This window comes from Cavia porcellus, unplaced genomic scaffold, assembly GCF_034190915.1.
Source record: "Cavia porcellus strain 051 isolate PalLab524CR breed Dunkin Hartley unplaced genomic scaffold, mCavPor4.1 scaffold_1, whole genome shotgun sequence".
In the NCBI taxonomy this organism is placed as follows: domain Eukaryota; kingdom Metazoa; phylum Chordata; class Mammalia; order Rodentia; family Caviidae; genus Cavia; species Cavia porcellus.
Window position 1 is genome coordinate 125,312,172 of NW_026947484.1, and position 144,179 is coordinate 125,456,350.

General features: G+C 32.0%; 1 long non-coding RNA gene and 1 pseudogene across 1 annotated transcript; both read right to left on the bottom strand.

Annotated features, from left to right (window-relative positions):
- Positions 1–26,511: 26,511 nt before the first annotated feature.
- On the bottom strand, positions 26,512–112,311 carry LOC100735148 (translationally-controlled tumor protein-like; annotated as a pseudogene).
- A 2,710-nt stretch (positions 112,312–115,021) lies between these two features.
- On the bottom strand, positions 115,022–124,612 carry LOC134477358 (uncharacterized). The gene is made up of 3 exons (XR_010049361.1): positions 124,433–124,612; positions 122,295–122,409; positions 115,022–121,925 (listed from the first exon to the last, which is right to left on the bottom strand). It is a non-coding gene; the product is annotated as an uncharacterized LOC134477358 (long non-coding RNA).
- Between the last annotated feature and the right edge of the window lie 19,567 nt (positions 124,613–144,179).

Genomic DNA, 144,179 nt, shown 5'->3' on the forward strand with positions numbered 1-144,179 from the left:
TTATGAGTATGGCCTTAAATCACATCCATTTACCTATAAAAGCTTCAATGTGATCCTTCTTTACAGCTGAGTAGTACTACATTATATAAAAATGCCACATCTTTTTTACCCATATCTCAGTTGATGGTCATCTAGGTTGTTTCCAAGATCTGTCTATTACACATTGCGCTGTTATTAACATGGGTGCACATATATCACTGTGGTATAATGCTTTCATTTCTTCCAAGAGTGTGCTAAGTGGAATAGCTGGGTCAAATGGGACTTCCAATCCCAGCTTTCTGAGGAACCTCCAGACTGACTTCCACAGGGACTGCACCAGTCTACACTCCCACTGTTTTAGTCAGAGATTGTGAGGAGAACAATTAGAATCAGGACAAAGAATTTATAATATTATTTTATGATGGTCACCCAGAGTAAAACACAAGAAAGTGCAGGAAAACTGTACACAACACTGAAGACACAGAATATTCAGACAAGGGACTGAATCCCACAGCAATGTCTTAAATAAGCCTGGATGAAAACCTAGAGACCATGACAATGCCTCTCATGAGTCCAACTGAAGGTCTAGAGATAACTAAAATAACTCATGCCAGTCTGTTTTATGGATCTGTGCTGGGAAGGCCCAAAAGACTCGGTGGAAGCTAGAAAGTCTGTGGCAGCAGGATGAAGGATCTGTGCTAGTAAGTTGAGAGTTCTATGCTAGAGCCCAGAAGTCATGTTTAAAGCAAGGACCAGGGCTATCCTGAAAAGCACCATGGCCATCCTCCTTGACACAGAGGTCCTGAGCTCCTCCAATGATAAGAAAATTTGAATACACACCAGAAAGTCAGCATGATGAGTTTGTCCTGGAGATTAAATGGCAAACGTCTTCCCCTCTGGAGCCAGGAAGTGATGCTCACTGTTAGGACCAAAGCTCACCCAAAGTGATCCACGACCACTCTCACCAAGAAGGTCCCAAGCTCCCCTGAGGACTATTGTCAAACTCACACTGGGGAAGCTAGTGATTGATCAGTTCCTTCAAGAGAACCAGTGGCTCAAACAGCACCACATAGGAGAACCCATAATGCCCCACTCTTCTCCAAGTCTCTATTTGTGCTGGCAACTTTCCTTAGTTGGTCATCTATGCTCAGCACCATGATGATTTAATTCAGCTGGCTTTATGTTGACCACCAGATTTTAATCCTTAACACTCACCAACTGTGTAGAAGAATTTCTTTTTCTGTACAGCCTCTCCAGCATTGGTTATTGATGGTTTTCTTGACTCTGACCATTCTTTCTAGCACGAGATGGAATCTCTGTGTTTTAAATTTGCATTTCTCTAATGACCAGTGATGCTAAACATTTTTCCGTGTATTTATTTGCCATTTGTATTTCTTCAGATGAGCAGTGTGTATTCATTTCAGATGCCCATTTTTTTTTGTACTGGATCTTTGAATTTCAGGGGATCTGAGTTTTTAAAAATTCTTTATATCTTCTAGATAGAAGTACCTTTGACTGAGAGACAGTTGACTAAGATCTTTTCCCCATTTGTGGATTTTCTTTTCACACTGTTGGAGATTTCTTTTGATATGTAAAAACATTTTACTATGATCAGATTCCAGTTATTAATTCTGCAAAGTATTTCCCATGCAATTTGACTTTTGTTCATGAATTCTCTGCCTACTCCTATATTTTCAAGATTTCTATCTACTTTGTTTTCCAGCATATTTATTGTTTTATTTAATATTTAGCTCTTTGATATCTTTTGATGTTAGTATAGTACATGATAATGGATCTGGGTCTAGTTTTAGTTTTTAGCATATGAAAAGCCAGTTTTTCCAGCATTATTAAAGCACCTATCTTCTTCCAGTTAACATGTTGAGCCACTTTGTCAAAGATAAGATGGCTGATGATAGTTGTTGTTCTATTCCATTTATTTCAAGTCTGTTTTTATTCACAGTAGCTTTAGCAATTCTTCCTAACTCATTCCTAGAAGCCAGTATTATCCTAATACCAAATCCAGAGAAACACCCAACCAAAATTGAACTGCAGGCCAATCTCCCTAATGAAAATAAATGCAAAAATTCTCAATAAAATTCTGGCAAAAAAATGCAGCAAATCATCAAAAAGTTTAAACACTATGACCACGTGGGATTCATCCTAGGAATGCAAGGGTAGTTCAACATATGGAAATCAACAAATGTAACACAGCATATCAACAGAGCCAAAAGTAAAAATCACATGATCATTTCAATAGATGCAGAAAAAAAAAAAAAACTTTTGAAAAAGTCCAACAATCATTCATTATAAGAACCCTATGGAAAATCAGAATAGATCGTCTTTAACTCAATCTGATAAAACTCATCTATAACAAACCGATAGTCAGCATCATATTAAATGGTCAAAAACTGAAATCCTTTATTCTAAAATAGGAACAACACAAGGATGTCCATTATCACCACTCCTATTCAATATAGTGCTAGACATGTTAGCCAGAACATCAGACAACAGGGAGATATAAAAGAAATAAAGATAGGATAAATTAAATTATTAATATTTACAGATGACATGATACTCTATATAGAAGACACCCAAAACTCCATTCTAAGATTTCTAGGTATAATAACCAAATTCGTAACATAGCTGATTACAGTCAATACTCAAAAATCAATAGTTTTCCTCTATACAAACAACAAACTCACTGAGAGAAAAATAAGAGAAATCACACCCTTTACAATAGAATCCAAAAAATGAAATGCTTAGGAATGAATCTAACAAAGCAAGCAAAAGATCTAACCAGTGAAAATTACAATTCTCAGAAAAATAAATTGAAGAGGATTTCAGAAAATGGAAAGATATTCCTTATGGATAGGAAGAAAATGCAATGTAAAAATGGCCATTCTCCCAAATTAGTTATACAGATCGATGCAATCCCAATCAAAATATCAATAGCATACCTCACAGATCTAGAGAAATCATTCATTCATCTGGAACTGGAACAGACTTAGAATAGCAAAGGCAATTCTTGACAACAAAGACAAGGCAGGAGGCATCAGAATCCATGAGTTGAAGTTATTTTACAGCTTTTAGAAGTACCACTTAAGTAGAAGCACAAACTATTGCATTATCTGACTGGTTACAAATAGTTACATAAAGAAGTAAGCAAAGTCAGCAGTGAACTCATTAAAAAGGCAAGCCTACAGATAGGGTGATGCCTACTTTTATATGTCAACTTGAGTAGCCGAAGGAATCCCCAAATATAGTAATTTATTTTGGGGTGTGTATCTTTGTTAAATTGATTAGAGTAAACCTACTTTAAAAAGTGGGCTGGCATCATCAATCTTTAAGGGACCAGATAACACAATAAAGGTGCATTGTGGGCAAGTCATTTTCAATGTATTTCATCTTGGAGTTCCATCTTTCCTTAAACATTGGAGCTTTGTTTCTCAGGCTGTGATGTTCTTAAAAATTATACCATTGACTTTCCTGGTTCTTTAGCTTGCTCATGGAATAATGTGGAACTTGTTAGATTAGTAATTAGGAGGATAATTCTCATAATGATGCTCTTCTTGTCTTTCTGTCTTTCTCTGTTTTTCTCCATCTGAATTGTTCTGTATTTGCAGAAGGCGATGAGACTAATATTTTCTCTTTCTCACACATTTCTTTCATCCTTGTCTTTTCAGCCCAGGGTGCTATTTTATCTTTTTAACTTGTCAAATGCCTTTTGCAATTGATTACGCATTTGTGACTCAATGTGCGCACGTGTGCCCCCGCGCGCGCGCGCACACACACACACACACACACACACACACACACACATATATCTTTGTGAGTCATTCTTAAGGACACATTCATCTCTAATGGTGAAGGGCATTTGTTGTTTTTGTTTTACGTATGTAAGTGTTATATAGTTCAAATCTCCAACATAGGTTATGAGCAAGACTGTGATTTTGCTACTATGTATTTCTTAGAGTATGGGTAAACTTATTGAAAACTTTAAATAACACATTGCATAACTCTTTGAACACTTTGATACCTAGAATGTTGCTTATCTTTTGATTTCCAACCTTCTCAAAAGTCTTCAGATCCTTTCTAAGTCGGTTATAATTAGTCCTTTGCAAAGATGCTTAAAGGGTCTTTCCTTTTCCTTTTTACTATTTTTACTGTTAATGAAGAAATAACAACATTGGTAAAACTCAACTATCCACTTAACCTACATAACCTATATGTATGGGGCTGATGATCCTCATAGTTACATGAAACAGAATACTTTGTCTAATTCAACGTGCTTCAATGTTAGGAACACAACTTGTAATGTAAACATAAAAGAATGTCTAATCTTATGTCATATTCTGATTTTGCTGCCCCTTCCACTTATAAAAAAATTTTTTTTGAGTCATGCTTTACTAAGATAACTCACCACTTTACTCCTTCAGAAAAAATATTAGCTCTATTTAGAAGTCTTCTGCCAGTTTTTGTTCTTATTATCATTTGTTGCCCAATATATTCAATTAAATTTTATTTTTAGAACCAGAAATTATAATTTTCAAAAGACCTCATCTATTTACTGAATTATTGCTTCCTGTGATATCTCTTTCTAATACTCTAAGGTGTGTATTTTTAAGATCTCTTCCATGCTTCAGAATGACCTTTGATCTCAAATGTTATTTCCTGTAATGATAAAATATACATTAAAAAGTGAGTCTAGAATCAACTTTGTAGTATTTTAGTCTACTACAATAATTCTTTTCTGATGCTACAACTAATGAACTTCAGTATCCTCTATAATGTATAATGTATAACTTTCATTATTATGTAATTTGATCCTTAATGAAATTACTAAAAGGTGCTTAGTACATTACAAAGTTACATTTCTGGGTTACAAATCTGAACTATCTACAAAATAGCCTCAAATAGTTCTGACATTCCCACATAGATGATAGAATACGAAATAGGACTTTTGAAATAAAACTGAAAATGAAACTTTGAAGGAAAAAAAACCCTGATTATTTCTCATTTCATGAGTAGTAAATTGATCCTGCCTATTGTGGGGAATCAAGTATAATGAAGAAACATTATCTTCTCATTCATAATAGAACATGCATAAACCTAATAGTTACAATAGGTAAATGACATTACCATCATAATTTGCCAACAGAAATGTCAATGCACATACAAAATGAAATTTTAGCAAATTATTTTGTCATTAGAATCTAGTTCTACTAAAGCTCGAAAGAAAGGATAATGTAGTATAATAAAGTTGTTGCCAGTGAAGAAATAATTTGAAGCCATGTAGACAATGCATAGGTTGTTTGCTCTTTGTAGCTCTAACTTCAATTTTCTTGAATTAATTGTAATAAAGAGATTTTAATTATAAAGTTATTATAATATAGAAGGTGTTTTAATATAGAGTTAAACATTTGCCATTTCATCAGAACATGGTTTTGATCTGTGTTAAGTACCTTAAAGGAAGAAAATGTAGATCAAAATTGGAATTTCAGATCTGCCTTCTTCTCTCTATAGCAAGAAAGTAACATGCTATATGCTAAGAGGAAGGTTAACTTGGGAAGCAAATGAAAAAAAAATTACGTAGTTGCACAAAATTCATTATAACTGCTTGTTGATAGATCAACAGGCTAAGTTACTCAACAATTTTATTGGACTATAAGTAGAAAATGAGTTTAAAATTCCTTCATTTTGGCTTCCATAAGATCACATGATTGTAGTACTTATTCTTTTTTTGTGGCTCTTCCTTTCTAGTTTCATGTGAAGCTACTCCTCTTCCTGTTGTCTTCTGAGTTTGGAATTATTATGGCTATGTTTTAGGATTTCTTTAGTTTTCACTATTTTTTAAAAGTCTTCATATGTAACTTTCTTATATAAATCTTATTTTAACATGAGTTCATTATACTTTAAACATAAATGCCCTCATCTAAGTATTATGAATATATCTAATTGCTCATATAACATTGAGTCATGTGTCAATAATGAGAAAAGATTTTGAAAAATGAGTAGTTAGGTTGTACAGTCTAATACATTTACACTAAATTGCATGACTCAACATATATTTAATCTATTTAGCATGTATACCCATACATTTTATCCAATTGCTCCTAGTATTATAAAAAAAAGTATAGCCAGATGGAACTCCAAAAGTATAACCAAAACAAAGAAAATATATTATGACTAACTAATTTGGCAAAATGGGATGTATAGGATGCTGCTGGCATAATGTGACATAGTGTTTTAAAGCAAAAATTTTAATAAATACTAATTCACTCTGAAAATGACAATATATATAGTATTAAAAGCCCATAATCAGTAACAGTGTTATTTACTACCAAGCATTATGTAGTTTACATAATTTTATGAGCTACACTTTATATAACTGGCTTTACAATAGATTATTTTTACCATCATCAGCACAAACACAGTAGTAACAGCTTATGCTGCAACATTAAGGCAACTACAGTGTCACTAGATGAATGGAACATTTTAGCTCCATTGTAATACTATAGGACAACCATTCTTTATGTCTCTGTCCTTAAGTGGGATGCTATATAGCACATGTCAGTGTTTATTTATCTTTAGATAACTTATATAAAACTTAGTGTTTGTTTTCTCCAAACCTGTTTTTCTGATAGTGTTCCCAGTACTGGCAAAAGGAATTTGCATCCACACTAGAATTATTCATGAATATAGCCTTAAGTATTACCTTTGTCCTATGTAATCCATTCCTTGTATTCATAGTTCTCATTTTCTTTCTTAAAGCAATAAATTATATTTCTGCAGTATGTATGTCACAGTATTACCTTCCCTGTATTACATTTGCAGCTAACAAATTCAACTCTCAGTTTCTTCCCATGAAACTTTCCAAGTCATTCTCACATGCTAGCAAAACTTTTTAAAATATAAATTAGAATGTGACATGTACTTTTATTTTGAACACTCTCTAAAGTGCTCCCAACAAACTTAGCAGAAAATGTCAGGGCTGTACCCAGGCTAAGAATTCTGCATCATCTGGTTCAACAATGCTCCTTTGAGCTACTCAATTTCTTCTGCAAGTGTTTTAGAATTTAAAATTATTTGAGCTCTTTTCTTTCTAGGTCTGCATGAACACACTGACTTTCAACTTAATCAGAAATTTATATTAATATTATTATTTATCACTTTGAAGTCTTTCATATCTATAAAAATAATACTTCAGAGAATCTGAATATTAATAACTTTTGTATTTCAATATTTCACAAATAGCTTAACATATATTAGGTTTTCATGGATATTAAATGGATATTGTAGACCCCATAATTTTTATTGCGAAGCTGTATCTATCAATATGACTATATATAAGGTAGGTACTTTTAAAAAATTATCAGTGCTGAATAATATCATAAGGGGGGCATATTTAGAACAACAGAGGGAAACACCAAAGTTCTTACTCTATCTTCTCATGAGAAAAACAAAAAGAGGGAGAGAAAACAAAAATCACAGGAATGCAAGGAGAAGACAGAAGTCTACAATCTGGGAATTTGACTCCAATTTTACCTATGACGTATTTCTATCCTTGAAAACTGTGAGAAAAAAAAAGTCTGCTAATCCAGTTAGTGCATAATGACAACTCAGTAGATGCAAACAGTGCATGAATGAATTGTTGGAGCAATCCAGGAGTAAATGGTAGTTACTTATATTCTGCAGAAAATTCAACGACAAAGATAAGTAATGCTTTTGAACAGCATTTATTACTGATAGATTTTAGTAACTTTTCAAGTTTTTATCATATTTTTCAAAATCACTCTATAATACATTGTCTGAACATATTACCATACAAATAAGTTCAACAAAAGCCTTTCATTCTAGTATATTAAAATAGAAAATTTCTCTGTTTAAATAAAGAATTTCCAGCCAAATTTATATACCTTTTCTACAGCAATTCAGTTATTTCCTACTATCAACAAGCAATGACATTACATATGTTTTAGAGAAAATATTGCTTTGCTATATAAAGATATATCCCTAGTTTTAAACAAGTTCTCATCAGTCTAAATATTATAGTTTAATTTAAATTCACTTTTATAGATAACAGTATATAAAACATTTATATTAAATTATTTCATTTTGAATTTGGTTACTTTCATTCAGTGTGTGAATATAATGAATTTATGTATTCATGCTTCAGTTTCTTTGCTGCCAAATTTACACTAACAATACTTATTTTATAGAATTGAGAAAATCACATAAATTAGCACATAAAATGAGCATAAAAAGAGATTAGTAATTTAATTATTTTTTCAATCTTATAGTTGACAATTGGCAATATTTTTGAGACAATTTTCTTTAAATGTGTAATAACTCTTAGAAAGATAAGAAAAATATTACTGAGCATTTAGTAGAATATTCAGAGCCTATTGTATTTGTAATTATTTTTAAAAATTTTAGACTCATGAACAAATACTGCAATGCCTAGTTTTCTGTCCAGCATGAAATGTGATTAAACAAAATAAAAGCAGTGAATAATTTCAATATGGAGGGAAGAAAAATCAAAACTGTAGGCAGGGCCTTGTGTAAACATTAAACAAAGTATACAAAGCTGCTTGATTTAATTAAATTTGAAAATCCCACTTTGATCTAACGTGCCCCATACACTCTGAGCTGACTGACTGGATCAATCATGGCATTTACTATTCATTAAATTTAACTTCTCTACATTCATGCAATGTAAAACAAGCAATCCAGACAAAATAGTGGATAATTAGCACACAGGTCCCCAAAATTTATGTTTATATGTAGAAATATAAACACACCATTTATTTCTACAATATTTTTAAATCTAAAGGTTTAAAATATTGAAATATATAATCTGTGTAGTGAAGGGAGTAGTCACAGTGGACATAAATTTTATTAGCAGCAAATCTTCATAGAGACAAGCTTAGAGTCTGAAATTGCACTTTAATATGTACAAAAAGGAAATTGGTGTCACTCATACTTAAAAGTCCACTTCTCTTTCTATATATATAGAATTACCGTGACATCTTCTGTGCTCATACAATTTGATTTTTCATTCACTTCCAGTAGATAGGTAGGGAGATACAATTTGATTTTTCATTCACTTCCAGTAGATAGGTAGGGAGGGATACTCTCTTGAAGAATTTTTTTTTAAAAACTGTTTTGTCACTCTATTTTTCCTGAGAGAATATTGATCACTTATTCAATATGGTAACATTTTCCTAGATACAAATAGAGCCTTAAATATTACTTAACAAAATTAAGACATATATCTTACTAACCTCAAAGTTTTTCTTGTTAGGCAACTTGCAAACTGTGACACACAGCATACAGGATCTTTCCTACGTGTTATTAAGATCATTGTACAAGTGTACAGCTAACAACTTGGTAATAAAAGATTGAGAAACATTGAACAAAGTGCTTCCATTGCTCTGTCTAAATTTTAATGCTGCATTAGACTTTCTGTCATAATCTAGAATTGCTTTTGCTATTCTACTTTTAAATGAGTTTTAGATTCCAAATGAAATTTAGGAAATGTTTTCTTTCTCTGTGAGGTACGCTAATGGTATTTTGACTGGAATTGCTATAAAAATATTTTCCACTTTTAGGAGTATGGCAACTTTAACTTTGTTAGCTCTTCCTGTCCAAAGACAAGGAATTAATTTCCATTTCCTGAATATCTGCTTCAATCCTCCTTTTTAGGGTACTGTGATTTACACTGTACAGATATTTTACATCCTTTGTTATGTTTGTTCCTAAGTATTTCATTATTTTAGATGCTAACACAAAGGGCGTATTATTGCCAATTTTTCTCTCTGTGAGTTTGTTGCTTGTGTACATAAATGCCATTGATTTATGTGCCCTTATGTTTATAGAAGCATGATTTGCAATATCTAAATCTTAGAAAAAACCCAAATGCCACCGAACCATAAAATGGCTAAAAAATATGTAGGGTTTTATTATGCAATGGAACACTATTCAGCTATAAAGAGTTAACCTGGACACTTTTATAGGTAAATAGATACAACTTGAGACCATACTCATAAGTGAAATAAGTAAGACCCATATTTGTAAATATCATACTGTATCACTAGTGTGAGAAACAAAATGAGTAAATAAGAAATAAAATATATAATAAATGTTGTGAATTGTGAAGAAAATGTTCCAAAAAGACAAACAGTAATAGGAAAAAGGGGAAAGGATGAAAGGGGAAAATATACATGTACACAGTATAATTAAGATAGATAGTTATACAGTTAGCTTCTCATAGTTCATTGAAAAGAAAATTTTGTGCTAATATTGGTTAGACAAAATCTCATGCTTGTATCTTTTACTCTGGAAACTACTATGACTACAACAATATGAATATATCAACTATTGTAACTGTCCTACTAACTTGAATCTGTTTCATTGTTATGGTTATATTTTTTCTTTAAAATTAAATGATAAAAGAAATTTTTATTTCAATGTAGGATAGAAAGTGTTTAACTAAAAATGAAATTTGAGTGTATAACACACATTAGCCACAGAATCTTTTTTTTTTTTTTTTTTTTTGGCTTTTTCCTTTTTATCGGTACCAGGGATGGAACTCACGACTGCCTGCTTGCAAGGCAGGCGCTTTATGCCGCTGAGCTAAATCCCCAGTCCCTAGCCACAGAATCTTAAGTCTGAAGGTATTTTTTGGTGTATTTTTTTTCTCATCAGATATTTAAAAATAAAATTTACATATTTTTTGTTTTCCCCGGTGACATCACTTATAAATTTAGTCTATTCTTGTGTTATATTAGGTTTGAAAATTCACTGCAAAAACTGGCAAAACTCACTGAAAGTTGTTTACATTCTTTCAATAAAGTTTTTTACATATAAAAACAAAAGATAAAATTAGCTAAGAGGTACATGTAACAGCATCTAAGAAATTACAAACTTCAGATCTTTTCTCTGGATGAAGTAATGAAAACATGCTTCTGAATTCATGTTTGTTGATATGTGCATGCATGGAGTAACCAGTATAGGTTCTCTGATTCTTGAGTCCAGAATCTTTAGTAAGGCTGCCTTACATACACAGGTATGTAAGGCATGATAGATTTCTCAAGTAAGTGATCTCAGCCTCTGGTCTCTGTGGAGTGTAGATCATATCATGTGACCCCAAACCTCCACATTAATCCTTATTTTTAAGATTGTTTGTGGTGACCACCCACACTCTCAGTCACGTTGTTAAGAGTCTCCAGCTGAACCATGAACCCAGTCAACCAAAAATATTTCAATAAGCATGACATTCAAAAGCCTTAGCATTACCTCTCACAACTGAAGAGTAACAACCAGACTTCTTGTCCAAGATTGTATTCTTTAATACACATGTCACTGTAGCTATGCTATTAGAGATCACTTACAGAATTTGAACCTCTAAGTATATTTCTGAAATCAAATAACTTTGCATAATTTATTTCAGTCTTTTCTTTAAATTTTTAATATGATAAACCCTTCACATATTTGCATATCTCACTCCAAAACACTTGCATTCACCAATGTTTTTTTACATTAATTTCCCAAGAAAAAATGATTTGTATAACACTAACTGTTGGGGTATTTGAAATATAACTGAAAAATAATTGTGAAAAAGATTGTGTTGATAAGGAATTCTTAGAGAATTAACTTTTTATTATGTGAAATCTGGGTGTTTTTATTCTGTTATTTTGTTTTGTTTTCCAATTTAGGAGAGGGTAAGTTTTTATAAATTTTTTTTCCTATGGAACTGGTTTTTAATGATTTTGTGTAAAATTCACAACACCCATGAAGTTCTAAATTCTTTATTTAATGGGAAACATGGTAATATATTAGAACATTCTAGCTTCAAAAAGTCACTGCATGAAATTTTAGGTAAACATATACATATACATATAAGGTGTTATTGAAAGATACAAGTTATTGAAAGATACAAGTGAGTATTGACGAAAAACTTGTTAAAGACAAGTTGCCAAGATTCATTGAATAATTGTATTCTGAGAGGAAGTATTTTGAGTTTTGTGGAAAGAGTAATGGCAATGTGTCTTGCATAGTAACCAAGTATTTTAAATTATATTTTTATCTCACTTGGAATATCTGAACAGCATTCTAATTAGCTAGCACATTATCCTGGTATATTGTTATGCAACTCTTCTTTGTAAGAGAAAAATTATCGCCCAGCCTCTATTTGTAACTTTTCAGAAATGTGAAAATGGAAAATACATGTTTTTAACAATTTTATTTAAAGAGAAATAAAGCAAAACTGAAAAAATGGTAGAAATAATACAGAATTTCAAATAAATAAACAGTAATAAATCACTAGTTGATAAATTACATATTGTTCTCTTAGAAATAGTTGTTCAAGTTACAAGATTAAAGCATACAAAATGGACATTCAAACAAGTGAGAGTGCAAACAGTTTTGTTCAACGATCCACCAAGAACTTAGTAATACAGTTATCTATCTTACACACTTAAACATACATGCAGTTGTATCTTTTAGAGAACTTTCTTTTCCACTTTTTTTTTACAATAGCTATTACACATTTTGAGTTTTATTACTCCCACATTTCTTACTACTTTTTACACTAGAGACATAATGTGATTTTAAAATATGATTCTTATTTATTTTACTTATGAAGATAGTCTCAAGTTGCCTACATTTACCTATGAAGGCCTCAAGATGATCCTTTTTTATATCTGAGAAATATTCCATTGTATAAAAATACCATGTCTTTTTCATCCACTCTGCAGTTGATGGGCATCTTGGTTGATTCCAAGATTTAGCTATTACAAATTGTGCTGCTGTGAGCATGGGTGTACAAACATCACTGTGACATGACCTTTTCAGTTTTTCTGGGGAAAATACCCAGAGGGGAACAACCAGATTGAAACTGCATTGAGCTTCCAATCCTAGTCCTCTGGGAAATCTTCATACTGATTTCAATAGTGGCTGCACTCCTCTACACTCCCACCACAGTGGAGCCGTGTCCGTTTTTCCCCACAGCCTCGCCAACATTTGTTATCAGTTGATTACTTGATGGTAGCCATTCTTCCGGAGTGAGATGAAATTTCAGTGCTGTTTTAATTTGCATTTCTCAAATGACCAGTGATGGTGAACATTTCTTCATGTATTTATTTGCCATTTATATATCTTTATCTGAGAAATGTGTGTCCATCTCAGATGCCGATTTTTGGAGAGGGTCTTTGAATTTGGGAGGCCTGATGTTTTTCAATTCTTTGTATATTCTGAATGTAAGTCCTTTGTCTGAAGGGTTGCTGGCTAAAATTATTTCCCATTCTGCGGGTTTCCTTTTTACTCTGTTGGGTGATTTCTTTTGCAGTGCAGAAACTTATGAGATCCCTGTTTTTGATTCTTTGAAATGTTTCCTGTGAAATTTGCATCGTGTTCGTGAATTCTACCCCTGTGTCTCTAAGACTTCTCCCTGACTTGTCTCCCAGTAGATTCAGTGTTTACAGGGTCTTATGTATCACTGAGCTTAGCAAAGTTCTTCAGTTCTTTTGTGCTAGATTCATTTATGTTATTTCAAAGTGAAGTTACCATTTTGTATGTTGTTATTCATATTTTTTTTAATAATGAAAGTAACATAGTGCTGTCTTAGGAATAAGTGGTTCAAAATTTCTCAGCATCCACTGAACCTTATCTTTTAATTAATCATAATAATGATTATCATACTATTAACTTTTGTTTATCTTTTTGCAAAATATTATGGAAGTTTTAAAATTGTCTAAAATTTCCCTATTTTTTCACAGATAATTTATATTTTAAGTTTATGATTAAGGGTTTTTTAAAAAGTTATATATTTCAACAAAGAAACTGATGAAATCCAAGTAAATTAAAAGCAATCATATTTAAAATAATTATATAAATTCACTATGAAAAGTTTGACATCATGTTATCAATAAATAACACAAAATCCAGAAGACAATATTTTAAATAAAATGAAATATAATGTAAAATTTGAAATTAATGTCTAAAATAAATATATCAATTAAATTATGTAGATAGTTCAACAATGTCAATGAAAGTCACTTTAATGTAATGAAATGTTAAATATGGGAAAATTATTTGTATGAATTGTGAAAAATTAAAAACAACATTAGGATAAAGCTCGTTTGCTTGAAGACTGAATAAAATATATTTGACCCTCTGATGGAGTTACATATGGATGGAAGTAGATAATAAAAACGAATGCAAACTAAAAGTAAATTGAAAATACTAAGATTTATTTTTTAATGATCTGATCTCCTTGTAGGGATCAACATTGTTACATCTGGATAATTTTTATTTATTTCTCATGTTTAAAAAGAATAACTGACATTTCCATATTTGCTAACATATATTTTACTTTTCATTTGAAAAGCACCAAAAAATTTACTATGCTTATGTTAACTACTCATCAGAAGAAAATAACTGCCTGTCATAAATTACTTAAAATGTATTAATAATGCAAATTAGTTTTATTCTGCTTACTTATTTTTCTAGGAATAATGTATATGTGATAGAAAACTCACATCCCAAACCTGTTACTTCCTTTTAACTAACCTAACAAATAGCTTTTGAGCTCATCTTGCTAGAGTTACTGGGGTAGAAAAAGTGCCCAACACAGATCACAGTGTGAGTCTTGGTACTGCTAATGAGAATAAAAACCAAACTTCAGGGAGTACTTACCTCCCAGGAGATGTTAGAGCCTGTTCCAAAGAAAACATTGACTCCGGGAAAATACTGAGAAATCATACATAAAGTGAGGATTGAAATAAATGGATTAAAAAAAACTATAAACAAAGTGTTAGAAGAACGGTTTATTTACAAATAATAGAAATAACTCTAAGAACAGTAAGATTAATTTGACCATATAATTAATGCAAAGTAAGTTTCTTTAAATATCATTTCAAAGCACAATTTTGAATAGTAAAGTATCACTTAAATAATATATCTATTTCTCATGTTCTTTTCATGAGATTAAACATAGGAGATATATTATTCAATATTTTTGTTATTTTCATGTTACCTTAAAACACAGTGTTTGTCAGGAAAAGCCTTTGTTAGCAGTACTAGCATGTAAAGTTTCAAATGCATAATTTTGCCATCCTGCCTTCTGTTTTTCCCAGGGATATTTGTCTTAACTGAATCAATCATCATTTTTGTTTCTGCCAGAAAATGACTTAGACAAAAGCTTATGTGCTGAATCCAAAAAACAACAAAAGAGAAAGAAGGAAAAAAAAAAACTGATAAAAAGAAAGGGAAGACATGCCCTGTGCATTTTATTTTCAAAATTTTAAGCCTACAATTTATAATGTATTCCAGAATTATTAAAGAAAATTTGGAAACTAAACTACTAACTTAACTTAATAAGTTAAGTAAAGTAGCTAAGGTTTTAGAGTCCAACAAAAAATGAAATAAAATCCCAGGCTGACATATATAAACTTTAACTTATGTAATTCATTAATTCTCTCTGGAACTGAATAGTATTTATTTTTAGAAAGAATTCATATAACATAATTGTATTCAGTACATTTAAATGTACTAAACAAGAATATTTAAATGACACAAATCTTAGTATACAAAAGGTACATCTTAATAACACACTGAATTTACTTATTGAGGAATTAAATAGTCCTGTCTGTTATATTTCATGGTTCATGGTATAACTGAAAAATAAATTGAATTATACTACACACAGCAAAACACACACACATATCCAATATTCAAATGATCTTATAAAATGCTATTGATTTATAGAAAAGAAGTTGGGTGATAACAATGTTTCTGCAGTGATTCACGTACAGAAACACAAATCAAACTGACATTTGAGCCAAGCATTAAGATCTTGATTGAGATAAACAATGAGAAAAGGTAAGTACAACAAAAGCAAACAAAGACACAAGGGATGAACAAATGCACAATGCCTAAAATAAAAATCAAATAGTTTGATTATGCATCATGAGGAGTAGTATAAATCACTAAAATGTATATAAAATTTCCAGCATTCTTACTGCTAATAAATAGAAAGAAGTTTTGAGTGACTTTTATGACAGAAGCTTCCAAATCTTATGAGTGATTTACAATTACAATTGCAATAGTAATTAGAAAAACAATCAGCAGTCGAGAAGGATGAAAGCACATGTACATCCTGAAATCTACCTCTGAATATCTCTCCTGCTTTTCCCCCACATCCTTGTTCTGCTGATTTTAATATTTAAATAAATTCAAAACCTTTGCAGTCTCTTTTTTTTTTCACTTCCCTTACAGAACTGCTTTTAGTATGGATCATTTGAAGATAGACCAACTGCACACGTCAATTAAACATGTCTGTTTAATGCATTAGCCTTTTAATAATTCATCAGCATCAATGGCTCTGTGCCTTCATGCATTGTTGTTCTGCAGTTGTACTTACTAATTTCTAATATGAAGCTAATTGTATAATATACTTGCTCTTCTACATGTGCATGCCTACAGTAAATAACTACTTTATGAAAATCACTGTGGTTTTCTATTCCTATTCAAATTGATTTACAAATATACTGACTTTTATGTAAGTTTTCAGTGCCATGTTTTATGTCTAGGCCTCAATAATGCAATGCATTTTGATTCATACAATTCTTCAGCTTTCTCTCTATTTCATCTTGTTCTAATTTTACTAACATTTTACTGTTCTGAATAACACACATCCCTATAACAGGGGTTTTATACTCATCACTGTTCATTTCCAGTCTCCCTTCACTGGGTTGGCTTTATCACTCAAACCTCAAAGGAAATGTCTTTATGCCCCCTTGGTAAGTCTCATACTCCTTTATCAGTTTTTATAATAATTTGTATTGCTCCTTTTAAGGGCCTGTTTATAACTAAAATATCTCCCCTATAATAAACTATTAATTATGGAATGCTGTTTTAGTCACTTTCATTTATCAGGATTGGCAGTGAGAGGGGGTTGTGGTTCTATCATAAAGGGTTCACTTTGTGTGCACAAAGTCCTGGTTTTAATTCTCAGTATGACACACGTACACAAAAACATCATTTTCACTTGACAGGAGTGGAAAGGTCCTGACACATGCAGGATCCTATAAATAATTAACTAGGCAAAATCTTGTATTCTCTTCACTGGGGATGCTGAGGCAGGACTTCAAGGCTAGCCTGGACTACATAGTGAGTTCAAGACCAGTGTAGCATATACAGGGAGAATCTTTAATCCAAAAAAAGAAGAAATGAATAAATAAATAAAGTTTGATTTGAAGTTTGAATGGTGGAGTAAAAGCGAGAATTTAGAAAGTCACTGTGTAAAGTAGAGAGGCAAAAATATTTGAACAAGCACTTTAAAGTGAAAATAAGAAATTAGGACAATTGAAACTATTTCTAGAACTTGGTAGCTCTCTAGATATTCAGGGGTTGATTAGATGTCATCATTTGCACTTTAGAAAATGCCTGTTGCTGTTATTTTATGGCAGTTGGTTTCAAAATCATGAGTTTATCGTTTTCTTTTGATTTTAGTTTTGAATTAATTTAGCCATTTTTCCTCTATTTTGTCTTTTAGTTTTTAATAGGAACTGCCTCAAACAATTGAATAAGGTGTCATAATATGTTTGGGCAGTATACATTCTTCATGTCAAATCATGACTATGCTCTAAGGATGACTGAAAGTGTTTCCTTATCTTCCCAGGTCTATTCCACTGTAGGTTTGCTAAACTCTTTTTTTTTCATACTCTTAACTCCGTAGTCTTTCAGTAAAAGTAATGGGTCACATGTACATTTATTTTAAAGAAGATAAAATTTTAAATGCCACCGATCCTATGTTATATAGAATATTCCAACAAAAAGGGTATTATTGGAAAACAAATATAATTTTCATATTAAATAAAAGGGGAATATTTTATTTATTACTAAATCAGTTCAATACGTGTTGTTACATGATTGATGTATTCTTGGTAATAGAAAATATAATGTTAAATATAGAACAGCCTATCATTCAAAATGCCTTCAGCTTAGTAAAGAATCACACATTAATGATCATAAAAAATGAAAAAAAAATACAGACTGTATAATAAAGTAAGAAATAATATACTAAGTATTATAAAGATATACAACAAAATAGTATTCATAGAACTTCTTTGTTATTCTCAGCTATGGAGACAATTGCCTGGAAAGTGACATTGATATGAAATTAAAAAAAAAAAAAGATAACATTTAGAAAACAAACGTAAAGACCACAGAAATGTAAAATAATATCAAAAAGATAGCTTACCCATTTATCTTTCTCCAAATTAGGGCTTTGCTTCTTGACATAGTACAAGAAAAAAAAAATGTAAAAATTGGTTTTGTCTCTTGGATTGGCTTTTTAATTATTTAGAAAGAGTTCATTATAGTTTTGATGAAAATATTTTACTACTTCATACTTAGCTCTAAAACCACTTGTAAAACAATCATTGAAAACTTAAACTTTGCTCAAAATAGTGAGCAAAATCCTTTCTACAGTTTCTTATAAAGTTTTTCAGTAAAGGTATACTTTTAATTTTTGAATGTGTCACAAAAGCACATCTTATTGCAAGGTGAAAAATGTACTTTGGTTTCCTTGAAAACAAACAAAATTATAAATAAAGCACAGGTTCAATATCTTGCTATGTGGTAAATATAGGTCTCAAATATAATACTAACTACTATGTTAGACATTTTACCAGGAATTGCAAAGCTAGAAAAAGTTACTACTGAATTTAAAGTAAAAGTAAAATGTAGGACACAATGAAATACTTATTTTTTAGTTTATTGTCACAAAACAATTTTCAAATTTTATTTATACAATATCAGCTTGGTATAGCCATGTACCTCTTCACTGTGTATTGGATTTGCAGCATCATGCTTCTGTAAAGAAACTAAGTGGCAATTCTTGCAATTGAAAGAGACCTTTACTATGTCATATTCTCAGTCCCTTTTCTAGGCTTGCCAGGCAAATACTAAAGGAATTTTGGAGGCAGTAACTGTCAGAATTGTACTCTTTTCTTTGTTTTCCTACTCTAAATAATAATGATCTCTATTCATTCATTTATTTGATTTTTGAAATAATATACAATGAAAAGTAATTCTCTAATGTTTGTTCTGTCATGATGACTAATCACTTTTTCTTTGCTCTGTATTTTAAAGCTATCAAAACTACTATGTCAATGCTAATTTTTCATTAACACATTCAATGCATATTGTGTTCACATTTATTGTCAGATATCCTTTATAAATGAGAATTATTCCACAGAGTTACTTAATAAGAAATGACAATCACTGAATTAAAGAGTATATAAAAATGAATTTACTTTTGCTATTGAGTGTTTCTGACCTAAGAAATCCAAGCATAAACTTTTTATTACTATCAAACTAACATATCCAGTAAACACATGTGTTTGAGCCTTTAGTTCATTGTATTAGTCACTTTAATGGGCTTCAAATGTGACTGTAAAATCCTTTCCTGTGAAGTAATTATAATATTCTCACTGAGAAAGGGTAATAGAGGCTTTTGTACAATGTGATCTAAAAGTTAGTAAGGAAGTCCGGGAGACTACAATCAGAGTGGTAATAAAAATATCCAATTTGGAATGTGTGATGAATCCATTCACAGATCATTACCTATTTTTGAAATAAAACAGTCAGCTAGGACAGAGGAGGTTTTGAAAACTAAATGTACTACACTGGATGTGATCAATAATTTTAGTAAAAATTTAATAAGAATTCTGTTTTATTCCAGCAAGATATATTATATTATAACCTATACAACTGAGTTAAAAAGTGTAGGGAGATTAAAATGGAAAAAAATGATCAATAAAAGTATTAGATTAGATTTGAATTCAGTATCCTTCTTGATTCACATTGTACAAATCTTACTTATAAATAATTTGCTTTTTGCTTCATCGAGTTGATCATATTCATACTTTTAAGTGTGATCCTCAGAAACTAAATTTATGATGAACCTTTGATCTTAGTGGGGAGAACTGTAACTATTCACTTTTGCCTACCTGTACTTATTCAGAAACAGATCAATAATTAAAATATGTACAAAAAGACAGGTCTACTTGTAACAGAAAAACTCTATTCATGTGAAATTGAAACTAAAAAGAAATCCAACTGAAGCGCAGGTATTTACACTTTTCAATCTTGACTGAGGGAGGGTCAGTGGCACCCAAGATATTAATGTTTCTGATTTTGGGAGTGAATGAGAAGCTAAAGATACAGAATCAGTTCTGTCTCAGAGAATGTGATGTTTCATGTTGAAACTTTTGGTGGTTTTTATTACAAAGTAACTGAATATTCCTTAATACCTATTATCCTAAGTATACTGCTAAATCCACAAGACTCTGTTACCATATAAACCTGTCAAATCCCCTTTCCTTGGGTTGCAGTCAAAATGGTATTGTGAAATACATATCATTACTTTGATGGAATTCATTTGCAAGTCTCTAGTGTTTTCTGTCATGATTAACCTTTCCTACTAGAGATTCCAATGTGTTTTGAATCAAGTTCATTTTCTATAGAATATAACTGATTTCTATAGAATATAACTGATTCAATGTATATTTTTCACCAATCATGAAATGTTACATTCAATCTTTCTTAACACGATAGTTCCATCATTTGAAACATTCTTCCATTAATTCTAAAATGTCGTGCCTTATCCAAATAGACAATATCTGGTTTTTGTGCTATGAGCTTTGTAAATATTCATAATTGCTTTATCTCAACATGTATCACACATTGAAGTTTTTTTCTTTTCTTTCTTTCCTTTCTTTCTTTCTTTCTTTTCTTTTCTTCTTTTTTTTTTTTTTTTTTTTTTTTTTTTGATGCCAGGGATCAAACTCACGACCACAGGCTTACAAGGCAGGCGCTAATGCTACCGAGCTAAATCCTTGGCCTCACACGCAAATCATGTTAGATTTTCATGATTCCTATTAAATTGAAAATGCTACAAAGTTTTAGAAAAAGTCTACTGTGGCTTCATTTTACAAATTGCCAACATAGGCCTAACCCAGTGATTATTGTAACATGTAAACTCAAAAATAAATAATGAACGTATTTCATTGTAAAACACGAAATAAAGTCATCCCTTTCAAATTTTTTTTCTGTGAAATATTTCTGTAAACCTTAGAGCAAAAACAAAGACAAAAATATGTAAATTGGAAAACATATTGGTTAGGGATCCCAGTCCTAGAATTGATTTAAAAATAAAGTAAAAAATTTTATTCAGTACCCAAACCAACAAGGAAATCATACTACATTTGAAATTTGCTGGATCACTGCAGCAAAGAACAGAGAGCTAATCCTCTCTCCCGTCTCACCAGTAATCAAAATCGCACAAGTACAGTTGACAGAACCAAATAAACTAGTCAAATTGACAAAAAGATCAAATGGAAGATAGGCTAAAAAAGACTCCTAGAAAAACTTAGTCTCTTTTTCTACGGAATCTCTTATTTCCTTACCTTAAACATAGACACCACATAGCTGAGAACCATCCACAAATAGGATTATGATTTTGTTACTATGGTGTCATGCATTAGAAATACTCTTTGTCTTTATGGTTGAGCATTTTGTTTCTTCACTTAGGAATACATGGTAGCCCTGCTGAATGGAAACAAATTTGTTTCCTCAAGCACAGTAACCCAAATGTGGAACCCCATGCCATGAAATAAACAAAACAAAAAAATAGTAAACCTAAAAACTGAAAGTAGCCTTATGATTGTAAAAACTGTCAATAAAATGGGCCAAGACATAAACAGGATGATGTCTGGTTCAAGTAAAACCTCTAAAAGAGACCAAAAATCTCCTACTATGGTTCATAAAAGATTACAAATAATTATACCATCTAGTAATCAGGAAATCAGAACTCAAATTAGAAAAGGTAATCAGTGTTTGCTAGAAAGAGGAATTAAACAAATGTTGGAATTATTTGACAAAGACTTTAAAATAGCCATCATAAAAGTGATTCAGTAGGCAATTATGAATTCTTCTGTGGTAAATGAGAAAAAATGGGAAATTTTGGCAAAGAAAAGAAAGTTGTAAAAAAATTATAGTACTGAACCCAAATACAGCAACAATGATATTTAAAAATTTTAACATTTTGGACAATAAAGAAACTTTATTGAGTCTGGATAACAGAAACTAATTAAACTGAAAACTTCAAAAACAAAATCTCTTCAAACTGTTTAAACAATAATAGAGTATCAAAATTTTACCTAGAATATGAGACAAAATCAAAGATTGTAACTAAAAGAATATTCCTATATAAGGTCTTAAAACTTACGTTTTACAAAATAAAAGAAATCTGATACCCCCCAAAAAAATAGGACAAAACTTAATAAGGAATCCCAAAGAAATTTGTGCTCAGAAACCTCATTATTTAATTTCTGAAGGCCTCACCTAAAGTAAACACCTTATAAACAAGCAGAGGCTATACTTATAGAGAAAGAATTTGAATGAGAGTGTTTAGCAAGATAAATAATATTCTAGGTTACAAGAAAAGTCTCAAAATGTCTATAAAGAATCATAACATAGAAAAAAGGCTTTTGATCTAAAGATACCATAACACTTCACAAATGATAGAAATAAATAGGCCATTCTCAACTTGTCAGTTTTCAACACACTGTTGAACAATTTGATCATGACTCAAAATAGAAAGTTGATATATGTGAACTATAATGAAAACATTGCATATATATTTGGGATACACTTAAAGCAATGTCAAATGTGAATATTTATAAACAATATGCCTACATTAGAAAACAAATGTGGTGTCAAATCAATAGTTTACATTTTAAGCTTTAAAAAATGACAAAAAGAAAATAAAACCATTGTAAAACAAAAAGTGAAAATGGCAGAAAAAGTGAAATTAAAAATAAAGGATATATTAATAAACTGAAATTAATTATAAATTACATTTATAACAGTGGAATACATTTATAGTAATTAAATTTATAACAATTTATTAGTGTTACAAATAATTTTATAATGATTAAATAAGTAAAACAATAGTGAAATTTGAAAAAGACATCCTTAATATTAGAAATGAAATAGTAAATCCTACAAATATTATTTAAAAGAAACAATTTTATAAGCAACTGGTACAATGCTTTCAAAAAAACAATCAAACCTAAACCAGCATGAGTAATGGTTAATACTAGATGCATGTGTGATTTTTGGTTTAATTTAAAGTACCATGCAGATACAGGTTAATTATAAAAATACAGATAAAGGTTAATTATACTGGAGAATTTTATTAAGTACTTAAAAAGAATTGCAATCAATATTTCATACTTTATTCCAGAAAGTGGGAAGAGGAGATGTTCAAAATCAGAATTATATCTAAAATTCTATATCCCTCAAAAACAACCAATAAGACTTTAAACAAATACTTTGTTGTTGGATGTGATTCATGTAAAGAGAGTCACATTTTTGCCTCTGACAGCAGTTATTTACAGTACATAGTTTAAACATAGCTGAAATTTTATTGTCATTTGAATTATCTTTTTCATGAAGGTTTTAAAAATTTTATGGGAGGTCAATGGGAAAAAAGAGGAATTGAGATATAACATCGACACGAACAAATTCCCTATAATGAATGTGATCATGGTATCTAAATTGCATCAATAAGGTTAATTAAAAAACAATGAGAAAAGAACAAAAATGTTCAGACTGTTTTATTGGATTAAAAAGCAATATCCAATTATGTGTTGCCTGTAAGAAACATGCCTCACTCTGAAAGATGCACATAGACTGAAAATATAAAATTACATTCCATACAAATGGAATCTAAAAACAAGAAGGATTAGCTACAGTGATGTCTGACAAAGCAAATAAATCAAAATTAAAATAGATGAAAAGATTACTATGTATTGTCAAAGGGAATAACCTACCAAGCAATTATAATGCTTGTAAACATATATTCAATAATGTCAGAATTCATTTTTATTTGATTATCTTGCTAATATTTGTGTTGTTTGTCTTTTTCATATTTTGCTAGTATACAAAATTGATCTTTGTATATTGTTTTTAGCTCAGTATAATTGCTGATCGATTTTTCAATGTTAATATTTGTATCTTTTAGTGGAATTTCTATGTATTACCAACATATAATCTTAAATAGTAACATTTTAATTTGCTTCTTCCAAAAACTTGATACAGTAATCACATTGATACTTTATTTTAAAACTATAATAACTTATTTTTCTGTTTCAACTATTGTTAGAGCTGTGATAACTGCTAAAATATCAAATGGAAATCAATAAACTCTAAATACCAATTCATCCTTATAGAAATAACACTAGGAAAAGTGGGTGAACAATTTCAAAGTTTTGTTTTAAACAATTTCTCTGAAATTACAATTTATATATAATGAAAAAGTGTTCAATTCCCTATCTATTCATGATTATTCTTAAGTATAAACTGTTGGATGGGAAAAGGCAATACGTTTATATACTCTCAACCTGGGCCACTTTTATATTTTGTTATAGTTTTAATTTAAGCTTGAAATAAAAAAACAAAGTCAGAAATATGAAATGAATGGCAGGAAAGAAGAAATTCTTAGCACTGTTTTTCCCTGGAGTTTGCATCTCAAAACAGTTCAGCCTGTTCATGATTATTTCATGGAGGTTTTGAATTTTTAGGAAGCATTATTTCAGAAGACACTATTACTATCATAAGTTCCATTTTTCAGTACTATTTTTTATTTTAAAAATATTTGCCAATCATTTCTTAACATAATGCATCCAACTAAATTTTCAACTTCTTTAACAACTTCAGCTTGCTTAAAATTTCTAGGTACAAGGTGATAAGGGGAAGAAGGAAGTGAAGGACAGTAAAGGAAAGGAAGAGAATAGAAACTATCAAAGTAGATTATATACACAAATGAAAATACCAGGAACTCACCATTTCATGCAATTAATATACACTAATGCAAATTATTTCTTTCAAAAAACTTTAGAGAGTGAATATTTGTGATTGTAGTCTTGATCTACAAGAGAATAAATCTAATGCAGGTCATACTTGATAGCATAGTTTAAAATACTCAATGAAATATAGAAGACTGGGAAAACTATCCACACACTAGAGTTCCAAAGAATCAAACTAAAGGACTATATCCCATGACAATGCCTTGCATGATTCCAGCTGGAGATCTTCAGCCCCTGGCAATGTCCTCCAAGAATCCAACAGAAGGCCTAGTGCCAAGGATAATGTATCATGCACATCTACGTCAAGATCTGCTCTGTGGAGGCCCAAAGGCCTAGAAAGTCTGTACCAGCATGATGAAGGATCTCTGCCAGCAGGCTAAGAGATCTGCAGTAGAGACAGGAAGCAACACTTAAGGTAAAGATCAGAGTTATGCCAAAGAAAATCACAGCCATCCTTAGTGACAGAGGACCTAAACTCCACTGATGATGATAACACTTGAATTCATATCAGGAAATCCAGCATGACAAGCTTTTCCAAGAGAACTAACAATATACCATTATCCCTTCACATCTGCTTTTTGTTGTGGGCAACAGTCCTCAGGTGAGCCTTCCAAACCACACCAAACTGATTCAGTTAAACTGGGTGTCACAAGTTGACTGTTGTTAATCCACCAGAGTTCTCATATAATTTTTCTACTTGAAGTGGAAAGGTGCACAATTAAGAAATAATGTGTTCCATTTTTTTCCAACCGAGTTCAGTCTTTTCATTCCTTTGATAATCTCTTCCAGAATTAACTAATTCCACTCTAGATGCTGAAGTATTATAAGGCTCCACTTCAAATGTTGGCACTGCTCTGAACATAGACTTTTTCCCTTCTCTGCATCTCAGAATTAAAACTTTGATTCTTGTCTTATATCCCGGTCTCTGAAATAATTTCTGCTGCAGAAGTTACTTGCAGACAGTCTTATGCTTTTTATTTTTTTTATTTATTTATTTTTTTAATTTAAGAGGAAAAAGAGAAAAACACAAAACAAACCAAAGCGGCGTAAGGGTACACGCAATACAGAACTACAAAACAAAACAAAACAAAACAAAACAAAAAACCATAACAGTAAGAAATTACCTGCTAGTAGATTACACACTATTTTCTTGAAAATAGTTCCTCAAATCACAGTATCAAAGAACACAAGGTGGACATTCAAACAGGGAGACTGCAAACAGCTGTGTTCAATGTTCCAAAAACATTGATAAAGTCAGCTATTTAACACCCCCAAATGCTTTTTAGCAGTGGTCTGAGACCAGGTTCTATCTTCTCCACAAACACTACACTGAATTTAATTTATTCAATTATTAAACTAAGAGGCATCTTCTCAAATGAATTTAAATGCATTTTATTCTAGGCAACCTACATGACATGCATTTTTTTCCTTAAAAAAATAATGCCTCCACTCCAAACAAATAACTTTCGAAATAAACAAAGCCTTCAAGATGAAATAGTTCAACTGCCTAAAATCCTGGCCTTGCTTGGGTGAGAAGCAGCAGCCAATTATGACAAGTGGTAGATTCAAGGTAACCACCGAATCACGGATATTATTCCATTTCTAAAGCATTCTTAAAGTCATAAATGAGGTCACACCATCCTCACAGTAGGTCAGCACATCAGCTATGCTGTTTGGATTCATGTTTAAACCAATAAAGAAGTTATAGTCTGAAATGAGCAAAGATGTGCTTGATTTGCTCTGCAGTCTGTGTTATAAATGGTTTTACTATTTCTGGTCTTCGTTCTTCAAGTTTGCCTTTGATTGACTTCATATAATCTTTGATGTACTATTTATAGGCCTCTTTTGTGAAGCTGGTTTCCTGCAAGTGACAGTTCATGACAAAATCAACACCAGTGACTACTGGGCTTTCAGTGCCTTTGCTCTCAGGGCCTTCAGCAGAGGCATTTCCACCAATGAGCTGAGTCATGAGTGTTACTCTCTGTTCACTGACCATCTTGCCCTCCATCTACAGCCTGTCAGCAGTCTCCCAGATCTTGTAAATGTCAGAGAACGTCTCATCCTGGCTGATGAGGTTTACCACTTTCACTCTTAACTTGCATTTTTATAAAGGCACATTTTAACAGAATAATGTGAGGCAACATGCTTTCTTTGAAATAGTTTGGTTATCTGGTATTTACATACCAGGTATTATCTCATATGCTACTGTAAAAACCCATGCTGTGTTTTGATAGTTTTGCAGATATAACATAACATGAGGGTAGATGCTTAGCACTCAGTGAGACATACTATTCATTTGAGGATATGTATAATTACATTTCTAGTGAAGTCTTTTATTAAGCACCTGGTTTTACGCTTAGGCTGTTTTCCCAAACTTGGAGCCCAAAAGCTCACATACAAAACTTTAACCTTTAATAGTCTTCTAAGAGCTATATAAAAGTTAACTTTACTAGAGAAACTGAACAATTTACATATTCATTAATGACTAACAACGAATACTTTTCCTAGATTTTGCATGCACATTGTATATAAAGTTGTTTATTAGTATCACATAAGTACATTAATAATATTCAGTTAGTAAATATATATTATATATCTTTTTATTTGATTTCTTGCATTATTAAGACTACTACATATAATAAATGAGACATGGGAATTAGTTTATTAATATAACTAGACCATAACAACACATCTATGCTTTCTTATTTTCAACACAAAGTCAAAATAGGCTTAAAATATTTTTCTGTTTTGTTTGTCATTGTAGTAAATGTAAAAGACTGCTGCTTTACAAGAAATACAATTTTTTTTTTTATCCTTTGTAATCTGACTCTCACTTTAGTATCAGATTTACGCTACTTTCTTAGGTAGTGTCCTAGATTCTTAAGGAAAAGCACTTTGTGGATATTTCTCACAAAATACTATTTTGACTCTGAAGTTATTTTGTCTTTTAAGGCCTAGACTATTTTGACTGATATAGAGCGGAAGAGTAGTAAAAATAGAGGTAGTTAACAATGCTCAGAACATATTTTTGTTAATACTGAGCAAACGTTTTTTAATTACTGAAACTGAAATGTAAGAAAAGGCAAAGCTGTATATAGAAACATAAACACACACTTATAATCTATGTATCAGAATTATAAATGTATACATCGTCCTTTATAGAAGATGACTACCTAGAGATACTGAGGGACAGTATTGACTCATACCAAGGAGGAAAAAAATGAAGCCTTTGTTGTGAAGCCAGAGTCAGCTAAACGATAAATTTTTGACTTCACAGAAATAAATTATTTTGAAAAGTTAAAAAATATGGAAGCTTTTCAAGGATTTTTACATGAATATCTCTCAATTTATGAATCATGAGGCATTCTTATAAAATGAAAAATCACCAAAATGAAGCCTTATTTTTTTGCCTTAGCAGTTAGTTTAGGATACAGTTATGTTAGAAACTGAACATTATGTTTCGTTGTTTCATTATGTTTATAAAAACTTCTCAAACAATCGCACTGTTTTTGTACAATACCTGCCAACTGTTACCAAAAAATGTGGTTCTCTTATAAATATCAATCTTTCATTTGTATCATTTTAATATCAAGGACAGAGCCAAATGATCTAACGGTAAAGAACATTTATCAATACTTTTTTGGTATATCTAAGTGAAGTATCCATTTATATTTGTATTTTTAATATGTATTACCATTTTAGTGTAGTTTTCTACTGAAAAACTGTAAAAGTAGTTTATTACTCAGCAACCACTCTGCAATTTTCAATTAACAAAATAGAATAAATAGCAAAAGAAAATATTTTATTAATAGACATTAGATTAAATAGAATTATGCACCCTATTTTAAAGAAAAATGATGAATAACATACTGCAAAACCACATTTTCTGACAAGAATAAAAACATAAACCTCTGAAAGAAGATGCAAATGTCAGATATTATTGATGATCGGCTTGCATTCTCATGATCCAGTAGTTGTTGACACTTAATTTTAACAAAATCATGTTTCAACTACCATCTTTCTAGCGAGGCTGTGTAAAACAGACAGTAACTTTAAATATTGTTGATAAGTACATTTCACCAGTATGTTAGTTGTAATTCACTCAGAATCATGACTCTCAATTTGTTTCTCATTCTCTACAGAGTTATTTTGAACAAAGCATCCTTTAACATTGTTATAATTTGCATCTAGATTCCTCTCAAAACCATACGCATTCTTAGGGCTTTTTCAAAGGTGCCTGCATCTAGACTGTGTGTGTTTCTGGGATTAAGGGTGTATGATTACTAAATCAGTCTACTGATGGGTTTGGCATTGCCGCAAATACTGTTGCCTCAACAGAATATAAAACAGGCAGAAAGAAGCTATTAAGACTCCTTCTTGCTTTTGCTAACTTGTGAGAGCCATGAATTATTCTGTAAAAGGCCTCTGCCAAGCCACCTTGCCCTGGAGCCAGTCCATTATGGACTGAAATCTCTATAAACTGTGAGCTCTGGTAAATACAACTTTTCTCCCTAACTTTTGGCCTGCAGTATTCTGACTCGGCCATGAGAAAAATAGGTGGCATGAGAAAAGATAGTCGTCTGAACAATTAGAAGTTCAGTAGGAAACAGTGAATTGGTTTCATTTTTAACATATAATCCCCATGACTTATAAAGGGGATTTATATTTTCCAAGCATTATTATTTGACAGTGAAGACAGAATTGTTTCTCTGATTGGAAAAATGATTGAATTATTCATTCAGTCAAATTAGAGACAAATGTACTAAGTGAAAGTTTACTGCAAGAGAAAATGTGACTGGGTAAAAACTCAAGGATGTAGACCTAATGATGGGGCTAACATTTCCTTATAGTATCCATTGCTGCTCTGAATATTTATAATGTTGCTGATGGTGTTTTCACTGGCTTACTGATGTTTCTTTTCCTTTCATTTTTTCAACTTCTACTGAGAAACCATCTCATTGCATCTCACTGAATTCTGTAGGAAATATTTGTCTCTCCTATGCTATTATAGTACCTTGTGGAACTCTATTACTATTTCACTTAGCATTTCATGTTAAAATTACTCATTAATCCTACTCAAATGAACCTTTAAGTCACACTTACTAGCTCACAGTCACTAGTTCTAGTTCGTGTCTAGACTTCAACACAACAGAGTAGCATCCTGCTAATGCTTAAAAGAGTGTTGAGAAGTCAAGATTCTTACTGTAAAAATAGACCCAGATTGAAAGTCATAAGTGTTGTGATATTATTTCCTGTTTGTATTTTTTCTTTCCCTCCTGGAACTAACATGTTTAGAAATTACACCTTAATTTTGTCACTAGTTTAAGGGAAAGAATTATCCACATTAAATTTAAGAGACACCCCAGGTCTGTATCCAGGAACTTTTGGTATATTGTCTTAATATTCCAATTTTACAATTTTTGTTTTGAGTACTCTTCAAAACTAAAATACAGTCATTTCATTTATAGAACAATAAACACATTGTCATGAATTATTGTGACAAATAGTTTGAATACATTTGACAATTTTAAATTAATATCAAAATATAACTGATACAACTGTCATAAACACAAAACTATGGCATTTACTAATAAAATATTACTAGCTTTTGAAGTTTGTAGCTTACAGTATTTTTAGTTTAATTTTTTACTAGTGCTTATTTGTAGTACACAAAGGTTTCACTCTTCAAAGGGAGTTGGAACACGTACGTAGCACATTTTTGTTTTTCATTCCTTCATCTTCATGCGCTCCATCTCATGGGAGTTTGCAATATTTAAATAAATTATTTAACTGAGGAAATATTAATAGCTTACTCCCTTGATATTTATGTATCATTTTACAGCTTGTACAATAGATAGAAAATACTCAACCCAAATAGTCCCATATGTAGCTTTTGTACTTTAGTTTCCCTTGATATTTCAGATCTGCTGACTTTTAGGGATTTGGACCACTAAATAAGGTTTATGTGGCAGCAGAGTAAATATCTATGAACTCCTTTAAAGTGGACAGTCTAGCAAAAAAATTGGCATAGTCCTAATTGCACCCCAGTGCGTACTTTGTCAAAAGATAACATTATGTGAGAAATTTTGGCATTATCAACAGAGATTTCTTAAACTAAATCAAGAAACCAGCATTGCAGATTAGATTTCTGGGACAGTTTACTTTTCCTAAATATGACAGTCTGTAAACCAGAGATCACATAAAACAAACAGATGAAGCAGATGTGAGGCAGACTCCGAATTGGAAATCTGCCAACAATCAGCTCCACCAATGTTTAATATCTAACCAGAAAAACATTTTGTTGAAATTTAGACTCTTTCCCTCTAGATTAACTTTTGCCAACTGGATACAGTTCAGTGAACATAATGGGCATCATTACTGAAGTCTCAGGTAATTGACTGGCATTGCACTCTATTCTGCATTCATATTTTAGTGTTTCCTTACAAATATTTTGAAAAAGCATTCAACTTCAAAAGTTTCTCAGAAAACTATAGAAATATATCTCTGTATTATCTTTGCATTTAAATTTGTTTTAAAAATAGAGATAACATTCAGATACATAAAATGCAAACTAAATTTCTTCTACTTAAGTAATGAATATAAATTCAGAATTTGTAATGCTAAATGCATGAAAATCTTATGGATTATAAAAGATATGATAGGTGTGGGGGGAGTACATGAATTGTAGTTGTACAACAACCCATGAAAGCTTTGTTGATGCTGGTCCTTTATATTTCTGGAGTGAATGTGGTTAGAAAAAAAAAGCAATATAGACTTCCATGGTCTGTATCTCATTATATATTCAGCAGATGTACTGAAATATATGTCGCCATATTTGTTTTCTAAAATCTTAACAAGAATAATTCTGGCATCCAGATACATGGTCATCTGATTCACTTATAATATTGGAGCATTTTAAATTGTTTTTACTCTAGAAGACAGTGATATATTTAAAGAGACTTTTTTTTTCTCCATAACAATAAGCGGTAAAAACATGAGAGAGAAAAATAAATTTTGGTCAAAAAATATTCAAAAACTTATAAAACACTTCCAATATATAAGGTACATAATGATTTGACACTCTGATTGTCATTAAAATGTAACTATTGAACAAAATAGACCCACAGAAAGTATACAATTCATTGAGTTTTGGTGGCGGTATAAATTTATGAAGACATCATCCATGTTAGTAATCATTCCATTCCCCCAAATTCCTTTGTATTACTTTACAGAAATAGCTTCTGCGTAGAAAAAGAAGTGTAGCTTACATTTCACTATTGAAACACTTTATTAATGCAGAGAGCAAACTATTTTAAGTCCCCTTTCACTTATCTTGTTTTTGAAAAAAATTAATGTTTTTCACTTCTACAACTGAGAATTATCCCATTTTCCTCTAAAATGTGTTTACCCATTACTAATTGAACATTATTTCCCTCAGTCTTTTATTATAAACAATATCCATTAGGAAAATATTACAACATACAAAAATAATATCCATTAGGTTATTTTTACCAGTATTTTTAAGTGTTTGCATTTTTTATTGGTTTATTATTTGAGAAGTTAATGGTTGGGTCGTACAATAAATAGGTTGGTACGTATTCAATTTGCTAGTGATTGTAAAATGTTTCTCTCAAAGTGGTTATACAATTTTACACTCACTAATACATCAAAGATTATTTCATTTTACATCCTTAACACTTGGGGTAATAAAACATTTTAAGTTTAGTCATTCTAATGTACATAAAATGTATCACTTTAATTTAATTTGTCTTTCCTTGATTAAATGTATTGTTAAACATATTGAATAAAGATTAACATTTCTATAATATATACTTTACTGTGGTTTGTATGCAGATTGTAATCATTTTCTTTTAGGGTATCTTATTTTTCATTCTGAATACAATTTTTCTTATTTTTATTTTTAATTACTTTTCAAACTGATTCATGAAACATAAGTATATATATGAATGGGATAGAATTTAGTGTTTCAGTGTATTTATAAGATGCATGTTTATATCAATCTATGCATTTATTTTCTCAACTATTTAACATAGTTTTACAATGAAATATTCAAAATTCTTCCTTCCAGATTTTTAAAATACGGAGCACAGGATTTTAAAGACTTTTTATTTCCATCTAACTGTAATTTAGGACCCACAGATTAACCTTTCCTATTTTCTCTCCACCTTCCTTTCGTCAGCCTACTTTCTGCAGTCTCTGGTAACAAATATTCTGTTCTCAAGTTCTATAATGTTATTTTTTTTTTAAGTTCCACAAATGAGTCATGACATACACTAGTAGTCCTTCTGTGTCTCTCATTTCACTGAAAATATTGATCTTCAATTTCATCTGTTATTAAAAATAACATTATTTTGTTCTTGTTAAGGCTAAGTAGTATAACCTTTTAGATTCCATATGTGTTGCATTTTCTTTATACCAAAGGGTAGGTTGATACCTACACTTTTCTAGTGAAATAGAGTGGCAAGAAAATAGAAGTGAGGATATGTCTGTAATGTAGTGATTTGTTTCTTTTGAATAAATACAGAGGAGTGCACTTATTCATGTGGCAGCTGCATTTGTATTTTTTTGTTGTTGTTGGAGGAGAAATCATCACAGTGTTTTACATAATGGCTTAAAGAGCTTAATTAATACCCATTTGTACAAATATTCTATTTTCTTTACAACCTTATAGGACTTATACACTGTTACCTTTATTTTTGAAGAATAGCCATTTTTAATGACTTGAGGTGATATTTGAACATAGTTTGGTATGCTTCTCCATGATGATTAGTCATTTAGCACAGTTCTGTATCATTGTCATTTGAATGACTTCGTTTGTTTAATATCTATTCAGATTCATTGCCCATTTTCCCATTAGGCTATTATGTATACATATTTTTTTGAGTTTCTTATATATTTGGTATGTTAATTTTTTGTCCGCTGTAGAGTTAGTAATTATTTTATTGTTTCTCATAAAGTGTCTTTTCACTTTGACAAGTGTTTTCTTCACACTGCAGAAGCTTTTTAGATTGATATAATCTTATATTTTTCTTTTTGCTTGTTTCCTGTACTTTTATAAACTTGTTTAAGAAAATTCCTTTCTCCTTCCAATGTCATGAAGTACTTTTCCTGCATTTTATTTCATTAGTTGCAAGGTTTTATGTCTCACTTTTAGAAAATTATACATTTTGAGTTGATTTTTGAAACTGAAAAGGAGAAGGTAGAGTTTCACTTTTTTCCCATGTTTATACTCAATTATCAAGAATATTTATTGAAATTACTACACAGAGATGAGAAGAAACTAAAAGTTCAAACATGATTTTTTCTATTTTCCAATGCACAACTTTAGTCCCTTTGTCAGAAATTAGTTGGTTATAGATACGTTAATTTACCTCTAGGGTTTCTATTCTGTTCCATTCATCTATATTACTGTTTTGATGAAAGAAATATTCTTTTGACTTGATGACTTCCTAATCTATAGCGCAGTTCATTCTTTTGCCTTTTTGCTCAATATTACTTTAGCTATCTGAGGATTTTCATTGTTCCATGAAAATTTTAGAAGACATTTCTAGTTCTATGAAAAGTATAACGTATTTTCATAGCAATTGAATCCGTTTTACAACTGAATTGTTTTTGGCTGTCAAAATATTCTAATAAAATTCACTGTTTGAGTTAATGAGCAGGACATTTATTTCATTTTTGTGTGCCTTATTCAGTTTTTGTCAATATTATATTTTTCATTTACAAATTTATTCCATTTGTCTTTTCATTTTTATTTGTTACAGAGTGATAAGATTCATTTTGGCAGATTCACACATACCTATAACATAGTTTGATCATTTTCTCTTACCTGTACCCTGTCTCCTCTTCTGCTTACCTTCTTCCTGATTTCATATTTTTTGGAGGGATTTAATGTGTATGATATATTTTGTTCTTTTCTACCGTCCAATCACCTGTGCTTCAATTCTATGTTAAATTTAATCCGAGGCTCTAAATCTTTTGTAGCTACTATAAATGAAATTGGTAGATTTCAATTTCAAATAATTCACTAATGTTCTAGAATATTTGGTGTTCACTTTTTTGTTTGTTTGTTTTGTCTGTTTCTTTTTTATCGGTACCAGAGATTGAACTCATGACCACACGCTTGCAAGGCAGGCACTTATGCCACTGAGTTAAATCCCCAGCCCCACTTTTTTATTTCCCTGTGTGTATATTGATTTTGTATCCTGCATGTTCGCATCATTTCTTAATTTTTATTTTTTGTGAAGCCTTTAAAGTTTCTCTTATAGGATCATTATATTTTCAAACTGAAAATTTGACTCCCTTTTTCAAGTTTAGATGCCTTGTTTCATTGTTTCATAGGTTGCCTTCTCTATAATTTTCAGAACTGTGTCAAAATTAAAAATTCTAAAATGAGTATCTCTGTTATGTTCTAGACCTTCAAGATAAAGCTTTCAGCTTTCCTCAGTCAGTGTGGAGTTATCTGCAAGCTTATTATACAGGCACATACACTTGAAATATATATGATGTTTGACTACTTTTCCTGTTCTCAGAAGAGGATTTGCTTTCCATTTTGATGAAGTCCTCTTTACAAATTTTATGGAGGTTTAGCTCATTGGCATAAGTGCTTTACCTTGCAAGCACTAGGTCATGAGCTCAATCCCAGTAACAAAATTAAAAAAAAAAAAAAAAAAAAAAGGAAAAAGAAAATGAATTTTGTATGTTTGAAGTTATTACCTGAAACCCTATTGCCTACCACAGAACTGTAAATATTTTTAATTTCTTGAAAATTTGAAATTTTATTGTAGTGTTCATGTATGTGATTATTTTTGGATTTATGGGTTGCTCCAAGAAATCTTTATAGTCTTTTAAGTATATATGTGTGTGTGTGTGTGTGTGTGTGTGTGTGTGTGTGTGTGTAAAACAAATGGTTTTAGAAAATTATTTTTTTTCTTTAGTAAACAATCTAAGAACTTTTGTTAAATTTTTTTGACCCAATTTGTGTGATCCAATTTATGAACTTTATGGCATTGAACCTAATGACATCTTAATTTGTATTGAAAAAAAAATTTTTTTTTTCTTTTTCGTAGTACTGTGTGGTACTGAACCGAAGATCTTACACACAGTAGGCAGGGATGCCACCACTGAGATATAACCCTAATCTTGTTTAGTTTTATATTTTGAGGTAGCACATTGATAAATTACTCAAATTTGAATGAAATTTGTAATTCTCTTGCCTCAGCCTGTGAAATAAAGGAGGTAGTGAGTGTGTGACACTGTGGTGCCTTGTTATTTTGATACCATTGCTTTAAAATAAATATTTAAAAAAATACAGTAAATTCTTTTGAGTTATCCTTCTCCTTTTGAAAATTTTGCTAACTACTTTGTGCTTTAAATATGGCATAAAATCTTAAACTAATATTTTGATATAGATTCACATATACTTCAATACTGTAAATTAATATATATTTTAATTTTTTAAAAATTCTCATAAGTTTTGTAACACTTCATTTGTTACACACATTTGGGAACATTAAGATTTTCATTTATGTTTCTTATATTTTGATGTTCTAATTTATGGTAATGTTTATTAAAACGTAATAGTGTTCTCTATTAATCTTCGGAAATCCTAAAATATTTATCCTGACCTTACATTCTTCAAAGTTTCTAGTTTTTTATTAAACATTATAAATAACTTAGATGATTGTATTCTATACCAAGGAAAAACAATTAATTCTGCTCCAATTTTCCTGTATTATTCTTGTCTTACTGCAGTGATTAAGCTCTTATGGTAGAATATGAGGACAGATACTGCTCTTTTTCTGTTTTAGACAATTATTATCTTAATCTTTCAAAATTTGGTTGTTTAACCAGTTTCAGATTGTTCAGAAATAATAAAGTAATAGAACAGATTTCTTCCACCATTTAAAGGGAGTCTCTGAACAATCTGAAGAAGTAGAAGGAGGAGGCCCTCTTTCACTGACGGTTTCTTCCTTCTCTTTCTGCTTCCTGACTACCAAGATGAGCAGCTCTTTGCTAACTCATTCTGCCATACTGTTTCTACCTTGTATCAATTGGCATGGAATCAAAACCATGAGTGAAAATAAACTTTTCTCTTTTGAATTGTGATTTTCTCATGTATTTGATCATAGTGATCAAAACTTAGTACATATCTTTCAACTGGTCTTTAAATTTGAGAAGCATGCTGTTTTTCACGTCTTCATTATGTTCTGAATGTAAGTCCTAAGTCTGAGGGAAAATTGGCTAAATTTTTTCCCATTCTGTAAGTTTTCTTTTCACTCTGTTCACTCGGTGATCTCTTTTGAAATGCAAAGCCTTTATTAACAATATGAGATCACATTTGTAGATTTTTTTGAAGTACTTCCCATGCAGTTCATTTGAGAAATGCAAATTAAAACAACATCAAGACTTCATATCACTCCAGAAAGAATGGCTGCCATCAAGAAATCAACCAATAACAAATGTTGATGAGACTCGGGAAAAACAAACACTTTTCCACTGCCAGTAGGAGTGTAGACAGGAAAAAGCACTGGGGAAATCAGTGTGGATATAAAAAACAAAAACAAAAACAAAACAAACAAACAAAAAACCACCTAGGCTTGAAGGTCCTATTCAATCCAGCTATTTTCTTTCTAGGTATTTTCCTAGAAGAATTGAAAACATCATTCCACAGTGATACCTATGTACTCATGTTTGTAGCAGCATAATTTGTAAAAGCTAAATCTTGGAAACAACCCAAATTCCCATCATCCATGGAATGAATAAAAAAGATGTTACATTTTTGTGCAATGGCATAACACTCAGCTATAAAGAAAGATAAATGAGGCTTTTGTAAGTGAATGAGATGCATCTTAAGACCATAGTCATATGTGAAATAAATTAGACTCATAAATATCAAATTGTCTCCTTATGTAAAAAACTGAAAGAGTAATAAGATATAAATGTACAGTAGATATTGTGAAAATGAGAAGGAAAGAAAACACTCAAAAGGAAAGAACTGAGATAGAGAAAAGCAGAAAAAAGGGAAAATATTATATGTATATAGATTATATATGTATATATATGTGTGTGTTTATGTATGTAGCTACAAGGTAAATAACTATACTACTAATCTCTGTAAGTTCTGTGAAAAGAACAGTTTGTGTTTCCATTGTTAGATCATTTTTTCATGCCTAAATCTCAAAACCTGAATAACTACTTGTAAGATGATATGCAATTTATTTACTATTGTTAATTTTCTACTATTTATTTTTGAAATTCTGTATCATTTCTATCTTTTTTGTTTTTAAAATAAAAAATAACAAAAATTTACTATGTATAATTTTTCATTTTTCATATTTTGGTAATGTAACTTACAATTTTAGATGTTAAAAAGCTATAAAAGCGTCTTCTATGTAAAGTATTATGTGGTTCACAAATAGAATAGTTTACCTTCTTTCTTTCCTATCTTTATTGCTTTTGTCACTTTATCTTGTCTAATTGCTCTAATACTTCCAGAATTATATTGAATAGGAGTGGTGATAGTGGCCTATCTTGTCTCATTCCTGAGTTTATAGTTAAAGCTCTAATTTTTAACCATTTAGTATGATTTGTCACAGATAGCTTTTATGAAATTGAGACATAGAAACTATTTCAGTTTTCTTTAGGATTAAATCAGGAATTTGAGTTACATTTTGTCAAAAGATTTTTCTATGCCTTTTGAAATGATCATGTGATTTTTCCCTTGCACTGTTAATATGGTGTATATTACATTTATTAATTTGCATGTGTTGAATCATCATTTCACCTCTGGGATGAATCCTATTTGGCTATGATGTATAATGTTCTTGATGGTTTGTTGCATTCTCTTGGTTATTATCTTATTGAGGAATTTTGTTTCTATGTCCATTAATGAGATTGACCTGTTGCTTGATTGGATCCTTTCTGGTTTTGGTATTAGGACATACCAAATGCTGGCTGAGGTGCTGGGAAAAAGGAACCCTCTTCCACTGCTGGTGATAGTGAAGGCTGGTGCCAACATGGTGGAAATCAATGTGGAGTTTCATAAAAAACGCTGGGGTTAGGGTTTCTATTTGGTCCAATTATTCTTTTGCTTGTTATTTTCCTGAAAGAATTAGTAACATCATACTGTAGTGGTATAGGCATATCTATGTTCACAGCAGTGAATTTATAATACATGTATCTTGGAAACAGTCCAAATCCCTATCAACCATGGAATGGATAAAGAAGATGTAGAGGTTTTTTTGTTCATCAATAAAGGCTACAATTGAGACATTTTTAGCTAGTGGAAGCACTAGAGACAATAATTTTAAGTGAAATAAATCAGGCAAACATTTCTGAATATCTTATTGCTTCATACTTGGCTTAAATTGTAATACACTGATACCTGCTATGTTCCCTAAAGGATTTTGAAGTAATTGTGAATGGTGAACATATTGCGCCCCTTTTATCTGTGGCTACTTCTTTTTTGTCTTTCAGATCTCATCTGAAAGTGACCATTCCATGACTTCCTCAATAATTGTACAGTAGCACATATCATTGGTTCATATTTTTCCGGCTGTCTAACATAACTATCTTCTATAGAACTTACTCATTAATCCAGTGCCTGACACACGGATGCAAACATGAATATTTCTTAATGAAAGAATGAATGTTTTCAGAACTCCTCAAATTTTACCTGATCTTGTTTCCACCTCACTGTTTAATGTTACACGAATGGACAAGATCAATAAGTTCTATTGATTCAAAATGTTAAATAAAAGTAAATTCACTTTTTAGAAATTTTAAATGTTCGGATTTTAAGAATAAAAAGCAACATTGTTGAACTGCTTCAATTGTAAGAGAAAGCTACTATGTTTGCCAGTATTACAATTTCAAATTATTGGTTTAAGTACCTGTGGCCATTCTGTTGAATTATAATGTTTTTCTTTTATAGATTTTTTTTCTCTTTGTTCAGATCAATGGCTAAGCACATGTATATCTCTTAATTTAGAACTCCTAGCTTTGGTCACTATAATCAATCAACTGCCATGCACAGTTCTCCAAATGTTTCTTTTCCTTGCCTCAGTAGTCATTTAAATTTCCTTTTAGAAGTCACTGGAATAAAAAACTAGCAGGCATCCTAGCAATTCAGGGGTTACATTAATAACATTTTAATATTTTCAAAATATAGAATAATATAAGATACTTAACCAAAAAGTTTGTAGTTGGGGATGTAAAAGTTTGAAGTTGGAAATGAAAAATACCTTTTAAGCCAACGTTCATATTTTTCTTGCCCTGAGGAGAAAAGAGCTGTCCTATTTTAAATTGATTCTGTGACATAATTTTTCATTAGGAATTTTAAGTTTGACTTTTTCTAAGACTTTCGCTAAACTCTAGTGATTATATCCCTAATCATGAAAGGAAATAAAAATATATTTCCATTATGTGTTTAATACATTTGCTCAGGACTTTAAATGACAGAATTTTCCACATTACCTAAAAAATATTGTTTGATCCCCAAATAGTCAAATGCTAGTTAAAAGTCTTATTATAATTTGTTGTTAAAACAATTGCTAAAAAAAGTCTAGGTTGAAAATAATTTACAAAGGGGTAATTGTTGGGCGATATATATGTTTTTAATATTTAGATAGATAATCATGTATGCTATGATTTTAAATTTAGTAGCTACCAAATGTGTTTTTATATTGTATAAAAATAAGAAATGGCTTCTCTCAGTATATCCATATATTTTTATCCTCTAGTAGACATAAATTCTTTGTCATAAGAGTTTTATTTTTGAATATCTGAAAAAGTATGTAGAAAAAATTTAAAATCAACTAATTTTACCACACAAATGAAGATGATTATTAGCATTATGTTATTCAATATTTCATTTTTCATTCATTTGAATTTTTTGCCCTATATATCTATCTATGGCAAAATTCGAAAAAAAAAAGAAACACCACCAACATATTGTTTTCTTTTAGAAAAGAAATAAGTTGTAATTTGTTCAACATATTATTGAACAAATTATAACTTTGTTGTTTTCAAAGTGGAGAGAGACATTTTATATCAGTTAATAACTTTCCACAATATACCCCATATTTTGACATAATTTCCTGGGAAAAGGATACAGAAAGTATAACAGCTAAATGTTTTAGCATATTGGTGAGAGCTGCAATTCTTATTCTTTTCATTATACATTTCTAATTTTCTAATGCAGAAATTTTTAAATTATTTTGTACAAAAATGTAGGGTTTTTTGACATATCAATTTACATTATATTTCAATGTTGAGATGCACCTGGTTACGTAATGCAACTATTAAATGTCAGCTTTTTAAATAAGTATACATTTTAAATCTGTAATAGAAAGACAGCATGAATTTGGAAAAAATAATCTATTAAGAAAACATACATATAATTTCCTATATATCAACTTGGAGAACACTATCATTATGATCATGAATTTGTAAATTGAAAGGCATGTGATTTGCTTCACATAATATAATATTCATAAAGAACAATAATGTTAAATCATTTGCAAGAAAATGGATGTACCTAAATACCATAATGTTAAGGGAAATGAATCACACCTACAAGCTTAAATACTGTGTAGTTTTTCTTTTACAAGAAACCAAATACACAAATAAAAAAGCAAAATAAAAGATAATAGGAAATAAAGAAATAGATCTTTGGCAAAAGTGAAGAGGGATCCAGAGAAGAAAGGAGAGGGTAGAAATGAAAAGAGAAGGAGAAGATATATATTAAGATCTGTTATGTACATGTACCAACACCTCAGAGGGAATGCAAGTATCATGCACTGCAAAAATATACTAACGTATAAAAATTGGAAAAAAAGTTTTCGAATCTCTTAGCATAGTATATCATAATGTTTTGCTTTTTTATCATGTGAAAGTCCATAAAGTATTAATCAAATATCCAGTACATGTTACTAGAAAAATATTGATACAAATATTTCTAGGCATTACAATGTGGGATGGAGAATATGGTATCCTAAGCTTCAGTGATAGCAATAAAAGTAGCTGTGAATTTATTTCAAAAGATATGCAAAGCAAGAGTCAAACTGCTGGATCAGAATAACAGACTTCCGTTCAACTGAAAGTATGCTTTAAAATTTTTTGATATTGAAGAGAATAAAATCAAGTAAAATAAAACAGAATAGAGTCAATCAAAATAAAATAATGAATGTAATACAGGACTTTAAAAAGATAAAAGGAAATCAGTAATGGCTCTCATAATGCCTCTTGTTTTCTTCAAAATAATTGCTCATATTGTCAGGTATAATAAAATCAAACAAAGCAGAATAGAACAAAAACAATCAAAGCAAAAGAATTAAAGCAATACAGGACTTCAAAACAAGATAATAGGAAAACAACATTGGCTACCATAATGACCCAATGCTTTGAAGATAATTTTATTATCTTCAAAATATCTGCCTATACCATCTGTCATGGTTTATGTCTGTGTCCTCCAGGCCTCATGAGTTTGCATTGTTCATTTGTGATGGTTCATTGTATAGTGCTTAGATTGATGGTGTCAGTGCTCCACCCACATAAGGGTGGAGTCAGGATGTGATGTAATGGCAGGAAGAAGGTATGTCTTTCTCTTTGCTGGTTTGAGCTTGCTGTCTGCAGCTGCCATGAACTGCAGTCCAGCCATGCCCGCCTGTCTTGGAGGCAACTGAGTGTGGACTGAAACCTCCAAAAACTGTAAGAAATAAACCTTTCCTTTCCCAACTTGGACTTCAGGTATTTTGTCTCAGCAATGAGTAAAAAGTAAGTAAGACACGATCAGACATAATTAAAATCAAACAAAACAAAATAGAATAAAATCAATCAAAACAAAACAATGAAAGCAATACATGGTTTCAAAACAAGATAATAGGAAATCAATAATGGCTACAGTAATATATTTTGTTATCTTTGAAATAGCTGCCTATGTCATCAATTATGATAAAAAAACAGAATAAAACCAAACTAAATAGAACAATGAAAATAATATAGGGTTTCAAAATATGCAGATAGACTAGTAATGGCCACTGCCTTCCCTTTTCAGACATGTCTTCCCCTTTCACTTTCACAATATTGATTGTGCATTCTGGATCTCACTACCTCCTTTAGTTTTGTATACTAGGGAGAAAACACAATGTCCATTCATGTAACTTTGAACCATTTCATCCAAGAGCATAATCTTCAGTTGTATACATTTAACTACAAGAGTCTTGAGAATATAGCTGAGTAGCTTTCCATTGTATAAAGTGTCATGGCTTTCTTTTCCATTCTCCAGTCAATGGGCAAGCTACCCTTCTTTATTCTGGTTCTAGAGCATTGTTTTCTCTCCTTTGGCTTTTTGGTCTATGAAATTTCTTTTGTAATAAATGTGTTTCTTGTATAAACCATATTGGTGGATCCTGTCTCCTGAGCACTCTCCCTGTGTTCCATTTATTTTGTGTATTGAGGCCATCTCCATTAATGGTTATAGCCAACCTACACTGACTCATCTCTGCCAGGCTATTTTCCTGCCATTGGCTGTCTATTTTTCCACTCCATTCAATTGTTTTCCCTGCTTGATGATCCCACTCTGCTACTGTTCCTGGAACTGTGGTCATTTTTATCTCTCTTGAGAATATCCTTCAGTAATCTTTGTAGGGTTGAATTGATAATCATGAGCCCAGATCACTACCGCTGATGTATGTTTAAAGTAGAATTGTTTTAAAATATTTAACTGATCAACCATTTTCTGCTAACAGACCTTACAGTGAATGTGGAAACAATAGAAAAAAATTCTTAATGAAAGCATTTTTAAAATTTCAAATGTTTAAAAATTAGTTTTAAAAAAGTGTATTAAGATGTTGTACAGTGCATTTTAAGCTTTCCTTCAAACAAATGTGATCAAGCTAAGCTTCTCCTAGAAAATCATCTCTGGTGAGTGATGATGATATATTTTCCTTGTATTTTAAAAATATTTCAATTCTTTCAAGGCAATATACTACTTTATCTCAACTTTTCCTATTAATATATGTCAAAATGATGACAATTATTTATGAAAATACTTGATTAAAATTTCACATTTTGAAACAAAGTATTACCTTAGCATTTCAAATGGGACAGAAAATAAATTGTATTTTATAATCATAGAAGTTTATTACAACAAATTAATATCTAACTGCTTCAACTAGTCATATTAATACTTGTTCAATACCTTATCATATATTCCAACACACCAAGATGAAAAATCTTGAAAAAGTTTTTCTTTTATGTCCAAAGTGTCTCTGGCTAGAAGAAAAGGTTCAAAAGTTTTATTCTTTACAAACAAATAATTATTTGAGTTTTTCAAAAAATGTAGAAAACTAATCTCATTATTAATTATAGTCTTTTGATATTACATATTTATTCATGTTTGACACAGATTAACACAGTTATTTAGCCAGAAAACAAACTGGACTACAGCTAGCATGGAAATTTATAATCATATTATCTCTGTTTCTATTACGATATGTGTATTTGATATATAAAAAAGCCTCTCTTTAAATTAATCTATAGTTATAGATAGATAAATTCCACATAATTGCTTTAGGTTGGTTTTACTTAGAAATAAAAATGAAATGCTTAGATAATGTCCACAGTGATACTAAATGCATATTGTAAAAATTAAAAGTTTATGAATTTGATGAGTAAAATACTTATTTAATTCAAGAATAATTATCAAAACATTTGCCTAACTCTTTTACTACACTTACATGTGTTTGGCAATATTTATATTCAAGCAACTTTTGAGAACATAGCTTTCTAAATCAGAATTGCTTGGCTTTAATTTTCAGTTATATCCTTTGAACTTTTGATCTATGTATGTCGTTTAGTTTTTTAATTACTTTATAAATGAGAAATAAACATTTGCATATGTTACAATGTTATTTTGGATACAATGAGAAAAGACAGGTGACTATTAAACCATTTAAGGATTGCTATTAAATTCTTAAAAGTTTTTAAAGTATACAGAACAATTTTCTCTACAAAATTTTATCTTTGCATAAAGTTTATGAAGAAGATATTGTGACATTTTCAGGTAACCAAGTGAAAAATTAAAGATTAACTGAGTCAAATAATTAATAATAGACTAATGCCACAGAACAAATATTTCAATTCCCTGCTCAGTGATGTTTCTGCCATAATTATTTAGAACCTTAATGGCACATAAGTTAAAATCAAGACCATGCGATGTGAAATTCAAGGTATTTTGAGATGCTGGATTTGGTTTGAACAAAACAGATTAAAGGAATTACAAAAATGTAAATGCCTATATGTTTTACTGTATATGATTTTGTGTTTCTTCTCCTTAAAATTTAGTCATATTAATTTGCAAAGCATATTAATATATATGCATATTTTATATATAACACAGAAAAAAAATCAATGTTTGTTAATCTGACACTATAATTTGGGTAAAAACCACTTACAAATATTTATGATTCTATCACCATAATATTTGTTATCATATATGTTTTTATATGTAATATATGTTTTTATATAAACATATGCATTAATAAATTTATATATCTATAATTTTACACAGGAATATATTCTAAAATTATACAGCTTAACATACAAGATATGGACATTTTTAGTTTTATATAATAAATGTTTGATGTTTTAGGTATTACTTGTACATTTTCTCTAGATAAAAATTTTAACAGAATTTTTGCATTAATTGGAAATTTTAAAAAATCAGGTGAAAGGCATGTCCATAACATTAATTTTTTTTTTAACAGCGATACTTGTTTATAACAAAAAAGCAATCAGTTTATGAGAGACCTGCTTATATAAGCATTCACTACATTTGTACACTGGTAACTGAGATTAAAATGGTATCTCTTTTTCAGACATGTACACAAACACACATACATGCACACCCACATGCACAAAAAACTACACATAAATACAAGTAACAAATGATCTAGTCAAGACCACAAATACATACTGTGTTTTGAGTATGGTGATTAAAGAGATAACAACGTTCAATGCAAGTAGAAAAATCAAAATGACATAGAGAATTTGGAGGTAAATTTATTTTCATTGACAGGCACTGATTAAGAGCACTCCCAAAATATAGACCCTGATTTCGGTGACTTAGGGCTCATATGAGATAAGCAAGCAGGTAGTATAGAGGTAAAATGTCTTGTCAGTTAGGGATTGGTTTATACAATACACATCATACTAATCAGCTATGCATATTATTTCTAAGAGATGGGAGCATCTGAAACTAGAACAGGAACTATTACCTAGAAACTAGCAAAGAATTATATTGGCAGAGGTGGTGTGGTAATTTTTCTGTTACAATCTCACAAAAGCAGATGACTGGTACTTTGGTGTTTTTGTTTTTTCTTTTAATTACACTGACTTGGAGTATCACAACTAACTGCTCAAAATTAAAATATAAATTTTAAGCCATAAGGAAGCTGTGTTTCAACAATAAAAATGAAAACCTAACATATGTAGCAGAAAACCATACAAACAAAAGTATTGCAAATAAAATATCACACTAAAGCATAGAAAATTATTTTGTTGAAAATAGAAATTCAAAATAACTCAATAAGCACTCTTCAGTGTGCAGTTATAAACTTGCTAATTTGCCATCTGCGGAAGTGAATCTGGCTATTGCAAAAGATTGTTTGTAGTAGTTTTAATTGCATATGTGGGCCAGCAGATGTCACTCTTGTTAAAACACTGTCTGAGTAATCATTATGAAGGGTAATTGTCCATTATAGTGTGGGCAGAATTTCAACAGTTAGCTCTGACTCTCTTTTCACCTCACCACCTACTTTACACTAATGATTGAAAGGATCTCTAAATTAAGTGTCAGCTGCCTGCTATTGGTTTCCAAAGCAGTTTGTCTAGCTAGAGTTAATGGTCAATAGTTAAATAAGCAACACTGCCAAATTTCTATAATTATTATGGAGATGTAACTAAGCACAGAGAATAAATGTTGCGGCAAGCTAAATCAAGCCTTTTATGGTACCATAATTAAGCTGATGATTCAGACCATTTGTTGACCTTAGATACTATCTAGAGTATCTCGACAATTAAGCTTAAATTTTGTGAAGTTATGCACCTTTTTCCTTTCAAAAATTTAGAGTTCAGTAATTCGGCAATCAATAAGGTCTGTAAATTCACCACTCTTAATTATCAAGGCCTTTGTAATCTTCGACAGTAGTGGAATTCGAAAAGTCTATGGCATACAAAGAAGATTTAGGCATGACATTAAATGTTATTATGAAAAAATGTTACAAAAATTCAAAATAAATTACATGTGGTATGATTTAAAGTATATAACAGAAGTATAAGATTTATAAATTTCAACACATTAGCTGCCACAATGACCTAGTAACAGTCTATTCGAAGTCTTTTTTAAGTAAAATCATTATGACAAATTATTTCTTCTATTGATGGAATTTTCCACAACATTTTTGGTGAAAACAATGAGAAATTCTACACTTTTCTGAGAATTCCTGGTTTCAAATAATCAATTGAAGCAATTGTCATGTCTTTGGACTTGGGTAAATTATTTATTTAACTTCTCTCATCTGCAATTTTTTATGTGAAAATAATGCAACATCAATTCCTTAGAGTAGCTGTGCTGGTTAAATAAAATAATATAAATAAGAGAACTTCAAAATAATTTGTTATTGTAAGATCAAGAGACTTGCTATTCTCATATTAAGTAACTTAAATTTCCCAGTGAGACCAATGATGCAAACCAGTAAGTCATTGCCTGACCATTCAAATAAAATATTAACATTAAATTTAACAGTGTGATGTTATAAAATTTTTGCATTTATTGTCTTGATAGCATGTTTTATAACAATGTTTGCTTGTTTAAAAGTTTTAATATTTTAAGAAAATGGAATTCAAATACTATCTGGAAATTTTTAGCTTACTACTTCATAAAATAGTTCATTAGTCTTTTGATAAGTATAGCTATCCTAGTAACACTGACTAAAATATCTGCCTTCCAATTACCATTGCAGGATGGCTTAATATTTGGCTTAATATCAGGTAGTACATAAAATAGATTTCCATCTCTGAACACTTTGCCATTTTGTGACAAGGATAATTTAATAGCAATTGATTTCTAGTTCTTCCACTATTTTTCTGTATTAACACATTTATTTTTTAGGACCCTAAAGGTATTTTTGAAGATTTACTAAGATGTGGATGATAAAAATATTAATATTACTTTTTTACATTATCTTATGTGCTAGTGCTGGAGGACGAAACACAGTTTATCAACCTGTATCTTACAATATTGTGATTAAACCTGGCTAAAGTGTCTCAGATGTCAGATTATTATTCTTCAAAATCTAGTAATTAATTTTACAAAGGGTTCTTATATAGTTTAGTATTTTTACTTTCAGTTAAGGAAAAAAAAACACAAATGATTTCAAGAGTACTACTTTTACAGATGCATTTAATTAAAATGCATTGGAATAAGTCCTAATTATTAATTGATATTTTTTACTGAATGGCTGAAAGGTGTACAGTCTTCTCTTTTTCAGTCTGTTCAATCTATGTGATTTAATTTTATGGAAGCCATTTCTTTTTTCATATGTATGGCAACACTCTAATTTATAATGGATCCAAATTGGAAGATCAGAATGCTTGAGAGAGAGAATGGCCTGCATTATCATATCTGTTATACTTTGTGTCTAAATACACCTCTCTCTAAGCCTCCCACACTCTTAGGGCTTTTTCAGAGGTGGCTGAATCTAGAGTTTGTAGAGTAAATTTCATGGTATAATGCTGGGATTAAGGGTGGTTGGAATAAAACTTGGTGATTGCTATATCAGTACATTGATTGGATCAGCACTATTCTAATCTGAGCATTCTGAATAAAATAAAAGGCTTGTTTCCCTCTTTTCTTCCTTGATTATAGCTTTTGCTGGTTTTTTTTTTTGTTGTTGTTGTTCGTTTTTTTTTTTTTTTTTTTGCTATCATGTATGTTTGCTCCTCTGTCATGTACCAATTTGTTTTGGAGTCAACCAACTACAGACTGAAAACCTCTACACACTCTAAATAAACATTTTCTCCCTTGACTTTGTGTGTTGAATATTTGTTACACTAACAAAAATAACTAAAGGAATGTACTTTAAGAAACTTTTGAGATTACCAAAGAAATTCTCATTGTCAGTCTGTTGTGAGAACCTAATCTTTTCCATGCTTTACAATTAATTTAAAACTTATCCTTTTATCTATTTTTTTATTTCTCTGATTTTATTTTAAGTTGTAATTTCATGATAATTTATTAACTACCTGCATAAAATTTTATGTTACACAGTAGGCCCTTTATATTTAAAAAATTCATAACCTTTATTAAATTATTGAAAGATAATTTTATTTATTGTCTTGATGTTTTAGTCACTTTCTTTTTGATAGCACTAATTATTTTAAACCCACAATTTAAAGGAAGTGAAGTTCATTTAGAATGATTTGAGTTCATGGACAACCGGTTCAGAGGGGGAATCTGCACAGTGGAAGAGGATGGGAGAGAAAATCTGTTCAACACACAGCAGGCAGAAACACAGAGGGACGAGAGAATTGAAGAACAATAATACAATCTTCCCTGTCACGGTATCAGTGAGCCACCTCCAATAAAGCTCCATCTCCTGATAGCACGTTCAATGAGCTAATTAGTGTGTTAACCCACTGATGAGTAATCCCTTGATCCAATCACTCTAAACATATGACACATTCGCGGGACACTTAAAACTTAATCATAGTATTTCACCCCTTCTCCCAAGAAAACTCATGTCCATTTCACAGCATACAGAGCATTTAGTTCAATCACCAATTCTTAACATTTCCTGTATTGCTGAAAATTCCAAGTCTGAATTTCCTCTGAAACTCTAGGCAGATTCTTCAGTGAGCATCTATAAAAATCAAGAAGAGAGTCAAAATAGTTCTAATACAAAATGACACTGGATAGTCATTTGCATTCCAAAAAAAATGAAGCAGAAGGAATGTATAGAAATTAAACTGTAGGGAGCCTGAAACGCCACAAGGCAAATATTAAAGCTTGTAGGTCTATATCAAGCACGTAGGGCAAGATGTGTTGAGATGTAAATCCTAAAGGGCTTGGATTTCCATACCCCTAACACAGTGCCACTTGCAATCAACAGAACTTGGGCTGATTCCACACAGTGCCGCAATCTTCTCTCAGCACATATTCCATATTTCCGAAATTTCCAACTCCCTGTGGTCTTAAATGTACCTTTACCTTCACCCTGACAGCTTCAGGCATTTTTCTCCTAAGACATAACTTTCTGGCCTGCAAGACCTTTTAAAATATTCCTAAAATTCTTCATTAAATTGTAAAGCATGTGCTCTGCATACCTAGAACATCACCATAATATAGATGTTGCCAAAGTCATGGAACAGCTCAAACAACAGGTAGGACCTTTGGATTATGGTCACTGAAGTCTTTGAGTGCATGGAGAACTGAACTATGAAGGAATCTAATAGAAGTGGTTTTCAAGGGCTCCTAATTGAGCAGGGATCTTAAAAACTCTTAAAAGTTGTATAGGTTTAGATCCATAAACATGCAAAGATTGAGGTTGTTTTGAATTCTGAGATATCTTCAGATCTCTTTTCTGTTGTTCTCGTACAAGGTACTTTTGTTCTTTTTAATGTTAATCTTTTCAGTAACCAAACAATCCATGGTATTTCCTCTCTCATGAGCCTTCAAAATTTTCACATTTGCTTTTTCTCTTGATTTTCACTCTAAGTCTTGCTAAAAGCAGGAAGCAATTCTCATGTCACAGCCTGACTCTTGGGCTACTTTGAAATTACCCTCACCTCATTAATCAGTCAAAATTTGTAAAATTAGTGTTCAAAAGTCTCAGTACATGAACAAAATGAAAGCTTCTTTCATGATATAACACACCTGATCTCTAATCCAACTGTCTGTGGAGTGCTAGAACCCAAGTGAAACCTGAATGTGACTTTGACTGACCATATCCCAATCAACATTCTGGTCTTCTTAGTTCTGACCAGAATCTCTCATGAAACTTTGCTTACTCTGTTAACCTAATTCTAAGACTTCTCTAGTTGGCATATCAAATTTTTCCAAATTGCTCCACACTAATTCCAAATGCTCCTGAATTACATGGTCATATGCCGTTATAATCATAGAAATAACTCCTCTGTCAGTATGAATATCTTTTTTAGCCACTTTTGTGTTTTTGGCACAAAATGCTCAATACTCTCAAGTTAGGGCAGATTTATTTCTGTTCACATTTTCAGACTATAGTGAGCTGGGTCTTAGGAAGAAATGATATGGTGAAAAGGCATAGAAGAGAAAAATCATTTAACTCATGACATCCAGAAATCAAAGAGAGAAGTGAGGAGCCAGTAAAAGAAATACATTTTTCCAGTCGATGTGCTCACTAAACCACTTCCAAACAAATGACATCTCCTAATAGGACATTCAGCTACTTACCTAACAATAGATGATTCCCTGCTCACATCTCAGAAATTTTGCTTCTAGCTAAGAACACAACTAGGTTTCAAAATACTATCACATCAACCTATTATATAGGCTACTTTCTTCTTGATGAAGTATATGACAAACACATGAGTTTCTTGAGATAAAATCTTAATGTATTTATTTTACCATGGTTTGAGTTTCTGCTCAAAATCAATGCATTGCTGTAGAACAGGATGGTATCAATAGATGAAAGTGCTGATAAGTAAATCCATAGCTGTATGAAATAGTTTTTTCAATGATTACAAACCATAGATCGCTCCCTAATAGAATGAATCCATTATAATCAACTAATAATCAAGTGAATATGTGATATTCACAGAAAATAAAAGTTTGTCTTGAATAAATTTGATCTATGTCATTGACAAAGCAGACACTCGGCTGCCAGGTCAATTAGTGAAGTTCATACAGCGAAACTCAAGCCCTTTAATCCTTTAATAAACATCGTCATGAGCTAAGCAACATCATTTCTTAATTTGGACAACAGTTTTGATCAGAGGTTTCTATCCTCTGTGGTTAACCTCCTTATAAATGGCTTCTACATGTAAATTCAGCTTTATTAACAAGAAATTTGTCGTTTACAGGGCCAGCTGAGTGACTTAATCCAAGGGTGCTAGATTTTGTTTTTTTCTCGCTAAACTAGTGATAGAGGAGACTTGGGGTTCTGTTTTTAATTCCCTCATCATATCTGAACACCTCTGAATTGAACTACAAATCATCATTTATTTTATTTTTTTTTTCTTTTACTTTAGGATAGGTACATGGTCTAACTAAGTCACCAAGTTGCCCACATTGAACACAAAATTGTGATTTCCTACATCAGCCTCCCAATTGTTATGATTAGAGGGAGTCTCTGATTCTAATGTTTTAAACAACCTTTTCAAACTTGAATTTTGACACCTCCATGTAAATATCTATGTTGTGAAATACTAGCAATATAGTGATATTATTCTGAATCATATGAATTTTAGATGGGAATGTCCATTGCTGAGACTTGCAGATTTCCTTTCAGTTATCACGACTTAGTTATTATTAATTGACCTTGCTGGTTGTTTTTTTTTTTTTTTTTTTTTTTTTTTTTAGATATTTACACTTGTATATAACATCTCTCAACTTTGTCTTATTTTCTGTTATTGTTTAGAATATTGTCTTATATTCTGTTATTTCCTGGAAGGAATGGTGAACTTAATATTTTCCTCCTAAATATTTTGTTTCTTTTAAAAATATTAGAGCATTTACTTCTTTCTGCATTACTTTTTGCAAAGTAAAAAGAGAAAAGATGATGCTTAGCTCATGACCATGTGTATTAAAGGATTAAATGCTTTACACATGTTCCTGTAATTACTTCTGTTTTTTCATGTACCTTTTTGCAATTTGAACTCTTTCTACAGAGAAACACAAGAAACATAGTTTTGTTTCTGTATTTAGATTATTACTTTTTGTGCCTTTCATCTTTTTCTATAATATAATATTAAGCCCCAAAACCTCCTTTAGTGTAATTTTGATATTAAATGAAGCACAATATTACTTGCATCAATCCTTTATTTTAATGGGATCTTATTGTTTTACCAGACTTTAGTATGCTGTATAAAGAAATAATATTGTCTTTTCTTACTCTGTATAATTCATTATTCTATCCCATTTCTCTGTTACCATGTTGAAGTGATTTTTGAAAATAAATATCCTCTGACTTTAAAGAGATATGTTTTACAGAATATAAATTATAAATATGGTCACTGTCAATGTGCAATTCAATAATATTTTTACATGTATATGTTCATGTAATCACTGACACCAAGCAGAGGTTCTATGTCTTTTTTCAGTTAACAAATAATTTACTATTTTTCAGGATAATCACTAGTGATTAAATAGAAGGTATCTAAGAATTTCACTCAAATTGAATCTTGTAGCACTGCTTTTGTATGAATTTTACTCAGTAAGTTATTTTGAGAAGACATATTTTGTGATATTTTATTGTCTATATTGATAAATATTCCATTGTAGAAATATACCATTTTATATTTAGTGAATCATAGGTGCTTATTCCAGTCCCTAGGTATTATAAACTTAGTTTCCATGAATATTCCATATGTTTGTTGGCTTTGTACTTCTCATTATGTAGGTGAAAATAGATCTACTGCTGTCCAAAAAGTGAAATATGTATTTATGCTTGTGCTGGAGATGGAGCAGGTACCATCCTCGTCTCCAGACCAGGAAGTGAAGCTCAATGTAAGGACCAGAGCTCCCCTAAATTGAAGCACAGCCATTCTCAGCAACCAGGTTCCAAGCTCCTGTGACAATAAGAAAAGCCAAGTATACATCAGGAAAGAAACTCAGCAAGCTCCTGCAGGAGAACCTACAGCAACAGAACCAACAACACCAAACAACAACCCAACTCTTCCTCTCCAGTTCTCTTTATTATCTTGACAACAATTCTCAGTTGAGCCATCCATGCTCTGCACCATGCTGATTCAGTTCAGCTGGTATTACAAGTTGATCTTAGTTATCAGTTCACCACAGGGTGCGTCATTATTGAGTCAGTTCATTGATTGGTTTGGCACCACCCTGTCTGGGTAGCCTCTATACAATATAAATGACAGAAAAAGGCTCCTTTTGTCTCTTATGCACTTTGCTACCCTCTGCTTGCCACGAAATGTTTCTCCTCTGTGCTGTCTGCTGCCACACCACCTTGTCTTGGAACCAGTCAGTACTGGACTGAAACTTCTACAAACTGTGGACTAAATAAGCCTTTTGTTCCTTAACTTTGGGTATCAAGTATTTTGTGTCATCAATGAGAAAAATAACTGAGACAGATATCAGGAAATACAAAAACAATAATTTATCAAATTTTCATTGCCCGAATCAAGTAGTAGAGTAAAACACAGTAAAAAGTACGTAAACAAAAACTGAAGGAGGGTTGTTTGGGGGTAAACTGTTAAATGATAAAATCAAAATGTTCCTAATCTGTTTAGTCAATGTGCTCATTCCATGCTGGCTCCTGAAACTCTAATGATACTTTTCTCTGTGTGAGCTCCAGAATTTCTGATTCTTGTAACTGCCCAATAATTATTTTTCGCTTTCCTACTCTTATAGAATTTCATGCTGTTCATGCTCATACCATATTCAATCTAAGGCTATAGATTATTGCTGTGCAGAATTCTGTAGATCTTTCTCTGTCTCATGTTCTTCTCTGTTATAGTCTCCCAAAATTGTGGTCAGTTTTACACTTCTGAAAATTAGAACACTCCCTCCAAATATAGAAAGACTACTTGGATATGTTTTGGGGAGTGTTTCTTCCTAAAATGGAATGAAAATTTTTGAAGAAACTTGAGGAAATAGTAGGCCTCAATCTTTGAGACATACTATGCTTAAAATTTCTGTTTTGAACAAAAGAAAGAGTATTCTATAGGTTTTGTACTGTTTTCTAGCTGTTTTATAAAGTACAGTAAGTTATAGCCAAATTTTACACTTTAATAACAGTTGCATACACTATTTTTTCAGACTTTTTGCTGCTTTACTACTGATGCTCAAAAGGCAATTTTTTGCATCTTTTGTATTTTAATAAGTTTTACACAGCTAAAGATACATCATGCAGAGTAAATATAACAGGACCTATAGTACACAGTCAAAAAAAAAAGGAACAAAGTGCAAATTCACTTAAGAAAATATTCATCTATTGGCTCTCCTAGGCATAAGTATAACTCAACTTTCTGTGGTTTTTCTCTACTGTATAGTATAATTTTACAACTTCATTTAAATATATACATGTATCCACCCTAATTTACCCCTGCCTAGAAGCTCAGATGTCTACTGAGGAAATTTATAAACTTCCTAGGAATTAGTATTATCACATTTTGCATGTTTGATGGAGTACTTCCATAGTAACTCATTTCCTGGTATTCCAGGTTAATATATCAACACTAAGTCTAGACAAAAGAGGACCTCTCGTCATTCTAAAAAAGTATGAATGACACATAGTCATTTCTGAAAACTGTAATCCAAAGTGAAGCTCAATATGCCCAAATTCAGCTAAAGGTTCTCTGGCAAATCAGTGATAGCCTCGAGGTGGAGAGTGTTCTTTGTATGAAATTTAGAAATATGAAAAGTAGTTGTTTCACAAATGAGCCCAATTCATCAGGCTATGTAGCCAAAGTACATTACATCATAACATAGTGAGCAAGGGAAAAACAAATTACCTACTGCATCGGCTTTCTCATTTAGCACTATTTTAATTTAAATAAGTCCTTCAGGACACAAATGCCTAGGAAAAGCTAGCTTAAAGAGAATGCTTTTAGAAGAACATAAAAATTTTACTTTTATTGAATGAATAATATGAATTTAATTAGTTGTCTGAAAAAAGCATTTTGTCAATGTCTTCTATTTGTATTTTTCATATGTTTATATTCATACTAGTTAGTATATATTTATAAAGTTGCACAAATATCTATCTATATACAAGTTTATTTCACCTACATAAAATGACTGACATTTTAGTGTGTATGTTGTAACATCAGCTCACTGTATATTTTACTCTGAAATATTTTATAGAAAAGATTACAAGCAAATTAATATTATTATCAAAGTAGTATCTCAATTTCAAAAATATATTCACTTTACTTGGATAGAAATGCTCAATGTTAGATACAGTATTTTATTTTCTAAAGGAGAGATAAACATGCAAAGAGTTATTTTCACTCGTTGGATAAACAGGTTCATCCTAAGTAACATTGTTTTGCCCATGCAGGCAACAGCATTTATAAGGAATGTACAAAAATATGAAAGTTCACATTAAAAGAAATAATTAAATTTTAATTTAAATTTGCAATATATTAGAGATGAAGTATATTTACAACCTGTCCAAGAAAAATTTCAAAATTATACTTCAGGCTTCTTTAGGAAATCAGAATTGAAAGATGTCTTTGAATTAACCTTGGGTCAGAAAGGGCAGAAAAGTACTTAGCATAAATATCACAGTAAGAAGGCTAATCTCAGTAGTGCCATTGAAATATTTCAGATCATCTCTTCCAAAACAACCTTGATTCTGAAATTTTTAATTAAGAATAAATGAAGTAGATAGCATGTGAGGAACATAGTCCGGATAGAAAAGTAATTTATCACTTAATTGGCAAATACATGTTCATAAAAACATATCCCCCAAATCAGGAGAATGATTACTTTGAGATTAATAATTAAGAATAAATAATAGCAATATCATCATTTTATCACTCAAAAATTATTATGGCTCATTTGTTGATGTTTGTGTGTATAAATACATCTGCTATCAAAGACTGGTAAGTTTCACTAAGTTATATAATATTTTATGGAGGATTACCTATAAATTCAGGCCAAAATATTGTATATCACTATTAAAGTATTTTAATTACCATAATATACTTCTGCTAATCACATAGAACTTTTATTTAATAAAATATTATATTGTGATTTTAGTATTGTATATTAATGTGAAGGCATTTTAAAATAAAAATAATCAAAACAGAAAAGAAGAGATAGAAGTAACCATGTTCTATGTATTATACATTAATATTTAGTAGTGGTTTGAGGTTACAAGACATTTTTAATGAATAATGATCTTTTTCATGAAGATAAATAGATGACTCAAGAAACACTTCCTTCACAGGTTTCATTATTCTATAGCTATCATAGTGAAACACTGTTATGCATTTTTTTGCAATTTGTTCATTACATAAAACTTCACTCTATGAAATTTTTGCAGGAATTATGCAATCCTATTTACTCAGATTTAACAACTGTTTGTGTTTTCCTAATTTGTTTTGCATTTCTTACCTCTGTTTTTTTCCTCCCCTCCTCTTCCTTCCTCCTTTCTGTGGTTTTCACTCTGTATCTATAGTCACACCTTTAATACTGAAATGCTTACTACTACAAGAAAATCAAGATATTCACTTGTTTGATCATACCAGAACAATTAAAATCAGGAAATATTTTATGCACATAATGATGTACTTTTTATTTACCTATTCTTCAAAAGCTCAATAATGTCCTTATATGTATTTTTCGCACTTCAAAATGTTATCTTAAATTGCATATTTAACTGTTCTGTTTCCTTAGTCTCCTTTTATTATTATAAGAAATAAAATTTAATACATAGCAGAAATTTTTTTCCTCATACTTATCTAAGATCAAATCTGTTAAGTAATCCTTTCAAGATGTTATATTTAAATATTTATACATGTTTTACTTCTATTTTATGAAATATATTTTATTAAAGATAGTTTCTATGCAAATTACCTTCAATTCAATGTAACTTTTTAGTATAGTCTACATTGCTTTGAAATTTGACTTCTTTTAATGCCTGCATTCAATGTTCAGCCTTTTATTTAATCTAAAAGTTTGAAGAATTTCAAAGATATTACTATAAAAAGTTTTAATGCACACATTTCTGGATCTTTAGCTGATGCTAAATTCATGCTGTCTGGAAAAACTCTTTTTTTTTTTTTTTTCTTTTTTGTCTTTTTCGTTTTTATAGGTACCAGGGATCGAACTCATGACTGCCTGCTTGCAAGGCAGGCACTTATGCTGCTGAGCTAAATCCCCAGCCCCTGGAAAAACTCTTTAGTACTATTTTGTTGATACTGAGAAAAAATTTTATAAAATGTAAGATCAGGTTAGTAATTGCCATTGAGACACTATTAGATTCATCAAATTAAACACATATTTGTTGCATGCAGACAAAGAAAAAATATTGCTCATAAAATTTGTGATCTAGAAGCATATGTGAGAGAGTAGTGCATTATAAGGTTGATATTCTTTTTTTTTAAACAAAGTAGTTTTTTCTTTTAAGAGGTCTTTTGGGAAGTTTAATTGATTTGAAACATGTAAAAATGTCATTCATTACATGATTCTTTCAGTTGAAATTTATGCAGATATACAAAGTTCCACATTAGGATGTAGATATATGATATTTTGCAAAAATGGACATGATCAGATAGTCCTGTGAAGAGGACAGACATTAACAATCACCAAATAATGATATAATTTTGACTCTAAAATATGCTATGAAGAAAAATTTTAGGATACCATAATTTTATGTGTGCACAAAAGGTCATGAAGAATTCCTGTTTGCAATAAACTCTGAAAAAAAAAGAAATTTTGTGATTTAAAAACAATTAAAATTGTAGAATAGGATTGTGAAGGGGTAGAGGCAGGCAGAGGCATGGTAAGGTCACGTAGCCTAGACTGAGTTTTAAGAGAAACATCTAAGGTGAGATATGAGATTTTGAAAGGACACAGATATGAGCTTCATTTGCAATGCAACAAATATTATTTTCATTCTAGATAAATGATAGAATAATATAGCCTTTTATCTAAGAAATACAGCAATAATATTATTATTACTATTGCATTAAAAATAATGAGACTTGTAGGAAGAACAAAAGACTACTGTAAAAAATTAAAAAATATTGTATATGTCTACTTAGGTTACAGAGATTTTAAGACCAGAGCAATGCATTGATGTGTGATACATTTATAAAGCAAATGTGGTACTAGATAGAACAAGATGTTGTGTAGTATTCCTGGGCCCAGAATTCATTCAGCAGCATATTACTGAATATTTCTCTGAGTTAAACTGCAGGAGAATGAGTTGAATTTTCTTCCTTTTTTCCCAAAAAACTAACAGACTAAGAGATTAGACAGAAATAGCTGGGATATTTTTAAATGCAATTTAATTTGCTTTTCTTTTCAATGGCACTATATATCTTAAAATTAGCAATATTTTTAACATCTAAAATGTAGATATTTAGAATGATCAATTAAAAACAAACTCTTATGTATTGAATTTTGTAGGTTAGTTGTTAGTTGTTTCCAGCAGTACTCTAAAACATCAGCTAAATATTTCTCACTTAGGTAAAGTGATAAATCATCTTTGAACCCTGCAGAGTCAAATGTATGTTACATTCAGAGATTTCTTCACTGATGGTAAAGTATCTTATCACTCTCACTATGAATTCTTCCCTATAAGTAGATAAATAAGACAGCAAGCAACAAAGAGTCATTATCTCTTCTGCCTCCTGTTTCATCAAACTTGATTTTTGTAGCTTGGGAATCTAGCCAGAACCCTGTATCTATGATAGATTGTGCTTTACACCTTTATGACACTGTAAATCAGGCTTTTAAAGTAAGGCACATCATTGTTACAGCATTCAAAGTTGCTGTTGAGGGCAAGCAGAGTGTATCACTCTAGGGGTATTGATGATAAGAGACAGAAAGAAATTCAGTCAATTTTAAAAAAGTGAATTTATTAGGACTTTGAAGCTTACCATGCTTAGAACTAATGACAGCAGAAGTAAGGTGAGTTCAAGCGAGTCACAGGAGAGGAAATCAGAAATATAGTCTTTGTCTATTGAAAGGCACAATGTTCTTAACATGGCCGAGCTGCTAAAGAGAAAAAACAGTATGCCCACCATGCCTCTACCAGATCTAGCCTTCAGCAATACTGACTGCAGGTGAAAAATGTCTTTTATATGGGATTCACTACTACAAGACAGGTCATATTGAGCAGAATACATAGAATGTCACTACTTGGTATGTGTTGCTGAATGTTCCCGAGTTTGGATTTTGAATTTATTGGAATTCTAAATATTTATGAAAAGATGAGTAGGTACCGAGGAACAGTACTCACCATGCAAACTATGAATGTCTGTTTCTGTCCTGGCATTTATTGAAAGCTATACCAAAGATTTCACAAATTATTAACACCAGCTTTAGCACCAAGGAATATGAAGTTAGAATCATAAGGCAATCTTTCATCATTAGAGTGATATGAGAATAAAATGAACAATTTTCAGAAAGGTTTTATTTCAAGAATTCAAATTCTAAGTGTTTGAAAAATTATTTTTCTTATATTTACTAGCATCAACATAGCTCTCAGTAACTTCATTTTTTACGCAACATTACAATGACTTAGAAATTCATTTGAAAGGGTAAATTATGGATAGTAAAGCAATGGTTTTGAAAAGAATTCGTATTAAAATTTTTATAATTATGAAGACATATTTTTGATAGATAAAATGATTATTATAGAAATATATAAAGGTCTATGTATCTAGAAATTAGAAAATTTTGTCCTGTAAAATCTACTAGAAAAATAGGTTCCAGGAGACAATGTTAGATGTTTGTTAGAGCCTTGAAAATATTCAATTATAATTTTTTCCTTTTTTAAAATTTTATTTTCTTATTTGTACACATTTGTTCCCACATATATGATCACGTTTTTCTGGGAAACTTGTAACCTGTACATAAATATCTTAATTCTGCTTTTATTCCCATTTCCCTCCCCTCACTTAAACTCTTCTTTCCATTCCCAATTACAAAATTTCACTTACATTTTTTCTCCCATTCTGTTTTTTCCTTGTTGTCCCTCCCATTTGAACAACTTTTGCTCTTTCCCAATGTAGGTCCTCCATTTTGTTTCTTATTTACTGCTTGGGTTTCTCCCATAGAGAGAAAAATGCAACATTTGAAATTGTATGTCATATATATCAATCAGATATAATGTCTTAAGTTTATCCTTCTTATAGAAGAGTAGTACTCAGTTCTATATAAATACCATATTTTCTTAATCCATTCATCTATTGATGGGCATTAGGCTCTTTATGGTACTATATTTATACGTCGGTAGTAATGAAATTACCATTTATAATATTGATTAATACCATCTACAATATGACTACTTGGTTCAAAGCTACACTTAACCTTTCTAGGTACACAGTTTGAGTGAGGGATTAACTTCAAAACACATTCTTCCATATTATAATCATAAAATAATAATAATATAGATTGTTTGTTAACGAGATTGTCTCCTAAAATTCATGAAAAGGATGATAAAATTACAGGAGGTAAACTTCTTTGTAGGTTCTTGTAGGGAAAGCAGCTACTCTTAGTCCTTTACGAAAATTCCTCCTGTATCAGGAAGGTCTTTCTTTTCTACTGAGTGTGCAGCTTTAAGAGGAATGCACAGGTCTATGAGGTAAGAAGGAGTCACCCACCTGGCCAACCAGATTCTCTGAATCAACCCTTTGGATCACTACAGTAACAGATGCTGCAGCCGGATTGCCCTCAGATACACAAAGAAACAGATCAATAAACAGGAAATGTTTAAATTTTTAAAATCATTACAGAAAAGAATATACTGACATTAACCCTGCTAAATGTTTGCCTTGTTTGAATACATTTAATTCATAGCTCATAACACTTTCTGGAGTCTTTCTGGAAGTCCTTTGTGTCTTTACCAGGTGAGTTAAAAATATGAATCCTACAGCAGTGCTTAAGTGCCAACCAAATGATAAGCAGACGTATAAAAACTATACTGTGTTTCCATCCACTTTATTCACCTAATCTGACACAGTGTGATTTCTGTCTCCTTGTTAAAATGATCATTAAAGACAAATATTTTGAATTGATTCTGGACAGTGCAACTGAAGAACTTGCAATAAAGGACTTCCAGAACTGTTTCAGAGAATGGCCAGGATGGTGTGTGTATTAAGAGTGGGGAAGATTTCGAGGAAAATTAATGGAAATTTGTATTTTACTATATTTAAAACTAAAAATTCATCATATTTTTCTATCACACATTATATATTTAAATATGTTTCCCAATGAAATGGTGTTAGGATGTGAAATATTTGGAGATATCATTAGGCCATGTGGGACCTAATGATGGAAAGCCCTCAGAAGATTTTTTGCCCTTTCTGTAACATTGAGATATACAAGAAAGTTGTTATCTATGAGAAATACAGCCTTCACTAAGCATGGAATTTGTGAAGTCTCAATCTTGGATTCCCCAATCTCCAGAATTATTAAAAATTTTTGTATAGAAACTAGCAGTCTACACTCTTGTGTAATACTAACCCAAACAGAACATCTCATGGGGATCTCACTAGAATCAATTAATGAGTGTACCTAAAGAGATTAAATGCAAAATATAAAGTAATAGGAACACACATTGTTCACACTGTGGGTGTGTAATTATCTTATGAATTTTCTTTTTTTATTCAACATCAGAATCTGTTGATGTTCTGCATCACAGAGTAATGTGGAATTTTCTTGATAGTTCATGTCAAGATGCCACATCTAATTTTAAATTATAAATCTTAAAGTTAGTAATACTTTCATATTTTAATGTGTATTTTTAATAAGTATTCAGCATGCAAAATAAAACCAATATTTAGAAGTATAAGTTTGTTTAAATATCATGTTCAAGGGTAATTTCTTTAGATTTTTCTACACATGAAAAAAGTACATATATAAAACCAACAAAATTGAAACATAGATGTATAACTTATGTGTATATTTAGTCAGCTATGATATGTAAATATATACCATGAATATGTTAGCTTTTCTATAATTACATATACAAAAAATAAGATACCTGTCCTTTAATATTGTTGAGCACCTCCTTTGTTGTTCAGAAGCTGTTTTCAATTTGCTATAAACCTTTTTGTCAGTTTTCAGTTTGTGTCTTGTGCTGTGGGAGTCTGATTCAAAAATCTGTGCCTAAACCAGTAGGAACTGCAAAACATTTCTCTTATATTTATTTTCATATTATAGGTTTATAGTTGTGGAGCATATATTTTCCACTGATTTATTTGAGTTGGCTTTCATAATACAGCAAAAGAAAGGTTTCTAGTTTCATTCTTTTGTGTATGGATGTAGACCATTCATTACAAATATTGTCTCTTCTCCAGTGTATTCTCTTGGTCTTTTTGGTCAAAATTGAACTAATTGCTTTGTCAAAAGTGGTTATAGTTTGTGTGTGGATGTTCTCCCAAAGCCTCAAAGCCTCATGTGGTCACGAGAAAAAGACTTCTCTGAAATGGCTGAATCTAGATTTTATAATCGATTCATGGTTCAGTGCTGAGATTAAGGAGGTAAGTGCTACATCTGCTCTAGAGGGAGTAAGGAATGGAGAAAGGTTTGTCATCTTCTCTTTTGTTACTTTTGCTGTTTTCCATTACCATGTGCCGCTCTGCCTTGGAGCCAGCAATTATGAACTGAAACCTCTATGAATTATAAATTAAATAAACCTTTCCTCCTTTAACTTTGGTATTCAATACTTTGCATCAGCCATGAGAAAAGTGATTAAAACACATAGATACAATTTTTTAGCTTCTCATTCCATTCCTTCAGTCTGTTTTAACGCCTATTTTGTCATGCACTTTTGGTTACTGTAGATTTTGAGTATGATTTGAATTTTTATATTGTATCTAGAGCTTTGGTCTTTTTGATAGGATTGCTTTACTAACCGGGGATTTTGAGGTTTCATTAAAAAATCTGCCATTTCTGGCAAAATAAATAAATGTATGAGATATTATTTTAAGTGAATTATAGCAGGCATGCAGAAAAATATCAGATGTTCTCACATACATGTGGAAGCTAGAAATATTGACCTGACAGAAACAGAAAATTGAATAACAGTTAATGAGATTATGATGGGAGAGGCAGAGAATATAAGTGGACAGTTTATTCAATTAACCAAATATTCAGCTGGATAGTAAGAATAACATCTATAAGTTTATAACACAGTAGGGTAAATTGCTTGCAATCATTAATTGTATTTTTTAATGTGGCTATTAGAAAGAACTTTGACTACTATCAATGAAACATGATAAATATTTGATGTGAAAATTGATCATTTTACATTGTATACATTCATTGACTATTACAATATACCCAGTAAATGTGTATATTTATTTTTTTATCAACTAAAAGTTACAATATTCAAAAATCTTGCTGTGGAGGCGTTTATGCCGCTGAGCTAAATCCCCAGCCTCTACGCATCTTTATAATGTCAAACTATATAAAGTTTCTAAAATCCAAGGCTATACAAGTTGATTTATAACTGAATTTTCCCAAATGATTCAAGATAATTTAGACCATTATTTTGAAAATTCAGTTTGACTAAATGAAAGCTGAACATTTTTTGACATAATACATGATTTGAATTTAGGTTGATCTGAGAGTTTAAACATTATTGGCTCTGTTATTTTAGATAAATATTTTCATCTTTTTTTAGTGTATACTTCATCTTCCTTAAAAATAATAATCTATGAAGTGGTAATCAAACTGACTAAATGAGGTAATAAAAAAAATCTGATAAACTGCTATTTTAGTTTTTCTTGACAAATACTACTACTCTATACTTGAGATGCCTACTTGAATAAAATCCCAACATAAAATATACATGTGCTTCTAGTAGATATTCAATGGAATTTAAATGGATGAAATCCCTCTACTATTTTATTTAGCTCATTAAATGTCATTATTTTATCAAATTCAAGCCTTGAAATAAATTCAAACTCTTTTTAGATTCATATTAGAATTTGTTTTTCAGAGTTTATAATTAAAATAATAAATTTAAGCATTCTCAATTAAATAAATTCTGGTTTATAAAGCATTTAAATATAATTTGCTTCATATGAGCCAGAGTTTTGACATACTTTCTCTTGATCCAATGTGCTCCTGTGCTAATTTTTTAAACTATGTTTATTCTTACTTGCTTAAATGTGGTTCATTATAACTGTCTTTAAGTGGTGTATTTGATGCCAAATTTACACATTAATTCAGTCTTGAGAAATGTTATTGACTAGGGTGTTTGTATACCTCCAGATTTTCTTTGTGAAATTGACAGAACAGCATTGTTTCATGTTTCTCCTATCAAGAAAATGTAATATAAAAGTCAGGCAGGTAAATAATCAACATAATTCAATTCCCCTACTAAATACAAGCTTGAAATCATTCTTAGATAAGTTGTTTTTCCATTATCTCATCTTGCCAATCATATTGTGGTAGTCATGGTGATGAAAATATGGATTAACTTTTTCTAATTATGCTTGCTTCATTTATTGAGAGATGCCTACTTGAATAAAATCAGTTACATACTTTGTAAGAAAGAAAACTGGGCAAATCATTATATTTGTTAAAAATATTTTAAAACTTTATTACAAATTCTAGAAATATACTGATAGTAAGACTTTACCTGAAACATTTTTTGTAATGACATATTTTTTATAACTTGAATGATGTATATTTTTATTTCATTTTATGATTATTTGGAGAAATACTTTTATTTTGCTAACTATTGCAGTCATTTAAACTGTGGAAATTACCATATCATTCATTTAAAACTGTGTTCTTGAGTATCACTAAAAAAGCAAAAATTAGATTAAACCAATTAATTTTTAATAGAAAGCTATTGAGTTTCCAGAATTTTTTGTATGGTTTAAGAAAGTACAGTAATTTCAAGAAAAAATAATATGGAAATTAAGTCTTCAACAGAAAAAGATTGATGGAACACTGATGATTTTACTCTTTAGTTTTTAAGTCTTTCTAATCTTTCATATTCATTATAATTGTCATAGGAAAATAGATATGGAAAAGTTTCCATTTTAAATGAGTTTATTTGTTTTTGGCTATTAGCAGAGTAAATAATTTTTAATTCATTTTGACTCCCCATTCTTATGTAATACTTGAAGATCTATTGATTTCATCATTTGGTTATATGTTGTATCACATGTTATCTACAGAATAGCTTTGAAAGTAAGGCAAAATAAATGATGTGTGTAGCAATTAATTGCAAAACATTTATTAATTTCATTTATAAGATTGAAGAAAGTTGAAAATGTAGATTCTTTACAGCTGTCTTCCTCATCTGTGATTTTAAAAAGTTCGTAAGCAACTATTAGTATTAATACATGATAGTAGCTACAAATAATATTATTTTTCAAAATGTCTAAAGACTTATTGTTCATGCTTATAGAAGGTGTGATTACAGTGACTAATGGTAAAAGCTGTACATATTTTTTTAAATTTAGGATTAAAATAGTGAACCTATTCTGAAACAGCTCAGCATTTATCTCTGACTCTAATCTCATTTTTTGTTTTTTTTATTCAGTGAACCAGAAGAATTGGAAATTTGTGAATTCTACTTGCACGACCCCATGGCATTTTCTTTTATAGTCCACATATAATATCTTTATAAGCCAATGTTAAAAGACTAAAATTTTACTCACTTTTAATTTTAGGACAAGCTGTTTCTCAGGTGGACCTGTAAATCTGATTAAAGTATATTTGTTTGCAATGATATCTTAATAGCTGTCTTCACTATTTCTTCCACTTTCACTTAATATCTTTCCCTTTTATTGACCCAAAGTATTGGGGGGATTCACATCTTTCTGTTCCACTCTGTATTATTGCTATTGTGAAAAACTCTATGTTCATTCATAATGAGTTTGTAAGTCAAGATGTAAAAACACTTTATGCATGTTAATCCATTTATCCAGTGAACCATCGATTAATGAAAAGATTAAGGGTAACAGTAGGCATACACTAAGTAAATAACAAATAGTACTGTTCTGTTGCTTTCTTGTACAATACATAGGAGAAAAACAGATATGTTAAATGAAAAACAGTATCATAAGTATCACCATGAATTTACCTCCAAATTTTTAATGTGATGAAAGGACTTTATGTTTGATTATGAATGGACAGTGTATCAGAACTATCAGGGGCATGAACTCTTAAATAAAGCATGGCTCAATCTGTATTTGAATTCCAATTTTGATATTGACTAGTTGCTTTATTAATAACACCTTGTTAAATTTACATGATTTGATTTTCCAATTGGTAATGACTGACCGCTAAATTTGTTATATACATTAAATGAGATAATTTAAGCACAAATTTTTGCACAGTGCATTTGCATGTTAATTTTTCAAAGCGTGTTATCAGTATTAATCTTACCATTTATTTGGTAGATGAGTGATAAATTCATATTGCTTTTTTATTTATTAAAAATACAAGAGAAAAGAGAGAGATAATGTTGGGACTAAAGAAGGAAACAAATTCTATAGCAGTAATAAAATAAATGTATTCAAGTTTTAAAGTTTAATGAGTATTAGAATGCCGTTACTGAATTGAGCTTTCAATGAAATAAAATTCACATTAGTATAAAAATATATGTCTGGCAAAGTAAGACAGGATGGGGTCATCTCTGTGACAGTGCCCAAAGCATAGCAGTGTTCATAATAAAAAATGTGTTATGAGGAAATGACTATGTATTCAATATCATTAAAAAGTTTTTCCCCTTAAAGTTTTCATGACTTGGAAGAAAAAATTATTGATGATAGAGAAATATTTTTAATAAGAATATTGTGTTGAAGTTCAAATTCTTGTTCTATATTATTAACTTACATTAACTCAGGTTATTCTGACTCCAAACATTGATTAATAATTTGAATAGTTCATATTCAGTTTTTTAATTCATAGGTTAAGTTAAATCAAAAATTTTTTTAAACCACTAAATTTGGAAACAATTTACAGACATGGTGATATATGTATTACATTTGAAAATATTAAAATTTGCAGAGACTTAAGACAGTTGAAGGAATTTAAAAGAATGAAGAAAGGAATAATTACATCATTTTAAGTTAAAACAAGTTCTTTTTTTAAAATTTATAGAAGAAAGTTGGCAAAATAAGAGAAAACATTCACACAATCTTAAGACTTCTGTGTCGCACTCAATTTTGCCTGACATATACCTTTCTATTGACAAGAGAGCCATAGTGGGTAGAAGATTCTCTTTCTTGCAGTCTAAGGGAATAAATATAGTAATCTTTTGAACAAATGCATGAAGATATTAATTAATACAGATAATGTTTTTAACTAAATAATTCTTTATAACATTGTTTACAGAAAATAAGGACATAATAGATATTTTGAGAAATTTTAGACATAAAATAAGAAGAAATACAAAATGTTTTATAAAGTAAATACTGTAGAAGATTAATTACACAATTTCTCAGCAATGGGAAATGCCTCAGATTACTTCTTGCATTGCATTTTTTATGGCTAGACTGAATAAGTTAAAATTTTGAAGAATTTATATTGATATATATTAAAGTTCAAATTATTTTTGTATAAATGGATTTTATCTACCAATATGTACTTAAATATTGAGAAAGTATGAAATATATATTTTCATTTAAAAACTAAAACACTTGCATTAAACATTTTAAAGAAAAAATATATTTTTTGAAAATAACTTCCAAGTAAACAAAAATAGTGAAATTTCCAAATGTCTTTACTGTGTGCATTAAAATAGCTGGATATTCATATTTCTCTCAGAAGTCAAATTATTGTAACTTGTTGCTTTGGACTATATACTTGCTCAGATAAATATGAATGTACATAAAACTGGATAATATTAAATATTTTAGGTAACTGAATATTCTCCATTGATGATTTGCTAAATCTCTACATGTTGTTTTCAATATTAGCTTCATTGTTGATTGTAAAACCATAAGAATAAATATTTTTGTATTTTTTCATTAATACCATCATTCCATAATGCCTTTTGAATTAAACTTTTATCCATGCACAATGTGTAACACAATGAGTCAAAATTCCAGAAAATAATGCTGCACTGAATAAAATAGATTTTTCAGCAGTTAGCACATTTTATGGTATGGTGTAAGGAAAACACCTTTTTAACTTCATAAGCAATGTTTTCAGCAAATTCCGTAACTGCTGAGAAGCTCTGGACCTGGTGGTAATGGAAAGAATTCCTTAAATTTTAATTTTAAAACCATCAGTATCATTGGTGATAGTAATTTATTTCAGTGAAGTGTCATGCTCACTTATTTTATTTTAAAAAATAATATGTCAAACAAAATTGAATAATAATAGATTGTCATTCTTTCAAGTACAAATGTTATTCTATTAAGGTACCATAAATTCTGCATATTGTTTTCTTTAAGAAAGTCACTATAAATTAGAATACATCATAACTAATTTTTACTTTGCCTCTTGAAAAATACACTTACTTGTTAGTACTTAATATTGGTAATTGTTTAGGCTTTTTAAGCACAGTTTGTGATGAAAAAGAAAATTTTTTTTTCATAAGAAAGTCTGGCTGTAAGAAACAGGATTAGTGCTTGTACTAACACTAACATAGATTGCAAGCCCTGCTTTGATTCATATTATGACACTAACAATTTTATCATACTTGCTTTTGCACCATATAGTCCAGATGTTATCACAGTGAAAAGAGAAATAACAGCTTATTAGTGTTAAAAGACTTTTACTTTGCAGACTACAGGAAAGCATGTCAGAAAACAGTGAAAATTCATAGATGCATTTTAAGAATCACTTCTCTAATATGGGATTTCTTACAGGTATTTTTTTAATTTAAGAAAAATAATTAAAAAATAAAACAGGTTAGTAGGACAGTTATAATAATTAATAGATTACATATTGTTATTTTCATATTAATTACTCAGAGTATGAGACATAGGCCTGATATTCCAAACAGTATTAGTACAAAACTTCTGTGTATAATTTTTTTTATTTTCCCTTTTTCCAGTCCCCTTTCACCATAATGGTTTGTCTTTTCTTTTGAACAGTTTTTTCTCACCAATTCACAATATCTATTTTATATTTTGGATCTTATTTATTCCTTTAGTACACGTTGTCTAAATCTGTCCATGGAAAAAATGGAATGACGATTTATATGTTATGACCAAGGGAGTTTAGATTGAGGGAATTGGAATTGAAGAAGCCTAAGACAAAAAAGAATTCACAAATAAGTAAAATGCATGACACTGATAAGACTACACATCAGTGAAATTGTTCTTGGAGTGCCTGGGGTTTCATCCCATGGTAGATGGGATGTCATTCTTATAGCATGTTAGCCACCTTTGAGCAATAAGGAATTTTATAAGATGCCATCCTGGTACAACCAAACTAATGATGACAAAACTTACATATACAGATAGATGAAATACATAGAGATAGATAGAGATAGAGGCAGAGATAGAGATTGAGATGATATAAGCTTCTTTTTCTATTAAAATCTATTGATGTATTTGGACCTGTTAGATGTGTCACTTCTTTATTTTATCTTGAAAGCACAGGAACTTTTCAAATGAAATCTTTAATTATCAAAAATATGTCATTACATTTATAGCATTTTATTTTTTCTGTTTTATTTACTTTTTATATCGAACTTAGTAGCTGACTTGGATTTTAAAATTATACATAAATATATGTATGAATATAAAATTTATGTAATATACATACATATATGAATGTCTGTGTTTGTGGATGATTTTATTTTAGCTGAGAATGGTTAGCCAATACACTTCTGTAGCCCTAGAATAACATTCTTGCCTTAACTCAAGAAGACAGCAACAGAAGAAAAAGTTAATACTGCAGTTATAGTTTAAGACATATATCAAAGTACAAGTACAATCATTAAACCATTCCAATTAAACAATAACTTCAACTCAAATTGTAATGAAAAGTAAATTTATACTATAGCAAAGATTTTTCCAATGGGCTTGCATGACTCTTCAGAGGTTGTCAGGAATGCATGTTTCCTCTCCATGTGACCCTAGAGAGGAATTCACACAACTTTGTTATCTATCAGGGCTGTGTAGGCTGTATATTGTTTAAGAGCTATTTATTTTCCATCAACCTCAGAAATGAAAGCCATGACCACTGAACAAAGCACCAAGTTATCTGATATCTAGGAGCACTCAGAGAGCAATTTTGCAGATAAGAGTGGTAGAAGAGTATGAGTCTGAGTGACTAAAACAATATGATTCAGAAAGGAGACAAAGTGTTACAGGCAAGATCACCAGAACTCAGAAGCAACTAAGGCAAAACACTCAGGGTTCAGAAGACTATATAACAAAGACATTTTATCTTTTTACTATACAAACATAAAACATAAACCTAGCAGATGTATGGGAGTTGTTTTGATCCTGGTGAAGCCTATAATGCTTTATCTCATGACAGACATATTTTATGGAAGTGTTTGGAACAGCATATACCCTAATGTTTTTGTCTGTGCCAACAAGAGTGCCACAAGACAATTAAGATGAGACAAAAAAGATGTAAGGTCTTTCTTCACTCCCGGTTCTATTTGCCAATAAGGAAATCATGATAGAGAAAGGACATGTGCTTCCTCTAACTTATGATGTGTTGAAAGAGCAGTATCTCCAAGGACCATCAGTACGGAGAGCCAATAGCACCAGTGGCACAGATTGCTCGCTCGCTCACGGAAATATCAAATCAGAAAGGAAAGCTGAGGTGAAACTGGGTAGACATTCCCTCCACTCCTGTTACAGAGGAAACTGCTCAGACCTCATCAGTGAAACCTGCTTAGAAGGCTGTGAAATCAAAGATTTTGCTAATCACTTTTAATTGGCCAAAAGGGTCCCAATACTGTTTTGAGCAGAATACCACAAAGTGAAAGTAACGAGTACAGGAAAGTGTAGACATTGCTTAACTCTTCTTGCAATCCAGGACAAGCCATCAAATACAATACTGAGGTCTTGTCCTACAACGAAAACTAACGCAACCATTACTGGAGGAAGCGCAGTGCAAAGAAAAAAATGTATTTATGAAGAAAATAGAAGATATAAATGTAAAAATAAATAAAGCTTCCTCTAGGCAATAGGAGGTTCCACATACAATCTTCCAGAAGTCTCTTTGTTTTTGAGGTTTTATGGGATGTAAAAAGAAGGTCAGTTATTTTGTGCGTAATACAATCTCTACCCTATAGGAAGGAGACTATATTTTTCAGGGTCCAATTTATGCACTACTCATATAGTTCCCATGTAAAGCCCATGCCCTCTAGAGCCAATCGCCTACTTGATCATGCTGTGGGTAGGTCCTGGAAAGCCAAAATATCCAAGGCACATTTTCTTTTCTAAAATTACTGCAGAGCAGTTACTAAGAAGACTATTTTGTGCTTTTTTATCCTTGTTTCCAGCCTCAATCCTTACCGCCTAATCAAATCATCGTTCCTGGTGTTATCAGGTAGTTATTTCTCAAAGTAGTTCATCAATTAAAATTTTCCAGGTTTTGGGTTGCTCAGTTCACCTTCTAGAGATAGATTCCAGGTTCTTTTTGTCTTGAAAATAGGAAACCCAAAGCAATGGCCAAGTTTATTTGAGAAAGTAAAAGTGAAGAGTCAGAGAGAAACTGGTTCTGCAGAGCAAGCTTGAACTGAGTAAAAGAGTGTTCAAGTCTCCCATGAACTGTGTAGGGAGGCACTGTCTCAAAAATCAGAAAATGAACAAACAAGCAAACAAAAACAGGTAAAGTAAAAAAAAAAAAAAAAAAAATATATATATATATATATATATATATATATATATATAAAGAAGGTTAAACATTTCTGAAATGCAAAAGTACAAGACAAACATTACCATTTCAAAAGTTATAAACAGGGGAATATAAAGTATTAAAAACAATGCAAGTTCAACATCCAGTAGTGCAAACATTAAGTCTTAGAGTCTTATGCTCAGCATTTGAAGCAATCTGGTTGTAAGTTCTAAAAGACTTGGGTGATTCCACCTCCACAGCAACTTTAGGGATTTTAACTCCCACAGCTTTTCTCTTAAACCTTTTCTGTTTTTGCACCTTTCCTTAGATGATCCATGTTTTTGGTTTTTCTAAGCTTTTGGAGTCTCCACTGCACCTTTGGCTTTACCCTTACATCTTTACAAATTGCCTTCTCAGGAACACACTGCTTGGCATCTCAGACACTTTGTAATCGAGGTGGAAGCCTTCTCACCCTCAGAATTTGTGCATTTCCCTTGCACATAAAATCAACACCATGTGGATGCTCCCAAGTTTTGTTGCCAACTGGAGCAGTAGCCAAGCTTTTTTTCTCTCTTGGCTGTAGGGATCAGTTTCCTGGATCACCAGGCCCTATGAAACTGACTGTGAAGAAAGGCTTTTCTATGTTGCTGCTGTTTTGGAACCTCATTTGGCTGCTGACATTTTGGAACATCATGTGGCCTTTGACACCAGTCTGGAGCCTGGTGCTCTGCAGCTTTCCCCTCTAAGCAGTTGTTTTCACTTTTGCAGTTTTAAATCTGCAAAGGGTGATGATCTGCAACTTCCTGGGATGCCCCTGGACATCTTTGTTATCTTTCTGGTCTTTTGTTTGTTTGTTTGTTTGTTTTTTTCAGCAATCAAACTGTCAGCTCTATCTTTACAATCCATAGCTATACTGTAGTTTTTCTTTTGGCCAAACTCACAGCATTGTAAATTATCCTGCTGGGCTCCTTACTCTTGATTTGTGACACAAACCTGGCTAAAAGCCCCCAACAATAGCAATGTCACAGCCTTAACATTCCACTGCCTTGAAATTTCCTTTGCCAGATGAATCAGACCATTACCCTTAGTCTCAGTTTCAGACAGTCTCTAGGCTTGAGAAAAATTCAGACAAACTTCCTGCCAAGCCATAACACACATCACAGGGAACCCAACAATTCAGTCCTTCCCAGCAGATACCTTCCAAGCCTGGACTTTACCTTGAGGCTTTTTATCAGCCCTTTTAGTCTCTTGTGCTCTGATCAGAATCTCCTCTGTAGAAGAGCCGAAGCTGCTCTAGCTGTATGCATCCAGGCAACATATCTCAACCTTTCCAAATTCTACCCACAAGCCATTTTAAAGCCTCTCAAAAAGCATGGTTATAGCAAACTGCCCCACTTCTCGGTACCAAATTCTGTCTTAGTTACTTTTTACTCCTTGCAGAGACAAATGACCTGATGCCCAAAGTTGGTGTCTTAGTTGCTTTTTACTCACTGCTGAGACAAAATACCTGAAGCCCAAATTGGGAAAGGAAAGTTTTATTTCTCACACTTTTTGGAGATTTCAGTCTATATTCAGTTGGCTCCAAAGCAGGGTGGCATGGCAGAGCCGCAGTTCATGGCAGTTGCAAATAGCAAACAGGAACCTGTAGAGAGAGAGACACACCTTTTTCCTGCCATTACCTTATATCCTGGCTCCACCCCTATGTGGGTGGAGCACTGACACCATCAATCTAAGCACTAGATAAAGAACCAATCACAAATGTATAATGCAAACTCATGAGGCCTGGGGGCCACAGACATAAATCATGACAGTTGGGAAAAGAAAAGTTTATTTCTTACACTTTTTGGAGGTTTCAGTCCATACTCAGTTGGCTCTAAGGAAGGGTGGCATGGTGGGGCCGCAGTTTATGGCAGCTGCAAACAGCAAGGTGGAAACTGCCATTACATTGTATGCTGGCTCCACCCTCATGTGAGTGTAACACTGACACCATTAACCCAAGCACTAGACAGTAAACCATTCACAAATACATAATGCAAATGCATGAAGCCTGGGAGCACCAACATAAAACATGACAAAGACTTTAGGATTAGGTATGTCATTCTGAAATCTGATGGAAATACAACATATGAGGATTTGTTTTCCCAAAGGAATAGTAGCTTCTGATGAAATATTTAATATTGAGGAAAAGGTTAAAGATTAAAAAGGTTAAAGATTACAGATTTCTGAAACCTGTAATCATTTTTTATTGACTAAAAGATAACCTTGGAGAAAGTTAAAAGAAAGTATATCTTCCCTTCATTAATTAACAGGGAGTCCATTATCACTAAAGTATGCCTAAACACAGTATGTCTATTTAAGTAAAATCATTTTTAAAATTAAAAATTTTCTAACAGGTTTTGCATTTTTAATATTATGGATTGTCTTTTAAGTCATTTTGTCAATTTATAAAAAAACACATGCACTTTTAGTTAAATTAAATTAATTTGATTTACAGAGAATGGTCATTTTTACATGTCCCATTCTGGCAATTTCTACATCATGCCATTTATTTACTTTTGAGAATATTCATGGTAATTTTTACACTTATTCTGTCCCTGGGAATTTTTACTGTTTATTTGGAATGGATTTTAATGATTCTTTGAGTGTTTTGAACATAGTTTGTGTTTCATTTCTCAAATACTTTTCATAACACTAATGGAAGCTAATCGACTGCAATTTACCAATATTATTTCTTATAACTTCCCAGGTACAGTAGTCAGGATGTAATATGTACAGCTTAATGACTCATATCCTTCACTTAAACATAGTTATATGTTCTGTTTCTAATTCTTTTAAAACCACATTTTGTGGAAAATATAATTGCCCTGTCATCTTTGACTTACACCCAGTGCTCAGGGATCATTTCTAATGTAATATTTCTTCCTAAGTATGGTTTCAGAGTACATATAAATGGACCTTACCCAGGAATGACCATAATCAATGTCCAATAAATTGTATGTAACAAATATTCAGAAAATAGTTCACACAGAAAAATGAATATATAAATTTTCTATCTTACAGAATTTTTGCTTTTACCATTTTGAAATCTTTTAAATTTTTTAAAGTTTTTTTTATTTTAAGAAGAAAAAATAAAACAGAATTTCAAAATGAGATGAGAGTAACAATAATATATTGTACATTGTTTTCTATAAAATGGTTACTTAGAGCGCAAAGTATAGGTGTGAAATAGTATCCAAATAGTGTTATCACAAATCTTACTTTCCATTGAACTAAGGAAACTAACAATATAGCTATCATAAATATCATATATATATATATTTTTTTTCTTTTATCTTCCTTTGTGCATTCCTCTACCGCAGTTTATTTTCCTTTTCAACAGTTACTTCCCTACTCACAATATCTGTTGTACATATTGGATCTTATTAACTCATTCAGCTTCACACACTAGTGAGACAAGGTGATGTTACCCATGTGAGTCTTGAGATACTTCACTTAGTATGTTTTCAAGTTGCAACTGGCAAATACATACATGAAAAAATGCTCATATCATTGCTCATTCAGTTTTTATTCTAAAGCTTTAAATATTTTATTTTAGTTTCTGTGTACCATATTTGTTCCATATTCTACATGATAGGACATGCATTATACACCAAGGCACATATTTAGTGACAAAGCTCAAAGATTTTCAAATATCTGTACTTCAAAGCCTACCTGTAGTTATCACCTCCAGTTTTATATCAATTTGTGTTTTGAGACAATGTGTCTACATAGGAAACTTTTTATATAGAAATTCTCCATGGGTCTACATATGGAATACTTATATAGCAAATCTTTGGTAACATTAAGTTACCAAAGTAGGAGGATTTTACTCAGTGATATACGAATGTACAGCTGTATAGATATTGATATAGATATTATACATAAGATAGATTTATACTATATGACCAGAAATGATAATTTTAAAGTTTGATATATTTTAATCAGGTCACACATACATATAATTTCCTCAAAGTGTAACTTAATTTTTTAAAATTTCCATCTCACATTTACGTGTCATTCCATGATAATAATATTTATACATTATGCCACAATATAGAATGAAATAGAAAGTATTCATTTATTCTGCTAAAATGCATAGGCATTTTTCTGTTAATATTTTTGGGATACTGTTAGGTTAAGTGTTTTGTTCTGTATTTGTTTTTTAGCTGCACGCATACAGAAAATGAGCCAAAAATCAACTCTGAATAAAAGTACTAAAAAACAAAACAAAATAAAATAAGGATAATATTTTACAGTGTTGAGTATGGTTGTACAGTGTTAGTAATCCATTGAGTTGCAAGCTGAACTATGGTTACAGTGCCAAATTTATACTGTTTTAACAAAAAATTTCCTATAGACCAACATGTAAAATTGTTTGCTTCCTTATTACAAGACTAAGAAAATCACTTTAAAGTAGAACTCAAAATAAATTCATTTAAAAAAAAATAATGGTGCACACACAATTAGCCTTCATGGGAAGAATAGTTCTCAATGAAAAAAAAAATAAAATAAAACTACAGTTTAAAACAATACTAAAAGAAAAACCACTGAATCACAAGGTGGCCTAGTTTTCTCATATCTCTTGAAACACCAAAAATCTGGAAATAATCCATATCTAAGAGATTCTGGTAGAATATGACAGATAACATTGTAATAAAAACAGATCCAAGAGCTCCAGGATTTAAAACAACACGTATTTATTTGTCAGATGATCTGTTCACAAAGGCTATGCAGGTTGGACTTAGAAGAAAGCCCCGTCAAGGGAGTCTTTTCATATAGAGTTGCAGATTCAGTTTATGGAATGACAGTGAATTCCATGGTCCAACTAAGTCCCCCACAATTCAGATGTTGAAAATCGTTGATGTGATGAACAAGAGTGTTCCTTGGTCATGAGGAAAGAGACTCACAATTGTCCTTCCAAATAATGCTCAAATTGTCATCTGAGACAATGAAAATTTCACTTGTCACCAAATCTTCACACTAATCCTGATTAACAAATGTAATGATTGTTTACATTTTAAAATTACAGTGAAGGATACATTGTCATGAATTCCTTTCACAATGCTTAACACACTCCATTATTCTTAGCAATGTGATTTTTATTGCAATGTTTTTTAAATTAAAAATTCATACTTTTCAGTCACTCACATGCAGATATTTCGATAGTTCTGCCACTTTTGTCATAACAATTAAGACACTGAGAAAATTATAAAGCATATCAGCTCTTTATTAATTAAAATTAAATAGGCTTCATTAATAACCCCAAGGACATGGATTTATCATTAGAGATAACAACTTCCAAATTTCTAAAACCCAGTGTTAAATATCACTTTTAAATTTCATGCTAGAAAATTAACTTCATATCATCTCCAAACTTAGATTCTTCTGGTGCTAAAGTTAAAAGAGCATTTGAATAAAAATCAAGTAAAATCAATAATAAATTTATAGAGAAGCATCGAATTGGGTATATTTAATAACAATTACATAGCTCATGTTTATTTTTCATTGTCATTTCAAAATAAAATGTCTTTTTATTTATCATATTATTCACTTTATTAATTTGTTTTTTGTCATTGTTAAATCCAGGCAGCAGCACACATGAAAATAATTACAGTTAATCTCTTGTGAATGTTCTCAATGGACAAATTATAACTGTTTTGCTCATTATAATGTATATAATAATCTTATCTAATTTCACTTAAATATTCATCAAAAACTCTACTCAATTTTTAGTAACTTTGTTCTTTTATGATGCATGACGAAATGTATAATGAGTAATATTTTAAATTTTAGCAAATTTTACGGAGAAAGACAAATAGTAATACACAGTAAAATCACTCAAATAGCCCAAAATTAATAAATTGATATTTTTCTATAGCCCACTAAATATATATACAGTTTAATTATTGTTTATATAAGATTTTGTTGGGTACATAAAAATGACATTTAACATTATACATAATAAAAAGGTTTAACAATCAAAATGTGTCAAATTCTATGCAAGGAAATTCTTAGCATCAGATAAGGTTGAAGATTTTTCACAAGTAAATTTTCTTGGGTCTATTACTATATAGCACTGCTATTAGTTCAAGTGATTAATTTTGTACAAGTTTGAGTGAACTTTGACACAAGAAATTTTTTACCTATCCTATTCCTTTATTCTTGTAGGTATTATACACTATGAGTAAATTTGGCTAGATTTTAACACTGAACACTTGTGAAAACTTAAATTTTTTCCTGTGTATTTTTTCAACAAACAGTCTTAAAATAGCATCCATTCTACATTTACTCACTCATCATAAAGGAACAAAGTGTCCACTTATTTAATATTCATATAATTGGTAGTCACCAAGATGATACATTGAAATTTTAATGACAAATGACTGACAATTTTGTACTGGAAAGTCAGGGATCAACAAAATCCTAGACGTTATATGATATTATTTGTGATCATCCCCTACAGCTTTTGATTTGCTATGTGCTAGGTGACTTAGGACAGTCTTAATTTATGTCTTATCATACATCATAATACCTTGATTTTTTTCTCAAATGGATTCCAATTCAGAATATAAACCATGTACTTATTCTCTTCATGTAGTATGTAATAGTAATGGGAATGTAACTAACTCAGTGGAGACTACAGAATATATTTAATATTATGCTAAAATCATTTTAAAATACACCTCTTAGAATAAAGCTTCAACAGACTATATTTTGATCTCCTGGGTCTAGTGAAGGATTCACAACTGATATTAACTGCCAAGATTTTATGAGTAAAAAAAGACAACTGTACTTTATTACCACATGACTCTAGAGAATCACCTCAATAACTTAGCTCCTGAAATATCTATATTGGTTTTTTAATGACATTCATTGCTTGATAATGAGAGATATTATACATTTAAATAAAATTGGACAATGTTGTTGCTGAAAACTTTGATATAAATTTAAAACAACATTTGAGTATTTGCAGTTAAATTGGAGAATTTTTATAAATCATTCTCAGTAATGGTGGACTCAAAAATGTACAGAAACCACTGATATTCCAATTTTATCAATATAGAGAGTGTCAGAATGGGTACTGAATCCCATTAATAACCTCAAATATGATATTTGCAATGAGTTGAAGATTTTACTTTTGCTTTCAATTTAATTTAAGAAATTATTCAATCATATCTAAATGAAAATCTGCAATACACTATTAGTATTCTGGAATTTTTCTATAATGATGAGATTTATTTGCAACTTTTTATTGCCTATCTTTTTCCTGGAATGTGTCTTTAGGTTTTATAAAATAAATCCTGTAAAGGTGTACTGTATCTTTTTTCTTACACTATCTTTTAATATGATAACAATATAAAGAAGGGATATTAAGAAACAGTTTAGTGTACAATATTATTGACAATAAATGTAACATTGTAGAGTAGATTTTTAGAAGTTATTCTTTTATAAACTATATCTTTATACTTGTGGAATAGTAACTCCACGTTTTCTCCTCTCCTCACCCAACCAATAGAAACTATTATTCCACTTTCTGTTGTTGTAGTTAGATTATTTTTAATTTTTTAAATGTACTTACAAAGCAATGTTTTTTCCCCAATTGTACTTTTTCCTCTAACACTAAATATTCAAATTTTATTCATTTTTAATGTATAGAATAGCATATTCTTTAAGGCTGAACAATGTTTTGAAGTATATACCATATTTTCTTAATTCCATTATCTATGAACATTATGATATTTATATATCTTTGATATCAAAATAAATGATACAATGAGCATTTGTTAAACTATTGCTTGAAATTTTAATTTCAACCTATTTGCATAAATAGTCAAATTTAGGGATATTTTGGTATTACTGGATCATGTGACAATTCTAATTTTATGTTCTTGAAGAACCATGGTATTGTTTTCTATAGCAGATATTATCACACTCCATTCTCGGTGATAATGTACAAATATTTGAATTTCACATCCTTATCAAAAAGTTGCATTTTATTTTGTTAATATTGGGTTAATGTTTGCAATGGCAGTCCTAAAAGTTATGAAGTTTCTCACTGAGATTTTCTTGGACATCAACGAGAGGATTAGCAATATTGTGTATACTTTCATATATCTGTTGGTCACTTCTATGTCTTCTTAAGAGAAACATCTATTGAAGTACATTTACCACTTTTAACTGGATTATTATCTCATTTTTATTTTAGTTATTACTATTGAGTTGTGTGAGTCCCTTATATATTTGGGACATTACTTCTTATCAGAAGTGTGATTTGAAATATTTTCTTCAGTTCTCAGATTTCTTTTTCACTGTGTACATTGCTAGCTGTGCAGATAATTTTATTTTGATATAAATCCTTTTTATGCTCTTTACATTTATACTTCCCATATTTTCTACAATAAACTATTGCAGAAAACTTTATTGTAGGCAAGAGCAATGTCATGAAATATTTCCCCCATATTATCTAAAATTTTAAAATTTTTCATCTTAATTTCATCACTAATATCTGTAGATATTTTTGTATAATTCAGTAATACAAATTTAATCTTTTATAGATGATCTTAGCCATGTTTTTAGCACAAGTTTTGAAGATATAATTTTTCCCACTTTATATTCTTGATACCTGTGTTGAAGAGTTCTATTTATTTATCTAAACAGACTATCATATATTATTTTACTCAGATATATTTGTACTATAATTCGCGAACAAAAGTATTTGTTACTGTTTTTCAAGAATGCTTTCATTATGTTTTGTGGTACCATAAGAATCTTGATTCCTTTAAATATAGTGTTGCATAGCAAATGTAATTTTAACTATAAATAGTAATTTATTCTTTGCTATATTAAGAATAAAACTCAGAAATAATATATTATGTGAACAAAAAGGGGAAAAAACAAAAAACTTCAAAACTCACATTATGATTTTGCTTATAGAATTTTATAGAAATATGAAGACTGAAAATTAGAATAGTGTTTGCTTCTAAGATTTCCATTTTTTGATTTGATGCTTTTTCTTTAATTTTCTTATTAAAAAAACAAAATTTCACAACACAATAATGAGATTAACAAAAACTAAATGCTGTAAAAGTATTCACAGTGCAAAACTTTGGACAAATGAAAGATTTTGTCTTACAAAGGAAAAGCAAACGTATTTACCATGTTATTTTTTCTAGTTTATCTTTAATTGAATTTATTTTATTTTCACACATTGTTCTCCTGACCTTATTAAGCATTTATGATAGCCATCTTGAAGTTTGTATCAAAATCTCTATTGGAATTTCTAAGCAAATCTCCATGTGATAAACATTGTTTTGGTAGTGTATTTTCATTCAGTGTTAAGCAAGCTCTTTCTGTAAGTTAGAATGAACAACTGCTTTGTTCATAAGGGCCCTTCACAAATCTGTCCAGGAAGGAATTTTGAGGACTATAAAATTGCATGTAAAACTGCTGTTTTTGTTCTTAGCAGCTTCCAAGCACCTAGGCTATTCTAGGTACTACCAGTGCACTTGTTAGAATACACAGAAGTCAAGGTATTACTTGAAACCTTGAAAAGTTGCAAAATTGGTGCTCAGTCAACTTTTTTTCTCTCTGAGTAAACTGGGATCTGAGAATGAGGAAGGAGGAAAAGCTCTACCAGATACTCATATGGTATTCAGACTGCTGTGTGTTCTTACTGTTTCCCAGGATCTAAAGAAACCCAGGTTCCATCAGTTTTCTGAGTCAGACTATATGGAAGTCAATACAACTGGCAGCCCATGGAATAATCTTAATGCTGGCTATGTAAATGAAAACTTCTTTCTTGCTCAAGAAGAGGTTATGAGGTTTCCTTTTGATCAGAAACTCCTGTGATGTAGCTATAGATTATGACAAGAGAATAGACAGAATTTTCCTAAGAGCTTGGTTGTTGGTTTTATACTCACCCAGGATGCAAAACTCTCTCAACTAGTTTTTTTTTTGTTTTGTTTTGTTTTTTTTTTTTTTTTTTGATTTCTCAAAACAGGACTTTGTATATTCTGATATAGTCTGTGTGTCCTTCAGGGGAGGAAGGCCTGAGTTTCCTAATTTACCAGTTCTCTCCTATTTATCAGATTTTTAAAATGTGCTTCAGATTTAAACTTGCTAAACCTCTTCTTACATTTTTTTTTGCATTTTTATTAGTATTAGTAATCAGCATTAGTTATCCCTTTAGCCTGGTTTTGATATAAATCATGTCAATATTCTGAATTCATCCTCTTTTGTTGCTGGGCCAAAATTCCACAATAATGTAACATAAAATAAGAAATTATTTACCTTTGGCTCATGATATCAAGTGTTTCAGTCACTCTATGGTCAGCTGGCTCAGAAACATGATAAAGGAAGCTGGAGTAAGCCAGCTGCTAACATCGTGATAGCCAGAGTTAGGGACTCCATGTAATTTTCGAGGTCATGTGGCCATAAGCCATGTAGAGACACCTGGAAGTGTTTGTTTTGTTAATTACCTAGGCATCCCTCAAGCAAGTTCAACTGACAGTTAAGATTAATCATCCCTTTTCAACTTGACACCAAAATGTATGACCTTCAAGTATACTTATTTTTTGGATAGAGACAATAAAAAGGACATAACTCTTCCTAAAATAATGTAACTACTGAAAACACAATAATTTTTTTCTCCAGTATCTCAACACATCTACAGTTGCTCAAATATCATCGTTAAAATTCACTATAATATTAAAGGAAATTACTAATTTTAAAATGTTGCAAAATTCAAAAGTATATGAATCAAATATGGGACAATAGAAAAGAGTGAAATCCCCCAGAGAAAACATTAATTCCCATAGCTCTATGTCCAGTACCTGATATACTTGATGGTAACATGTGAACTCAAAGGGCTTGTATAGGCCCACCTCTATTGATTGCCTAGTTACAACCCACATCGGATTTTATAGGGTTGGCTTTCCTTGCCACTTGAAGCTTAACTCTGCAGAGATTTAATGTTCTTTGGCTTTCTATTTTCCCGAGGTCCTTCCTGGAGCTGTGATTTCTACCACAGCTTTAAGCCTCAGATTTTCAGGAACATTTTCTAGCAACTCTAGGGTTTAGAGCATTCCATGGATTATTGTGTTTTCCTTTGAAATCTGTGTGCAGTTCAACATTAAACTACCACATTCTACATATCTGTGAAAGCAAAGTTGTGTAGATGAAGCCAATACCTGTTGCCAATTGGTTCAGTGACTCTCCCACTTATACCACAGTTGGAGTGGCCTTTGAGTGCCTGGCTGTCTCAACTCAGGAAAACATGTTGTAAGTGGGCATTTTATCCTAGACTTCCTTGCCAAAGCAGTTTGTCAAAAATATTTACACTTTTAAAACCTTGAATCTGTGATGGGTGGGTCTTGCTGATTTCTAAGATGTGCTCGTAGCAGCTTTCTTACTGTTTAGGCAAAAAGTACTTGTCTTCACTTTAATAGTACTAATGTCTTTAACAACCAAACATCCCTCAACCCTAGCCTTACAAAAGTTGACCACACTATAAATTTTTGAAATCTTTCTGTTTTGCTTTTTGCTTTTAATTCTCATCGAAAATCTGTCAAAAATCTTTCAAGAATCAGTCTGCTACATAGTCTGAGTGATTAGGTGCTGTGAAATTTTTCTGCCTGTTCAGTTAGTCATATCCTTTAAATTCAACTTCATGCAAAGTTTTAAGGCATGGAAAAATGTGTGCAAATTCTTTGTCATATGTGTGGGTTCTATTCCAATTATGCTTAGAATCCTTATTCCCTTCTGAAACGTAATGAGCTCCAACTATTCACACTCAAATCAGCATTTTAATCTTAACTCATACCAGAATTGCCAATCAAGTTCTGCATACAGTTATCTAGACTTTTCTAGTTCGATCTCTAAACTCTCCACAAAGCATTTACAAAGACTACTAAACAAATAGTTATATGAGTCACAGTAACAACCTTACATTTAGTACCAATTTTTTTATTAGTTTTCAATGTTGTTACAAAATGCATGATATGTACAATTTAAGCATAGAAGAGTAATTTTGGATTATAATTTCAAAACTTTTATTCCATTGATGGAATCATATGACAAAAGGGCATGGTGCAAGAAAGTTATTGAATTCGTGGAAGTCACAAAGCAAATAAAATAGAGTCCTAGACAGAAAAATACCAAATATAGTACATGAGCCTTACCTCGAAGACACAATCAAACACACCTGGAAGTGAGCTTTATCATTCTCTTAAGTGTTTTTGTGGACAATAAATATATTATTATACATTACCAAATTTAATTTTAACCTTACTTCCACATGTACTGTAACATTAGAGTATATAGGTAATATTAATTAGAGTAATATAGGTAATATTAATTTTTTTTAGTATTCAATTAAACTTACACATATGGTTGACCCTACCCAATGCCATTTAGTGGGTAGCATTTGAAAACACTTCATATATTTACATGATCATTTCATTTTTAGTTTTCTTGTTACTTAAGCCAGGCTGTTCTTTAAAAATTTACATGAGAAAGGTCAGCCCAGGAACCAGCACCAGGTACCAGTTGCTACTGATGGGAACAAATAGAATTCAGCCCCCTTCCAGCACACAGGCTGGCAAACAAGAAGTACCTCCCTCCTCCCACTGTAAACAGTAGGCTTATCCAGGGATACACAAGCTGTGTTGATAGCTATGGAGGTGAAATGCATTTGGATGTCTATGGTATTTTGGCGTTTCACTAACTTTGCACGTCTACCGCCAGTGGTCTGATCACAGGTTTGTGGTACACAGTGTGACTTCTAGGTGATCTACTGAGGGTTACAGCCATTGTTGATTCTCTGTGGTCTTGTTTTAGAAGTCCTATATGGTTTCCATTGTTTTGTTGGGCTTGGTTTTATTCTCTTTTGTTTTGTTTGATTATGTCAAATCCAATGGCAGGAGCAGCTATTTCAAAGACAGCAAGATATATTCTTGTAGCAATTTTGGATTTAGTATAGGCTTGTTTTGAAGGCCTTTGTTGCATTTATCATTTTATTTTTATTGTTTCTATGCTATTATTTTTATTTTTACTATGTCTGAAGTTATCTTCAGCTATTTTGAAGATATCAAGAAGCATTATCATAACTATCACTAATTTTGTAATGTTTTGAAATTTTGTATCTTTTATACTGTTTTTTATTAATTAGTTTTATTCTGTTTTACCCTCTTTAAAATATAAAATACATGAACTCTTAAATTTGTTTCCACATATATGTTCACAGAATTAAGTATCTTTCAAGTATTTCAATTTTATTTCTCTAGTTATATATTTTCATTCATTATTTGTTGTGTGACTAATTTTTCTTCATTACACTTCGTTTCTTTTTCCTAAAAATATTAACTTTTTTAAGAACATTTTTTAAACAATAGTAGCATGGCATTATATTGATCCCTTTATCCACACTTCTCTCTAAAACTATTTTGACTGGGCTGTTTCTTGAAAATAATTTATTTCTCAAGTAAATTGCATTTTTCTTATTCATTTATTTCATATAAATTGAACATTGTAATTTATCTCTAGATATTTATTTTGAAAAAAACTGAAAAGTATAACAGAATTATAAAAGTAATTTTTAACTCATAGAATATGAAAATAGGTATGTTTTTTATTTGTACAGTTCTTCATTGAGTTTTTCTTCACATTTATAATCTTATTAACGTTTTTTATTTTAACATTTTTTTGCCCTTTGTCAACTACATTTTTACATTTCATTTCATCAATTCAGGTAAATCACTGATACTACATGAACGAACTTTAATCAAATCACCAATACTACGTATAGAAACTTTTGATGTTGATAACTCAGCTACAAACATTGCCACTTCAACATGTACTATACTCACATAGTACATAGGAATTGTTTCCAAATCCATAATTGAAGTATGTAATCTTTGCATTCTACTCTAGGAGAAGCCAAGTTTCTCTTTAAAATTTGAAATATCACTAGCAATGGGCCATGATAATACTATGGGGGGCTGTGAAATCCATTTCTGTGTATCTCTCTATATAAAGTACATTTTTCTTTTGCATCTTCTAGGAGACACTGCTCTGATCCTGTTTCAGCCATAATCTCCACTTCTGAAGTGGATCCATATCTTCAGTTCATGGAAGGATTTCATTTCTGTATTACCCGCTGCTATATCCTGCATCATCTTTTTTTACACTTATAACTAGATATCTTTTTGTACTGACACAAAAATTGTGTTTCAAGCTTGGTGATGAAAAATTTAAGAAACACACAAATAAAAGGACTTGTTACCATAGTTTCCAGCTGTACTACACTTTCCGTTTTACAGGAAAAGAAAAAAAAAAACATAAGAGTTCTCTGTACATACTCTTTGTACTTATTTTTCTTTTTCTTGGGCTTACTCTATGAAGATTTCATGCCTGTATTATGAAATACACTCTTCTCTCTCTCTCTCTCTCTCTCTCTCTCTCTCTCTCTCTCTCTCTCTGTCTCTCCCTATCTCTCCCCCCACCTCTCATTATGATCCTCTTTCATGATTCTTTTTAAAATCTATTTTAGGCAATTTTTCTTTTTTAATATTTGCAATGCTACAGCCCTGAACACAGGTGAGCTTAGGGGATACTATTCCTTTAATCAGCAATTATAGACAGAGAGAGAGAGACAGACAGAGAGAGAGAGAGAGAGAGAGAGAGAGAGGAAGAAGAAGGAGGAGGAGGAGGAGGAGGAGGAAGAAGAGAGCAAAATGAGAACATTCTGCAGGAAACATACCTTTTGTTTTCCACTCTATTCTAGCAAGTTTTTGCCATGTAGTAAAGATTTAATCTAGTTATTTGTTAGACAAATAAACTAAAAGTAACTGGTTCTTGTTAAGTATTGAGAATATTTAGTCATTTTAAAAATTGTTGCTTTACCTATCAGTGTCAGAATCACTGTTGTTATGTGAGATCTGTTAATTAAGAAAAAAAAATCAATTATCATTTTTTCCACTTTCTGCTTATCCAGTAGTTTAACTTGAATTTACAGAATGTTATTGTTAATCATTTTAAAGAAAAGATTGTGTGTATTTGTGTATAAGAATAAATCTTTAACAAATGTATATGAACTTATAAAAGCTCAATACTTTATTGGATGTAATCTTATAGATCAAAACTGAATCAATCTCCATATCCCTGTATATTTGTTAACACATATTTTAGTTATGTTTTTCTTATTTCTGCATCATCTTTTTTTACACTTATAACTAGATATTCTGTGTGTTTATGTGTGTTTTTGATAAATTCATGAACAAATATGTGTATTTTTGTTATATCATTTAACATTTTATTCTATGTTTTTACCTCTGGTGATTATTTTATTTATTTGTTTAACTTAAATTTATTGTTACAATTTAGGCATGCATAAGGACCATATTCATTACAGGAAATTTGTATCCGTACCTCTTAATTTCTCCTTTTTTTAATTCCCATTTCCTCATTTCAAATCCCCTTCTGTTATCTCATTCACAAAACTTGATTTTCATTTTAGTATTTTCTCATTTTCCTCTTTGCTCTCCTCTCCTCCCCCAAATTTATCTTTTTTTCAGTATTTTTCCTATTTCACAAAATTTATTGTACATTTTTGTTCCCATTTACATTTTAAATTTCTTATATCAAAGAGATATTTTAATGTGTAAATGTGAACTATTTTGGGTCCTGACTTATATCCCTGAACTCCCAAATGAGTGTATGTTGGGAGTTAAATAAAAAGAGACAAACTGCATTATTTTTTAGGCTCCAAGGGGGTCAAAACCCTTTGATTAAGTTCACAACTCTGAGGGCTAAGACAAAAACTTCTCTGAATCACCCAATTTATTTATGAGGTCCAACAACAAGGCACAGGGAAACTGAGGAAAGTGCAGGCAATGAACAGGACTTTGGGGGTCACTTCAAGGATGTCTCCTAGTCATGAATCAAGTCAGTTCAGTAGCACTGTCTTATCATCAAGCCGTGGTAGAAGTGAAATTATAGGATTAATTTCTGCAGCTGCAGTCTCTATCTTGTTAATTGGGCTTTGAACCAAGTGTCCGCAGCTGTGGCCTTATCTTGCCTTATCTTGCTTCTGACCTCACAGGCCACTACAGGCCTCAGTCAGGACCAGTGATTCATAGAGATTCACTTACTATGAATCAGCTCCCATTGCCATGCAAGGGGCCCAGGCCTAGGACAGACTCGCAGATAAACATTGAAAGCCAATTAGTAAAATTTAAATCCTGCTCAGAGCCACTTCATAGTGGTCTCCAACAGAAATGTATAATTGTGACCATCAATCAAGATATGCCAACATGAATTAATTAAGAAATTTTCAGTTAAGTAAAACATGTATAAACTGTATCTATATGCATCATATGAGCATGACTTGTGTTTATATGTGGTTTCCTACTCTTTTCTTTCTAGAGTTGTACCCTTGGTTAACTTACAAGTTAGGATAAACTGACCAGCCTATCTGCCATAAATTTTGGTCAAAATGTTTTTGAATTGGGGCCAACTGATCATAGACTGAATCCTATAAAATAACTGTCTCTATTTTAAATTATAGGTGTGCAATATTTTATGCAATATAGCAAACCTGAGCAATATAGTATAGTGGTTGTTGTGACTGTACTTTACTAGGTCAGAAGTCTTTGAAATGGAGTTGACTTGTTTGAAGGCTGAGTTTGGAAATGTTTGAAGATACGGACTAGAGAAGCCCTACATGCTGTCAGGTCCTTGTTCAGAAAGCCAGAATATTGGCAGAAATATAGCACAAAGCTCAGGAAGTTCCATTAAGATTGAGGAGTTTATTAGCAATTGGACTAGAAGACATGTCTACTACAATAAGGAAAAGAATTGTGGGATAAACCACACCTTCCTGTGAACCACTCTGTGCCATGGAGCTCAGTAAGACACTCAGCAAGAAGACAACCCATGCAAACCACACTTTCCTGTAAGCCAGGCAGTGCATGGGTTGGGAAACCAGAAAAGCATCCCCCACCCACACACACTCTCTGGTAAGCAACTGGCTGATTCAGAGGACTTAGGGCAAGATGATAGCAATTGACAAGAAAGGAATAGCTGGATGTTTGTATTGCTTGATTGACTTTGCAGGCCTGGGGCTGGTGGTCTGGGCATCTATTTGGAGGATGGCAGTGTGCATTGTGGCAACTGTGGGAGATTTCCTCACGTCTTATTTTTGAAATCTAATGTTTTGTTTTATTTTACTATTTTGTTTTATTCCTGTATCTGGTAACCTAAGCAACTATTTTATATGTCAACCGTTGTTAAATTCCTATCATCCTGTGCTCCAGATGCTAGCCATAAAATTGTATGAGTTCACATTTTCTCTGCTGATTGCAATCTTGTTTGGGTCCTGTGCCTCATTATTTCCAACTCTTCAGTTGTAAAATTGGAAAGTTTACACTGTGCCATCGTGCCATGGGATGAATTAACTCATTTTTTATGAAGAGTCACAATTTGACTTGCATCTCAGAAGAGACATTGACTTAGACATTAAAAAAAAAATTAGAACTTTTGAAACTTCTGAGAGATCACTCATTTTCAGTTGTATGAAAGGCAAATGTATCATATTAGGTGGAATTACTAATTTATGCTGGTGTTTACTTATGAGGTAGTTGATTGTGAAGATAAGAACAGAATGTGATGGTTAAACTGAATTATAAACTTGATTGTTTTAGCAGCCACCAAGGGACTAGCAGCTTACACTTTTGGGTGTGTCTATGTACATCACAGAGTCATGACCTTTGGGTCTCTGCGTAGTCCCTTACCATTTTCTTCTTGTTATTGTAACTCTTCTTGGCTTCTCAGCTGACATGAACTAAACATCTTTGGTCAATTCTTCTGCCACAAAATCTGTAGCTCAGAACTTCTGCCCCAAAGTTTCTGCTTTGGAGCTAGAAACTTGGGCTGAGACTTCTGAAACCATTAACCAAATAAGACTTTTCTCTTTTAAATGGCAACGTTTGGTGTTTTGCCCTACAATGATAAAGTTGGTAACTATAATTCATTATTTCCACTGTATTTTACAAAATACACTTATTTGTTTCTTAATTTCATCAGTATATGTAGGAAGACATCAGTTTGCATTTTAGGCATTGTAATTAGTAATGGCTATATAATTTAAAAGGTAAGAAAACATTAGAAAACTCTCGCATATATATATATATATATATATATATATATATATATACTTAATTTAAGAAAAAAATAGGCACAGAAAAGAAAAACAAAAGACAAAACAAACCAAAAAGAGTATAGGTTTCAAAACAAGACGATAAGAATTTAACAATATTTGTAATATTTCATAATACTACTTTCAAAACGGTTGCTTCCATTGCCATGTATATACATTTAAAATTGATCTAAGAATATGAATATTAATTGTTCTTTTCTGAGAACTAATACAATTAGTAATAAGATCATTTTAGTTATCTTATACAAATTTATGTCTTTTTCTTTTTCTTCTTTCTTCCATTCTCCTTGCCTAGTTACTTTTTTTCTTTGAGCAAGTTTCTTACCCTTACATAATATTAATTGTACATTTTGTATAGAATTTTCTCTTTCAGTTCCTTACGCGAGGGAGACAATATGGTGTTTACACATGTGAGTTTGAATTGTTGCCCTTATGAGTATGTTCTTAAGCATCCACTTTCTTATAAAAGCTTTGATGAGGCAGAGAGTTCATGAACAAAAATCCATAACACAGGAAATACTTCCTAGAATCAACAACTGGGATTTTGTCTTATTAAAATATTTTGCATGTTAAAAAAATCTCCAAAAGAGTGAAAAGAAAATCTACAAATTGGGAAAATATGTTAGTCAACTGTGCCTCAGGAAAAGGATTTCTGTCTAAAAATATAAAGCATTAAAAAATATCAGACCCCCACAATTCAAAGACTCAATCCAAAAATGGGCATTGGAGCTGGATGCATACTTTTCAGATGAAGAAATACAAAGTGCAAATAAATATATGAAAAATGTTCAGCATTATTTGAGAAATGCAAATTAAAACAACACTGAGACTTCATCTTACTCCTGAAAGAATAGCAGAGATCAAGAAATCAACTCATAGCAAATACTGGAGGCACTATGGAGAAAAAGGAACTCATGTAGACTTTTGGTGGAAGTGTAGGCTGGTGTAACCACTGTGGAAATCAATCTGGAGATTCTTCAAAAAGCTAGTAGTAGAGGTCCCATTCAACCCAGCTATTCACCTTCTGGATATCTTCCCAAAAGAGTTGCAAACATCATACCACAGTGATATATGTGCACCATGTTTCTAACAGCAAAATTTGTAATAGTTAAATCAACCCAAGTACCCATCAATAGAGTAGTGGATAAAAAAGATTTAGTGCTTTTATACAATGGAGTACTACTCAATTCTAATAAATACATATATATATATATATATATATATATATATACAATTTGATTAATATATTATATATAATTTGACTAATAGGAAATCAGTTTCCATGGTAGATTTTTTAAAGGAAACATGATTTTTTTTATATTAGTTACTAAAAAAAGTGTTTTTAAAATATCGCTAATGTAAAGTTGATTACATTGATTTAAAATTTATTTGATCTATGGAATTTATGCTGGCATTTTAACTCTTTTGTGCATTGAATTTTCCAGTCTTCATCAGTGCATTTTAGTGTTAATATGTAGAATTGATGTGCCAAGCTCATAATTCTTATAGGTGGATTTATAATGAAGGTGGCAAATGACCAGTCTAAAAAAGCTTTGGAAATAATATAGCCACAAACCACAAACTAAACACATGTATTAGAAGAGTGTACTTTTCTCAATCTATAATACAATTTGAATGTTTAGGTATATAATACCATTATTGCCATACCTTTTCTAGTGATTTAATAGAATAAAAGTTATGGGTTTATTTTACAGAAACAAAACTAAAACTAAAACCAAACGTATTCTGTATTGACAAAAAATAGGAACTACACATTGAATATATATGAAGATCCACTAGTTTTTCAAATCATTGTCATACAACTAATAGTGTGTCCTTTTTTATATTTTACTTTTGGTTCAAAGTTAGGAAGTAAATGGCATATACCTATTTAAAAATCTCCAAAAATCACTGAATTACATGAGACATAGCTACTCATTAAAAAAGTTATTCAGACCTGGATGAAAAACACCAAGTTGAGTTCTAGAGATACAGTATTCTCCCAGTAGACATGATGAGTATGCATTTGATTGTATACAAGGAAAATTTAAGAAACAAAGGATACTATTGCTATCAGTATTGCAAGTTTTAAAAGTAACTTGGGAAATTCGTGTCGGTAAATCTTGGTCAGGTGCAGTGTGGGGGTGAAGTTCTTTTTTCAGCTCACATTTGTGCGTGTTTGTGTGTTTTCCCTGTTCAAAGATAATTACCTACTTGGATCCCTCTAGAAAATAACAGCTTGAAATCATTTTTTTCCAGAAAAAGAAGCCAAAGCAGTTATGGGTAGACTGTTTTTCTTCTTTCCAAACTAAGTACAAGAAGAGTCCTACATAAGAGACTTGAAAGAAAGTGATGCTAAATGTAACAATGTAGAATATAAGTAAGGACACAATATAATCTAGAACTTCCACAGCTTTGAGTTGCATTGGTCAGTCATTTGTGTTTAGTGCAAATCTAACAGTTAGACTTTAGAAAGCATATTCAACTTTATATTTTACAATATCACATAATTTTTTGTTTGTTATTAACTTTTTGAGAATGAAATGTGGCACTGTTTTTCACTGTAGACAGTACTGACTATAGAGCTAATGCAGTTTTCTTTTTTTGAGCAGTTTGGTGTTTTTTCAATTTGACTGATGTTTCATATAATTCTGCTTATACTTTTGAACAAAAATCATTTTCAAACTAGGGAAATTTTTGAATAAAATAAATAATACATGAACTTTTGTCAACAGATCTTTATATAGCTAAAGTACAGAATATAGTCATAAAATTTTTATGAAATTTTATATTAAAATTAATTACATACTAAAATAATATTTTCAACTACAAAATAAATGTTATATACAACCACAAAGTATTGCCAGATAACCAACCATGATTAAAGCATTATGTTGGAACAAAGAGGAGTCCCAAACTACACTTTCAAAGCTGAGCACCTGCTGTAAAATAACCATCTGTGATTAACTGTAATTTAATTATGGATTCATTTCTTTTGTGTACTCTGGAAAGATCTCATAGGTCTTCCCCAGTTGGTTGGCAATCAACTTCTGGCATGTTGCAAAGGAAAACTTGAATATTCACTTAATAGCACCTGCTAACTTGATGTCATTGCAAATTTTGTAAAAAGCTTCTGGGATTCTGTAGTGGCATTGATAGCAAATAAATTATTAAACCTGGAATCAAAGCCACATTAATTAATCATCTGCTATAGAAAGCTGATGCCTTCAACTTTAGATTAAGTTTGTGTTTACCTTAAAGAGTCACACAATAACTTTACATATTCAGTCGAATAATTGTTAGTCAATCATGATAGGCATCTTTGTGTTTTACATAGAGGATTTATATCACTTTATACACAAATACTTTCTGATTGTTTTCCACTGCTGCAAGTTATAATTATCTTAACATCTTGTAAAATATTTTAAAAACCTTCCATTCTCATACTTAAAATATTATTTAATAAAATATCATTAACTCAAAATATTCCCTCTTCACAGCAGCCATAAGTCAGAATCAAACTAGCTTGACTTAGACTGTATTCCGAAATGGTACAGTGAAACGTCAGTGAATTTTCTTTCAAATAGAAATACAAAAACAAACAAAAACTGATTAAAGTCACCTTTTAAAAATTAGCAAACAGCAAAAGCCACAGAACAAATAATATTTTTAAGAGTAACTACTAAAGATCATTAAGACAGAAGTTTATGACAACAACTTGAGTCTGTTTAAATTCTCTATTATCATTTTAATTTTATAATAGCCAAAAGCCATTGGCCTTACACCCACTGGGAAGATCTCAATGTTTTAAAGTCATTTTCACCAGAGTGTAGTAAATGGTTTTTTGAGATTGTAGTATACTCTGTGGAAAACCTATAACTTCAAGAGGATTATAGCTGTACAATGTAAACTAAAACCAAGTTCACCAAAGAGTAAGGTTCCTTCAAAGTTTGCTATTCTGTATCTATGGAATAAATTACAAAATGGGCCTTATAGAAATAAAAATGAGAATACCAGACAGTTTAAGATGGGGTAATATAAGGATATGTTAACACATTAAACAAATTAAATAAAATGGACAACTTTTTTTTTTTTTTTAGAAAGCACAAACTAGTGAAACAAACAAACAAAACATACGTAAATACCTAGCGCGGTTAATAATAAACAATGTGATAAAATTGCTAATTGAAAGACAAAATCGAGGCAATATGAACTTCGTATATGAATTTTACCAAATATTTAATTAATAACAATTCTCCCCAAAACACTTTAGAAAAATAAAGAAGAGAAAAAATTCCAAACTTATTTGATGAAGCAGTATTGCAATGTTACAAAAGAGAGATAAGTACATTACAAGCAATTTACAGGACCATATCCCTCATACATGTAGATATAGAAATTCTCCACAGTGTTAGGAAATAATAAATGGCATATTTTGAAAATATTTACCATGATAAGGTAGGATTTATTCCTATTGGACAAGTTCAATTCAATATTAGTAAGTTAGTAATCATGAACCATGTGACAAAAAACAAACAAAAAACTCCAAATGATTATCTCAATAGATGCACAGAACAGAACTTAACAAATTTAACAAATTTTTCTGATAAATTTTCAATGCATTGGATAAAGTTCATTCAGCAATAGGACAACAAAAACACTCCAGCTTAAAAAGAAATCCTCAAGAATACTGTGTTAAGAAAAATAAGCTAGGAACAGAAAGACAAATATCACATAATCTCCTTAACATATGTAAAGAACACCCAAAATATTGAAAGTAAAGTGATGATTATGCCAGGTTGGAGCTTAAGAGGAGAATTTAGTTAAACCATAAAAATTTCCATTAGAAGGAGCAACTCCAGAGATCAATTGTATGTCATAGTCATATCTACAGCCAAAAAAATATATTGTATATATGAACATTTCTGGGGGTAGATTTTTGAGAACTGTATCCACAAATTTTTTAAACATAAAATTTAATACATATGTTATTGAAAAGCCACTCCACAATTTTCCATGTATCAAATAGCTGTTGTAATTCATAACTATACTATTTGTGCTTGGCAATAAAACTATTCAACTGAAAAAAATCAATAGTGATCTGGGTATAGAGTAATTAAAAAGATACTACTTGCTCTGGATTTAGTGGGAAACAGAAATCTACAGAACAACTAGAAATTTAAAGCAAAAGAGATAAGCAGAGTAAAACTTTGCAGAACTCAGATCAGGGAAAGCTTTCTGGTCAGGAAGGCTGATTACAAATAATAGGTTCACTCACTGAGAAGTAATCAGAGCAAGGAAAATGTAGAGCAGGCTTGACAAGGTTCCCCAAGCTAAACTCAGACCATCAATAAAAGACAGACACTTTACTGTCTTAGGGTTGTGAGAAATAGCACTGACCAAAACTTAGATGAAAATTAAACTACATAATATTCCTCTGAACAAAAACAGAGCTCAAATCTTTCTAAATCTTACATAAACTATTTTATTTTGTACAATAGGTGTAGAAAATGAACCTCATTGAATTTGAAATGTTTGAAATTATACAAAGTACTTATTTTCATCAAAATATACTTAAATTAGAAATTAAACAGTAGAAATTTGGAAAATTGAAATTAATAATTATAAGAAAATGAATATTGGAATCTTTTCTGATTAACAAAGGAAGAAATGAAAAAGATAATAAATTTTAAGGATGATTAAAATATCAACAGAGTATACAACAAACTATGGGATGTAGCTAAACAAGTTATAGTTGCAGACATATTAAAGATAACAAATAAATAATACAATCTTTCCCCTCAAGAAATTAGAAAAAAAAGAGCAAAGTAAAAAATGAAATAGGAAAGGATATACAAAAATAAGTGAAACCAAAGTTCAAAATATCAATATATTGGACAATCTTTTTGCTCCACTGATTAAGAAAACAAACTAAAATACTATAAGTTAACAAAATCTGGAGTGAAATGGAGATCAAACTTTGGAACTTTGGAAATAAACATAACGTATGGAAACATTATGAACAATTCATTGCAATTCAGATAAGTGGATAACTGAGATAAATAGAGGCCTAGAAACAGACATTATGAAAATGACTCCAGACCAAAGTCAATGATAAATTTGAATAAACATGGCACAGAACTTGAAGTAGTACTCAAAACACTACAAGTAAGTACAAGTACTTTAAGAAGTAAAACTTGCAACAAAGTCCTTGTGAAATGAACCTTGTTGAAAAATTTAAGTAATTAAAATCGGTTAATATATTTTCAAAAAACAGAAGAGAAAGAAAGAAGTCTGAACTAATTCAATATGATTAGGTGTTCTGAGCAGCAAAATCAGTGATGAGAAAATAAAAGAAAATTTGTGAGCAATATCTTTTATATTTGCTGATGTGAAAATTCTCATTGAAATAAAAGCAAATTGAATCCAGTAATTTATAAATCTAAAAATGACTTTGCACCATCATCAAGTAAGAATTGTCTTGGAAATTAAGAATGATTTAACACATGACAATCAATTAGAGTTTTGCATTATGTAAAAAAGTTCAGACAGAGGTAAAAGAAAAATATTTGGCTATCTCAGTGGATGTAGAAAAAATATTTCACCAAATCTAATAACTGTTTTTGTAAAAGATACTCCATCAAATGGTAATACTAGGAATTTCCTCAACCTGATGTAGTTATAAAATTATCACAGGTAACGTTATCTAATGAGTAAAAGTCTCAAGTTTTTTTTTTTTTTTTTTTTTTTTGCTTTTAGATCAGAAAAAACAGTGTTTACATTTTTTTCCAATAATTCTACACAGTGTTATACTAAAGGATCTAGTCATGGTAATTAATGAAGGACAAAATAACCAAAAGTACATTCTGACTAAAAAGGTAGGCCTAAAGCTATTTCTGTTTAGACATTGGTGATATAGTGTATATATAAAATCCTAATTAGTTCAGTACATAAATACATTAAAAAGAATTTCATCAAAGATGTAAGATATTAAGTAAATAGAACTAATTGTTTGATTATAGACTTGTAAAGAACAAAATGAAAATTAAGTTAAGAAAATGATTCAAGTACCCTCAGTGTTCAGAAATATAAGGAATAATTTTAACAAAAAAAGTTAAGATATGTATACTGTAGCTATAAAGCATTGATCAATTTTTTGTTCAAAATCTCATTTCAATGAATAGAAAGAAAATCCTGGTTTCAAGGACTGAAATATGTAATTTTGTTAACACATTAGTACTTCCTATTTGACATTTACTTTAAATACAATTCATATCAAAATCCATTTTCATTTTGTGCAAAAATAGACAAGCAAATCCTAAAATTTTTAGGGAAACAGGAAGGAGTCCAGAAGAGTCAAAGTAATTTTAAGAGAAGCAAAGTTAGAAGGCTATACTTCCTAACTTGAATCAACAAATATAATATGGACATTGTTATTCACACAAGGCTTAAGGCTATGAGTCAATGACATAAAATTGAGAATCCAAAAGTAAAGTCCACATTCATATTTCTACTTAGCGTATGTGACAAAACAATTCAAAGAAAGAGAGTATTTTTCAATATATGGATATCATGATGCCAAAAAATAAATTTGAGTTGTATATCAAACTGTACACTTAAAATAAGCCTATGGAGGTACAAATATACATTTATAAAATTTTGGAAAAGAAATATAGAATTAAATTTTAATGTCCTTGAGTGAGAAAATGACTTTTTCAACACTAAAAAATGAAGGAGCCATGCATGCTAGGCTTGGTGGCATACACCTGTAATCCTAGCACTCAGGAGGCTGAGGTAGGAGGATCATTGCAGTTTAAGATCAGCCTGAACTACAAAGAGAGCCTTAAGTCAGTTTGAATGCGTAGAGAGACCCTATATCAAAAACAAAACAAAAAGATAAAAAATTGAAGTAGCAAAAAAGGCATAAGAGGAAGAAAAAGAGGAGAAAAATCTATATTTAATAAATATTAAAAAATTGTGCCCTTAAGGGTACAATCAATGAACTGAAAAGACAATTTCCAGAATGAGAGAAAAGTCTGAAAATTTTGTACCTCGAAAGAAACTTATGTTTAGAACATATAAAGAATTCTTGCAGTTCAAATAACCTAACTAAAAGCAGACAACAAATATTAACTAACATCTTTTCAAGGAAGATGAGTTACCAACAAGGTGATGAAAATATGCTCATAATCAATCAGTAAGAAAGTGGAAATAACATTGCAAATAAATATGATTTTATTCCAATGAAAATGTTTTTCTCATTAAAAATTTTGAAAGAGCATCTTTTAATGTCTATATCTGTATTCAGTTTCCAGAATAGGAAAATAGAGCTTAGCGAAGGGGGAAATAATGAGACATGATGTCTAATTCGTGGGTGATTATTTTAGGGAAAATATTTTAGAAGACAAAGATTCTTGGTGATTCATTTTCAAAAGAGGAGGAGAAAACAAAACTGTGATTTAAGAGAAGTATATTAGTATAGTGTTTTACAAACAGTTTGATAACAAATACAATGATATTTAAATTGTTAAAGATAATTATTACCGGATATTATCATTCATCCTTCTAAACTATGTCTTCTTGTTTTAAATATTTTTATCTCACTGTTATTCCCACTTTCTGGAAATGTTCTGGAAATCTCTTTCTTGAGTTCCTTAGTTGCACTGCTCTGATTGTTTTTACATCCTGAACTGATTCACAACACTTACCTTTAACGAGAATTTTGACTTTGTGGAGAATGCCGAAATTGTAAATGTGCCCAATAAGTTTAATGAATGCATACTGTAAAGTTTTTCCTAGTATGCCTTTCTGTTGAATGGTATTTGGCAACAGTATTCACCATATTTTTCTCACATTTTGTGAAAATGCAAAAGTGGTAAGAACAAAGGAATAAATGCATTCTAAACAACTGAAATTGTTTTAGGAGAATTAACACAATCTGTTTTTACTATAATAATTTTTATGTAACAGTATTCACCATATTTTTCTCACATTTTGTGAAAATGCAAAAGTGGTAAGAACAAAGGAATAAATGCATTCTAAACAACTGAAATTGTTTTAGGAGAATTAACACAATCTGTTTTTACTATAATAATTTTTATGTTTTTAAATACACACAGTAACTTTTTTTTTTTTTTTTTTTTTTTTTTTTTTGTATTTTTACCGGTACCAGGGATCGAACTCACGACCACACACTTGCAAGGCAGGCACTTATGCTGCCAAGCTAAATCCCCAGCCCCACACAGTAACTTCTTAATCAGCCTTTATAAATAGAGGGTCTGTCCTTTGCCAGAAACATGCTCAGACCTTCGAAAGTATAGAAAATAACTGGTTAGGAGGCTCACCCAGGGCCCGGCTTAGACGCAAGCCTCGCCTGAAACTCCTGCCATCTCTGCAGAACACCTTGCTGGACCAGGAACTCCAGCCAGGGCAGACCCAGGGCCCATATAGACATGGCCTCTCCAGTGACTCCTGCCATTTTCACAGAACATCTTGCAGGACCTGGGAACTCTAGCCAGAGGCACACCAGGGGCCGGTCTAGACCAGATCCCTCCTGGGACTCTCACCATCACCCCAGATGACCTTGCAGGGACCAGGGAACTCCAGTCCGAGCTCCCATCCTTTCTCCCACAACCTTGGACTACAGTGGATTAACTGTGCTAGCTTGAGGGGAGATTCTGCCTCACCCAAACAGAAGATCTCAGCAGGCTCCAGTCAGTGTGGTGAGTACGCTCCTAAAACAGAGGTATACAGTGGGTAAGTAGGCCAGTGGTAAAGCTCCTGCAACTAACTGTAAGACCTTGGTAAGTGTGACAAGAGTGTGGTTAACTCCTCTCTGTACACAGAAAACATCAGGCAGAGTGAGGAGTGTGCCAATAAGGACTTCTGCAACTTGGAGAAAATCAAAAAGGCTTATGAGACATACAGGCACACACACAATAGGGGCACAGTAGGGCCTCAGTGGACACAAATACTATAGACAGGGATATTTGGTGACCTGGAATAACCTGAAGATAAAGCAATAGTAAGAACTAAAAGTTGACCTACATCAATACTACTAGGCTTGACAGCCCATGAAGAATATAGAACTCATCCAACAGGTCTTACAGTGAGAAACCAGGTGACTAGCACTCAGGACAAACATCAACCTTACATAGGATGTCAAGATACACAATACCAACAGTTGACACTAGTGTGATTGAAGGATCAAACATTAACTTGAAAGGAGAATGGTAAAATGAAAAAGCAAAATGCAATCTCAAACATTTAAGCACCAGGAGCAAGTACAGGAGACATTGAAATACAATAATTCTAAAGTAACACACTGGAAATATCTGAGAAGATATGGAGTGAAATAAAAAAATAACTGCATGAGGCTATAGAGGAAATTAAATTAGAAGTACTCTCCCATGTAAAGATACAAATAACAACCTTAATGAGTGGCTGAGTACAGCAAATGAAGAAATACAGAAAAAAGCACAGAAGCATGGGAAACTGATTGAAACCTTGAATGAGCAATATAGAAAGCAAGCAGAATTCATGAAACAAACTCAAGGAGCCACCCAAGAAAAAAACTTCTAATCAAAGCCGGCAAAACTGTTTAAATGAAGCTGAAGATAGGAACTTGGACCTTGAGGACAGGATCACAATTAGTGATCATGAAAGGACAGAACTTTTAAAAATAACAAAGCAGCATGAAATGACAATCCAGCGGCTTCAAGATGATGCCAAGAGAAAAAAAAAATATAAGATTAATAGGAATCAGTGAAGATGTAAGAGTCAATGCAAATGACACAACTAAAATATTCACAGAAGTAGTAGAAGAAAATATCCCAAACATGGGAAATAATCTGATATACAGATAAGGGAGGCAAATAGAATGCCAAACAGGTAACAATCAACATAAATATACACTCCGACATATAATAATTAAGGTCTCAGACATACAGCATAAAAACAGAATACTAAAACCTGTTAGAGAAAATACTTAGTACACCTATGAAGGAAACCCCATTAGAATCACAGCACAAACCTTCAAGTCAAGATGAGCTTGGAGTGAGGTATTTCAATCTATGAAAGAAAACAACTTTCAAACCAGACTTCTGTACCCAGAAAAAACTTTCATTCAAATATAATGGAGAAACAAGATACTTTAATGACAAAGAACAACTGAAGAAATTTACATCAATCAAGCCAACCCTAGAAAGAATATTGAAAGACATACTAGATAGAGATGAAAATGACAACAATCCCAGAACGGAAATAAACCAGCAGTAGGACAATCAATTAAATGGGCGCGGAGGAAACAGAAAGCAAACAACTGGAATGTAACATGGCAAAGTGTATAGCAAAGTACATATCAGTGATGTCCATAAATGTAAGTGGCATGAATTCATCTATCAAAAGCAATAGGTGGACAGTATGGATCAAGAAACATGATCCCACAATATGCTGTATACAAGAAACACATTTGACCCAAAAGGAAAGTCATAGATAAAAAGTCAAAGGTTGATAAACAGTATTCCATGCAACAAGAAACCAGAAAAAAGCAGGGAAAAAATTGTTCTATTTGCAGACAATGTGAACTTCAAACCTAAAGAGATAAACAAGGTCACTACATATTCATTAGTGGACAAATTCAAGAGGAAGAACAATTATAAATATATATGCACCAAGTACAGCTGCACATAACTATAAATGACTGATACTAGTGGACATGAAAAACCATTACACACGAACACAATTATAACAGGGGACCTAAACAGCCCATTGTCACAAAGAGATAGATCATCTAGACAAAAATTCATCAAAGAAATAATAGAACTGTATCATACCTGTGAGAAATTGGACTTAGTAGATATTTACAGAGTGTTCCACTCAATCACATCAGAATAAAAATTCTTCTCAGTTTTGCATGGGACATTCTCAAATATAGACCACATTATCCTATAAAACATTCTCTTTTTTTTGAAAGTAGTAAATATGCATTAGAACAAGACAGAACAAAGCCAATTGAGACAATGCAGTGAAAGTGGTACAGGAGTTCACAGTACAATACAGGGATAGTAGTAATATGTGGGGTACTATATCTCTTTAACTTCACAATAGTTGTCCAGTCAATTAGGTATAGCAAAATCAAACCAAAAATATAACATTATAAAACCAATTGAGAATACTGAATAGAGCAAAAGAAACATAACAAAGCAGTGAAAACAGCCTTCGAACAGAAGATAGAAGGAAATCCCCCATATCTGCTATGCTGCATATGATCACCTTCCGAAGAGATGCTGAGACATCTATCCCCAGTAGCTATGGGGGGAGGAAGCAAGTGGGGGAAGGGTGCTTGATTTTCAGCCCGTGTGGCAGTAGGCTCACAGGTAATGGTTTTCCTCAAGGCCCATGCTGCAGGTGCTTACCAAGAGGGTGGGTGAATAAGCTGCCTGAGTCCCTCCACGGCATAAAACATTCTTAAGTAACTGTAAAGGCACTGAAATTATCCCACGTGTACTCTCTAGCCATAGTGCACTGAAATTGGTAATTAATGGCAAAAAAATCACAAAACCTACATAAATAAATGGAAATTACATAACAACCTTTTGAACAACCAGTGTGCTACAGATGAAATTAAATAGGAAGTAAATAACACCTACAATGCAATGAAAATGCAGAACCAACATACTGTAATCTGTGAAATGCAATGAAAGCAGTCTTAAGAGGGAATTATATAGCAACAAATTGTCATATCAAGAAAACAGAACAAGCACAGATAAACAACCTAAAGTTTCACCTCAAGCTTTTAGACAAAGAAGAGCAAGTTAAACCCAAAGTTCATAGAAGAGAGAAAATTGTAAAGATTAGAGCAGAAGTCAATGCAATTGAAATAAAAAATACATAGAATTAATAAATCAAAAAGCTGTTTTTTGAGAGAATAAACAAAACTGACAAACCTCTGGCTAATCTCATAAAGAAAAAGAAAGAAAAATCTCAAATTCATGCAATAAGGACTGAAAGGGGGGGAAATTACTACAGATTCCATGGAAATTCAAAGGATTGTGAATACCTACTTTGAAATTTTCTACTCACCTAGAGTGGAAAACACAGAGGAAATGGACAGATTTCTAGGAAAACATATGAATTACCAAAGCTCAACCAAGAAGACACAGCATTTTAAAATAACACTGTATTAGCTATTGAAATTGAAAATTGCAAACTTACCAACAAAGAAAATCCAGGTCCTGATGGATTCATGGCTGAATTCTACAAGAAATTTAGAGAAGATTTGATGCCAATACTACTTAAACTCTTCAATGAAATTGAAAAGGAAGCAATCCTCCCTTAATCATTCTTGGAGTCAAGTATCACTGGCAAAACAAAACCACAGAAAGACCCAACCAAAAAGGAGAACCATAGGCCAATATCACTGATGAACATTGATGTAAAGATTCTCAATAAAATACTGGCAAATAGAATGCAGCAAATCATCAAGATGATTATACATCATGACCAAATAAAAGGAATAAAGATATAAAACGAAGAAGTTGAAGTATGACTATTAGCAGACAACATACTCTCTATGTAGACTACTCAAAAAACTCCATTAAAAGACTACTAGAGGTAATAAACATATTCAGCTGTGTAGCTGGCTACAAAATCAGTGCTCAAAAACCTATAGCATTCGTGTACACAAACAAAAAAACTCACCAAGAGAAAAATTATGGAAATATTGCTCTTCACAATAGCATCTAGAAAATGAAATAATTAGGAATCAATCTAAGAATGTAAAAGACCTATGTGCTGAAAATTATGCTATGCTAAAAAAGGAGATTGAAGAGGATATTAGAAAATGGAAGGATACCCCTTTCTCTTGGCTAGGAAGAACCAACACTGTGAAAATGGCCATACTCCCAAAATTTGTATACATATTTAATGCAATACCAATAAAAATACCAGTAATGTACCTCACAGATCTAGAGAAAACACTCCTAATATTCAGGTGGAATAGAAGAAAGCTAGAATATCAAAGACAATTCTGGGCAACAAAGACAAGGCAGGAGACATCTCAACTTCCTGACTAGAAACTATACTAAAAAGCCACAGCGATAAAATCACCATGATACCAGCAAACAAATAGACCTGATGATCACTGGAATAGATTATAAGATGCAAGCACAACTACAAAGACACTCAGCCACCTGATATTTGACAAAGGGGCTAACCACATTCACTGGGAGTATAACCTCTTTAATAAATGGTGCTCAAAAATTGGCTCTCCAATTGCTGAAGACTGAAACTAGATCCATGCATAACACCATACACAAAATATAAATGGATCAAAGACCTAAATATTAAAACAGAAACATTAAATCTACTGGAAGACAAGGTAGGTAGAAGACTTGGTGACAGGGGGTAGGCAGAGAATTCACAAACACAACACAAACTGCGTGGGAAACACTTCAAAGAATCAACACCTGGGATCTCATATTTTTGAAAAGTTTTTGCACTTCAAAAGAAATCACCAACAGAGTGAAAAAAATCCACAGTATGGGAAAGAATTTTAGCAAACAACCCCTCAGACAAAAGATTTATATCCAGAATTAAAAACATCAAGCCCCCAAATTCAAAGACCCTCTTCAAAAATGGGCATTGAGATGAACACAATTCTCAGATAAAGATATGCAAATGTCAAATAAATACATGAAGAAATGTTCATCCTCATTGGTCATTCGAGAAATGCAAATTAAAATGGCATTGAGATTTGATCTTACTTTGGAAAGAATAACTGCTATAAAGAAAACAACTGATTACAAACCTTGGTGAGTCTGTGGGGAAAAGGGAACACTGCTCCACTTTTGGTGGGAGTGTGGACTGGTGCAGCCAATAGAGAAATCAGAATGGAGATTTCTCAGAAGACTAGGATTGGAAATTTCATCCAGCCCTGTTATTTCTCTCCTGAGTATTTTCTCAAAAAACCTGAAAAGGTCATGTAACAGTGATAAATGTGCACTCATGTTCATAGCAGCATAATTTTTAATAGCTAAAACTTGGACACAACCAAAATCCAATCAAGTGCATAATGGATAAGAAAGATGTGGTATTTTTATACAATGGAATATTACTCAGTTATATAAAAGATGATCTTGAGGCTTTCATGTTGAAATGCAGTCAACTTGAGACTATTCTCATAAGTGAAGTAAATAAGAATCATATTTATAAAAATCACATTGTGCCTCTAGCGTAAAACTTAATAAGAACTGTAGGAGTAATAAAACCCAAAATGTGTAATTGCTAGTTTCAAAAGGAGAGGAAAAGAAGTACACTAAAGAATATAACTTCATATGTGTTTAAGTGTGTGAGATTGACAAACATAATACTAAGTTTTTGTCGCATCATTGAACAGAACTGTTTACAGTCTCACCGTTTGAATGTCCACTTTGTGTGCTTTAATTTTGTAACGTGAACAACTGTTTCTAAGATGACAGTATGTAATTTGTTTAATAGTGATTACCTAGTGTTTATTTATTTTATTTTGGAATTTTGTATTATTGATTCCCTTTTTTTTGTTTTGCTTTTTTTTCTTTAAATAAAATTTAAAAAGAAGGAAAATAACTGGTTATGTACACATAGAGTAAAATAAGTTCATAAAGTGGTCTTAATGTAAAGTAGATACAGATAAAGATATTCTCATTTTACATTTAATACCACTCTTCATAAGCTGTCACTTGTTTATAGCTAAATTTGATTACTGCAGTAATTTTGTAAACTGTTAATAGAGATGTATACCTTAGAATAAAGAGAGTAAGGTGTTTTTGACATTTAAGAAAAGTGAAAGTGTGACATAGTCATCTCAGTATGTAAGAAAATTTGTTTCAACCATACACAAAAGAAAATATGAATAACATATGATTGAGATATTTAATTTTATTTATGTTATATTAAGACTACTCATCTTCTATAACCTATCATTCTTTTAGGAAGATAACAAATTTTTTTCTTTATAAAGTTAAATTATATACTCTGGATGTTTTTGATTTTTTTTCCTTGTTTTGCTTGAAAATGCATCTGTTGATAAAGCACTCATATTTTATTATTTGAGCATTTGTGTGATGCTACTACATTTCAGAAGTTACTTCATTTTGTATTTCCACCTTGGAAATTCCAAACATTGATAAAGATTATCCATATGTTATAAGATCTCACTGGGAATCTGGTATGTTAAAACATTTGAATCAGCAGAATTCTCTGTTAGAGAAAACAGTTCACAATACCAATGACAAAGATACTGATGCCATGAATTATAAGATATCTACAACAAAGTTATTATAAACATGAGAGGAAAGGAATGCAGGACACACAATGCTATGTACCACACTAGTGTTTTGTAAAAGTTTGTCAGGGTCTTACGAATCTTGATAGTATCTTTCATTATGTTTGATAAATTAAAACTCAGATAAAATGTCTAATTGGAATTTATAACTTTGGTGGAATAGTAGATTGTATAGTAAATAGCCAATGAAATAAAAAGCTATTATTATCATTAATAAGGAAATAAATAAATGTTAAATTCATCTTGACATAGATCATTGGTCATCACCCTGGGATGATTTTGTTCCCTAAGAGACTTTTGGAAAGATGTGGAGATATTTATAATTGTTAAATTTTGAGGTGGACTGGAATACCATGCAGTGAACAGAGATTTAAAATTGTGCAAACTATCCTGTAATGCATAATCCAACTCTTAAAAATAATGAAGGATTCCATCTATATTATCACTAATAGGAATAAAAGTCTTGTAAAGCACTATTCCTATCTAAAGAAATGTAATGGGATGAAATTAATCTTCAATCTTTTTCACTAAATTCTCTCACCTTTTAAAATCTCATTTCTGTGGCCTGCAGCTCTTGTGATGTTCGTAGGTATCTCTCTTTTACAATAAACTGTACTAGTAAGAGATAAACCAGAGTAAAGCAACAGCATAGAAATTAAACTCATACCTAATATGTGTTAAAGCATTAAATGTCATTTTCTAATAACCTCACAGAATAGTTTAGACAATGAGTATATGTTGACGTTAGGTTAAAATTTTAGTTGAAATGACTATTGTGTAGTCTACAGGTATTTTTATGTCGTATTTTTATGTCAATAGACTGTCTCATACATTCGTCAAATTACCTTACAGAGCACTACTTGTTTGGATATTAACTCTTAAAAATATATATCTATAAACACAAGAGTGTATATATATATATATATATATATATATATATATGAAGCAAAAGTGGTTAATTCATATCACAACCATCAACAGCTTTGCTATTTGCTGTGCTTTATAAACTCAACTATGTCTTTTAAAAGAGCATGTCAGTACAATGAGACAAAAGTACAGTTTCTATATTTAATTTTCATTGGAAGTTCTATATTTTCCAATTATTGGAAACTATAAATTTACATTAAGTAAATTTTTTGTTTTGAAAACTATATGTTCAATTTCCACTCATCCAAAAGCATTTGAATAGCTGACCATTAATGCACACTATTGCCTTGTTCTCTCAACTTCCTGTAATGAAGCAGATGCTACATTGTTAACTGAGACAGCACGGAAAGAGTTTGCAACATGCAATGTCTGGAGACAGTATATGTGAAGGATGACTCAGTAGTTGAAAAGCAGAATTAGTATGAATAGATTAGCCACATAGTACACCTGCTCCAGATGCATTCGTAAGTCGCACCCTATGGATTCTTGTGACCAAGTACCAAAAATGATAATATTCAAGCTCAATGTCATGAATTATACTATCATCCACTAATACTGTGTTGTTGAATTGTCAAATTTCCATTGAAGACATAGACAAACTTTCTACTAAAGAAGTCTTGAGTACATGTAGACATCCAATTTGATGGGAAGGTCAAAGTTCTGAGGGCAGTGCTGGTTTGCAGAGTCTTTGTGGCAAAGTGGTAGTAATTATACTACTTAAAATTAAAAAAAAACAGTACTGTCAAAAAATATAAGAATGAAGCTCTCAACTTTTGCACTTAAAGTTTTTTTTTAATCTAAAGAAACAAAATAAGGCTGAAAAAAAGAATACTTGTGTAAACATTGGATATTTTTATTACTTAAGTAGAAAAGATGATTACTACACCAGTGTTACTTAACTCTTTGTGGCAGAGAAATAACTCTTTGTTGCAAGGAAGCGTGATCAGAGGATACAGAGAATAAGGGAAAGGATAATGGAAAGTTTTAAATATAGCAGTGATTCTGCAATAATCAGCCTTCTATTTATTAGATACATGTATGTATATTAATTGCATTTTATCAATATCTGTTTTATCTATTTGTAAATAAGATTAACACTTATGATAGTATTATTATTAGGCTGGCAGGTGCAGACTACCAAAAAAGAATTATAACTAAATTGGGAAAGAAAGGTAGTTCCCTCAGAGATAAAGGGTTAGTTAAATGCCTACAATTTGGAAGGTGATAATCTTTTTATTTCTGAGAGATACATTTCCTAGTATTGGCTGAAAGCACATTGTTGTCTAGATGATGAAAAAATGCTGAGTAACTGAAGAGATAGGGTATATTTAATATGGTAAACTGGGATGTAGCATAATTATCATCTTTGATTTTTCTTTGTTGATTTTTTGAGACAGGACCTTGTTGTGTGTTGAAGTTGGCCTTGAACTCACTATGTTATCCATTATGGGCTAAAATCTATGGCTACCCTCCTGCCTCTGCCTTCCAATTGCTGTCCTTACAGAGGTGTGGTACTCACCATGCCTAGTTATCCTTTTTCTAGTGGTTCAGTGAAGCTTCTAAATAGCAGGTTATGAAGCTAAAAACCACATTCCAAGTCTTTTGTCGTTTTAGCTCATGATGAAAATTGTATTCCATCACACTGATGTCAGTTGGCTTCACTACGTTTTAGATCAGTGATAGCAAAGGAAGGATCCTTTCTAGCTAGTGAAAGAGTGGCCAAAGCATTTCCTTCTTTCTCTCCCTGTTTCATACAAGAGCTGTGACCCCTACTACAACTTCCTCATGACATTTCCCCAAATACAGATGCCTGTTTAGCCTCTTTGTTTCTGATAAAAAACAGTGTACTCTTAACGTATCTTCTCTATGTTGCCACTCCTGAAAATGATTAGCAGTTGATTTTTGGCTTTAATAATCTTGTGAGTAGACTGTCACAATTCATTTTTTTCTCCAAAATTAAATTTCATTCAACAGATTCCTACTGTTTTGAGTTATTACATTGAATTTTGTCTTCCTGGTTCCTCTGTTAACACTTCTGTGGCTTGTTTGACATCTCTTATAGACAAGTATGATCTTTGAATTGTGCATATAACTTTCAATGACTGATCTCAATATTCATTATCCAGTCAATTCTTCATTTTCAAGAAGATACAGGTGAATGAGCTAACACAGCATTCCAAGCCACTATTATGTAGCTGCTGAACTATGCTTAGGACAAGGGTTTCTTGCTTTCAGGTTTTAGATATACATACATTTGCCAATTAAAATGATAAGAGGTCAAGCTCAGTAAGTCCAGAATAACCTATAATTCATTTTACAAGTGTTTTCACTGTCTACTAAAAGCCAGGACAAAATGAAGTAATATCTACAAGGAAACATAAAAAGTAGAGAACAATCTCTTTCTGTACTGAACCCAAATTTATAAATTCACATATTTAACTATAAGATTAAGCTTAGATTAGAATTTTATATTTTATACTACCATGTACAGTATTTTACACTTTAACATGACTCTTTTAAAAAATGTTAAGAGAACTATTTTCAGGTTTTATCAAATTTGTCGAAAATATTTATTTTTAGGACATTATTCATTTATTTTCTCAAACAGTTTGTAGCTACTGATTGCTGTGTGAGATTTTCATAAACTTGGGATAGGTTATAAAAATAAAACTAAACCCTTACTTAAAAGGTAATTTTAAGTACTTATGTTAGCATGAATTTAAAATTGTATTTTAAAAATGTAACTTTTTCAAGGGTATTCAATAACCTCTAATGTGTAAAATGCAAGGTTAAAAGATTCTTTTCTAAGGCAATAATCACGGTTGTCTATCAGAAACTCACCTCATCTTATGGCAGCTTTAAGAGTTTCAGCAAAAGGCTTACTTGGTTTCATACCAGATATCAATGAAGAATGAAAATGGCACTTTGCTGATTGGTCCCCGATAAAGGACTTGGGAACTGCATAGTCATCCCAAATTCTAGACTCTCCACATATGCTCTGGGTCTCCATGTCTGAAAGGCTCATGACAGTTGTTTGGCCAGTTTTGTCTGAGTCTAAATTTCTACCTCAAAACAATGCATAATATTTCCCTTCTCTTTAATTCTGCTTAGAACATGCAATGTAGACATACCTGCTGTCTACTTTTTTTCTCCTTCACTATTTTAGAACCTAGGTGCTAACAATCTAAAGGGCAGAAATAGTGTTCCTGTAGTCAAGACTTGGTAGATTTACACCCAAGAAAATTATTACTTTTCTATATAGCGACACTACCACTGAAGGGTCTGATTCAAGATTCCATTTTCTAAGATTATCTTGTACTTAATTCTTTAAATTCAGAACCTGTTTCTACTACCATTTTGGGAAGAACTAAAGTTTAGAAAAAATAATACTATAAGAAAACACTTACATGAGTTTTAATTTTGTACAGTATGCAATATTCTCCCATTCCTACCTCAATCAACCCATCATTTCTAAACCAGAATTTTCTCCTGAAAATTTTATACAACTAAAATTTTTCAGTTTTAAACAAAAAAATTAAATCTTCATATATTTTGTTTCTTATGTCTCATACAATAAAATACCTCTATTTTCTAGAGTATATTTTTATTGGATTGTTATAATTTTTTAGCTTTTCTGGTATATCACAGATTAGCTAAAAGAAAATATAACTACTATTTTGAATGAGATTTTCAATTTGATTACCTTTTCATTAATGGGTAAAATAAATCAAAAGAAATAAAGTATCTTTATTATAGTTGCCTTTATATTTCATAATCTATTCTGGGGGGTTACACATCTGTAAGTAAAATTAAACACAGGAGACAAGGATGCATAACATATAAAAGTACTTTATTTTAATTTTAAAGGGAGTAAAACAGAATAGTAAAGTAAAACAAAACAAATCAGTGATAGGATAGTAAGATATCCACAATTATTATTATATTGCATATTATTGTCCTCTAATTCCCAGGCTAGCAAAGTCAATCAAACAACATAATTGTCAGTTTGTTTCCTTACCATCTCAGCCTGTGTCACGTCTGGTTGCCCAGGGAGTGCAGGGGAAGGGTTTGCTGGAGGCAGAGGCAACTTCCTTCTTGTTTCTCCCAAAGTGGGAAATCCTTCACTGTCACGCGGTGGGTGGGTGTGGAGATTGAATTTCTTCCTCGTCGTTTCCCCCATCTGGCAAGGCCACTGCCTGATTTTCTTATTTTTGCTGGGCTCCTGAATTATCTCTCTTCATGGGTTTCAAGTCCCAGTTCAGATCCTTCCTGTGTCCATGGGACCCTCTTCTCACCTCCTCCTCTTCCTCATGTTGCTGTACTCTTAGGGTCTGGACACCAAACTTGGAGAAGTTCTTTTTCTGCTGCTCACCACTCTGCCATTTTTCTGGAAGCCCATAAAATGCTTTTCTAAGCATTCCATTGTCCTTTTTTAATATTTAAAATTTACAAATTGTGTATTATTTGGCACTGAACTCAGTTGCCTGAAATGTGAAGAGCATCTGCAAGACCTTTTCATTTTGTCTATCTTGGGGCAAAGGATCACAGTCTATAGTTACGACGTCTTTATCGCTTTGTAGAATTTTCAAATATAAGAAAGTCTCTTTTCTTTTTCCTGAAATACATCTTCAGTTTGTCGTGTAAAATTATGTTATTTAGATATTTATGATGTCACCTTTAGTTAGAAGATGACTTTCAACAGAATTATTTTCCAATCCCTGATCATGGTGGATATTCTTTTACTCCATTAATATAGGCTGAGTAATAAATTATAAATAGGCATTAGAAATTTGACTTACAGTACAATAAATAACTTCTCTGACAAGCTTTATATACATATTTCTTCTTTTTAAACATTGTCATAAACTTAAATTTTCAAAAACAACTATCAGTATAAAATCATATTTTAATCATAAATACCAAAGTATTAACATTTGATTTGTGGACCTTTGTTCAAATTTCATATATGTGTGTATGTGTATATATGTATACACACACATGGGAGAGAGAGAGATGTTATATACATACAGTTGCATTTGTGTAAATATGTACATAATTGCATGAGTATATATGTGTGTTCATGTATGTAATGTGGTGTATCTATTTTACCTATAGAGTTTTGGCAAGTTTTTCTTTAAATATAAAAAATATTCACATGAATAATCTACTCATTTTCTTTTTTCACCATTCTGGCGTGGAGACTGTTGGCCATTCATGGTCATCTTAGCTACATTTTCAACAATGTGTTGGCAATTCTTGGAGAAAGCACTGTGAGTGATATGAAGACAGTGAGGTTTATGGCACTTTAATAGCAATTCCAGCTTCTTGATGTTGTGGACCAAGAATTTCCAGAAACCACTGAGCAGCGTATATTTTGTTTTATTGTTGCTTCCACAACTAAAGGTTTGTATTGATGTTGTTTTCTCACAACTGAATGATCCAGACCAACTATACACACTATCTAAAGATAGCCACTATCCAAAGATAACTCATTCACCTTGCACCCTGATGACAAAACCACTACACAGATATCAGGAGTATCTTAAGTAGTTAGCATGGGAAACAGAAAAATATACTCAATTGTACATTCATTTATCTTAATAATTTGATTTATCATCTATTACTGGTAAATTACTTTGTATCATTCTCAAATGACTATTTAATCTTTATTTTTTTGTTTAGCTTTTGTTTTTAAAATTCATTTCATTATTATGGTGAATGACAGTTCGTAACACCAGCTTGACAGAGTCAGTATAGTTTTGGGTGTGGATGGCCCACCTGAGTATTTTTATCAACAGCACAAAAATAGAACTAACTGATGGGGAAGATGGCATGTTGTTCCTGGAGGGGCCTGTTGACTGGTCTTACTGATATGAACTCAGCTGTTCTCATCATTAGCAGAGCTTGAGTCTTTGCTGTTGCTGAAGATGGGTATACTTCTCTTTGGGGGAGATCTGATCCTTACCTTGAAAATCATTCCTAGCTCCAGCCTGCTGAGACAGATTCTTCACCCCACTGGCATAGCAGACTTTCTAGATTCCTCACTGGTCTTTGGGCCTTCCCAGTGTAGATCCCTGATACAGACTTGCAGGAGACATTTTCCTGGGCTCTAGGCCTCCAGCTGGACTAATGGAGAACATTGCCATGGTATGCAAGCCCTCAACTAGATTTTTTGGGTCTGTAGCCTGTGAGCAGAACTCTCACACTCCTCTGCATTTGACTTAAAAAAAATTTAAATGAAGAAAGAATACAAACAATGACACAACAGAAGACTAACAATGGTTAATTATATTGCATAGACTGCAGGGTGAATATTGTAAAACTAATTTTATAAATTGTACATCTTGTATTAAATCAATTTCCTTGTAAACTAAGAATATCATAATTATTCTTTTTGCTTATCATTCCAGAATAGATCCAATTGGTTAATTTCCAAATATAAAAGTATTGTAATACTTACTGTTTTTTTTTTTTTTTACACTTTTTTTTTTTTTGTCTTTTTCGTTTTTATCGGTACCAGGGATCGAACTCATGACTGCCTGCTTGCAAGGCAGGCGCTTATGCCGCTGAGCTAAATCCCCAGCCCCTAATACTTACTGTTTTTAAGTAATTCCTAAAATCTTTTTGGGGCCGAGTACTAGGGGTCAGGCAGGCGCTTATGCTGCTGAGCTAAATCCCTGGCTTAAAGATTTATAATATTGGTTCTAAAACTTTAAATTGTAATGAACACTTTTGTCATTATGGATGCATAGTCATTAAAAAATGAAAAATGTACCTAGGCCTTGGTCACATAAAAACTGGAGAAGGGAAAGTACGAGCAATACAAAGACAGAGACTTTCAGGGTTTCAGATTATAATGTTTTATTAGATAAATAGAATTAGTGGGAGGACAGAATTTTATGAATTGCTTAACATTTGTCTAAATTAGATCTAAATTTTTCCACTATGAGTAATTATCTATGATTATTATAGGAAAATTTAGAACTTGAAATTGTAGCACTATGTTGGTAATTAATCACAACTTCCCAATGCCAATTAATGTTTTTAAATAATATACAAAATAATGACAAAATTCATCAGCTTCTTAACAGTCAGAGATGAAGAAAAATTACAAAGAAATGACATGATTTTATTGACTCTACAAACTTAATATTACTCAACAAACTATTTGCCTAATGATATATTTTGTATTGAATAACACATTTTCAAAGGTATATCATTTTTATGCTGATTCATATGAATGGTTTACTTTGGGGGCTACATGCTTAATTTTATTTTTATAAAGACAGCTCAGAACAGATATATGGATTTATAGCCATTTAAACTTTACTGTAAAATTTCAACTGCTGGATTAATTAAAGCTGTTTTGTTTTCCGCTTCTTCCAGTAATAAATGTATTTTTTTTTTACAAAAAAAGAAATTAAGAAAACTATCTGATATCTTAGTAACTACATAGAATTAAAGAACAATCTCACCTGTGTTGTAGTGTAAGACCGGTGTCACAAGGAAGACTCCAAGGGCCTCGCTCTCATGCAAGAACAAAGGGGTTTTTATTATTCAGTGTACACGGGGTCCTCCAAACATGTGGAAATGGAGAACCCTGAGTTGGGGCAAGGCTGGTGTTTTTAAGGGGGAAAAACTGCAATGTAAGTGTTTATTACAGAAGCCAATCATTATAGTTAGTGCGGAGCGGTGGGCATCTTGTCTATCTGCTATTGGTCAGTTCATAAGGGGTGACCAGCGGGTCAGAGTTAATTAACTGTCTTTGTTCTGCACAACTTATCTTTAAGACACCTGGTTTCTGTAGGCTCGAGTCTGACATATTTTACAACCCCGATTAACATAATGGCAGGCTCTATCTCTGAGTTCCCTGGCACAGCACATCCTGAGAAAATCACAGCCACAGATTTTTTTTTCTTCCTTCAGGGCTGAGTTAGGACTGAGTCACGAGGCCCAGTGCTATTTCTAGCTGAGAAACAGCATCTTGTTTTTAACCTTTAAATTTCTGGCTCTTCATTCCCCCCTCTTGATGTATAATACCTCTAATCTTAGAGGTTTAATTTTAGCTAAGGGGGTATATTGTTGTCTAAGGACCATTATTTTCATCTGAGAGACTTGGGAGTTAATAAACTGAGTTATGTGATTTATAAAGAAACCTGCAGAGCCATCAAATTTGTTGACCTGAGTCTGGAAACTGTATTCTTGTCCACTTAGCTCTGACAATCTTGGAGTTTCTGGTGTTTTTTAAATTACTCCCATCCTGCAGACTGACATTATCTCAGAGTGGCACATCTGTAGCAATATTTGGGGAAGAAAGTGGACAGTTAATTATCCCAGGACAGCTCGTTTTCGCGAGTGGGTGCGAAGAGGTCAAGAGTTACAAGAAGCTGAAACTTAAGTTTTACAAAGATCTGATATCTAACTCATTTGATGTATACAGAACAAAAGGAAAGCACCGATTGGGGTTTGGGCCATAGTATTTCCCGGTAATTTCTTTGAAGCTAAACAGTTCTTAAACTTTGGGGCAGGCTCATTTTATGACAGATCATCACCGGCTCGGGGAGAGGTCACCAGAAGCCCAAATATTTTTATGGCCTAGGTATATAGGTGAGGGGAGAGGGAGGCAATAAGGCCCCATACAGAACAGAAAATGGCGGTCATGTGTCAAGGTCAGGGTACAGGGTTAAACTCATATGCAAATCTCCCTGTATACAAGCAGGTTACTTTAAACAAATGTAAATTAATTGTCATTTTAGTTTTCTTTAGCTCTTTAGCGGATAATAGAGGCACCTAGCAGTGATTAACAACCCTTGTTAGCTTGTTGTAGCACAGCTTCTGTAGTTTGTAGAGGGCAACAATGGTTAACATATCAATTAGGTGAGATTTTTGCAATTCTTTACAGAGGAGAGTGTTACTCAACATATCAATTAGGTCACTTAACATATCAGTTAGGGAAAAAGGAAAAAAAAAACATTTATAAGCCACTTTACAGGTTTGCTATAATACACACATAATGAAGCTATTTTCTTAGAGTACAACATTTCCCATTGATTGACTCATTAGCATCTGTTTATAACCTTGTATGTGTCTTTAAAATCATAAGCTTTTAAGAACTTTGACATAGTTTATCAACTTGTTTACAATACAAGGCCCAGTAGGAGGATTGACAAAGGTCTTGCAGCTGTCATTAAAGCTGTTAACCAAAAGGAGAAAGAAAACCAACATTTAAATTTACTCTGTTTTATCATACAAGTAACAATTTTTAAGTCAGACAGAGGCCTCCTTAGGGTCTCTACAAAGGAGGAGAACACAAAATTATCAGTTATATTAGACAATCTTAAGCTTTAAAGTGTCCTTGGAAGAAATGACAGTTCACTTATCCTCAGGCTGATGGTCTTTTGAAGCTGGGACATGTCTGCAGTGGGAACGTTGAATCCAGGCAGGCTTTCAGCTACTTTGACAGTCCATTGCAGCTCAAGAGATTTACGGTAAGGTCGCTTGTCCAGGTGCCTAGCCTCTTTAGCTCGCAGAGGGCAGCAGCAAAATAACCAGTGGATGGAAGTCACAGCTAGCTGAAAAGTCTGGGGGAGACTTAATAAGATCTTGATTAGTTAAATCAGCTAATTTCTAGAAACCTTTTCACATAAAACCTCAAAAGAGGAAATATCTGTAACATAGGGGATGCATCACGCATGCAAAAGGGGCAGAAGGAAAAGAGACTCACCCAGTTTTCACCAGTTTTTAAGGCCATTAGTAATTATGGTCTTTAAAATCTGACTTATCTTTTTACCTCTCCTGAACTCTGAGGCTGGTAAGTCCAATTGAGTTTTTTTTTAATTGATCTGTAAAGCTTAGGTTAATTTGAGTTACTAGGCTATAAAAGCCAGGCCATTGTCGGACCCCACGGATAAAAAGGGTGACCAAATCAGGGAAACTGTTATCAGAGCTGACTCAGACTAAGTAGAAAACGCTTTTACTCATCTATTGAAAGTATTAACCATTATAACATTTATATCTTTGAAGTTTAGGCTTTTTATTTTTGTAAAATCTATTTTCCAGTGTTTTTAGGCATAGTCCCACGATAACCAGTGGTTTTTATTTGTTGCAGTACTTTTAGATTTACCAATTGGCACTGAGGGCATCTGAAGCTCACAGACTGGGCTAGCTTGATATTAGTCCTGGGAATCTCTCAGAAGTTGAGCTGCCAGATGCTGGTCTTTTTAAGTGCAAATGGGCTCTGACAAAGAAAATAGGTGAGATCAGCAGTAATGTCAAGCTTATCTCAATCCCCACTGATTTTGGGGCTTTCTGGCTGTCTTTTGGAAGGTGGCATTTGCCAAATTATTTTCTCCTATAACAAGATCATCTTCTGCCCAATGGCTTATACAGCAGATAGTAGCCACTCTCCTTGGCATCTAGATGGCAGCCAACAAGTCCAAATTTGGGGAGCAATTGTAATCTTACCATTTTTGATAAAGACAACTTGAGGCCTCAGTGTGGACAACGAGTTTAGCCCACTATGCTGATGTCTCTGGCTCTAAGATTTGTTCCCATAGAACCTAAGATTTTGTGTAATGGCAGCTCCCATGACCTGCTTACCTTGATAGATGTAACTGCTTCCATCAGAGAAGTAGAACTCTAGATAGTAGCTTATCCACTAGATAAGGTCGACGTTCCGTGAGGTGATCAATGACCTCAGTACAATTGTGGTGAGGCAACGAGGGGTCGTCCTCAGGCAGCAAAGTAGCCAAGTTTGAAGCTGCTGTTTCCAGAAAGAGTGCCTGATAATGTATGGCTCAGGAATTAGACATCCATCAGTCTGGTGGGGCCTTGATGAGAGTCTCCAGTGAATAGGAGGAAACAATTAAGAGTTTGTGTCCAAAAGTCAATTTTTAATCCTCCTGTATGAGGGGGCCACTGAGGAAATCACTGTAGACAGGGTGGCCATCTGGCTGTCACAGAACCAAGTCTCTTGGAAAGGTAGGCAACAGACCTCTGCCAGGGTCCCAAACTCTGGATCAGTCCTGTGGCTCCTAGAAATTTTGTACTTGTCTTTTAGTCACAGGGACTGGAATCCGTTAGATGGCTCACAACAACCAGTGCAGTCTTTTTTTGTGTAGACTGGTTCTGACAAGGTCGGGGGGACTCGAATTAGAGCAGTTACTTTCTCGGCTGGCCTCTCTGATGTGATTGTTACTCTTTGAGTGGCCTGATCTGCCAAATTGTTTTCTCAGGTGAATAGCAGCAATCTGCTGACAGCCAGACTGCTGCCAGCAAATCTAGGATTTGTGGAGCCCTCTTTTTTTTTTTATTTTTTTATCTTAGCTCTGGCCGAGGTTAAGAGACTTCGCTCTTAATAGATGGCTCTATGTATATGTATAGTAGCAAAAGCATATCTACTATCAGTATAGATGTTTATCCTCTTTCCCGTGGCTAGTTTTAGTACCTCAGTCAAAGCAATGAGCTCTGCCTTTTGGGTAAAGATGCTAGGCTCTAACCGTTTAACCCAGAGTACCTCCTTTTTGGTGGTCACTGCTGCCCCGGCCACTCATCTGCCTCTGCCTCCTGGATGAAGCTGCTTTCATCTGTGAAATTTCTCAGGTCATTGTCAGGCATAAGGGTGGCCAGGTTTAAAGCTGAAGAAGTCTTGAAAACTACCAATTCTTGGTCTAGGAGCAGGGCCTAATAGTGTGAGATTTTAGCATTCACATTTTCGGGAGGGGTTTTGATAAGAGTCTCTAAACTGTGGGAGGTCACTACAGAAATCTGTCCAAAAGTGAGTACCTTAGCCTCTTTTAAGTAGCATTGCCACAGCAGCCAGAATTTTTAGGCATGGAGGCCACCCTCTTGCTGCTGGATTGAGCCTTTTGGAAAAATAGGCTGTAGGCCTCTTCCAAGGGCCAATGTCCTGGGTTAGGACTCCTTTGGCAATGCCCCTGAGTTTATCTATGAACAAGGGGAATGGCTTGGTAACATCAGGGAGTCCCAGGGCTGGGGCCTCTGTCAAGGCCCACTTGAGCTGCTGCAAGATCCGTTCACATTTATCAGTACAGTTTAGTGAGTTTTTCCCTTAAGGGAGCCATATAGGGGGTGAGCTGTTTCAGTAAAATTTAGAATCCACAGCCTGGAGTATCCGACAGCTTCCAGAAATTTGCGCACCTGTTTCTTAGTTTCTGGGAATGGGATCTGCAATATAGCCTGGGCTCCTTTTTAGACAAAGTCCTCCTTTTTTTTTTTTTTTGCAATTTGTAGCCCAGATAAGTCACAGCCTGACAGCACTACTGGGCCTTTTTAGCTGAGACTTTATAGCCTAATTGCCCCAAAGTACTTAACAGTTTCTCAGTTGCCTCTCGATAAGCTTACAAGCTTTTGGGGCGGGGGTTTGAGGCTATTAACAAGTCATTCACGAACTGGAGGAGCACTATCTCAGGGTGTTTTTGTTTTTTTCTTAATTTTAAAAGATCTCTTGTGTTATCTCTATCAACTGGCTGAGGGGCATTTTCTCAAAAACTCTCAAACCTTTGTAATCTTTTTTCTAACATGTGGGGCCGACTGAGTTGCAAAGAGAACAACTGGCGATGCTGGGGAAACCCCCTTACCTCTGGATGTCCAATCGGGGTGGGACAAAGGGAAAAACATAGTTTTGGCATTCCAGATCAGAGAGCAGGCTTTATCTGGATGGCACACCACCTTTTGTCCCAGGGTGCCACGTGGCAGGCCATCATTTTACTGAAATTACATACTTAACAAAAAGAAGCCTTTTCATAGGTAACAAAATTGTGCCATATAATCTACCAGATGTCCACAGCACATGTAAGAACTTATATCTTAACTCTATTATCATCTATAATCTCATATTAATGGAAACACTTTGCAGCAAAGGTTTAGAATCTTATAAATAAATCTACCAAAACTGATCTAATACTGTCAAATTTTGAACACATTTACTTCTTGTCAAACCTGCTGTTTTCAGTACTATAACCAAGGCAAATAAAATTTACATTATCTCGAGCTTTTTACAACTTACAATATACCTCCAAGTTTTATCTTTTTTCATATTCTGGCACAGCCAGACATTTTTACTTGAAGACAAACCACTTTCTTTGTCCCTCCTTTTTACTATCACCATTCAATTACCTTTTCTCTCACTTCTCAGACAACATTAAAACTCACAACAAAACCCTTGAAGTCACCTTCTAGTAGTCTAAATCATAGTAAATTATTTTATGTCTTTTTACCACATTAAAATGCTGTTTTTTTAAAACAATAACCTTTTTACTGGCTCAATTACAGTATGACCTGGTTTTCACTTGGTAAAGTTGATATGATTCTTAAAAACCATAAATATACACATATATGTGCACATATGTTTACTTTTTAACCAGAAAGAAAAATACTCCTTTTAAAAGGCATGCCGAGGTTGCAGCAATCAATTGAAGACTTACATATTAAACAAGGCGCCACAACATTAAAGACACAAACAAAGGGTGCTTCTTGCACAGTTTGGTGAGCTCAAGGAAATAATTTTTCTTATTATGAACCTTGAATCTAATAAGCCATATGGATCCTGCAACAGAAATGAGCAACAAGCCCCTAAGTTAGTAACAAATTTAAACAGGCAACCAAGGAGGAAAATGGCCAATACTGTAGGGAGGGCATTTTTCCTTCAGCTGTACCATCATTAATCATGTCCTTCTTAACCTGGAGAGAAAGATTGTGAGCTCACTCTCAAACCTCGGGCCAATGGTCCAAGGTAAGGGAGAGAGGAGATGAAGTTGTCTGTCCCATCTTATCCTGGAGAAAAAGAGAATAATAACAATGAACAGGGAAGACACAGACAAACACAAAAAGTTTACATTTCAGAACACAACTCACAAGCCGGCGTCATGCACACACATATCAAAACCACCAGGTGGAAATGAACCGGCAGAGTATTCCACTGCGAACGTAGCCGTGAAATGGCTACAACTAACGGCAGGAGCGACCTGCCCGACTCAGCAGGAGCGAGCTGCCTACGTGAACCGGTGAGTGTCCCCCAAGAGAAACAAACTGCCTTTGAAATCAGAACCAAAGAAAATGAACGGTTCAGGGCAGTAAAAGAAAGGGGAGAAATTAAGCGATTGATCAAGATGAACGTAAACAAAAACCGGCCGTACTACTTACCCCAGAGAGGTGCCATTGGGGTCTCCCTCTGCGAGGAGGTCTGATCTCAGTTTGATCTCGCTGGGGCCTCCAAATGTAAGACTGGTGTCACAAGGAAGACTCCAAGGGCCTCGCTCTCATGTAAGAACAAAAGGGTTTTTATTATTCTGTGTACACGGGGTCCTCCAAACAGGTGGAAATGGAGAACCCTGAGTTGGGGCAAGGCTGGTGTTTTTAAGGGGGAAAAACTGCAATGTAAGCGTTTATTACAGAAGCCAATCATTACAGTTAGTGCGGAACATTGGGCATCTTATCTATCTGCTATTGGTCAGTTCATAAGGGGTGACCAGTGGGTCAGAGTTAATTGTCTTTGTTTTAAGACATCTGGTTTCTGTAGGCTCGAGTCTGACATATTTTACAACCCCGATTAGCATAATGGCAGGCTCTATCTCTGAGTTCCCTGGCACAGCACATCCTGAGAACATCACAGCCACAGATTTTTTTTTTTTTTCTTCCTTCAGGGCTGAGTTAGGACTGAGTCACGAGGCCCAGTGCTGTTTCTAGCTGAGAAACAGCATCTTGTTTTTAACCTTTAAATTTCTGGTTTTTCATTAGAATTTCATTAATATCAAATGCTCTTTTAGATTCCTATTTATACATGACAGGGTTCACAATTAGTAATGTCTTTTTCAGGTGACAAAAGAAAGCCACCTATGAATCCATTTTCACCTATATCTTGTCCAGAAATTCAACTGCTTTGGATAGATTATTTGCTTAGGGCCTAAAATGGTATATAATTCTTTAAAAATATAACCTTGAAAAACACAACTCCTATAAGGCAGGAGATTTGTCCTATTAAGACCTTCAGAAAAGCTCCCTGCTGCCTTACCCCCAGGCAGTTCTCTGGATGTTAGTTCAAAATGTGCAAATTTTTCCACTAGCAAATAAGAGAGTGTCAACTATTTTGCTCCTAAATGAGCCAATCCTTGGATTTGGATGCAGATTTCTGCGTCAATGACTTTCCTTTGGGAACAAAAGAAGTTTCTACACATTCCTACTGGCTCTTTCATGAATCTAATTCTCCTTTATTCTTGGCTGTCTAGGAAGTAGAAGGGCAATTTGTTCTTTACTTGGATATTTTAGTTAGAGATATTCATGGATTCTTGCTTTAGCAGAAAAGGGAATAAAAGTTAAAGCAAATATTTAAATGAAAAAATATTAATTTCTAAGTAAGATGACAAATAGGAAAAGATTCTAATTTAAAGGGTGCATTCTGTTACATGGGTTCAAACTGACCTACCCATGAAGAGAGGAAGCCATCTTTCAAGGATTAGCTGGTAAGTAAAATCTCCATCATTAACTCTCTCCTGGTATGCTAGAACTGAAATTTTCCTAGCTGAGGAATGGTTCCGTTCCCAATAAAGGATAGTCTCTCTCTGAGTGGTCTCAATCAAGTCAGGCTACACTTTTTCTGGAATATAGTTGATCACAGGTTTGGGATATCTGTTACCTGACACTAAATTAGCTGGTGATCAAGTGATCCTGGAATTATCAGGCTTAAAACTCATGAGCAATAAATTGTTTTACTAAGTTTATTGGTATGATTTAGATATATACAATGATCACATTCATCATAAGGAATTTGTGCCTAGATATGATACATCTTGGTTCCTCTTTTTGCCTGTTAGTTCTCTCCCTTCAACTCCTCTTCCTTTTATTTATAAAGCTTCTTATTCATTTTGTCCTTTTCTCATTTTTAAATTTTCTCTTCCTATCTCCTGTTCACTCTCCCTAGCTTCCTTTTTCTTTTGAAACAATTTCTTCCGATTCTGCAATATCCATTATATATTTTTGTCTTTATTGGCATTTTCAGTTTTTGTAACAGGGAGATAATGAAATAGTTACACATGTGTCCAATTTATTTCACTAAAGAGTATGTCAAAGTCCATCCATTTAGCTATAAATGTCTCAAATTTGCTTTGTGGGTGAATAGTACTGCATTGTATAAAAAATACAGAATTTTATGCATTTTTGGTTGATAGACATTTATGTTATTTTCAAGATTGAGCTACTATGTGCTACTATAAACATGGGTGTGCATATTTTTCTGTGGTATGTTTTTAAAAAAAATTTAAGGAAAATAATAAGAAAGAGAATACCTGGGTCAAATGAAACATCCAGCCTACATTTCTTTAGGAATCTCAACATAAATTTCTACAGTGATTTCCCCAGTTGACATTTCCTACAGCAATGAAGAAGGGTTCCTTTTTCCTTACAGCCACATCAGCAATTCTTATTGTTTGATTTCTTCATAATAGTCATTCTTTCTGGAATGAAATGGAATAACACTTTTGTATTAATTTACAACTCTTGAATGATTAATGAAGTTGAACATTTTTATGTATTTATTTTCCACTTGTACTTCTGCTTCTGAGTAGTATGTATAAATCTCTATTTTCCTTTTTTAATTGAGATTTTAAGTATGGAGGATCTGATTTTTAAAAATTCTTTGTATATTCTAGATATTAGTCATTTGAGAAATAACTGGTTCAAATTTTTCCCAATCTGTGGGTTGGTTTTTTCACTCTGTTGATAATTTTTTTTTGTTGTGAAAAATCTTTTCAGTAAGATGAGATTCTAGTTGTTGATTCTTTGCAGTATAATCCATGCAGTGAAGATTTTGTTTATGAAGTTTCTACCTACACCTGTGGCTTCAAGAATTCTACCTAGTCTCTTCTCCAGTAGATTTAGTGTTTCTATCCTAATAGATCTTTGATCCATTTCAAATTTAGTTCAGTGGATAGTGATCAACATGGATCTAGTTTTATTTGTTGGCACGTGAAAAGCCAGCTTTTTCTTTATCATTTATTAGAGACAGTGTTTTCCCCCACTCAAGATTTTTGTCCCCTTTGTCAAAGATAAGTGAGTTGAGTGTATTTAAAGTTATTTCTTCATTTTCCAACTTGTCTCATTTATCCTCAGGAATTTTTTTTTTTCTTTTTCCAGTCTCATGCTGTTTTTATCACAGTACCTCTGTCGTACCAAGTCAGAGACTGCGATGCTCCTATCTTGTCTTTGTCTCAGAATTGTTTTGGCTATTCTACATGTCTTCTCTTTTCCAATTAATTTTAGGAATGTTTTATTCAGTTCTATTAGACATGTTAATACTATTTTGATTGGAATTGCATTAAATCTGTATAACAATTTTGGGAGCATAGCCATTTTAACTAGGTTATTACTTTCTATCTAATAAAATAATAGAACTCTACAAGGAAAATTACAGTACTTTGAAAAAGGAGATTGAAGAAGCAATCAGAAAACAGAAAAAAAAATAATCACCCATATTAAAATATATTGTGTAGCACACTGAATAGAGTAAGAGGCTATTTTAACAAATATCATGTTCCCTTTTAAGTAATTCTGATTGGCTCTACCTATTTATTTTATTCTTAATCTTTGTTTTTCCTAAATACGAAAGCTCAATATGAGGTGGTTTACAAAGTGAAAAAATGCTAGCATGTATAATTCTAAAGAGGATTATTCATAATTAAAATATTTATAGTGAAATTTCTGTCATTTTGAGATATATTTTCTCCAAGAATGAAAATATATTTCCTGCAGAGTGACTACAACTACTTACATTTAAGAAAGGAAAATATCATCTTTTTTTAATATTCTGGGTTATCTCTCTAATGAAATAAAATTACAGAAAAATAAATTATCATACCCTGTCTCCCTTTCCACAATTGAAACATTAGGTACAACCTGATGTTTGCATAGAAAATTATTTGTAGGTATGTTTGTATCTAGATGTCCTCCTAGTGTCTCATGCAGTCATGAACTATGGAGCTTTTCACAGAAGGCTAAATCTAGTGTGACAGATTTTAGTGCAGAGCTGGGATTAACAGTGTTGGAAATAAGTGTGGATGATTGCTGGATCAGTCCACTAATTGAATTGGCACTTCTCTAATCTCAGTTGCCTGGATACTGTATAATGGTTAGAAAGGCTTGTTTTGTTTGATCTCTTGTTTTTGCTATCTTACATCACAATAAACTGTTGCTCCTCTGCCACATACCTCCCTGCTTGGAATCAATTATGGAGCGAAACCTCTACAAACTGTGAGCAAAATAAACTTTTTCTGCTTTAACTTTTGGTATAGGGTATTTTTGTCCCAATCTCAAGAAAAGTTTAACTAAGACAATACAATCAAATTAGGAGTTTCTAGGCATCTGCAATCTTGACTTTTCCTTTGTCTTTGGAAATCTGAGAAATAGGACAACTGGCTCTTGGACACATCGAATTCTGATTCTAATTTTATGAATAAATAATTGCAAATGAATTTTTATTATAATTCCTTCTCAAAATTACTTAAATTGCAAACAAAATATTCAGTTCTCATTTCCTCCACTAGGCTTTAGGACTTATAATATTATGTTTTACATTACTACAAATCTAACTTCTAGTGACAGTTGTAGTGTTTCACAACCCAACTCTAACCCCAAATATAGTATAGTCAGTTTGCAACTTATTTGCATGAGAATACAACCTATCCCAAATGTATATTTACATCAAGTGTAATTGGTGTAAGAAAATAAAATCATGTTGGAAATAACATGGACATTGAAGTGTAAGAGAAGGAGACACAGAATTTTTAACCATAAATTTCTTGGTCCCAAAGGTCTACAGTAGAAATGGAAGATATAAAGGAAAGGATTATAACTGTCAAAAACATTGTATGATTGAAGTCATTCTCTTCCAGATCTGTGATGCCTCCTTTGTGAATAAACTGCCATTCTATATTGGGAGCTCATATTACTGTTGTACAGGATGGAAATCAGTCACCATCTGCCTATCTATATATCTGTCATCTGTCTGTCTGACTGTCTAACTATCTATCTATAATTTCTAAAATATAGCAACCTATATTTTTCTTTTCTTGTTTTATAATGAAACCTAATGTTCATTTTTTTTACGTTCATCTGTATGTAAGTACTACATTTCCACATGACCATAGCATATTCTGATTAAACCCCATTCTTCTCTAAAACCTTTTTGATGCATTGCTCTTTTCTTCCCCCCAAAAAAATCCTTTAAAAATTACAACAACATTCACCAAAATATATCATTAAATATATAATTTGTTAATATAGCTTAAACAAAAGCAATAAATTTTAGTAGTCTTTCTAAATAGTAAATCATCGAAAGAGTTTAATCTTAACAAGACAAGGTAGCCCTGAAGAAAAAAATTAACAGTGAATATTTCAAGATTGACACATTTATAAAAGAGAAGTGTCGCTGATTTTCACTGTTAGCATTCTTCAGATGTGTCATTAGCAGGTTACCATTGTAGCCTCAAGGTATATTAAACTCAAACTAATTTAGGAAATCACTGATTTTTTTAAAGTTTCAACTAATAATAATTATAAAAGTGCTGAAACTAACATGCAACGTTTAGATAAAGATTGATACTATTCTATATATAAATTACTAAAGTGAACACTTTCTCTGTGAGAAAACTGGCTAATAGTAAAAAAGAATATTAATAGCTTGTATGCTAAGTGAAAATTATATACCAATATTTATTCTAAGTGAGTTAACAAGTTGATATAAAAACAAAATAACAATTTAGATTGGAATATTGATATATTAATTAAACCAGAAAATGAGTTTTGTGGTCATAATATAAAATGTGAACATTTAAATAGGTTAATTAATGTTATTTTGTAGAAATTAAATTTTGAAATCAACTTTTATAAGAATAGAAATACTAAATTCATTAAAGTCCCACTACAAAGTACAACACATTCATAATGTGTTAGAAACAAAGGTTTTATATTACAATGTTATTATAAATTAGAAAATAAAAATACTATTGACCCAATATTACACTTTACTATTGTTAGACAACTTACAAAATAAATCATTTAATAAATAAATTAATCATTTATTCTCTGCTATTAATAAAAGAGTTGCAAATCAAAATATTATCCATACTTTTTCTCTTGGCAGATTTTTATAACATTAATGACTAAGGCTGATCAATAAATCAAGAAAGAGGGACTTTTCCTTGAGATAGAGACTTATTGCGTAGTTCAGGGTAATGTTGAACTAATTATGTTACCTAGATTGATCTTGAACTTGAAATTCCTGCCTTAACCCTCCTCAGTGCTAGAATTACAGACTAGTAACACCACATTCAGCAGGAGTAAACACTTCCATATCCATACACAGGAAGATATAGTCTCATATTTTGTTTATTTTATATCTGTTATTGTATAAGTATATAAGATAGTATGAACAAAATAATGAACATAAAATCATCAGCATTATTCCACAAGAGGATATCCTTGAAAGTAAGTTTTTATTTCTAATTATTAGGTCCACTAAAGAACATATATTTGGCATTCCTTTTGAAGTAAATTCTATTTTGATTTCTAGACAAAGAAATTTAAAATTAGTGTTTGTGTGTGAGAGAGACAAGGAGTAAATAACATTATACTCAATTATTTTCAATAAATGTCTACAATAAAGTAAGTTTATGCTTCAGAGAGAATTAATTTAAAAATAAAAAAGTAGATTGGCCCATTTGACTCAATAAATTTATATTTATCTGTTTTTGCTGTTGTTTGTCCTATTTTTTAGAATGACATCCTAAGTTCTGTATTGCTATGTATAAGATTCAGTCTCTAAAATGCCACAGAATGATCTGTATATCCTTCCCATTCTGAATATGATTGCTAAGCTCTTCTTTTTTTACATGAAGTCTATCAAATATTTTTATTGCAAAGTATACTATCAAAAATTAGTTGAGAATGTGACATATAAAGTAACAGTCATTCTTTTTCCACAGTAATTCAGTGCTTATTTAACAAGTCCATACAAAAATTCTAGTAGTCCCAGAGATAAGAGCTTTATACTTAGCATCTATGCTTAGATTTATACTTGCCTTATCACAAGGTTCTTATAGCTTCCAGGATTGCTGAATACTCAGTCTGCCTATAGGAACATTTCAACTGTAAGTCCATGCTTATTGCTAAAATACCTGGGGAAATTGATTTATTTGAATAAACCCGAGGAAAAGAGGGAGGTTCAGGTAACTTATTAATATTTCAGTTGCCCAATGTTACTGGCTATTAAATACAACAAATTAATAGATAACTACCATATTTGCATTAACTTCCTACATTAATGAGTCATTAGGTGATTTATAAGAATAAGAAACACCATCAGTTGAATATCTGCAGGGAAAAGGAAATCTGTAAGAAATAAGTAAGTAAACAAAGATGACAATCTTAGGCCATAAAAACTACCCCAAAACCTAGGACAGTAAAAATTTATGTTGGCAACTATTTAATCCTTTGCCTACCTTAACATTCTTTCTCCATGAATAAATAGCAGTGAGGGCAAAGATTTCAAGAGTCACATGAGGAAACATAGGTCATTAGGGGCTGGGGATTTAGCTCAGCAGCGTAAGCGCCTGCCTTGCAAGCAGGCAGTTGTGAGTTCAATCCTTGGTACCGATAAAAAAAGGAGAAAAAAATAGGTCATTGATAACACTTTGTGACAAAAAGTAATTTGGAAATCATGTTTTCTTTTATGTGTAGAAATTTTCTTTGACTGGAGGATAGTTAGATGAGACCGGTATTCAGCAACAAAATGAATGGAAAGTGTTAGATATATTTCTTTATTTTTCTCTCTGTTGAATTCTGTCCCCCTTATCTTTTTCCACATTTTGGTTAATGCCATAATGTACCATAGGTATATCTTGCTACTGCATTTTTTATTGGATTCAAACATGCCAAGTCCTTGCAGATGAGTGGAAGAATGAGTAAACTGTGGCCAATAGCTCTTCCCCTGACACCCTTCCAGCAAGGACACAAATTGCCAGGTGCATTCTTCAGATACAGTCGTAGACTCTTGTTAAGGATTTTTTTTTCAACTATTCTTCTACCTCTCCTATGTATCTAAACCAAGTATCCTAATTCAGCATCTAGTGGCCTAAGGAATGTGCTATTCTGTTTTTCTTTTAATACAAAGGCTGTTAGTTCTTTTGTAAACTAAACCTCACTATTCAGGTTTAGTTACAGTGTTGGCACTGTGTGACAAGTGGATTTGAGGCTGTAGTCTGACATTTAGTCAGCCTCAGCATCACTGCCTTACAGTGGTAAGTATTCCCAAAACTTTCCCTACCAATGTAAATTATCTATCCCAAAAACTTTTATAAATCATCATTTCTGTTTCATAAGTTTTCCCAGCATGGGCACTCTAGGTTGCCCATAACTCTGCTCCCCATGGTTATTCAAGCACTGAGTTTTCTTTTCATTTCTTTTTATTGTATTGTTTTTTCACACTTGGTCTTCATTCATTAGCTTGATCTTCATGTGCAGTGTCCTATCTGCCTAGTGTACTATCCTTTTAACATTAAGAAAGCCTCAGAAAACTATTCCTAGTAACTTGGGACTCTGGTTAGTGTGACATATATTGCTGAAATCCACATTCATTTCATGAAAACAGGAGCAAAATTGTGGGCATTTTTCCTGTGCATTCACAAAGAATGGCGCACTTTAAAGGCCCATGTGCTTGGTTAAATACTTTTTTGAAATTCTTTTACTTTTTTTTTCCTTGAAATTTGTTAGTCAAAATTCATGGAACTGAATATGCGTGTGCACAGAGGAGACAAACATGGTGTGTGTGTGTGTGTGTGTGTGTGTGTGTGTCTGTGTGTGTGTGTGCGTGCAGACTTTCATGCTGTACCATTCAGAATTGCCCTGCACAACATTCCATGAGCACACAAATATTTTGGATCCCTGATGTTTGTGTCAACAAGACTCAAGTCAGTTCTAAATAAAGTGCATACTTCTGAGAGTGAGGGAGAAGAGGTGTTAACTGACCAGGGAAGCAAGACTTTTCATTTGAACCAGAATTTCATTTGAATGCATACTGAATGCAATGATATTTCAAGCAACAGAATAACCAAAGAATGCTGCTTCTCCCTTTTCATACTGGTGCTTCTTCATATGCTGAAAATGAAGATGTATCAGGGAACAATGAGAAAAGAATGACTCATAATATCACTCCATTTCTGTCTTTTCTTACTCTTTATCAAGGCAGAAATAGAGATTATTGGTAGGATGTGTGCGAATCAGAAATGACATTAACAAAAACAGCTTTGTGAATTGTTTTCACAGTTCTGATACAAATGAAACCCAAATATACGTAAGGAACTATGTATTTTCTATTATTTGTAAGATTAAGTGTCCTTACCATTCAATTGAAAGTGATAGGAACAAAACAAATATCAACAGTAAAATTCACATTAATAATTAACAACTATTTAATAGAACATTAATTTAGAAAATGGAAAATTTCTATAATAAATTGAAAGAGATATTGCACTGCTAATGCAGCTCCATTATTTGCTGAAAAATCTAGACATCAGATTTTAGTTAAGAAATACTTGCCATTACTGGAAGAATTCATTAAAATGTGTTTGTTAAATTATTCTAAATTATCATATGTGTGATACAAGATTTTTCATTTAAATTTCTTAAAAAATTTGTATGATTAAAGTTCAGTGATTAGACAGGTTGCACATCAGTAAGTTTCTAGAATATTTCTCATTAGCTGTCAAACTAAGGAATCTTGTTTCCTCTTCCAACATAAATGAAAAAGGAAATAGGCTGTCGTAAATCCACAGGCCGGTGAGATGCATACGGAACCATAAAGCTTCTACATACTTTATGCCTTTATTATAATTTTGTGAATAAGCAGCATGATGAAGAATCTTTGTAACTGCTCTATTTCAACTAAGTGATAAAGACTTCTTTCTTAACTACAACCACATACTCCATCGAGGAAAGCATAAAAATCATCCTAAATCAAGTTGCCAAGCTGTGTTTTTGTTGTTTTTCTTTATAAAAAGTAGTATTTTGCAGGTTGCATATGATGATGCACTCCTATAACCCCAGCACTCAGGAGGCTGATGCAGGAGTGATTTGAATTCGAGGCCAGCCTATATTACGTAGTGAGTTCCAGGCCAGTTTGGACTTCATAGGAAGCCCTGTCTCAAAAAGACAATAAAAAATGTATTTTGCACAGACAAAACATTACCAAATTTGACTTGGTCTTTACTGTCCAAAAGTTATCTTTTATATTTCTGAGTTTTTCAATAAATAATGTCAGTCTCAGCTGGTAAAAAAGAAACCACACACACACACACACACACACACACACACACAATAAATACAGAATGTCCTATATAAGCATGTACACATACACATGTATATTAGATGAAAATTTTTCACATTTTAATAAAGAATGGAGAATTTTATCTTCTTTATAATATGATGGGTTTAAATATTGTTTTAGTCTGATATCATGAGAGACATTCCAATTCCCAAGCTTTGACATCTGTGCTCTTTGCAAACCTTTGCCCAATGTTTTTATTAACTCAATTTAATAGAACCTTTTTTATGGTGACCTTAAGAATTTAATAACTCCTCAATGTGAGGACAATACCTCCTGCAGGCTCCACTGGGATTAAAATGTGAGAGTTCAATATGTCTGCTGGAACACATTAAAGAAAAGGAGAGGTGGAGGGAGAAGAGCTACACAAATCAGTCACTTTCCTATAACTGACAGGCTCTGCCACTGTTATGATGGTCAATCCTGGACAAGTGTAAAAAATTGCGGTGGTTGCTAAGGCAATATGCAGCCCACTTGAAGCTTCTTAATAATATTAATCTAAGTTTGATCATGTCAGATATACTAGCAATCTTCAGTTCCAAAGCGTCTCTCCTCTTGACAGACATTCTGCATATTTTATAGATACGATCGATATGTTATTAGTCAACAACTGACACTGGCCCATGAATTAATCCTTTTCTGTCAACCTAGCAGTTTCCAGTCTTTTTGTAACTTCATTTCCTCAATATAGATGGGAGCTGGCTTAATCCAATTAAGATAAAATTAACTTTTTTCTTCCTTGTGGTGCTCTCCATCTATGTTAATTCAAATCTCTGAGGACAGCTGCTCTAAGCAAATAATTTTATGCTTGACCTTTTATGTGCAAGATTAAAGTGGTATAGATATATGCATGAGAAGTCGATGAGCTGTCTTTTTTATTTTCACCCTTCTTTAACTTCCTTATAGTGCGGGAAAAATTTAAATGAACACAGAGGATTACTAAATGACAATGATATGTTTATTTGGGTTGCAAGATGAACTCCGTTACTAGATTCGTATTTAGCATATATGGTATCTTTGTCTTTTGAAAGGTAAATTAATAATGTCAGTTGACTGTACTATGGGAATTATTATAGATTTGACAAGTAAACAATGTTTTAACGGATTGTAATATGCAAGATTAATCTTGTATACTCCTGGTATTCATGTGATGCAATGACATAATCAGCTAAGAAAAAACAATGACAACTGGATTGATTATTTCTCTACTAGTCAAGTTATCAAATCTAGACTTTTTCTGTTATATGATCGATACAAAGATTAGGTTAAGATAATAGAGCACCATTCTTTCTTAAGAAGTATGCACACCTTTGAGGTGCTTTATTGCCACGTATTAAATATTATTAAAGATTAGAGAGCTAGTAATCTCCAGGACAACACTGAAAAAAAATTTGTCCCCCTGGAAAATTGTTTCCATTTTGTAGTGGATTGGTAACTGGTGATCACCTTAAATACTACATGCACTGAATCAGCATGGTACTGAGTGTGGAGGGCCCACCTGAGGATTGTTGGCAGCAGAAAAAAGGAGACCTGGAGAGGAAGAGTAGTGTTGTGGCTTCTCTTAAGTGTTGTCTGGAGCTGCTGGTTCTCCTGGAGGATCTTGTGTTGACTCCTCTGATTGAACTCAGTTGTAATCATCAGATGAGCTCAGGACCTTGTTGCTGTGAACAGCTGTGGTTCACTTTGGGAGAGTTTTGGTCCTTGCTTTTGGCATCACTTCTTGGCTCTGGAGAGGAAGATATGTGGTATTTAATCTCCAGGATAAGTCTGTCACACTCACGTCCTGATAATTACTCAACAGTTCTTATCATCAGAGAAGCTCAAGAACTCATTGTTATTGAGGATGGCTCTGGTACTTTTTAGGGGAGCCCTGACCCTTAGTTTGAGCGTTGTTTCTTGTCTGTAGTACAGGACCCTCAACTCAGATCCTTTAGGCCACTGACATGGATTTTCTAACTTCCACCACTGACCTTTGGGCCTTTCCAGTGCAGATCTGTGAAACCGACGTGCACGAGTCATTATTGTGGGCTTTAGGCCTCCAGTTAGACTCATGAGCAACATCGTCATGGGCTCTGGGTCTCCACCTGGATTCGTGCAGGACATTACTATGGAGTCTAGTCTCCCGGCTGGATTGCCTTGTGTATATAGTTTGCGGGTAGCTTTCTTTAACTTTCTTCATATTTAACTCCTTGAGTAACCATCTTAAAATAATACTATAAGTGATGTGTCCTGTATGTAAGTGTTCTTCTTGCAATCTCTGAGTGCAACAAATTTTCTGTCCTTCCACTCTTCTGCTAGACTAATGCTACTCCAACCCCTTACCTGCCTTTGCTCTTTAGGTTCTTTTAAGGCATTAAAAGACATCCTACTTTTCCTCTCCAAATGAACCTCATTCTGAAGAAAAGATAAATGGCAAATCATTTTCACTTCTGTGTGAATTTAATGAAATAAATTGTCTTTTCACAAATGTTTGAGATTGAAATTCCTTGACACTACAACAGGGAAATGAAACATTCACAAGAAAACAGTGGAATCCCTTTTAGTACACACAGTTTGTATTCCAGATTTTTAGTACATCTGACTGTTCCTAGGGACAACCTTAACAAGTAACAATTTTACTGTGAGAGAACAGGAACAATGGAAGATTAAAACTAAAGATATATCTTAAACTTGTCATAAATGAGTAAGCATTTCTATATTCACCACTGAATAGAACACTGATATCTTTGAAATTCCCTGTATTAGCCTCTCTAATCAAAGTACTTATGGATGTTACCTCAAAATATGACCTAATTAGAAATTGAATCTGTCAGCCCTAGTCAGTTTATGCTTTCCTTACCTGCCATTACAGAGCATCCACAAGCAGAAGAGGGAGACATAATCTCCTATCACCATAGTAATGACCAGCTTTTAATCACAATTATAGATTATTTTCTAGTTAGTTTATGTTTGGTAGGAAACATGTAGTACTATGTATTTGTATAGGTGCAATTTATATATTGAATAAATAATTATTAGACATTAAAATATTCATAATTCACAAGCTTTCCAAAATGCTTGCCTCACCTTTTTGATGTATTTGCTATTGTATATTATTCTATTATTTAAGTATGCTTCATTTTGCTTTAGAATTTAACCCATACAAAATGACCAACAGATTATTAAAAAAAAAAAAAAAAAACCTTAAGGCTTGTCTATCCTTTTCATCTATTTGACGAACAGATTATCTTTTTCTCTGATAAGAGATTTTAGTAAAAGAGGGTGGGAAAAGAATGAGTACACTGATAAAATGAAAGCAGTTTTAAGGGATAGATGTGATACCCATTCGGTACAGGGTGAAAAATAAGTAGAACCCAGAGTACTCATGTTCCAAAGGAAAGTTGGGCCAAGAGAATGTAGTTCTGGCTTAATGTTCCTTAATAAACTATGAAAAGAAACATCAGAGTTCTAGCTGACATTTTTGTCTGGCAGGCTCTGTCTCTTTGGAAGAAGGAAAAAAGGAAGGCACCTCATTGCTTACCTGCATACTGCCTGCTTGGCTTCCTTTTAATTGGCACCTGCTTCTTGTTCCTGTGGTGGGTGGCGGAGCCTCAGTGCATGCTCTGCAGCTGGGTAGCTGTGACCGGACGGCCTCCTTCAAAGGTTTCTAAGCTTCATTTCTGAGTTTAGGACATTTTAGTTGGTTTCATTTGTAGCAAACTTACAAGTAATCCTTTCACCTGAAAAAAGATGAAAGACAATTTCACATAGAGAAATCATCCAGGGGCCCAAACAAGAAGACAGCTGGAGATAGACTATTTAAAAATCTGTTCTGCTGATTCTGATAACTTAAAAGAAGAAAAAGAAAAAAAGAACTGTGTAGATCCCTGAGAGGTTGAAATAAGGCATAGAATATGTGACTTTTCTTTGGCTCTATGACCTTCTAGTTAGTTGAAGAGGTTATTTTTTTTAATAAGTAACATGCCACTGTTAACTAAAAATACAAAAAGTAAGAAAAAAATCAAGAATTGAAATAGGAAAAAACATACTCTTTAAAATAGAAAATCTATCAAAATTTAAGCAATATTTACATTTAAAATAAAATTTAGTCACCATGTTCATGTTTCTAGCTTGAGGTAAGTGGTGAAAAGGTTAATGAAAGATATCTGTTAGTAGAGATTCACAATTACTAAAACCATATAAGGCTGTCTTGTTTAATACACCTGAATTAATCATTTACCTGAAGTTGAAAGGACAAAGTTCTCTTTTAATGACTTACAGATGTTTTACTATCATTATCACGTTGTACATTATATAAGACCATAAACATCAGACATCTTTATGTCTCTCTTAGTAACCTATTATTTATTTTTGTGAATTGTATATATTAAATGGTTAATAAATTTTAGTGAACAAATGATAGATTGCATGTCCTTTAGTGTTTGGCTGAAATTTCTCCTAGTTACTCAAATTTTTTGGTAGTGGGAGGCAAATGAACATTAAAACATTACCATTTTGGACTCAAATCTCTTGCCATATTCCATACAAAATTCTATCTCTCAATAATGCTTTCAAGATCTAGGGTCAAACTATCCAAATCACCAGCCAATTGCCTCTGTAATGACAACTGAAGCAAGGTTTGTAACATTTACTAGTTCTATGTTCTTTTTCTTTAAAATGGATGCAGTGATTGTATTGAAATGCTTAAATTGTTCGGTTCTGACCTGCGTTTTTCTGTTACAATGTCCTCTCATCTCAATATCCCACCTTTTAAAAATTAATCTATTTTCTCTCATTTTTTAATTAAGGGAAACCTAAATTTAAAAATAGCGGGACATATTATAGTAACTTATTTGTTTTCCAATTAACCTGATTTGAGCCCCAGTATTGCTCTCCCCATCTTGTCTGGTTATTTTGTTTTGTCTGATTATTCTATATTCTATAGAACATCTGCTTTGTCTGATTATTCTATATTCTATTTTGTTTGATAGTATCAAGTTTTAGGGTATAGGCAACCACTTTGAAGGCAATAAGATATACCATGATGCCCATTATGGTTTGAATATTATCCTTTTTTTGAAGTCCTGTAAGGTCTCCAGTGTAGGTTTTATTGGTCTTATTCTGTACTATTATGATCAATTCTATTATACCTGATGATATAGGCAACCCAATTTAAAAATAACAAAAGGCACAATGGTAACCACTTTTGATCACCTGGTATTCTATTTTTGCATCATGTACTATGCCCACCCTTCTGTGCTAACTGACTCTATTTTGCTTAGTCACGTTTGGTTTTATTCTCTTCAAAAAAAGTAGTAAGAACTGTGGGAATGATAAAACCCAAAAAGTCTAATTGTTGTTTTAAAAAAAGAGAGGAAAGGAAGGTGGACTAAGGGATATAAACACAGGTATGTTCGAGTGTGTAGGATGGAAAACCATATTACTGAGTTTCTGTTGTATCATTGAATGGAACTGTCTCCAATATCACTATACGAATGTCTACTTTATATGCTTTAATTTTTGTAATTTGGACAACTGTTTCTGGGAAGATAATATGTAACCTATTAACTGGTGATTTCTTACTGTATTTTTTTTTGTCTTGAAATTCTGTATTACTTGTACCCATTTACCGCTTTTTTTTTATGTCCTGTCTTTTTTCCTCTTTAAATTAAAAAAAAAAAAAAAAAAAAAAAGAGATTGTGTCACATAATGTGAATCACTGGTACAAGTTATCACATGGTATTACTAACAAATAGAAATTATTATTATCATTACTGTTACTACTACTACTATTATACAAAAACACTCAATAGTCAGCGATTTGATAGAGGAAAAAGATCAGAAGGAAACCGTAAGAAATTTACCCTGAAACATCTATTTATCCTCTTTAGGAAAAAAATATATTTAATTATTTATTGAGTAATTTCAAAGTTTTTTTTTAATAACTTTTAAGGGTAAAACTGTATTTTCTTATATTTTTGATTGGCAAATTTTAAACATAAAATTTTAACTCTTTTTTTTTGCATTTGTTACATAAATATGAATTTAATTATTTTTCAAATTAAATTATACTAACAAAATAAGTTTTAAACTAACTTGAGAGTGTAATAATTGTTAATTGTATTGTGAAAGTGTAATTATATGATAATAATTATTCTTAACGGCTGGTTGACTACTAGTTTTCTTGTTTTATAGAATTTAGAATTTTATCATACAAGTCAGGAAAATATTTGTTTTGAACTTAAAATGGGTCCAAAATATAATTTTATAACTGATTACATATATAAATCAATCTTTCAATGCTTACTATAGATATGATGCTTACTATATATTTAAAGACCAATAAAATATGTCATTATCATTGTTATCATTATTACTATCATTAGCACAAATATTATTTTTATGTATTAGTAAAAATGTACTAATATTTAAATAGTTTTTCTGAAACAACATTTAAATATGAACTCAAAATTATAAGAAACCAAGGACATAGCAATAGTAACGGACATAATAAAATTACATATTCTGCAGCCATTTATTCTCTAGATTTATGTGAAATACACATACAGTTCTTAATCATTAAATAAAAATGTTACTTCTTTTTTTAATTTCCTGTAAAGGTATTTAAATAAAACTTGCTGAACATTCCCAGATATTCTTTTTCCAAATATCATCCTAAACCATAAGAATATATCTGAATTTGTGTAATGGTTTTTCCTTGCCCTGTATGCATTTGTTCTTTTATTATACATCTTTAATATTAGTGGTATCAGATGCATGTTGATTAAAAAATGTGGCAATACAAACAATAACCCACGCTCTTACATCCCACCTAAAGCTGTCATTTTGAAATTTTATTTTGAGAATTATCTATTGAATGTGGCATCAAAATAATGACACCTTTTATTTTATACTATTTATCCATTAAATATCAATATTAAAATGTCAACTTTTAATCTTTTAAAATTTTGATTGACAGAATAATCGTACATAAATAAGATGAAATGTGGTGCTTCAATTCATGTATTCATTGTATAATTACCATGTCCCCACCTTGAACATTTATTTAGTTATTTGTGATGAGAACACTCAAAATCCTCTTTTGCTATTTTGAAATATGCAATGCATTCTTGCTTATTAGAGTCACCTTACTGTAAGAGAACACCAAAATGCATTCATTTTATCTAAATATAATATTATATTCACTGAATAAATCTCTCTTCATTTCCTTTCCCTACTATACTTCTTGACCTCTAGCTCTATTCTCCTAGTTTTTATGACATCAACTATTACATATTTCACAGGGGAATGAGATTACGAGTGTCTGACATTTCATTTAACATAATATTTTTGAAAGTTGTTCATGATTTTGTTAAGTTTTATTTTAAAAAGGAAGTAAACAAAAAAAACAATGATACAGAATTTCAAAATAAGATGAAAGGAAATTAACAATGACTAATATATCATATAATACTATTTAAAGTAGTTTCTCAGATTACAATACATACTCATGTAAAATTGTTCAAATAATAAAAGCACAAACCCTTCTTTTCAATGAACTTAAAGAAATTAGTAGTATAATTATTTTAGCTTTAACCCTATCCCATTTGTTCTTCCCTTCCCTTTTGGGGTTTCGTTACCTTTCACAATGTCTGTTGTAGATTTTGTAAATTTTAGATCTTATTTAATCTTATAGTTTCTTACACTAGGGAGACCATATGATGTTTATACATGCAAATTTGCTTTATTTCAATTATTAATATGTTACATCCATTTACCTATAAAAGCCTTGAGTTTATTATTGTTTATAGTTAAGTAGTATTACTCCATTATGTCAGTTTTATCCATTCCTTGGTTGATGGGTATTTGGATTGTTTTCAAGTTTCATTTTTTACAAATTGGGCTGCTATAAATATAGGTGTACATATATTACTGTAACATAATGTTTTTAATTCTTCTGGAAAAATATCCAGGTCAAATGGGACCTCTAATCCTAGATTTTTTGTAGAATCTCCACACTGATTTCCACAGTGGTTGTAACAGTCTCCTAGAGGAACATTTTTTTTTTTTTGATGATTTCTTTGTGATAACCATTCCTTCCGAGTATAATAAAATCTCAATGTTGTTATAATTTGCATTTCACAAATGTTCAATAATATTGAGCACTTTTTCAATAATGATTATAAATGATAGGATTTCTTTGTTTTGTGTTGCTGACTACTATTTGTGTGTGTGTGTGTGTGTGTGTGTGTGTGTGTGTGTGTGTGTGTGTTTTCTTTTTCCATTTATCTAGTAGTAGGCACTTAGGGAAATTTTATGCCTCTCCTATTGTGAACAGAACCACAATAAGCATGAGAATGTATATGTTTCAGTGATACATTGATTTTGTTAATTTCTGAAATTGCTAGATGATATGGTCGTACTAGGAAGTAAAAATCTATATTTACTGTGACACTAATCATGATAGTTAAAATATGAGGTAATTCTAAATGCCAATGAGTAAATGCTTGAATAAAATATAATAGAAATGTACACTTTAATATTACTCTTGCTTACTGAAGAAACTTCAAGAAGTTTAAAGTTTACTTCCTAGGACCAGGGATTTAGCATAACAGCACAAGTGCCTGCTTGGCAAAGGTTATGTCATGAATTTGATCCCCAGTACAAAACCAACCAACCAAACAAATTTATCTCTAAAGTTTACTTCCTAAAGGTGTTTATATGGTGGACTAAATTATCATATCTAACTTACTAATATCCACTAGTAATTCAGTAAACTATAATGTTTTATCATAAATACTTGTGTAAACAAGACATTATTTAACTCGAAGAATCTTGGTTTATAGTTGTCCAAATTTTCAGTGAACCCGTTCTTTATAAAGTATGTACACTTATTGCTACTGTTCACAAACCAGTGTGATCACATGCTATGGGGCTGTTAGCAGCAGGGGACTTTGCAAAGGGTGTTACGCTCCATTCTCCTTGCAACAAAAATCACTCTCAGCTCCGAGAAGAGCGCCTTGTATGATCCTTGAATACATTTTTTATTTTAAAAACAACGTATAAAACCTCCTGTGTAACTTTTGGGTAATAAATTTATCATGACAATTAACTTTGATTCTCAAACTTGAAATAAAAATTTCTAAGGATTTTTCTGTGATTTGGGAAAAACTTCTTAGGTCTTAATCAGTTTAGTCAATATAATTAAGATTTTGTGAGCTTTGTATAATATGAATACCAATAAACACTAGTGAATAATAATCATATACTTAGTTAATAGAAAAATATCAATGAAGATAATTCAGATAGAGAGAAAATTTCTAGTCCTCCATCTTTACTATTATGCAACAGTGACCAGATAAACAGTTGTTCAGAGAATTCTGTACATTTCACTTAGGTTTGTTCTCTCAGATGATGAAGTTGGAAAGGACATTGGAATTTGGCTTTATCAATTAGAAATTATAATTCTCGTGTTAAACAAAAACCATGCTAATTACAGACATTTTCATATATTCACATTCATTCTCAAGTATTTATCTATCATCCCTCCTTTATGTTTAAGCATTAACTTGGGTTTAAGCATTAACATAGGGTTACCTGGAAAAAAAAGAGAACACATGAGACCTAGGAAACAGATCACTTCAGCACAGCAGAAAGATTCTACTATTTCCGAGAAAATTTATGAGGAAGGTTTTTGAATAACAACAGTATTTTGAATAACAAGATATATAAAATGAATTTTAATTAAGAATTATCTAATAGAAAGTAATGAGCAAAAATTATAAACTATATTACAAATACAGAAACACTAGTGACCAATTCACAATGAATTATGCTAAACTTTATTTCTGACAAGAAAATGATTTTAAGAATGTTTACTCTAATTTTACTCTTCAGATTAGCTCTAATTATATAATTTCCTAAGGCTAAATAACTTCTAAATTAAGTTCTTCATGTAACATTCAGTGATACTTTTATTTCCATTAGTTAATTTTGTATTAAATCTCTTACTTTAAAATGATTGTTTTCTGATGCAAATTTCTATCTTTTCATCAGATATTTCCTAGCACTTAACAAAAAATTTACTTAAATATGTGTGACATTTGCCTAATACAACATTTACAGAAAAAATGCATCTCAGGCTGTTGTACATGTGAATACATACTTAAAGTACCATTTTTAATTTCCTAAGGTGCCTGATGTATAAATGAAAATGTTGAGTTGACTTCTCACTAAAGGAGTACCCTTAAGTTTTGTTTACTAATATTTTATCAATTAAAATTGCCAAGTAGGGCATAACTTGTTGACTAGAAGAATACAGATACTGACTTTTAAAATACTTTTATTGTAAATTAAATGTGTATGAAAACAGTAAAAATACTATTTCAAGAGTATTCCTGAGATATAACGACTAAATATTCTGTGAACATGTCCTTACCATCAGTCACTTTATAGAATAAAGCACGACCATCAAAATTTCATGCGTGCACTTTTCTTGATCCTCTACAACTCCTTTAAATCTCACGGCACTGCTTTACAGAAATTTAAATTTGTTGTTCACTTATCTATGAAAATCTTAGCTCCATAAATCCTAGGTCACTAACTGTCAACAAGATTCTTTCTCTGCATCATGCTATGGTGGAATTTTTTGTAAGAAAACATTAAGTAAATTCTGAACTGAATTTATTATAGAACCAATAGCATACTATGTGATTCACATGTGCTAGCCAGTAATAACAGCAGTATCAGAAATAGTTTAAAAGTATAGTAAGAGGAAAACTAGAATTAATCATATATTTTATTTTTAAGGACATTTCAGAAATAACTCCTGAATTACTGATTTAGTGTTCAAAGTCATGATTTTATCTGAGTTCTCTTTGTTTGGGAACACACAAACAGTTATTTCCTGCTGGTGCTCCATGGTTTTTACAAATTCTTCAATGCAGAACTCATTGCATCTTTATTATCAAAGAAAAAATAAGAAAATAATTGAGATTGCTTTTATATGACATTCTCCCTGAAAGAATCTAAACAAGCACCCATGTGTGTGTGCACACGAGCACACACACACAGGCATATACACAAATACAGAGCATGAAGAAAGTAGGGAACAGAAAGAAAGAGAGAAATGATAGCTATTTTGAGAAAGTGGATATTTGATACCTAGGATTTAGCATCTGGTAGGAATAGACAAAGCTCAGACCAAGAAGGTATGACTCCAGCACTAAAGAAGATTCAGAAAGGAGGAACAGGAATAGGTAGAAGCAGAACTAGTTTAAAAATAAACATTCTGGTACACGTGAGAGTGTGTTTATATTTTGCTGTGAGACAGTAATTGTTGAAAAAAAAAAAACAGGTAGTCAATGTAGTGGTTGATTGATGTGTCAATTTGAGACTTTTAAAAGCTTAAATAAAATAGACTAGTAACTCTACACTCAAGGGTATAGAAGACCCACCCTAGGGTGGCTCATCACCTGGAGGTATAGAAGGGAGGGAGGAAGACAATGCATTCCATTCGTTAGAGAAGTGCCAGTCTTTCCCTTTGGTTTGGATCTGGTCTCCTGGCTTCCAGCATACACTCTTCAGCCTTCCATTGTAGAGCCTTCGGCCTTCTGTTGCAGACCCATCAGCCTGCTGGTGTGGACTTACACAAGACACTAGGGTGAACTCAATACCTTGGC